General features: G+C 42.8%; 2 protein-coding genes across 6 annotated transcripts; both read left to right on the forward strand.

Moving 5' to 3' along the window:
• The first annotated feature begins 6,679 nt into the window (after nt 1-6,679).
• On the forward strand, nt 6,680-39,424 carry GATA1 (GATA binding protein 1). Of its 4 annotated transcripts, none has more exons than XM_070741221.1 (6): nt 6,680-6,770; nt 25,401-25,618; nt 28,339-28,740; nt 30,357-30,502; nt 34,679-34,804; nt 35,591-39,424. In XM_070741221.1, the coding sequence occupies exons 2-6, from the start codon at nt 25,456-25,458 to the stop codon at nt 35,903-35,905; spliced, it is 1,152 nt and encodes a 383-aa protein (XP_070597322.1). In that variant the 5' UTR covers nt 6,680-6,770; nt 25,401-25,455; the 3' UTR covers nt 35,906-39,424. The 4 variants fall into 4 exon arrangements, with proteins under 4 accessions (XP_070597322.1, XP_070597320.1, XP_070597321.1 ...); XM_070741219.1 differs by having other exon boundaries at nt 6,695-6,854; XM_070741220.1 differs by having other exon boundaries at nt 6,695-6,854; nt 25,434-25,618.
• A 9,930-nt stretch (nt 39,425-49,354) lies between these two features.
• HDAC6 (histone deacetylase 6) lies at nt 49,355-104,988 on the forward strand. 2 transcript variants are annotated; one of them, XM_070741241.1, is made up of 29 exons: nt 49,355-49,442; nt 51,540-51,636; nt 51,789-51,893; nt 54,072-54,160; nt 67,053-67,137; nt 68,007-68,047; nt 68,145-68,241; nt 69,685-69,782; nt 71,944-72,048; nt 74,127-74,195; nt 74,387-74,513; nt 78,604-78,669; nt 80,186-80,245; nt 81,031-81,120; nt 81,208-81,314; nt 81,439-81,506; nt 81,671-81,839; nt 82,903-83,031; nt 84,494-84,662; nt 85,375-85,508; nt 85,707-85,775; nt 87,630-87,822; nt 88,619-88,768; nt 92,320-92,494; nt 94,960-95,315; nt 98,517-98,615; nt 100,124-100,270; nt 101,034-101,162; nt 103,414-104,988. In XM_070741241.1, the coding sequence occupies exons 2-29, from the start codon at nt 51,562-51,564 to the stop codon at nt 103,480-103,482; spliced, it is 3,270 nt and encodes a 1,089-aa protein (XP_070597342.1). In that variant the 5' UTR covers nt 49,355-49,442; nt 51,540-51,561; the 3' UTR covers nt 103,483-104,988. The 2 variants fall into 2 exon arrangements, with proteins under 2 accessions (XP_070597342.1, XP_070597343.1); XM_070741242.1 differs by lacking the exon at nt 49,355-49,442 and adding an exon at nt 49,607-49,686.
• Nucleotides 104,989-109,631: the final 4,643 nt, after the last annotated feature.

The following is a 109,631-nucleotide window of genomic DNA, read 5'->3' on the forward strand; positions in this document are numbered from 1 at the left end:
TATTTATTTAATTTATTCTATTTGTTTCTTTATTTGTTTATTTGTTTGTTTGTTTTTTATGCTGCCCTTCTCCTTAGACTCAGGGCGGCTTACATCACGTTAGCAATAGCACTTTTTAACAGAGCTAGGCTATTGCCCCCACAATCCGGGTCCTCATTTTATCCACCTCGGAAGGATGGAAGGCTGAGTCAACCTTGAGCCGGTGATGAGATTTGAACCGCTGACCACCAATTACTGAATGTACCAATTACCAGATCAATCAAGAAGAAAATGTGCACACAAAATCCACACGCGTCTCCTATTACTTTGTAAACAACCAACTCAAAGACTCGAGATCCATTCCACCCCTAAAAGAGCCAAATGGAGAACTCTGGGAGTTGAAGTCCACAAGTCTTAAAGTTGCCACGTTTGGGGTCCCCTGCCCTAGACTAGTTCTTACCCCACCACTTTCTTTTAAAGCTAAGACTCCATCAATCTCTATCTCAAGATATTCTCATGCAGTGAGTAGGGCTTTGAAGTGAAGATAGGGGAGGAACATTGAAACCACAAAATAAATATTTTGACCCCAAATGGCTTTAGCAAAGATTTCTTTGGCATTTCCAAAAGAGCCTCAAATGTGCAGGACTGAATTTTTGCCAAGCCCTCTTACCTTGACCCCCAAGGACAAGTTATTTCAATAGATCGGTGCTGCCATTATTAGGAAACCATCTGACGTTCTTTCTTAGTTTTATCTGATTGACACTCAACAGGAAAGAGAGATTTTTGTACTCTCTTAGTGAGCTATCTGGACAAGTCCTTATAAGTTTCTTGGCAAGAGTTTAGAAGTGGTTTGCCATTGCCTGCTTCCTAGAGGTGAGAAAGAGTCCTGGCCCAGGTTGCCCCAGCCGGCTTGATGTTTAAGTGGGACTTGAACTCACAATCTCCCAGTTTCTAACCTGATACCTTGGCTCCAATTTTAAGACTGACACTTAAAGAGAAGGGGGTCCATCAATGGATTTCTGAATTTTATATAATGGTATAGTAACTAGAATACTGAAGTAGACCTAACTTTAAGTCCATTCTGGGCTGTCAAAAGAACACTGGATAAAGCTGTCACTTTCATTCCGGCCTATTTCAATGGGTAGCTATTGAGGAAGTAGAGCAAAAAGTGAACACAAAAAGAAAAATATATCCTGGAACGTTTTTGTGGAAATTGTTGAATAAAAAATACAATTTCACCCATTGTGATATTATTGGTGAAATTGCTAATGCGGTGGATATGGGGGTGGGTGGTTTCTCCTTCAGGTGCTTTAAAATTATAATTATAGACCTGTGTACATTCTGTTTCATTGCCAGGATTAGAGGGTACCAGTTGTGCAAATGGGGTAACAGAAGTGGCCTTGCAGAGGCTGTTCTCGTGTGCTTCCAGAGATAAGCCAATATTCACAGAATCGCTTGGATAACTCATCTGAATTTTGCATCAGAAAACTTCTTTGGCTCTATCCGCTGTTCTTTTCAAGAATGAACACAGAAGTGGCACAATATCATTACACAGAAAGAAAAAAATATCCCACAACACATTCTGAAAAAGTTCAAGAGTTTCACATTTTTAGTCTTCACTAGGTTGTCTTTAAGATACTTTTATTAAAACAGTAAAGTACCTGAAAATATTATTATTTTCCCCTCCGTCTATTATCTTGGTATAGGCTCAAACCACATTTTTCAGATTGTCTTTCCTTTGTCTACCCATTGAATGTTTGAGGCATTGTTTTACAGTTTCTTTGTACAGTAGTTTATGCCCCCTTTTAAACAAAAAAAAAATCAGGAATCTTTCAGGAAATCTATTATTACTTGGAAGAGAATCACGGGAATGAGAAATGAGGCTGTAACAGGCAGAAGAGGAGAAACGAATATGGTAGGAAGAAAACTTGGAATTGAAAAGGCTACATTGATCAAGCTTTCTTTGAGGTAGGCAAAGTAGTAAAAATACAATCATAGTAAGTATTGTAGGAATGCTCATTGTTATTGCTGAGTAGAGCAATCGAACTTTGAAACCTGCAAGAGTTTCTCTCTGTCCCATATCAGAACATACAAAAAGGAGATATTCTGAGTTTCTTCCTTATTTATACTTTCCTTTTCTCAAATCTTTTCTCAAATGCCCCCTTAAACGATTCCCTCATCCCTTCCCTGTTCCCAAAGGCGGTTCGACCGCCCTTCCTCTTGATAAATATAGGTGTACAATGCCTGCCTGCCATTATTATTATTATTAATTATTAGATTTGTATGCCGCCCCTCTCCGCAGACTCGAGGCGGCTCACAACAGTGATAAAGAACAATATATATTGACAAATCTAATAATTTAAAAATCTAAAATAGCAATTGTACATTTAAAAAATCTAAAAACAAGGAACCCCAATATAAAAAACATACATACAGTCATATCATGCACTAAAACTACATAGGCAGGGGGAGATGTCTCAGTTCCCCCCACGCTTGACGACAGATTATAACATGATTGTCCTACAATGAGGAAAGTGGGGTATAAATAATGAAAATAACTAAAGCGCTTCACTTTTGATTCATTTAAAATGTGAGGACTAGCAACTTGACTTTGGCTCATGGCTCTGTTGCTGAGATGAGGGTTGATCACTGACTTGCCTTGAGGAAACGTTCGAGTTTTGGGCCCTTTCCCAGTTTTGGCCTTTTCTAGGATGCCTGATAGTAGACTACAGTTTGCAACTGTTGTTTTTCTGTCTTTTGCTCTGAAGGCTTCAGAAAAGCTGCTCCCCAGCAGTCACCCACGCAACCAATGAATGTTTTGCTTCCCAGCTCTGCCCTGTCACTCAGAGCCCAAACCGTCAGTTCAGACTTCTGATAAGGCCTTATCAGAGCTGCCCAGCTCTGCTAACTCAGAGCTACTCTGCTTTGCAGCTTTCGCACCACCCCAAACGCTGGACCGGGGAAAGCGGCAAGCCGCATGATGCACAGGCTGGGGAATTCAAGGGGGTGACGGATAGGATTGGCTCACATGCACCCCTCTGCTCCCTGACTCAGCCAGACCAAATGACACCCGTGAAATGGTGGCAAGATTTGCAGAAACAAGCTTTATTGATTTATTTATTTATTGGATTTGTATGCCGCCCCTCTCCGCAGACTCGGGGTGGCTAACAACAGTAACAAAACAGTATATAACAATAATCCAATACTAAAAACAATTAAAAACCCATAATTATAAAAACCAATCATACATGCAGACATACCATGCATAAAATTGTAAAGGCCTAGGGGGAAAGTGTATCTCAATTCCCCCATGCCTGGCGGCAGAGGTGGATTTTAAGCAGCTTACGAAAGGCAAGGAGGGTGGCGGCAATTCTAATCTCTGGGGGGAGTTGGTACCAGAGGGCCGGGGCCGCCACAGAGAAGGCTCTTCCCCTGGGCCCCGCCAAGCGACATTGTTTGGTTGACGGGACCCGGAGAAGACCCACTCTGTGGGACCTAAATGGTTGTTGGGATTCATGCAGCAGAAGGCGGTCCCTGAGGTAATATGGTCCGGTGCCATGAAGGGCTTTATAGGTCATAACCAACACTTTGAATGGAGCTTGCTGAAAGGAGGAAGAGCAGCCATGTTGGCTTGGCCCCAATCAACCCACTGGCAATTTTAAGAGGGGCAATCCCAGACCTTCTCAGTGTTGCATTGAATGTTGGCGGGAATTATCATTTCCCGCAAACAATCCTATGGTTGCTCCTCTGTCCTCACATCCTTGCAGTTAAAGGGGCCCTTCGGAAACATAGCTTAACTAGGTCCCCAGCCTCTGTTGCCACTTGTGAGGGCTGTAGGGAAGCCAGTCAGACAAGCTATGTCTAAGCCCATTTTCCAAACAAAAATTGCAAGCAAGACCTATACTTTCTGTAGCATTTGCATTCTTACACTATAATGCTGTATTAAAAGTGGACGTATATGTACTGTACATATTCTTCCAAGATTTGTTAAAATACAGGGTGTCCCCAAAATATGTATACACATTTTAAATAATTGTAAACTTGGTATTTATTATAATTTTATTATTTCAAAAATGTAAAAATATTTACAACTATCATTTTATTGTTTTTTCACAGCATTTTAAATAATTTTAAATAATTGTAAATAGCCAATAATTAAACTGTTTGTGTTTATTTTGCAGATTCAATCCCTGAACACAATAATGGCAGCCAGACTAACCTTCAAAAACAAATAAAAACAACATAAAACAATAAAACATTAAAACAATAAAAAACAATAAAATGATACTTGTAAATATTTTTACATTTTTGAAATAATAAAATTATAATAAACACCAAGTTTATAATTATTTAAAACGTGTATACATTTTTTGGGGACACCCTGTAGAATAGAACAGAACAGAATTCTTTATTGTCCAAATGTGATTGGACACACAAAGAATTTGTCTTTGGTGTAAGGCAGTATCTTCCTTCCAAATGCATTTTAATATTTCGCATGGTGGCTTTTGTGACCCAATTACAAATAAATAACAGTATTTTAATGCAGGGAATATAGCCTTCCCTGAGACAAAATCATGACTCCTCAATTCTGCAGTGATAATAGAAACAAAACCACCACCACAACAACAACAATACATTGAATCAAAGAAAAACTGATAATAATATTCAAACTAAACATCTGGGTGACTGCGCAACCAACCAAAATAATACAACAGGTTAGAAATTCTTTACCTTGCTATCATGGTCTGTGCTACACAGCCTTCTAAAATGAGAATGGACGGGTTAATTAAATATGACATTGCTTCCTAATAAATCCAAACACCAGAACTTAACCTGATAGCACCTGCTGTAATTCACTTTCTGAACAGGCAGACTTAACAGTTGTAAGGAGAGGAAGGAGAGATTGCGCACTGCCGTTTTGCATCCATAAATACCTATTTGTAGGCATCTCTCCTTATGTCAAAAGCATTTAATTTCTTAGCTGGAGGGGGGAGGAATGAGGAGGATGAAATTCCATTTGTAAAAGGCATTGGAGAAAACCACCCTAAAATTAGGATCTCTGTCTCTGTCTCTCTCTCTCTGTCTCTCTCTCTGTCTCTGTCTCTCTCTCTCTCTCTCTCTCTCTCTTACTTTGATTTATAGGCCGCCTGTCTCCTGACGGATTTAGGGCGGGCATACAAGAATAAGACAAAAATGCAAAATTTAAAATCCATCTATCATACATTACTATTGGCCGGAACGGTGTGTTGTCGCCCAACAGCCCCAGGCCTGCCGGCAAAGCCATGTTTTTAAAGTCTTTCAGAAGGCCAGGCGGGTGGGGGCAGTGTGAGTCTCTGGGGGGAGTTGATTCCAGAGGACCGAGGCCACCACAGAGAAGGTCCTTCGTCGTGGCCCTGCCAGTCACCATTGCTTGGCTGATGGGATCTGGAGAAGGCCAACTCTGAGGGATCTAATCAGTCGCTGGGACATGTGAGGACAAAGATTGTCCTGTAAGTAATCTGGTCCTAAGCCAGGATAAGAGCACCCATGCCTTAACTGAGATTAATTTAGAGACCCCAAAAAAAAATTACTTCTACCTCTCTGTCCTTCAGCATCACTCTCAGACCTATTTTTCTGATCAGGACTAATTACAAATAAAGCCAGAGCTCTGCTTTGAGGAATAGCTCTGCTGGACCAGTGTAATAGGTGGCAAACAAATTTAATAAATATATAAATCAGCCGAAGAACCAGCCAGTTCAGCCCTCTGTTCCCATAATGGCCAACTAGATGCCTTCAAGATGCCCCAAGCAACATCCTCTTTACGTCTCCTAGAAATTGACGCCCTACTTCCAGTGCAGGTCACTCCTGCTTTTGTAATCTACTGTACAGCTGTTGATAATCTTGTTCTCCACTAAATTATCCTCTTTCACTTTTACCTCCACTGTGGTGCCGTCTATACTTTTCAGTATCCAAACCCAGAAGTTACCACCCTCTATGGTCTATGCCACCTTCTTTATGTGAAAGCTCTGGAGCAGTGTTTCCCAACCTTAGCAACTTGAAGATATTTGGACTTCAACTCCCAGAAGTCCCCAGCCAGCATTTGCTGGCTGGGGAATTCTGGGAGTTGAAGTCCAAATATCTTCAAGTTGCCAAGGTTGGGAAACACTGCTCTGGAGAACAGTAATATGAAGCTGCAGAAAAGAGAGAGGGACGGAAAAACTACTACATCTTTCCCACCATGAAAGACTGTGCAAGCGATATCTTACATTCCTGGATTCAACTAGTCAGAGATAAGACCGCAAAGTAGCAGATATGTTACTTTGATGGTTGACTTCCTTGTTTTGTTTTTAATTTGCAGAAACTTAAATCCCCCCCTGTTATGTTTGGATGAGGTCTGAAGTTCTGGTCGTCCATGCTTATCCTCAGCTTACTAAAATGCAGTAGCCACTTCAGTCTTTAATACAGGTTCCCCAAAGTTAGATTTCTATTCTCCAACTTCAAACTCTGGAGCTTATCCTTGAATTGATTGCAGTAGGAAAGTGTCAATTTCATTGGGTTCATATGGAAGCTGTATGAGTGCTCCCACACATTATAAACATACATGCAGTCTTCCCCCCCACCCCCGTTCTTCATCCTCCTTGTCAAAGCCCTTTGGAGAAGGCGGAGACATCACTTGGGTGTCTGCTGGCTTTTTTTTTTGGTCCCCTCCCTGTTTCTCTTCAGTCTCCTCTGTCACCAACGGGTTAGGATCTTTCAAGAGGGCTCAGTTGAACAGATCAGCAGCAGCCAGAAGTGGGAACACTTTCTCCAAGGTCAGCCCAACTTTTCTTATTCTCCAATTCTGTGGACTGAGAGACGTCCTTCAGAACGTAGAGGTGGTTTGCCCTCAGCATCAGGTCAGTTCGATCCACTCTAACGGCCCAAATGCTGTTGCTTAAAACATGCCCGTTGCTTTTATGGTTGGGATTTTGATGATCAAGAGATGGCCTGGAAGTGCTAAGAAAGGGAACTATTATTAAAACTAGAGGGCAAAGTACAAGCTGGAGAAAGAAATGGCGCCCAAAATTGACTGAAGAGCTGAAAATAATCTCTACCTAGCTGGAGTTGGTCTGCTGAAATGGAAGCATAAAACAGGGCTGGTTGTATTCGCCTGTAAGGGAAACGCGTTTGGCACATGGGTAGAGGTACCCTATCTTAGCTCTTGTTTTGCATACTTGGGTTTGATAAAGAAAGAAGGTTCTCAGGCGGTTTTGGACAACTTCTCATGCTGAAGAAGGTGCCTTCTCGCATTATGGCATAACCCCAGCCATAGGCAATGGACAAGTGAGAAACCTTCTCTGCTTGGAAGTGGTTAGATGGGTAGGACACCTGCCTGCTTTCTTCTTTTTCTAAAAATTGAAGGGATAGTGTTCCAACCAAATGTGTTAGAAATAATAGAACCATTGAAGAAAGCTACTGATTACAGTGGAAGTGAATATTTACTTCTAAGAATATATGAAGTGGTCTTAGAATATGTGATGCATAAAATAAGTGAACAAAAAGAAGAGAGAGTATCTTAGTGAATTGAGATTGTTTTTAAAGTTGTACATTTTGGGGACGATATGGAAAGATTACCAGTGATTCAGAAACATACAAATAAGATAGATTTGATAATTGAAGAACAGGATATAATAGATTCATAAATAAACAGGTAGTTGATGCTTGTTAATTTCTTGCCAGGGTAAGATAAGATTCTGTATGTGGAGAATAAGTCTTAACAGATATGGGAAAGGTTCGTACTTGGTATTGGGAACTGTTGAATGCAGTAAGACTTGCTTTTGCCAAAACATACAAAGGATCAGGTAGAGTGTGCTGGTATTCTGAATTCTTCCACAGTGGGTTGGGATTCTGAGCTTTTTTTCTTATTAATTGAAGTAGCATTCTGCATTCCAGTTGTTGGAAGCAAAGTGTGTGTGTGTGTGGGGGGGGGAATCAGAGAAAACATGGCGATTTATTTTGTCCAGTTACTATGAAAAATTAATATGGAGAATATTAGGTGTGAGAAAAAAATAGCTTGGCAGCTAATGATCAGTCAAGAGACTACAAGTTATTAAGAGAGCAAAATGTAAATTTAAAAAGAAAATGTACTGTATGGCCGTCAGAACAGAATGGCTAAAGGAGAGCATTGCTTAGAAATGGAGAAACAGGTCGCTCAAGAGTTGGGTAGTCATTTTTAGAAAACCTGGATGGAGAGATTGACATACTGTAAAATAACTGCATTGAGTAAAGAATGGAAGGGAGGTGAGTGCCCTTTCTTAAATACACAGAAAATGAAATTGTGAGTTTGTTGAAATAGTGGATGGAGCAGAGGCAGAATGCCAACAAAACGTTATAAAACAGAGAATACCCCCACTCACCCCAAAATGTACATCAATCATGTCCACTAAAAAATATTGGAAGAATATGGTAGATGGTCCAGAGCAGGGGTCGGCAACCGTAAACACTCAGAGAGCTGTTTGGACCTGCTTCTCACAGAAGTGAAAACACAGGGAGCCACAAAACTCTTCCCGAGCCTGACTATTTCCTAAGCAGCCAGAAAACTAATTGAATTAAAGATTCTGTTTTCTTCTGAAACTTTTCTTTTCTTTGATTTGAAAAGCTCAGTAAATTGTGTGCTGGCGGGCGTCGCACGTTGGCAGGTGTGACATATTTTGAGTGACAGGGAACTGCAGCAGAGGGATTAAGAGCCACATGTGGCTCCAGAGCCAGGGGTTGCTGACCACTGGTCCTGACACATCAATCTAACCAGTTCTTCTCTCTTATGTTTATACGAAGCCCTCTCCTGCACTATAATTTCATGGCCATGCTTTTTCAGCCAAGGGGGCTTTTGCGTCCATTTTTGGAAGCAAGTGGTCAGGAAAATGGGGTTATGTCCGAAGGTACTTGAACAGTAGTTCTATATAATTATATCCAAAATCTGTCCAACTTCCTGAAGGAAAATGGACCGAGCACTTAAGGTGAGATTGGAATTTTGCAATCACCCTGAATGAGTCTTAGAGACACAGATCCTGACTTCAAGTCATGATTTAAACCCTGATTCCCTTTCTATAAAATGGTCATAATATCCCAAGTTACACTCATGGATACACAAACAGATATGTTTATTTTGAATTGAACATCTTTCATAGGAGGGAAGAAAATGCCTCAAAAGTCTGCAACTGAAGAATGAAGAAAGGGGAGCATATTGACGCTGGGACCCTATGGCCGTGCTTTCCTTTATGCTAAACAGAGTTGGATATGCTATAATTAATTCAAATTTTAACGGAGCCACAAAACCCCTTGGTGTATTAGCAAGATATAATCACAATTCTCATGGCACTGTGTCCTTGCAGTGATCTCACAATGCAGGCTGCTATTATTTGGCGGGCCCCAGGGGAAGAGCCTTCTCTGTGGTGGCCCCGGCCCTCTGGAACCAACTCCCCCCGGAGATTAGAACTGCCCCCACTCTCCCTGTCTTTCGTAAACTACTCAAGACTCATTTATGCCACCAGGCATGGGGGCGTTAAGATGTTCTTTCCCCCTAGGCCATTACAAGTTATGCATGGTATGTTTGTGTGTATGTTTGGTTTTATTATAAGGGTTTTTAGTTGTTTTATTAACTGGATTTCTACATGCTGTTTTTATCATTGTTGTTAGCTGCCCCGAGTCTGCGGAGAGAGGCGGCATACAAATCCAATAAATAAATAAAATAAAAATAAATATTATTATTCCCATGTTGTGGTGGGTGGGTGGGCTAAGAAAAAATAGAAACCCCCTTCCACCCACTGAGTTACTTCCAGAAGCAAGTTGGAACCAAGAACATTCACACTTATATTCTTTACAACTATGCTACATCTAATATAAACATATTTGCTACTTATGCAAAGTTTCAGGATAGAAGGAATTACATTTCTAATGAAAATTCTTTAGAACCAAAAAGGAAAAGCAGTTTGGTCTAGTGATTAAAGCTCCAGGCTAGAAAACTTCAGGCACCCAAGCTAGATGGGTGACTTTGGACTAGTGACCCTTTCTCAGCCCAGTCCACCTCACAGGGTTATTATGGGGAAAATAGGAGGATGAAGGAGTATTAGTTATCTTTGTCATCTTGAGCTTTATGAAAAAATAATTTTATAGACCTTTTTAAAAAAAAGTTCATCTTTAGTTATTGGCAATAGAATGTTGTGTCAGCCTTGGCCTTATGCCGAGTCTTTCTGACACTGGCTTTGTTTGTTCCTCAGCCAGAACTTCCCACAGTTTTTTTGTAGTATAAAGCAGTGTTTCCCAACCTTGGCAACTTGAAGATATTTGGACTTCAACTCCCAGAATTCCCCAGCCAACATTCGCTGGCTGGGGAATTCTGGGAGTTGAAGTCCAAATATCTTCAAGTTGCCAAGGTTGGGAGACACTGGTATAAAGTACCTGACAACTGCAAAAAGAAAAAGGAGACCAAAGGAGTCAAGAGAAGCCATCATTATAATGACAGTTTGTCCTCTGTCATTACAAAAAGAATTTGCTGCTACTAGGAAGGACTCCTGGGAAAGACTAAAAACATTAAATTGGGGAAGAAAAGAATGAGTCTGGAATAAAGTGAAGGAGTAGGAATAGTAGGAATGGGAGGAGGAGGAGGTGAAGAAGAAGAAAAGAAGAAGGAGAAGGAGGAGAAGAAAAAAATAGCATAAATAGAATAGAATAGAATAGAATTTTATTGGCCAAGTGTGATTGGACACACAAGGAATTTGTCTTTGGTACATATGCTCTCAGTGTACATAAAAGAAAAAAAGATATATTTGTCAAGAATCATGTGGTACAACACTTAAATTGTAGCATTGTAACATGTATATGAAGAAATGTTATAAGAAACTGCATGGATGAATAATAAAGATTAAGGCATAGATTGACAATGAAAATCTGACTTGATAATATACACAAATATATCACAAAATTTGTGAGTCGCCCCGAGTTTTCAGAGAAGGGCGGCATACAAATCGAAATAATAATAATAATAATAATAATAATAATAATAATGAAATGTAGTGAAATGGAGGACATTCTTATTATTGTTTCTGTCTCTCTCCATAAAGCTTCTCTGCCATCTTCCTTCTGCTCCCAGAAATTTTTGAATCCGATTTAGTATCCATCCTGGTAAGAATCCATGCAAAGTTCGGGAAATAGGTTGGATTTTCCCTGCCTGGTTTGTTGTTGTTTTTATTTAAGTGGTTCCCTTCCCATCCTGGTTCAGAATGTTGCCGAAACTGTTTGTGTAAAATGATACCCATCCCCAATATTTCCACACCCTCTTTCCAAGCTGTTGATTTACCTTCGCCCTTGGCTCTCAAATCCCTGGATTCTTTCAAAGGCTTCATGGTCCTGCAAAGTTTCTGATGGAGATGCAGTGAGTTGAGAGAGAGGCTCACTATAGGGAGCATCTGATGTGTTTCAAGGTGGATTAACATTGTCGCTTTAGTTTCCCAGGCACCCCATTAACAAATACCCTAGAGATAATTATCTGAATTATCTGGGGCTGGTGGTGATAAAATGCTGTAACCATCCCTGAGACCCACATCCCTTCTTCTCTTTCCCAGCGTAGATCAGAAACAGCAGACTGACATGGGTAGAACATCAACTGTAATTTGGGCTAAAATGAAATAATAAAAAGGAAATTTCATTCTTGCTGATAACAGCTAGTGCGGATGAAAGATAAGGTGATGTCTCCAATGTTTGTGACAAAGTTGGTTTGATGTATCACAGTTGAGGGGGGTGGGAGGGAATAGAAAATCTGGAAATATTTTTTTACTGTTGGGGCTATGCTGGATGACAGCAAACATGCTTACCATGGGGAGGGGGAGAGAAACATCAACACCATTCTTGTTGTGTCCTAGAATTACTCGGCAAAAATTGCAACCTGCTTCTAAATAATTCTCTTATTAGAAAATGTGAATAGATTGCAGAACAGCCTTCTTCAACCATTATTTATCTATCCATCCATCCATCCATCCATCCATCCATCTACAATATTAAACATCTTAATCCAATTAATTACTTTAAATTTAAAAAAACCCAAAACCATAAAAGCAGTCATTTCATTCAATCCACTTTCTCCCAACACATTCGTTGCTAAAGGAATTTCCTATAAATGAGCAATTCCTAAAGTAAAGAGGCAGATCTTGAGGTTCTGGAGCTGCAAAATGTCCTCAGAAGTCTTAAATGCAATTTCCAAGATCCTCCAAAGGTTGCTACCTATGATATTTTGAAAGGCCAAGAGAGGGGGTGGTGGTAGTGCGAATGGGGAATAATGTCAAGTATGCTTATTTAAAGGTAATTCTATTTAAATTTAAAAAAAAACAATGAAATTTATGTTAATACAACAAAATTATGTTAAATAGGTGCATTTCATAATAATAAAATGGAAATAAAATTGAAGTTTTAAAATCAAAATCATAAAATGGAACTTTTATCAATAAAATTATGTTTAAAAAGTCACTCATGCCCTTATTACCTCATGGCTAGACTATTGCAATGCGCTCTACCTGGGGCTACCCCTGAAAAGCATTTGGAGACTTCAACTGGTCCAGAATGCAGCCATGCGATGTGTTGTGGGTGGACCTAGGTACACCCTCATCACACCAACTCTCCGCAAGCTGCACTGGCTCCCAATCAGTCTCCGGATGCAATTCAAGGTGTTTGCTATCACCTATAAAGCCCTGCATGGCTTAGGGCCAGACTATTTTCGGGACTGCTTTCTTCCGAAAATAGCTCCCAGTAGCCTATAAGGGCCCACAGAGTTGGCCTTCTCCAGGTCCCATCGGCTGGTGGGGTGATAGCGGGAGGACATTCTCTGTGGTGGCTCCAGCTCTCTGGAACCAGCTACTCCCGGAGATCCGTACTGCCACCACCCTGCTAGCCTTCTGTAAAGACCTGGCTTTGCCAGCAGGCCTGGGGCTGTTGATTAAATGAAGTATTATTTAGATCCGGCCATAAGAGATATGTATGGCTTTTTAAAATGGGTTTTAAACTAGCCTTTAAACTGTTTTTAAGATATTGTTCTTATTGTTGTAAGCCAACTCCCTAAGAACTCCCAAAGTTCTTAGGGAGTTGGGCAGCATATCAATCAAAGTAATAAACAAACAGACAAGCAAAATGCTTATTTAATGATAACAAAATCTTTAAAGGTTGTTTAATTATAACAAAATGATTGAAGCTTATTTGATGGTGGCTTGCTGATACTGTTAGGAAAGTCAGTCCCATATTCCAGAACTGTAGCTGTAGTCCTTTCTTTTTTTTTCTTTTCTTTTCTTTTCCTTTCCTTTCCTTTCTTCACCAGTTTGCCAACATGACTCATTTACCATTACAAGTTATGCATGGTATGTTTGTGTGTATGTTTGGTTTTATAATAGGGGTTTTTAGTTGTTTTTTATTATTGGATTGTACATGTTGTGTTTATTATTGTTGTTAGCCGCCCCAAGTCTACGGAGAGGGGCGGCATACAAATCCAATAAATTATTATTATTATTATTATTATGAGATACTTTATTTGGATTCCCTTCCTTCAAATTCTAAACATTTTTTAAAAATAGCATTACATTGATCTCTTTTCTGCAGTGTTGTTATTCATTAAATTCTATATTCCAGCCATCTTCCTACAAGGTTTTTGCTCGCTAATATATTCGACTATATTCAATTATGTCTTTTAATATAACTTGTTGGTTTTAAATCTTATCACGACATTGCATTTCTTTTGCATGGGATTCCATTCCTTTATATTCTTCTCATTTAGATAAATCTTCCCATTCTTTTCTCCATGTTGATATAATTTCCGAACATTTTGGATACTTTTTTCAACCCCCCCTTCCCCCCCCCCCTCCAACATCCTTTTTACTACTCTGCTGACTTTTGAGGAAGCTCTTGATTGAGAATCAGATATGTTGATATGGAATTTTAAACACACAGGGAAATAAAATTCTCCCACTCTTTTCCAGTTAAAGAATAGGAGCAGCTTTCTACATACCCAAAGGAAAAATGAAATAAAACAGCAATAGCAATAGAATTTAGATTTATATATCGCTTCATAATGCCTCTCTAGGTGGTTTACAGAGTCAGCATATTGCCCCAAACAACCTGGGTCCTCATTTTACCCACCTCGGAAGGATGGAAGACTGAGCCGGTGGTGAGATTTGAACTGCTGAACTACAGCTAGCAGTTATAGTAATTGTAGTTATAATTTATTAGATTTATATGCCGCCCTTCTCTGAAGACTCGGGGTGGCTGAAGGGTGGCTGAAGTTAGCCGAAGTAGCCTGCAGTGCTGCACTCTAACCACTGCGCCACCCCAGCTCAAAAAGACCAAACCTTTGGGACAGGTTGGGCTCCTGCAAAAGAATATTCCCTAGGGCAGTGATGGCGAACCTATGGCACGGGTGCCACAGGTGGCACGCGGAGCCATATTTGCTAGCACACAAGTTACTGCCCTAGCTCAGCTCCAATGTGCAAGTGTGTGCTGGTCAGCTGATTTTTGGCTGGCACAGAGGCTCTGGGAGGGCATTTTTGGCTTCCAGAGAGCCTCCAGGGGAATGGGGGAGGGTGTTCTTACTCTCCCCCAGCTCCAGGGAAGCCTTTGGAGCCTGGGGAGGGTGAAACACGAGGCTACTGGGCCCACCAGAAATTGGGAAACAGACCATTTCCGGCCTCCAGAGGGCCTCCAGGGGGTGGGGGAAGCTGTTTTCAACCATCTCCAGCCATAGAATTATGTGTGTAGGCACTTGTGCATGTGCGATAGCGCACACCCGAGCTCTTTTAGCACCTGAGGGAAACAAGGTTCGCCATCACTGCCCTAGGGGCAGGCCAGCCACTGAGACAGCCTCCCTCTGGTACACACCTACCTTGATGAAAGGAACCAAAAACATTCCTTCCTGGTTGTGCAGATGGAAGGAGTTGGAAGGAGATTCATGTCCTTCGCAAATCTAAGCAATCCCCATTTATAATTAAAATGGTAAAACTTTTATCTATGTAGTTGTTCATGAGCTGGTTCATTTCTTTTTTTGAGATCAGAATGGGAATTTATCCAGACTGAGGATAATTATAGATCTCTATTACTATAACTGTTTCCTCACCCCAGTTCATGAACACTCCCCAGATTTCATTCCTGGTCTCAGTCATCTTAGAAACATAGAAGATTGACGGCAGAAAAAGACCTCATGGTCCATCTAGTCTGCCCTTATACCATTTCCTGTATTTTATCTTAGGATGGATATATGTTTATCCCAGGCACGTTTAAATTCAGTTACTGTGGATTTACCAACCACGTCTGCAGGAAGTTTGTTCCAAGCATCTACTACTCTTTCAGTAAAAAAATAATATTTTCTCACGTTGCTTCTGATCTTTCCCCCAACTAACCTCAGATTGTGCCCCCTTGTCCTTATGTTCACTTTCCTATTAAAAACACTTCCCTTATTTAACCCTTTAACATATTTAAATGTTTCGATCATGTCCCCCCTTTCCCTTCTGTCCTCCAGACTATACAGATTGAGTTCATTATGTCTTTCCTGATACGTTTTATGCTTAAGACCTTCCACCATTTTTGTAGCCCGTCTTTGGACCCGTTCAATTTGATCAATATCTTTTTGTAGGTGAGGTCTCCAGAACTGAACACAGTATTCCAAATGGGGTCTCACCAGTGCTCTATACATCTTGGTTTAGGGGGAAGTTAAATAACTTTTGGGGTGACAATTGCATTCACAGTGCTTAAAAACCCAGCTTCTGGGCATACGCAGAAGCAAAAAACAAGATGGTTCTGCCTATGGCACCACGAGAGCTGGTTTAAAGAAAGGCAGCCTGGGTCGCTGCCAGTTCTAGTGACCCAGCCACTAAGTTACTACCGGTTCCATAGAATTGATCCAAACCGGGAGGAACCTACCTCTGATTCAGTCCCACAACAAGTCTGTGAAATAGTGTCAACTTGTCTAGATAGTTTGATGCTAGACCTTCAATGATCTATGTACTTCCCATTTTTAATGTCTGCATTTGGAGTTTCCAGCTAAAAACTCTGTAAATTACATGTGTTGCGATTATCTATGCATATGTGACAGTGGTTTCATTTGTTTCTCCAGCGAGAGTACCAAATAGAGACTTGCAAAGATACTGGTGGCCACAGCTCTCAATCAGGAGCAATAAGGAGTCTAAGAACATACCCAGACTTCAAAGGAAGTGCAATCTCTCTGAGAACAAGCTGTATCTTTAACCTCAGATTGGCTTGCTTTCCCGGCATTTCGTGATTGACAAAAAGCTACTTTGAACTTCAGGGATACAGTTCCATTGCTTTACATTCTCCGTTCCTCTCCTCAATTTCAAGGAGCAAGGAGATGTTGTGATCCATGTAGGCTCCTCATGCTGTGAAAATCCCAATTCTCCAAGATGTTAGAATCCCCATAGGAATACAAAGGCCCTAATTTCAGAAGTCTCCATCAACATGAAGAAAGGTTTGCGGAGAGCAAGATTAACACAAACATTATGATCCTTCTTCTTGAGGCTTAGCTAGTTATTGGACACCTGCTACTGCTGTTTTTATTTATTAGTATCCCATTTTTATTATTTTTCCAAATAACTCAAGGAGACAAACATATCCAACAGGCCTTCCTTCTCCTATTTCCTCCACAACAAGAGAGGTCTCTTTATTCTGGGAATTCTCAAATGAAGACGAAGCTCAAGTTTGTACTTTTTGACATCGGATTAAAAGGCTTCTGTTCTATTATTTGATACTTCTGTGTAGGGAGGCAGCTACTGCTTGTGTTTTGAAAATGGCTTGAGATTAAGCATCATGTTTAAACATTACCTTAAAATTAAGGTGAGATGAAACTTTGATCACGAAGCTTCCCTTATTCAGCAAATTTTGTGCCTTGTCTACCTTCTCCGTAATCTTCCCCACTGTTGTATTCTTATTCTCTTCCCAGAAAACATCAATTTATTTATTTATTTATTTTATTCATTTAATTGGATTTATATGCCGCCCCTCTCTGAGGACTCAGGGCGGCTTTCAGCATGTACAGAAAAACAGGAAACAATAATAACAATCCAATTATACCTTAAAAAACAATCTTAAAATTCTAATTTTAAAAAAAATTAAAAATATTTTGGTTGAACAACATGAACTTGAGAGTAGTTAGATCATCAGTCCATCTGTCTTGATACTGCAGCAACCTGTCAGATTATCAGAAAGGACAGCTGTCCTAGCTGTATGAACGTAGTATTACTTTACTGTCAGAATTTTATTCGTAATTTTTTGTTTGCGGTTGGGGACAATGTCCCCTATTATAAAAGCACAATTAATATAACACAGTCTTTCCTAATAGGTTTCTTCTAAATATTTAGGAATTACAATTCTCAGAATTCCTAGCCAGTATTCAGAGAACACCAGAGTTGGGGGCAGATTGACAAACTGATGTCCTCTAGATATTTTGAATTGCAGGTTCCATAACCTTTGACATTTACCATGATGGTTGGATTGATGGGAATCATAGTCCAGACATCTAGAAGAAATCAGGTGTCTTCTTCTGACTGGAAAAAGTCCTGTTCATCACTGCTAATAGGATATTGGTTAATGAATGTTCATGGCTTTAATATTCCTCTGGCAGGCTTGAACACTTGAAGAATGAAATGGGTGACAAATTTGTGATTCTCTGTAGTTTGGGTTATAACATGATGTCTGAACCAGACCAACATGCTAGGTCTTTGAATTTTTTATTTGTTTTAACATAGCTTGTAAGGACTTGGCATGTTGCAAGAACCAAGCCCTATGTATCATACTCCAGATGGCATCCAAAATGAGATCTGACTGATTGGAAGCAGATTATGAAGTTGGTGAGATATCTAGACATTGTACACTGCTCCAAAAAATAAAGGGAACACTTAAACAATACAATGTAACTCCAAGTAAATCAAACTTCTGTGAAATCAAACTGTCCACTTAGGAAGCAACACTGATTGACAATCAATTTCACATGCTGTTGTGCACATTCAACTTTGAACAGAATAAAGGATTCAATGAGAATATTTCATTCATTCAGATCTAGGATGTGTTGTTTGAGTGTTCCCTTTATTTTTTTTGAGCAGTGTATATAGATCCATAATCTTAGTAAATACAGTACATTTGATTTGTATTTATTTGAAAAGGTATATCTTTTTTAAAAAAAGAAACATTGGATTATTTACATTTTCGGAAATCTTTGGAAATTTTTCCTCAGAAGGCAAATTATCCTAAAACATTATCCGGGGCATTACTTGGATATTAGGGAAAGAGATTAGTGTGCATTAAAGAAGCCCAGGGGAAGATACAGAGGAGGCCTCATCATTTAAAGAAAATATTTTTACCTGGAACTCATCACTTACATTTTGATGGGTGAAACAGTATCTACTTGTCTGACAAAAGAGAGGTTTAAAGTAGGAGTGGAAAAATTTATTTTTTATTTATTTATTTATTTATTTATCTAGTTATCTATTTATCTATTTATCTATCTATCTATCTATCTATCTATCTATCTATTTATCTATTTATCTATCTATCTATCTATCTATCTATCTATCTATCTATCTATCTATCTATCTATCTATCTATCTATCTATTTATTGGTTGGATTTGTATGGCGCCCCTCTCTGTGAACTCGGGGCGGCTAACAACAGTGGTAAAAACAGCATGTGACAATCCAATACTAAAAACAGCTAAAAACTCTTGTTATAAAAACTGATCATACATACAAACATACCATGCATAAATTGTAGAAGCCTAGGGGGAAAGAGTATCTCAGTTCCCCCATGCCTGACAGCAGAGGTGGGTTTTAAGGAGCTTATGAAAGGCAAGGAGGGTGGGGGCTATTCTAATCTCTGGGGGGAGTTGGTTCCAGAGGGCCGGGGCCACCACAGAGAAGCCTCTTCCCCTGGGTCCTGCCAAACGGCATTGTTTAGTTGACGGGACCCGGAGAAGGTTCAGTCTGTGGGACCTAACTGGTCGCTATCTCTCCCCACCATCTGCCAGAAATGGAGAGGCAGACAGGTTTGGAACTAAAGGTGAGCAGAACCACTCTCCTGTTATTTCTATGTCCATAACTTTTTTCTTAATGCTTCAGATCCGCACAGAAAGATCAGGTGACAAAATTATCTGGCTTGTGAGCAAACAGCTATTTCCTCTGCGTCACTCCACGGACCACTGTCGGCTTTTCTTTGGCTTTTCTCTCTCTAAACTCCTCCCAACGGTACTAAATTAGGCCAAAGGCAAGGTGAAGTTAGGCTGAGGGCTGCTTGTGGTCCTTAGCTGCAAAGAAGTGTCTGTCCTGGTTTAAGAGAAGCAGATGGGAACGTCTTAAGTGGATCTTTGTCTAATCCGCTTGGCATTGTGACTGGCCTAGCGCCTCTGGAAGTTCAGAAGCAAAATAGAAACAAACAAACTGGCAATTTTGGTTATAGGCTGCCTACATCCAGTTCTTCTGAAGTTGTCAGGTTTTACAGCTACACAGGAAGCTACCAAAGATAAGGTTGCTTATACATATGCGGGGGCTTATGTTTTATTTAATTCACACCACACGACTCTTAACCAATTCTGGGCAATGTACAGAGATGGACTCCTATGGGTACAGTCAGTTACGTGGAGCCGGTAAAATTTTTTGGTCAGGTACACACAATCAGTAGAACACCCCCCCCCCCCCTTCTGGGCTCTGGGTATGTTTTTCCTATCGCAGTAAATGAGGTTTTATTTTTATTTATTTTATTTTTTTATTTGTCCAATACACAATGAGGATTTTAGTGGGTATACACATAGTAAAATACAGTATATCGAAGAAAGAATAGAAGAGGAGATATAGGAATAGAAGAAAGTTATAGGAGATATAGGAGAGCAATAGGACAGGGGACGGAAGTCACTCTAGTGCACTTGTACTCACCCCTTACTGACCTCTTAGGAATCTGGATAGGTCAACCGTAGATAATCTAAGGGTAAAGTGTTGGGGGTTTGGGGATGACACTATGGAGTCCAGTAATGAGTTCCATGCTTTGACAACTCGGTTACTGAAGTCATATTTTTTACAGTCAAGTTTGGAGCGGTTAATATTAAGTTTAAATCTGTTGTGTGCTCTTGTGTTGTTGTGGTTGAAGCTGAAGTAGTCGCCGACAGGCAGGACGTTGCAGCATATGATCTTGTGGGCAATACTTAGATCATGTTTAAGGCGTCTTAGTTCTAGGCTTTCTAGGATTGAAAGTCTAGTCTTGTAGGGTATTCTATTTCGAGTGGAGGAGTGAAGGGCTCTTCTGGTGAAGTATCTTTGGACATTTTCAAGGGTTTTAATGTCTGAGATGCGATATGGGCTCCAAACAAAATGTGTATAATTTTAGAAGAGCTGTGCGTGCGTGTGTGTGTACATACACATACAGATTATATAGTAATGTATATTTTTGTGTGCCTGTGTGTAATATGTATGTACACATATGGCATATATACATAGAATTAAATAGTATATTTTGGATGTTCAGTAATATTAAATAGGTAGGGAAATTGTATCTGTTTGATACAAGGAGAGGCCAGGCACCCTAACCTTAACCCAATCCCTTGACGTGAGTGACATCAAGTTGGTCACCTTTAAGCCAGTCACATGATCTTTAAGCCACCCCTAGTCACATGATCGTCAAGCCTCTCCCACCTGGTCACATGGCCGGCAAACCACACCCACAAAATAAGCCATGCTCACAGTGTGGTAGTAAATTTTTTTTGCAGGCCTTCACTGGCAATGTATAATAAAAACTCAGCCAAATAAAAGTAGAATAATTATTAAAGAAAGAAAAGAACTGATGGTGGATCTGACTAAGCGTACCGACACCCAATTGGCTGGGGGGGGGGGTTCCAGGTATCCCAGCTGAAGGCCTAGAACAGCACAGTCTTCAAGGTTTTCTGAAATGCCAGCAGGATGGGAGCCACAGGGATTATTATTATTATTATTATTATTATTATTATTATTATTATTATTAATTAGATTTGTATGCCGCCCCTCTCCGTAGACCTGTAGGATATCAGAAGGAACCTCATTTTACTTGCTCCATTTTTGTAACTTAGTTTCAAATAGCATTTTTCAGGTTGGCATTTTTGAGCATAAACTCCTATCTACCCCCCCCCCCCCAGCAGCACAGACAGATGTTACCACATGCAGGTAGTCCTCAACTTACAACCACAACTGAAATGACCCCAAAATTTATATGGCTAAGTGAGAAATTTGTTATGTGAGTTTTTACAGGGATGATAAGGCCTTTCCCCTCTTGCCATTAACTTCTCTGCGGAGAGGGGTGGCATACAAATCCAATAAATGAATGAATGAATGAATGAATGAATGAATGAATGAATAAATAAATAAATTAAATAAATAAATTAAATAAATAAATAAATAAATAAAAAATAAAAATAAATAAAAACCCGTTTCCTGGCCGGTAGCATTTATTTATTTTTTCCAACAAGCTCCTAGGATGCTACCCTACCAAGGGCAGTTTCAGTTCCTCTAGAAGGAAACCAGGCAGCTGCTGTGATTGAGGCCAGAGGCAAGATTGAAAATGCGAATGCGCCCATTCCCTGCCCATAGATTTCTGTTTTGTTTTTGCTGATTCTGGGATGGATAACCATTATTTCTAATCAGTAAAGGAAAGACCCTTAGCATGTTAAGTGAACTCAGCCAGTTGTGATTTAGTTAATAAACATGGCAAAGGATTCATTCATTCATTCATTCATTCATTCATTCATTTACATAGGCTGCCCTTCTCTTCAAGAACTCAGAGTAAAAAAGACAAGGTAAAAATCGAATACAACTAAAACATTAGAATAAACATTAGAAAGAGTAGATCAAACCTAATATAAAAGGGCTACCTTTGAAAAGTGTTCGGACACTTCAGATCGTGCAGAATGCAGCTGCGAGAGCAGTCATGGGCTTACCTAGGTATGCCCATGTTTCACCATTACTCCGCAGTCTGCATTGGCTGCTGATCAATTTCTGGTCACAATTCAAAGTGTTGGTTATGACCTTTAAAGCCCTTCATGGCACTGGACCAGGATATCTCCGAGACCGCCTTCTGCCGCACGAATCCCAGCGACCGATTAGGTCCCACAGAGTGGGCCTTCTCTGGGTCCCGTCAACTAAACAATGTCGGTTGGCGGGCCCCAAGGGAAGAGCCTTCTCTGTAGCGGCCCCGACTCTCTGGAACCAACTCCCCCCAGAGATTAGAACTGCCCCTACTCTCCCTGCCTTCCGTAAACTCCTTAAAACCCACCTTTGTCGTCAGGCATGGGGGAACTGAAACACCTCCCCCGGGCATGTACAATTTATGCATGGTATGTTTATGTGTGTGTTTGTTAGAAAAATGGGGTTCTTTTTTAAATATTTTAAAGTTATTTGGATTTGTTATGAATTGTTGTGTCTTGTTGTGAGCCGCCCCGAATCTGTGGAGAGGGGCGGCATACAAATCTAAATAATAAATAAATAAAAATAAATAAAAACAATCGATATTTCTGGTTTTTAGAAAATAGTTTTTATTGAGTTATATATATTAAAAGAGAGTACATAGTTTATAATTCCTAATCAGAGTCATAATATTAACATTCCATATCGTACGTCTAAAAACAAAACAACAAACAGAAAGAAGAAAAAAGGGGTGAAAAAGAAAAAAAGATAAAAAAGACAACAACGAACAAGAAACACATATAAAAGGGAGATGGGGAAGAGGAAACTCTCTTAAATTCCCCACTCCCATGTTGTCTTTCTTGACAGCTTACCCTTTATCATTTCAGCTTATTTTATGGTGCTAGTAGCAACGGTTTACCTTCAGCTCAATGCAGAGCCTCCTGTCCAACAATCTTTCTATTTACACTCGCTACGTTATACTTTCAATCAATATTTCTGATCTGCATGGTTGCATCACCGTCATTACTGTTTTATTGTTAACCAAATTTTAACCAAAGTGTGGGCAGAGAAGAGAGGTTGACCTTAAGTCATTTATTTATTTATCAATTTTATACAGGTACCCATCTTACTGAAAGCAACTCTGGGTGATGTGCATAAGTTTCACACTGTGAAATTCATGGCCGAACGGCAATTTTTGAACTGGGGTTATGCATTATGTTCAGTGTATTAAGGAAAGTCCCTTAGAAAATTTTCATTACAGCACGCATGGACACACATATACCCACAATGCTAGAGCAGAAAAACACATTTTAAGGGGAAGGAACATAATCAGATGTGTATATTGTTATCTGAGAAGAAAGCACGCTCTAAAATGAGTTGTCAGTTCTGAGAAAGAGATCAGGGAGAAAGATAGGAAGAGGAAAGCAATTCAAATGCCTCCATTTCTTAATTTCAGAGTACAGTGATACCTCGTCTTACAAACGCCTCGTCATCCAAACTTTTCGAGATACAAACCCAGGGTTTAAGATTTTTTTACCTCTTCTTACAAACTATTTTCACCTTACAAACCCACTGCTGCCGCTGGGATGCCCCGCCCTCGGACTTCCGTTTTCAGCAAAGCACCCATTTTTGCACTGCTGGGATCCCCTGAGGCTCCCCTCCATGGGAAACCCCACCTCTGGACTTCTGTGTTTTTGTGATGCTGCAGGGGCATCCCAGCAGGGAAATCCCAGTAGCGCAAAAACGGGCGCTTCGCTGGCAATGGAAGTCCGGAGGTGGGGTTTTCCAGCGAGGGGAGCCTCAGTGAAATCGCAGCATCATAAAAACACAGAGGTCCAAAGATGGGGTTTCAAGGACTTTGGTGTTTTTGCGATGCAGCGCAAAAAGGGGTGCTTCGGCTGGCAAAAGGGGTGAATTTTGGGCTTGCACGCATTAATCGCTTTTCCATTGATTCCTATGGGAAACATTGTTTCATCTTACAAACTTTTCACCTTAAAAACCTCATCCCGGAACCAATTAAATTTGTAAGACAAGGTATCACTGTAGTTTTAGACCAGGAATAATGTTGCTAGGATCAGGGAAAATAAATGAAAACATATAATGCTGTCTTATAGGCACGGGTATGACCAGCTGATGAAACTTAAATAGGAAAAGTGCAGTATATGTCTACCCTGAAGTGCCCATGATATACAATACTTACTATTTATCATCTTTTGAAAGGACTGTCTCCTCTGTTTTGTGCAAGCAGGATATTGTTTTATGGAAAGAGGATTTTTAAAAATCAACTTATTAAGGGCATCATTTCAGTGATAATTGGGATAATCCAAAAGAGAGAAATATTGGATACTTTTTTACTTTTTAAATCAGTGCGTGCAACTTTAATTATTCCAAAAAGGTCTCACCGGTTCAAAGTTTGATTGTCACATCTTATGTCTATGACAATCACTACAGAAAGCAGGGATCATGCAAATTATTGTCTACAATTTCAGCATATAAATAGAAGATATTTATCATGTAAAAGGATGAGAGTAAAGAAAAGATTAATTAGAAAACGTATTATAAATAAAATTGTGGGAGATGAGAGCAATTTCTCAAATTATTTTTTCAAATACAGAAAAGGATTTTGATAAAGCAGAAAGAATGTTTATCAGGAATATAAATGATTTCACCTGGTTGATTAGTTTGTTGAAATATAAGCAGACCCTATAAGAAATAATGGGAAATTTAAAACCCAGTTTAGGAACAATAGTAACAATCTGGAATATGCCTGGAGGAGAGAGAACAGTGACAACAATGCCAAGGGGTTTAGAGTATGAGAGAAGTGTGAGAAAAAGTTGTAGTTGTAGAACTTTCCTATTTCATAGAAGAGAGAGAGACTGGCTAGTTAATAAACGTTATATTAGTAAATTTTCTGCTATGGGATGTTCCATTAATGAACCTGTGGTTAGACTGACAGAACACTTCAAGTGCCTGATGATTCAAACATTATAGCCTGTAAATTGTTCCATCTGGGGAGAGATTTTGAAAACCATTTATTTCAAAAATTCTACATTACCCAAGGAAATGAAGATTTTTTTCAGCAAAAAATTAGGCTTTACCTCATCATATGCTTTACAACTTCTATAGGGCAATTTAAAATTAAAATACAAAAAAAAATTCAATATTTCATAAGTGGAGTAAAAGATCCCAGAGCTCCAGTTCCTATCATCCCTCTAGGCCAAGGGCAGGCAAAGTTGGCTCTTCTATGACATGTGGACTTCAACTCCTAGAATTCCTGAGCTAGCATGATTGGCTCAGGAATTCTGGGAGTTGAAGTCCACAAGTGGATTAAGCAAATGTTTGTCCAGCTTTGGGCAAATTTAAGAAGTGTGGACATCAACTTCCAGAATTCCCCAGCCAGCATGAAAGTTGGCAAGGCTGAGAAACACTGCTCTAAGTACTAAATGATGACATGATACTTGATTGTAACAATAGTATTGTTATACCTAGTATTTTCTGTTTTGTTTGACAGTCTCTTTTAAAAAAAAAATATACCTGTTTGCAGAAGAAAGTTCTGAGACAAGACAATGGATTACTCCAGTCAGGATTCTGCCCCACAATACATGGAGTCCTCTCATTTGCAAGGAAATGACGATTCAGACCTTTTCTTTACGAGTCCTGAGGGAGTTGATTGCAGTGCTGTGCCCACATATTTCTCTCGTATGTCGGAATCCTACAGACACTCTCCAGGTAGGTGTGAATCTAACAACTGCTCCATTGAGGCCGTGGATGCTGTGGTTTTGGGAAGCCAATCTCAGTTTTTAAAGAAAGGTTTGGACATCTCAATTTCGTCTGCAGCTCTTTCCCAATTTAAAGCGATACACAGGTTTACCCTAAAGCCAGCGATGGTGGTCATTGTAGCCTAACACATTAGAGGATATCATCTTAGAAAATACTCTTCTATCCAATCACGGGTGGTTGTGCAAATCTGTTGTATTGGCAAAATTGCTCATTAAATTCTCAAAAGTTTGCTATGTCTTTCTGCAAACTAGATTTGAGACCCAACATTACAAATTAATTCAGAGTCAAGCACTAGTAAGCCTTGGCTTAGATTAAATTCTCTGTGCAACAGGATTCTTTTTTAATCATAATATTTTTGCTCTTCTACATAGTCTTAACACAGTTGAGTACATTCTGGCTGCTTAGCTGATACTATCTAGGTTCACACACTTATGTTCAGTTTAGTGAGTTGTATAAACACAGCCATTGCTGTTTATAAAACCAGAGTTTATGGCTAAGTATGCTGTGTGTATAGAGCGGTGGGCTTCTGTTCTGTCTGGGTCCCCCCAGACGCCAACACCAACCAAAAAGAGTATCCAGACACACCGGTAAAAAGCAAAGGCAGTTTATATACTGGAAAGCAAACACAGGTAACAAAAACTGTTCTTACAGACAGGAACACGATGAAGCTTCACAGAGGTTTCACGAAGGCCAGGCAATAAAACAGGATTCTTGCTGGCAAAAACAACACTGGAGATAATAAAACCCACGCCTCCCCCAAGTCTTTCAGCCTTCTAGGCCACAAGCCAAGATCAGAGACGCCAAGAATCGAAGCAAGGTCACAGGACTCCCAGTTGATAACTCTCCACAAGACTGTAAGGGCGGGCCTGCCTTTTCAACCCTGCTGAGGAGAACTACACCCAAACCCAGCTGTTGCCAATTCAGGGATGGAAATACCTTTTTAATTGGCCCCTTCTTTGAGCTGCACGTCTCTGCCTCATGTCTATTATAGCCTGTGTGTCTTCATCCAATGAATCCAGGCTACTAGCTGGGGAGAGGCCCCCCCCGGGGGTCTCAGGCTGCTCTCCCTCCTCCTCTTCCTGATGTTTCTCTCCCCCATCTGCCTGGTCCTCCCCCTCCTGGTCACTGTCCTCCTCCTCTGGGCATGGATCCGGCAGAGCTCCAGCCGGTCCCTGAGGAGCCTCAGGCTGAATCACAACAGCTACTAGCCAGAACGCTAAATTGGGCTCGATGCTGCGGCTCATAGGTGCTTGCGGGACCATTGCGATTTTGCTTCTGCACCTGTGGAGGTAGCAAAATTGCACATGGAGCCTCTGGTGCGCTCGTGTTTCATTGAGGTTGTTTTTGCTTCCGCGCATGCCAAAACATGGGCGCACCTGTGGCTCCGTGCGCGATTTTGCTACATCCACAGGTGCAGAAACAAAATCACACTGGTTGTGCAAGCACTCACGAGCCGTCGCGACGAGCCGAATTTAGCATTCTGGCTAGTAGCCCACCGCTGTGTGTATAGCCAGAAAATATGATTTATTCAACAATAAATCTATAAATTTTAAATACATTTATTTTAAAAAAGTTTGTGTCTTAGCATCATGGGTAAACCCTAACTGTTGTTGTGTTTTCCTGATGCCAATTTTTCCAAACTTTAGTGTTTTTCTGTTGCTGTGTTTTCCAAACATAACCAACTATTAAAAGCCTCATCATATTGAATCCAAAAAAACTGGAATTCTAATATAAAGAATTTTATACTTAATAAAATACCATAGGAATATGGAAATATAGAATATAGAGTACATACATTTATATCTTTGTGGATATATATTTGTGTGTGGCACTCATGCTTTCCTTTCATTTCCTGTATGGAAATCTGTCAATCTTTTCTTCAAATGCAATCAAAAGCAGATGCATATGTTGATTAGATTAGACCAGTGTTTCTCAAACAGTGGGGCGCCCTCCCTGGGGAGGCATGGAGCAATGCTGGGGGGGGGGGTACATGACCTTGGGGAATGTGCTATTTTTGCCACAGGGAGTAGGGGGGTGTTGCACTAAACAATAGCACACAGCACAGAGCAGGAGATATGAAGTGCAGGTAACAAACCTGAAGTGCAGGTAACAAACAAACAAAAATATTTAACAGGGATGAAAAGAAAGGAGGAGAGAGACGGAGACAAAGAGACAAATGTAAGTCTCCTGAAAGCTAAGATGAGGAAATTTGACGAAGCGTATGTAGCGCTTGGCTTCACTGTGGGAGACAAGGAAAGACCAGTATGTTTACCCTGTCTAAAAATGTTGGCAGCGGATGGCATGAAGCCTAATGAATTAAGGCGTCACATTACTGTACACCCCAATCACGCTGCTAGGCCGCTTGAGTTTTTTCAGCGAAAATGTGCTGAATATTGCAAACAATTGTCCCAGTGGAGAGTTGGGGGCCCACAAAATGTTTACTTCTTCCTGGGGGGGAAATAATTGAGAAACACTGGATTAGATGGTGGAAATCATGCATAACACCTTATCGACTAGATATCTGTCATAGGGCAGTATACTTTTTTCCTTAGTCTACATGCATGTACACACATGCTCACTATAGTGGGGTTATTTCTTGCGTATGATTACATCATCATCATCATCATCCTCATTACATCTACTGCTATTATGTTCCATTTCTGCAACAGTGCGGCAACTATACCCTCTTTTCAATGGTTTGCAATGGGGGGAAAGCCATCCTTACAGCACAGCAGCCTGGGTCTCCAGTCCCTCCGGGAAAACCCACACTGGACTTCCTATCTACACCTCTGCCACACCCTGCACGTCCTCCTACCACACCCTGCATTCACCCCCCTCTCCCAAGGACCTTTCCCCCGATGGCAAGAGCAGCCCCAGATATCTTGAGATGTTGAAGACGGAACGGATCAGCCCCACTCACGCTGAACTGCTGCCCCTCGGGACCTCACCTGGCACAGCCCTAAGTCCTTACACTATGGGACAGGATTATGGATATTTCCCGATGCCTGGAAGCCCCCTGACAGGTGGATATTCCCCCAAACTCCGAGGGACAATGCAGCTCTCTCCCAGTGGTGAGATCTTCTGTTCAATATCTTTGGTGTTGTAATATAATTGCAGGTTTGGAATACTAGAACCCAAAACACAGGCTTACCTTATCCTAAAAATGTGTGTGTCGTATCCTCAGCGTTAGCATGAAAAGAAAAGAAAAGAAACTGGAGTGTATTGTTTTGGCTGCTATGGACATGGATTTTAATGTTTAAAAATTATTCTGCCTTTCCAGTGTTATCACAATTTGGATTTGATTCCAAAAAGATACTTTGGAGTGGGCTGAGAAATGAATCTAGTACAGTGGTACATCTACTTAAGAACTTAATTCGTTTTCTTAAGTAGAAATGTTTGTAAGTAGAAGCCATTTTTCCCATAGGAATCAATGTAAAAGCAAATAATGCGTGCAAACTCATTAGGAAAGAAATAAAACCTCGGAATTTGGGTGGGAGGAGAGGAGGAATAATAATAATAATAATAATAATAATAATAATAATAATAATAATAATAATTTATTAGATTTGTATGCTGCCCCTCTTCGAAGACTTGGGGTGGCTCACAACAATAATAAAAACAATGTTACAGTGGAACAAATCTAATATTAAAAGAAAAACAGTATAAAACAATATAAAACCCTATCATTTGAAACCAAACAACACATACATAGCAAATGTAAAGTATAAAAGCCTGGGGAAGGTGTCGCAGTTCCCCCATGCCTGGCGATATAGGTGGGTCTTGAGTAGCTTACGAAAGACAAGGAGGGTGGGGGCCGTTCTAATCTGCGGGGGGAGTTGATTCCAGAGGGTCGGGACCACCACAGAGAAGGCTCTTCCCCTGGGGCCCGCCAGATGACATTTTTTAGTCGACGGGACCTGGAGAAGGCCAACTCTGTGGGACCTTATCGGTTGCTGGGATTCGTGCGGTAGCAGGCGGTTCTGGAGGTACTGTGGTCCAATGCCATGTAGGGCTTTAAAGGTCATAACCAACACTTTGAATTGTGAACTGAAACTGATCGGCAACCAGTGCAGACCACAGAGTGTTGTAGAAATGTGGAAGAGGAGGTGGAGGACAGTCGCTGCTGAAGGAAGAAGGTGAGGCGAGGGGAATCAAAAAAATCCAAAACTTTAAGGCTTTTAAAAAAAAGAGGGACTCTGAGGCAGCAAGAAGGAGCACGCGCCTCCCATACACCCGGTACGAGGCTGCCTCCCATACACTGCGCCAGAGAAAGAAACCCAGGGGGAATGGCAGGAAAGTGGCTTGGCCTTCGTGCCACTCTCAAATTTCCTGGGAAATTTTTCCGGGCTTGGAAAAATAGAAAATAGTTCTTAAGAAGAGGCAAAAAAATCTTGAACACCAAGTTCTTATCTAGAAAAGTTCTTTAGAAGCGTTCTTAAGTAGAGGTACCACTGTACCTATCTACAACATCTTAAACCTGTGTCTTTTCCATGGACTGTGCACTGGATTCTCTAATAGGAATAGCAGCGTAATAATGGCAGGCCAAAGAGTCCAAATAAAACTGTCCTTCTCCAACACAACATCATTTCAACAAGAAAGACAATCTTTCCTAGAAGTGAAAAATCATATCATGTCTCCCCACCTGTTATCTTCTCCTTGAATGTGTGTTTCCCATCTCTTTCTGCAGAGGCACGTGAGTGTGTGAACTGTGGAGCCACAGCCACCCCACTGTGGAGAAGAGATGGCACTGGCCATTATCTTTGCAATGCCTGCGGTCTCTACCACAAGATGAATGGCCAGAACCGGCCCCTCATTCGGCCCAAGAAACGCCTGGTAAGTCAACACTCACTGTCCGGCAAGTGGAGAATTCTTAAGAATTCCATCTCAACATTGCAACTCTCTGATTATTTAAACAGTGTCATATATTTCTTTTAAAGATGCTCTTTTAAATACAATAGATGGCTGCAGCGAAACCTGACACCTGCAGACCAAGCTAAAAATTGTTGCCCATCCATTCTCAACTCAGAATAAATGTCTGTTTGAAGCAGAAAATTGCCTGGTCTCAGGAATGAAGTACAGTGATACTTTGTCTTACTATCTTAATTGATTCTGGAATGAGGTTTGTAAGGTGAAAAGTTTGTAAGACGAAACAATGTTTCCCATAGGAATCAATGGAAAAGCGATTAATGCGTGCAAGCCCAAAATTCAACCCTTTTGCCAGCCGAAGTGCTCGTTTTTGTGTTGCTGGGATTCCTCTGAAGCTCCCCTCCATGGGAAACCCCACCTCCGGACTTCTGTGTTTTTGCGATGCTGCAGGGGAATCCCAGCAGGGGAATCCCAGCATCGCAAAAATGAGCACTTCGCTGGCAACAGAAGTCCGGAGGTGGGGTTTCCAGCGAGGGGAGCATCAGTGAAATCGCAGCATCGCAAAAACACCAAAATCCTCGAAACCCCACCTCCGGACCTCTGTGTTTTTGCAATGCTGTGATTTCACTGAGGCTCCCCTCGCTGGGAAATCCCACCTCCAGACTTTCGTTGCCAGCGAAGCGCCCATTTTTGCGCTGCTGGGATTCACCTTCTGGGATTCCCCTGCAGCATCACAAAAACACGGAAGTCTGGAGGTGGGGTTTCCCATGGAGGGGAGCCTCAGGGGAATCCCAGCAGCGCAAAAAGGGGTGCTTCGCTGGCAACGGAAATCCGGAGGTGGGGCATCCCAGCAGTGGCGGTGGGTTTGTAAGGTGAAAATAGTTTGTAAGAAGAGGCAAAAAAATCTTAAACCCCCGGTTTGTATCTCAAAAAGTTTGTATGACGAGGCATTTGTAAGACGAGGTATCTTGCTTTTACAGGGCAGTGTACGTCTGTGTTGGGAACCATAGGAAAGGCCTGGTACTTTCTGCCACATGTCCCTTCCGTCTTTCATCATGATGGTACCTTGAGCCAATCCCACTCTTGAGGCTCTTACAAAATGGGCAGGTGGTAGATAAAGTCCTCTGATATCACAGAGGCTTTAGGTAATAACCAGCTGGAAGATCTTTGACAACCAGTACAGAACTGGGTTTTTAAATACTAATTGAGAAATATACATTACCAGATTCTACTGTGAATTTCCTGTACGGATTAAAGAACCATCCTGTGGCCTACTTGGGACTTTGGCTTCAACCAGTAGAAATCTCTGTAGATATTGTATTTAGATTTTTTTTAAATTAAATTTTCTGAATTCTGTGTTGAAAGAATATTCTCACATTTCCATGATCTGCCATGGTTTTCTTCCAATAATTTAACAAAATCTCAATGCCTCCTCTTGGGGATATATTTCATATCAGTCTTGCTGAGACAATCACAAAGTTAGGTTTATGCCTCTCTTTGGAAGGAGAAAGGCATTGTAGGCATTGCTGGCTTTCTTCCCAATAAGATATATGTAAACGAGTGAACCTAATTGTATTTGACTTCTTAGCTAAGCATAAGAGGTCTTCCCACCCACCCAATTCTTACTGCCCTGCTGTATTATTATAAATTAAGACTTTTAGCCCCACAAAGAACATTGTCAACTTTTCTCATCTCGTTAGGAATCTGTGGGTTTAATAACCTGACTTCTAACAGCAAGTCATGGATGGTTTGGGGACAAAAAAATCAGGAAGTGAGACAAGAAATTTTATTATCTCTATTACAAAGGAACAGAACAGGAAGAGGAAACTTCTGACCTCAGCAGATACAATAAAGTTCAGTGTCATCTAGTGGCTAGGCAATAGAGTGGCCAGTCTCTTATTTTTACAGACATGTGCAAACATTTGTGTATTTATTTATTCAATTCTATCACCGCCCATCTCCTTCCAAGACTCTGGGTGACTTACAATTTGAATATACATGCATACATACATAAAGAGGTGGGCTGCTAAGGTGTAACAGTGACGTGTGCTCGCCCCCATGGCTTTGAGTGCTAGCGGAGTCCAGCGCTATTATACTACTACACCTGTGCAGGTAGCAGAATCTCGCACGGAAGCAAAAAACTGCACCGAAACATAGGCACACCTGCATCTCCATGCACGATTCTGCTACCTGCCCCGGTGTAGTAGCAGAAGAGCGCTGAACTCCATTAGCACTCAGAGACACAGGGGTGAGTACATGTCTCTGTTGCACCTTAGCAGCCCACCTCTGCATACATACCAGGGGTGAGTTCCACTTACCTTCGCCACCGGTTTGCCTTGCAATGTTGCGCATTCGTGTCTGACCCCTCGTGCCATTTTGGACATGCTCACAAGGTGAATTCAGCCCAAAACACATCCGAGGAGCTGAACAGGTGTGCTTCAGGCAAAGAAATAAAGGTCAGTATTAATCCGGGTGCAGGCAGAAGCCATCCAACCACAGGAAAGTTTGCCAAAAATTCAGAAAGAAAGATGGCAACGTCTACAGACCGGCACTGACAGAACTGGATCTGTGACCCCAATTTTACATCACTAGGGGGTTGCTAACGTTTGGGCGATCTGTTTGGGTGAACCCATCCATTACATACATACATACCATTCCCAGCCCTACTGGAACGGGCCGGGAGAGGGTCCCTGTTTCCCCCCTCGCGTGAGCGCTCACACGTGAGCGCAATTTCTGGGTTTCTTCCGCTTCTGCACATGCGCAGAAGCGAAAAAACCCATAAATGAGCAAACAAGTAAGTGCCTGCTTGCCGCTGCCCGCCACCGTTTGCACACACCCCACGGCCCGCTTGCTGCTGTTTGCCTCGCTAGCCTCACTCTTGGGGCAAACAACAACAGCGTGGGTGGTGGTGGGAGCCAGCACAAGAGGCGAGTGAGGAGCGAACGGCGAGGGAAAGCTACGCGCTACATGACCGCCACCGGAACTGCGTTCCCCACCATTTAGGCTCGGGCTCACCACTGCATACATACATACTATACATTCATACATACAGTACATACATACACGTGTGTGTGTATCCATTGATTAACAGAATTCAGATTGCACTATTAATTACAGTGACTGAGACTATAAATTAAAATTAGGAAGGGGAGGGATCTGACCCCCCATTACATCTCAGCTGTTCTGATTTATTGGGTACCTATGTAACTGACTAGATTCCCCCTGGCAATAGTTTTAAATAGAAAACATATTCCAAGCTTTTAGATTTTACTATTTTAAACTTTGGAGTGGGGAGAAACAGAAAGAGCCATTGAAAGGGGAGGGAGGAGGAAAACGTATAAACGATTCAATGTTGATAACAATTGTTCTGTTGAAAGGTAAACTATTGAAACATGAAAATTAAACCCATCAGATGTTAACATAAACTTTCTGACCGGGATGGGTGGTTGAGAGGTGTCAAATATAAATTAAATTTTCAAGAAAAACAATAAAGAGAAAAGTGACATTATTTAAATTATTTAAAATTCTTGCAAATCTATATAAATAAAAATGTAAATGTTCATTTGTTCAAAATCTTAAATCTCTGAAAATTCTTCACCGATTGCTTGGAAATTTTGAAACAGTGTTGCATTCGAATACTGTACACACATTTTTATGTACCTGTATTGTATAGATGTCACGCCTGTGACAAGTAAAAACAGGGGTTTTGACATTGAGGCTGGTGAAAAAGATAGGAGGTGCGTTTTGATTGGCTGGTGAAGGAGGCGTGTTTGGATTGGTTGGTGATAATTTGAACCAATGATAATGGTCCGTTTATATGGAGTTAGCTAAGTGTAGTAAAAGATGGGATCTACAAATGGGTCCCTAGCCGAGTGGGAGCAGAAACGTGTGCCTTCTCATTTATTTCTTTTCCATTTAACCAGACTGAGTCACAGCAAGGCATGGCTGAGTATGGCTAGTATCTTTAATATCTAGCAAATCGTTTTGATTTTACAGACTTCTGAGAGAGTCTTGGGGAGTCCCCGGAAGTTCCTCAACCACACTTTAAAAAATGTCGCTCTAAGGAAACATAATGGGCCCTGGGTATCATTTCCAAGATTAATAATGCGAGTATCTATTTCTCTTCCTTGTTCCATGATGCAGATTGTCAGCAAGCGAGCTGGAACCCAGTGTAGTAATTGCCAAACTACTACCACAACTCTTTGGCGCCGCAACATGAATGGAGAACCTGTGTGCAATGCCTGTGGCCTCTATTACAAACTGCACAATGTAAGACAATAGGAAGAGAGTGGAGGAGAGTATCTGTACATGAAAGAGAGTTGCTTGAGTGGGTGAGTGGGAGTTGGTTGCTTCCAGCAATATATTGGAGAAGGTCCCATGGGTTTAGTGGCATTTAATATATATATTAAATTTCCCAAGGAATCAATGTAAAAGCAAATAATGTGTGCGATTGGGGAAACTACAGGAAGGGTGGAGGCCCTGTTTCCTCCTAGGAGATTCCTAGAGAGGCCCCACAGAGGCTCCTCCCCACCTTTTCAGACACTGGCCCTGTTTCCTCTGAGGAGATTCCTAGAGAGGCCCTATGGAGGCTTCTCCCTGCCTTTTCCGGTTACAGTTTTGGGGGCTCAGGTTTGCAAGTGGAAAGTGGTTCTTGAGAAGAGGCAAAAAAATCTTGAACACCAGGTTCTTATCTAGAAAAGTTGGTAAGTTGAGGCATTCTTAGTTAGAGGTACCACTGTATGTGTGTGTATGTGTGTGTGTGTGTGTGTGTGTGTGTGTAAGCCATCCTTGAATATTTCAGAGAAAAGATCTGAGCACTTATTGTCCTTATATGTCATGAAGTTCCACACTGTTTTGCTCATACCATCAACCATTTAACAGACAGGAAGCATGGCCTTCAATTTAGGCTGACAGAACAACGTCTTACCATAATGTAATCATATTGTTTTAAATGTATTACAATAACGTAATAACTCTGAATATTATCCTCAGGTGAATTTTGTCTGAGATCTTAATCTCACCTTCCTTTCTTTTTCTCTCATTGATACCACACAGGTGAATCGCCCCTTGGCAATGCGCAAGGATGGAATTCAAACACGGAACCGCAAGGTCTCTTCCGCCAAATCCAAAAAGCGCAAAGGAAATTCTGGGGAAACCACAATCCCCACAAACACGCCCTTGGAGATGATGCCCTCTTCCTTGATGGGGGAAGAAGCTGCTGCCCTCTATCCTCTCAGCCCCATGATGCTACCAGGGCATTTGCTCCCCTTTGGAGCCAGTCCTCACTTTCTAGCAACTCCAGCAAGTTTTCCTCCACAGGCTCCCCCCATCCCACATGGTTCCCCAGGTGTGGTCTCCGCTCTGGTGTAAACAGCCTTCTTGCAGCCTGTGCATGCACGCGCACACTTTTATGTACAGAGACTTTGGGAACAGCAAGTAGGGAGAAGAGTCTCTCCTCGGCAATGCCTCCATTAACAGTTTGGGCCCTTTGGAAATGGTCTCGGGGTGTGTTTGGTGAGAACTGAGATTCCCCCTGGTTAGCAGAGCAGACAGAAAATAACTGTGGGGTAATTCATACAAATAATGGAAGAACTGGTGATAAAGAGGCAAAACTGTTTTCTGTGAAGGGCCAAGATGGAATGTGGAAAGCTTTCCCCAGGGAAAAAACAACTGTTTACCTACAGGGGGGGAAAAACCACGAGGGGGAAAAATTAGACTCACATTCTGGTTTCCCAGGATCAATACTTTTATGTGTGAAAGTTGGATTATTTGTTAGCTTCTTAAATCCAGAAAGTCCCCAAAGTTTTGCCATTTTATTATACCCCCTCATCAATTGTTCATGCCAATTTGAATGCAGAGTGAAGTAAGGTAATAATTAGTGTTGGCCGAACCCGAGCTTTTTTAAAAGTTCGGGTAAAGTTCATGTTTGGTGTTCACCTGAACACCGCGAAATGCTGCCGCCCGGGAGGAGAGTGGGGAATCCCATCGTGGGATTTCGGCTGGCCAGGAAGGAGTCTCCGTGACGTCAAAGCCCCGCCCCCGGAATTCCATCATGGGATTTCCCACCTATTTTTGCTTGCAGCGCCACTGCGACATCCTTTTCTGTAAAAATAAAAGGAAGCAAAATTGTTTATTTTTACAGAAAAGGACGCCGCAGCAGCTTGCTGCTGTTCAGGTTTGGGTTCAGGTTCTGGTTCGGCAAAGTTCGGGTGAGTTCGCCGAAACCGAACTTTGTTGGGTTCGCCCAACACTAGTAATAATGCTATAATAATCCAATTTGCCAGCCCCCCCCCCCAATCTGTAAATAACCAACTCCATGGCTATTTTCTTTCCTATCCACTCTGCAAGATATGCATTTTAACCCAGATGAGTATTTCTGACCCCAGAAACAATCTGTGCTTTCTTCTCTTTTACAATTAAGTATTTCTTGACACATGGCATTTGTGAAAGTACTGTGGATGTGAGTGGAAGTTTTACCCTGAATGCATGGCTATCCCAAGAATTTCTCCACCATCAGCTCCACTATTGTCACCACTCAACTCGTTGAATTGGTCCATCATCAGCGGGAAGCATCATTTTGAACACCACCACCATTGACTTCATATTTGGAAGGCTGGCAGATACAGAACTTCCAATCTGTTGCTTGTGAAAATTAGGTTCTTACTGACTCCAGTTGCCACCTGATGGAGCACTGATCCTGTCTGTTTCATGTAGACATTCACTTTGGTTCTATTTTAACTTCCCTCTACATAAGAACATAAAAACAGCCATGCTGAATCAGGCCAAAGCCCATCAAGTCCAGCTTTCTGTGTCACACATGGGGATCTTGAGCAGAAAGAGAAGGCAAGACCCTCCCTTTCCCTTGACCCCCAACAAATAGTACTCAAGGGAATCCTGCCTCAACCAACATAGAGGCGGCACATGGACATCCGTTTCAATAACCACCGATAAACTTGGCATCCATGAATCTATCTAATCTTGCCTTGAAATTATCAAGGCTGACAGCTGTCACGACCTCTTCTGAAAGTGAATTCCATAAACCAACGACCCTCTGGATGAAGAAATATTTCCCTTGATTTGTCCTTACTTTCTTACCTATGAGCTTTAGGGAGTGCCCCCTCGTCCTAGTATTGTGTGACAGAGAAAATAATTTTTCTCTATCCACCTTTTCTATCCCATGCATGATTTTATACACTTCGATCAGGTCACCCCTTAAACGCCGTCTTTCAAGGCTGAAGAGACCAAGGCATTGAGACCAAGGCTGAAGAGACCAAGTCTCTATATCTGTGAGGGCGAACCTATGGCATGTGTAAACCTATGGAGCCATATCTGAGGGCACGCAAGACTTTGCCATATGTCACCCCAGCGTGCATGCTCGCACTGGCCCACTGATTTTCAGCCTTGAGAAAGGCCATTTTGTCCTCCGGGTGCTTCAGTGAAGCTTCCCTGAAGCCCCGGAAGCAAAAAAATGCACGATGGACAAACCGGAAGTTCGGGAAAACGTACTTTCAGTTTGCTGTTGTGCTGTGTTTTTGCACTCCGGAAGATTCAGGGAAGCTTCCTGAAGACCCTGAGTGCAAAAAAAAAAAAAAATTATCACAACAAACCAGAAGTGTGTTTTTCCGAACTTCCGGTCTGCCAGTTTGGGCGTTTTTTTCCCCACGTCCCAGGCTTCAGTGTGCATGTGTGGGGGCAGTGCAGGGGGGGGTGCACATTCATAGGGGGTACTCCCCCCCCCCCTTTTGGCATGTGAACCAAAAAAGGTTCACCATCCCTGCTCTATATGACCAAGCCTGTGATACTTTCCATATGTGACCAATCTTGGACATTGTAAAAAGACCGTTTTGAAGGAACGTCCTCCCAAAGGTTAAAGCCTATCTGTTCTCACAATTTTCACTCCAAGGACTCGCTTCTCAAATACACATTTTGTGCATCAGCAGTGTGTTTTGTCCCTCCTTGATTTGAAATAGGGCTCCACTTTAAAACTGCTTATCTCAGCAATAGTTCTGAACCAAGAAATGGACTGCTGATCTTTTAGTGGCCCCTTTTAAACAGGTCCTTCAATGATACGTTTTGAATCTATGAAGAAGGAAATATTTTTTAACTGTTTAAAGTTAACTAACCTGAATAAGAGCTCTTTCTCTTTAGCCCATTTCATACCAATGGGAAAAAAATGCTTTCTTTGTGAATAGAAAATTCACTTAGATAAAGAAGACCAAAATTTACTCAGAATTATTTGCAAGAATCTTAACTCCAAACAATTAGCTTGACAACAAAGCAATTGCCTCAATTTCTCCCATAGATCGATCGATCGATCCTTCCTTCCTTCCTTCCTTCCAATTTTCTTTCTTTCCCTTCCTTTCTTCCTCCTTTCCTTTTTTCCTTCTTTCCTTCTTTCTTCCTTTTTTGTTTGCTTCCTTCTTTCTTTCTTTTCCTTCCTCCCTCCCTCCCTTCCTTCTTCTCTCTCTCTCCTCTGTCATCCTTTTCTTATCATGCCAGCCCATTTACAAACACATCTGTCCAATACCACTATATTCTTCCCTTATTATTTTTACTATGCTGTCACCTCTGAAACACTGCAGTAGAGGAAAAGAGAAGACATATCATGTTCTGGCTGAGCTACTTACAGGATTTGCCTTTTTCTTTACTCCAATCTCTTTGCCAGATTTACATATTTGCTGGGTTTATATATTTCTATGGACTTTCCCTTCTATATTAACGACAGAGGGACAAGGTTGAAAGGCATTTTCTTCAGAGGCAACTTCAACACAACATGAAGAAAGTTCTTCCAAAGAATGACCATTTTCGCTTAAGTGTCTTTGAAAATTATTTGTACCATTAAATGTACCACCGGTATGTTTTAAATAAAATCTAATGGGGAAATGGGAAGTACTTTTTCTTCTTTCTCTGTCTTCTCTGTGATGCAAAAAGAATGCTATTCCTTGATATTCTCACAGCAGAAAATTGCCTAAAGGACAGCCTCCGTGGCCAAATTTAACAGATGGTTGAAATATTAGTTGGTGCACCCTGATTTGTGGTAAGTGATCAAGGCATTAGCAAGATACATTGGTTTGGGTAGAAAACAGGCTAGTTATTGTGGGGAACTCAGCCTATAGCTCTTCAGGTGAATGATCTTTCCTGAGCACTAGGCACAGGGAGAAAATACAGAGAAATATCCATGCTGCGCTTGATGGATATCAACTAGCATAAGGTAGCTCTAAAATAAAGGCAGTAATGGGCAGCCAACATTTTTACTGCCACACTGTGGGTGTGGCTTGATTGTCATGTGACTGGGCAGGAGTAGCTTGCCGGCCATGTGACCAGGTGGGAGTGGCTTGAACAATCATCATCGTTCAAATGAACTGTTAAGTCCTCGATTTACAACCTTACCAGTGCCGCTCTCTGGGGTGACAATTTGCTTCGCGTTTCCCGTACTCTCCTTCCTGGGTCGCCCCCTGCCTCAGGCTGGGAAGCTAGGCGAACAGGTGGCAATCAGCTGTTGAGAAAAGAGGGGGTCTCCCTGATGCTTTCCGAGAAAAGAGGGGGTCTCCCTGATGCTTTCCGAGAAAAGAGGGGGTCTCCCTGATGCTTTCCGAGAAAAGAGGGGGTCTCCCTGATGCTTTCCGAGGAGGAGGATGGGAAGGGGGGATAATAATAATAATAATAATAATAATAATAATAATAATAATAATAATACTTGGTTTCTTATCCTTTATTCAGGGGTGGGCAGCAGGCAGGACGGGGTGGTACGCAGTTCCACCAGTGAAAATTTATTTATTTATTTATTGGATTTATATGCCGCCCCTCTCCGAGGACTCGGGAAGGTTCACAACATAAATGAATCTGTGTGCCCAGCTCCAGCTGACCATTGGAGAGGGGCAGCATACAAATCTAATTAATAATAATAATAATAATAATAATAATAATAATAATAATAGTGGTAGTAGTAGTCTACGGAGAGGGGCGGCATACAAATTTAATAAATAAATAAATAAATATCTTTTATAGATTTCTAAAGCCCTTTACTACCTGTTTGCACATGCGCAAAAGCAGTGATGGGCTCCTACGGGGAACGGTCAGGAACGCAGTACCGGTAGCAAAATTTGGAGCTCCACCCTAGAGCACCCAATTTGCACTGAAAGATGTTGAAACAAAATGCATAAGCCACGCCCACAGTGTGGTAGTAAAAATTTTGGTAGCCCATCACTGCGCAAAAACATCCTGGGCTGGTGGGTGGAGCCTCCTGCTGCAGTGCTACAGATTATAAGAACCGGTCCGAAACAGGAGCAACCCTCACGTACTGCCTCATGTACCCCAGCCACCAGTTAGATCCCACAGAGTCGGCCTTCTCCAGGTCCCACCAGGTAGAGCTAGGCAATGTCACCTGGTGGAGCCTAGGGGAAGAGCCTTCTCTGTGGTGGCCCCGGCCCTCTGGAATCAACTCCCTCCAGTGAAATGTACTGCCCCTACCCTCCTGGCCTTCCGCAAGGCTTACAAAACTCACCTTTGCCGGCAGGCTTGGGGCCGTTGAGTTACGCCTAGCTCCAGCCAACAATTGGAATGTACATGGGATGAGTGTGGATGATTGTTTTAATGTATTGGGGTTTTAGATCCAATTTTTAAATGTAGATTTCTTATACATTGTGCATTTTTGTCCCTATTTTGTTGTGAGTCGCCCTGAGTCTGCGAAGAAGGGTGGTATAGAAATCTAATAATAAACAAAATCAATCAATCAATCAAACAAACAAACAAAAAAACCCCACACAAAAAACAAACAAGCAAACAAACCCACCACTGGCTGAGATGCATCTTTTTCTGAGCACATATGAAAAGTCTTCATCTGAGTCACTGATTAATCACAATCATGTGTGCCAGGTTTTTAAAAAAAATAATGATGGATTTGCTTGTTTAGACTTAGTAAATGGGCTTAAAATTTAAGCACAGCAGGGAGACTAGGAGGCTAAAGAAACATTGTGGAAGAAAACAATGACAGCATCTCCATCTTTCAGTTAAGACGGACACATTTATTTATTTATTTATTTTATTTATTTTTGTCAAACAATTATAGGGTGATAATTTGTACATATAAAACATTAGATAAGTAAAGATAAAAAGTAGACAATAGGACAGGGATGGTAGGCACAATAGTGCGCTTATGCACGCCCCTTAGAGACCTCTTAGAAAGGGGGAGAGGTCAATTGTAGATAGTCCTAAGGTTAAAGGGTTTGGAGTTAGGAGTAGAAACCCCAAAGTCAGGTAGTGCGTTCCAGGCAGTGATCACTCTATTGCTGAAGTCGTATTTTCTGCAGTCAATTTTGGAGCGGTTTACATTGAGTTTGAATCTATTATGTGCTCATATATTGCTGCAGTTGAAGATGAAGTAGTCATTAACAGGAAGGTCATTTTGGTATATGATTTTAAGAACTACATTTAGATCCAATTGGAGGCAACGTAGTTGTGAATTGTCTAATCCCAGTATTTCAAGTCTTAAAACGCCATTTAGTTAACTGTGGAGGTGGAAATACAGCAACTTTACTTGATCGTTGATTCTTATCTTGTTTTGATCGTGAGATGGTTTCTTTAAATTGTGGCTAGAATTTAGGAGAATCCCTCCAACGTCAGCCCTAGATTCTCTTGAAGACCGGGCGGTCAAGAGTCTCTTATCGCCCAACATCTCTGCTTCTCTTTTTCCCATAAGCTTCAATAGAGCCATCAAAGGAGGCTCTGGGATTTTATCTTGCCCATCAGGCCCCTATGAGATCATTGCTTGTTCCCCCCACGCAATCCTCTCCTTTTTGGATGAAGGACTGGCAGAGCAACTGGGAACAAAGTTTCCAGGGCTGCAAAAGACAGAGAAGGATGTAGATTGGCGGGCATCCCTCTCCCTCTCCTCCTGCCTCCCTCCCATACATATGCTTCATTCATCCATCCAGCAAAAGTTCATGGCTGTGTTATACTGCCTTACTAAGGCACATCCGTCTAACCAGAGGAAGATAATTAGCTGGCGGAGCCAAAAGATTTTTTTGATTGATTGATTTTGTCCAATACACAATGAGGGTTTTAGTGGGTATACACATAGTAAAATACATCATGAAGCTTACAGAGGATATACTCATAGTAAATATATATCTAAGAAAGAATAGAAGAGAAGATATAGGAATAAAATATATCAATGAAAGAATAGAGAAAGCATATAGGAATAGAAGAAAGGTATAGAAGAAAGGTATATTTCATTTATTGATTTGATTTATTGATTTTGTCCAATACACAATGAGGGTTTTAGTGGGTATACACATAGTAAAATACATAAGGAAAGTTATAGAGGATATACTCATAGTAAAATATATCTAAGAAAGAATAGAAGAGAAGATATAGGAATAAAACATATCAATGAAAGAATAGAAGAAGAGATATAGGAATAGAAGAAAGGTATAGGAGATATAGGAGAGCAATAGGACAGGGGACGGAAGGCACTCTAGTGCACTTGTACTCACCCCTTACTGACCTCTTAGGGAACTGAATAGGTCAAGCAGGAATAATCTAAGGGTAAAGTGCTGGGGGTTTGGGGATGACACTATGGAGTCCGGTAATGAGTTCCACGCTTCAACAACTTGGTTACTGAAGTCAAGTTTGGAGAGGTTAATATTAAGTTTAAATCCGTTGTGTGCTCTTGTGTTGTTGTGGTTGAAACTGAAGTAATCGCCGACAGGCAGGATGTTGCAGCATATGATCTTATGGGCAATACGTGGATCATGTTTAAGGTGTCTTAGTTCTAAGCTTTCTAGGCCCAGGATTGAAAGTCTAGTCTCGTAGGGTATTCTGCTTCTAGTGGAGGAGTGAAGGGCTCTTCTTGTGAAGTATCTTTGGACATTTTCAAGGGTGTTAATGTCTGAGATGCGATATGGGTTCCAAACAGATGAGTTGTATTCGAGGATGGGTCTGGCAAAAGTTATGTAAGCTCTGGTAAGTAGCGTGAGATTGCCAGAGCAGAAGCTACGTAGGATTAGATTAACAACTCTTGAGGCCTTCTTGGTTTCTAAAGAAATGTCCATCTTGGTTTCCAGTCCAAATGGGGAGAAAGACACCTGGAGCATGAAGAGTGCTTGACGAGATGGTTTGATGGTGGTCCCTTCCAACTCCAGCAGCATCATGCAAATATGGTGGTATGGTTAAAAAAAAAGGTTGAAATAGATGAAAGATCAAAGCCTTGCTTCTTCTGAAGAAATGTACATGCATGCATTATGTGGGAAAGGGCATACAACCCATGTATAGTAAACAGGGGCAGGGCTTTGATTGCAGCTGCCATCTTGACTTTTTCCATTATAATATTGCTGTATAACCTATATCAGTGATGGCGAAACTTTTTTTCCTCAGGTTCTGAAAGAGCGTGGGTGCGAGCTATCGCACATGTGTGAGTGCCCACACCCACAATTCAATGCCCGGGAAGGGCAAAAACAGCTTTCCCCACCCCCTGGAGGTCACTGGAGGCTGGGAATGCCTGTTTCCCAACTTCTGGTGGACCCAGTAGGTTCGTGTTTCACCCTTCCCAGGCTTCCCTGGAACCAGACGAGAGTAAAAATGCCCTCCCCTATCTCCCTAGAGGCTCTCTGGAAGCCAAAAAATGCCCTCCCAGAGCCTCTGTGCAAGCCAAAAATCAACTGGCCAGCACACCCATGCATGTTGGAGCTGAACTAGGGCAACAGCCTTGCATGCCAGCAGATATGGCTCTGCGTGCCACCTGTGGCACCCATACCATAGGTTCATCATCACTGACTTATATTGTACATTGTTTTATTTCAATACCACAGGGTTTATACAATGCTCATCATCTTGGAGTCCCTCCAAAGACAATCTTATCTTCCAATTTTATGATTCTATGATATATATATATACCATGTTTTCCCGAAAATAAGACACTGTCTTATATTAATTTTTGCTCCAAAGGTTGTGCTACGTCTTATTTTCGGGGGGTGCCTTATATTTCTCAAATAAGACAAATTCACAGGCAGAAAAGCTGACACCCCCAAAGAAAGTGTACCGTACGGTATACTGATTACGGTACGGTACCTGACAGTATGGCACCCACACACACAAACGACGGCACTTATATGGTACAACAGTATACTCCTGTTATTGCAGCTTCCGGCCAGCAGAAGAACTACAGTCTACGCACTGTAGTGGAGACTGTAATGGTGGTGAGACAGCAGCAGACTGTGTACAAAGCGATGGAAGGGGCCAGCAGGGGACACCACATTATTACGGTACCGCTATGAACAACTTTGAATGGTACCGTATGTTTTTCCACAGTACCGTATGTAAACTTGACTACGCCTTATTTTCGGGGGGTGCCTTATATTAGCAAATTCTGCAAAACCTCTGACATGCCTTACTTCCGGGGTACGTCTTATTTTTGGGGAAACAGGGTATGTGTGTGCTCTGATCTGATGGAAGATGAGAAGATAATCTGATTGACTTTGACATTCTTTACTGCAATTTGGCCTTCTCACCTGTTCTCTCAGCCTACCGCTCAATTCACAGGTCTGCCTTATTTTTAAAACATGTGAGACCTGCTCACAATCAGCTATCACAACCTAGGTCCATTTTTGTCACCTCCCCTCCTCCCAGAACAGGATATAGCAGTCTGTGTCAGCTGGTCTGTTCATTCACACCAACACTTTCCCAAATGCCAGCATATTACTCCCAGGGAGTAAAGTATTTCACTTCTGTACCCTTTGCAGATACTTTCAAGGTGAGGAAAAGGAATGACACGGGCTCTCCTTTCCTTGAAAAAAGATATAACTTTCTAATGTGAGAAGCAAAGTTCCGTGTTTGAATCTAAGCCAGTTCCTCCAAAGAAGAACACACAGGGCCAGTTACTTGAAGCAGAGGCTGAGTTTATTTTGACAGCATAAAGTGCAGTACAGCTCTATAGGCTGCAGCAGTGATGTTGAACCTTTTTTGGTTCACGTGGCAAAAGGATGTGCATGCACACTCTAGTGCGTGCACACATGCCTATATACACCCATGCCCTCCCCCCGCATGTACACTGGCTCTACTGCCCGCCACGCATGTACTCAGGCCCTACAATGGGTTCCTGAAGCCAGGGGACAGCAAAAAACAGCATAACAGGCAAAACAATAATTTGAAAACACTTCAGTTTGGCCCATTTTTCTGCTGTCCCCAGGTTCAGGAGGCTTCCCTGAAGCTTGGGGAGAATGAAAAAAACTGAAACGAAGGCCAAAAATCAGCTGGCCAAGCTTGCGCATGTGCTGGATCTAGTATAGGGAGTGTGCCATAGGTTTAATGTTGAATATACAATGACCAATATGTAAATAGTTTTGGATTTAAATACGGGATACTGATTGGTTGTTTGCTGAGCAGGATATTTGAATTACTGGCAGTTACTTTGGGCGGGAAGCCAAGAGGGTATAAGAAAAATAGCCCAGAGCCGTTTGCTTTTGTTCGCCAATTATGTTGTAACCTCTGGTGAGACAATGTTACTCCTGTTGCGCAACAATAAACTATGAAGATTCCGAACGCCTAGCCCTGTTTATTTCATTGGCGACGAAGGAGGTCTTACCTACGTTCTCCCTCACCATGGAAAACCAGGCTGTAGCAAGACCACCCGAACTTTTTGATCCCGAGAAGGCTACATGGGACGAATAAAGCCCTGTTTATTTCATTTAATATCACAGGTCTACAGAACCAAATATTTGAGATGTTTGCCTTTATAGGAAAAGCAAGTCACGTTGCTCCTCCTAGGGAATAGAGCAGAGATGAAATCCAGCAGGTTCTGACAGATTCTGGAGAACCAGGAGCAGAAATTTTGAGCAGTTCAGAAAACCAGCAAATACCACCTCTGGCTGGCCCCAGGGTGGAGTGGGAATGGAGATTTTGGAATATCCTTCCCTCAGGAATGGGCAGGTAATGGGGATTTTGCAGTATCCTTCCCCTGCCATGCCCACCAAGCCACGGCTACAGAACTCGTAGAGAAAAATTTGAATGTCATCCTTGGAATAGAGCCTGCCCTCTAGGAATTTTTGAGAACTGCAATTAGCTGGGTGCCCCAAAACAGGTATTTGTTGGTTAGGTTCCCTATTGAGCTTCTACGTTTCCCCCCTTTCATTTACCATTTCAACTGCCTTCCTGATTATTTATTTATTCATTTAATTTCATTTAATTTCATTTAATTTCATTTAATTTCATTTGTATGCTGCCCCTCTCCGCAGACTCGGGGCGGCTAACAACAATAAAAAGACAACATAAACAAATCTAATATTAAAAAATCTAAAAACCCCAATTTAAGAGATCAGTCATACATACAGTCATATCATACATACATTTTATAAGCCTAGGGGAAGGGAATATTTCAATTCCCCCATGTCTGATGACAGAGGTGGGTTTTTAAGAGCTTACGAAAGGCAAGGAGGGTGGGGGCAACTCTGATATCTGGGGGGGAGTTGGTTCCATAGAGTCGGGGCCGCCACAGAGAAGGCTCTTCCCCTGGGTCCCGCCAAACGACATTGTTTAGTTGACGGGACCCGGAGAAGGCCAACTCTGTGGGACCTAACTGGTCGCTGGGATTTGTGCGGCAGAAGGCGGTCCCGGAGATTAATTAACATTGTGGCTGAACGTGGCAGTAAGAAGGAAGGGAGAGAAAAGATTGTCTGTAGGTGTTGTTGTATCCTGGGATTTGCGTGTTAGCTGAGCTGTTTTCAAGCACAGCCGCACTATTGAGCAGAAGTGCTCAACCCTGATTAGTTCTTTAAACTGAGGTCTCCCGGCAGAGGTTAGCTGGAGTTGCTCACTGTAACCAATAAAGAGCTGAAGTCACTGAACCAATCTCCTGCCTCTTCAGTATTGGAACCCAACAATGCCTTGTATTTATCTGAATGAATTTGCAATCTGTAGTCAACTTTATCCTCTTTGTGTGTAAAGGTTGTCCATATCCAGAGGGTAGAAGAGCAGGCAGAGGTGGGGGACAGAGTTAAACATGTCATCAGTTTAGAGTCCTTGGATTGCCACAAGAAATCCAAGTTCTTCCCCCATCCTGTGAATCCCGTTAACCCTTCAGGTAACACCATTTTACTGCTGATTGTTAGTTGACCAGATTCTTGTGTAAAGGCTTCAATAAATCATTATGCTGCAACCTATACGAATCCATTCTTTGGGATATCTAATGGTTTTGTCTGCCAAAGTCTTATCAGTTTGACCCCAGGAGAGGAGTCAAAGAGCCGCAGGCATCTAACGATACAATTTCATAATTTTCAATACTAATGTAAGTTAGTAGTACCCCAATGGTGCAATCTGGCAGGAAAGACTCAGCCAATGTCTAAAAAGCCTTGGGGTGCTGGACAAACCAACCCATTTATACAGCCCACATTTCATTGGTGCTTGTCTAATTCAGCTGAGTTTTGTCCATTAACACTTATACTATAATAAAAGTAATGCAAACAGAAACTGGGCTAAATTGTTTTAATGTTTTGTTTTATTGGGCAACAGAGTTGGCCTTCTCCGGGTCCCATCGACCAAACAATGTCGTTTGGCGGCCCCCGGGGAAGAGCCTTCTCTGTGGCAGCCCCGGCCCTCTGGAATCAACTCCCCCCGGAGATTAGAACTGCCCCCACACTCCTTGTCTTTGGTAAATTACTCAAGACCCATCTATTCTGCCAGGCATGGGGGAGTTGAGGCACCTTTCCCCCAGGCTTTTTTATATTTATGTTTGGGTATGTATATGTTGTTTGCTTTTTTAAATATGATAGGGTTTTATGTGCTTTTTAATATTAGATTTGTTTTCGCTGGAATATTGTTTTTATTATTGTTTTGAACCGCCCCGAGTCTTCGGGGAGGGGCGGCATACAAATCTAATAAATTGAATTGAATTGAATTAAGGGAGGTGGATGGGGGAGTCTAATCGTTGAAACCACAGTCTATCTGTGTAGTAAGTGTGGGCAGTTACAGTACAAAAAAAAGAGTATCTATAGCTTAGGGTTGAATTGTGGAGTCCTTGGTAATCCCTGATCTTGGTTGTTTGGTGCAGATATTTAATTACCTTACTAGGTAAAATCTTCAGGGCCATTCAATATGGTGTTGTTGCCCGTTTATGTATCATAGCTTGCCCTGCAGCAAAGGGATGTTGTGTTACTTTGTCTGTTGTGTAGATGTTTAGATGGTTACAGGTGGGGAATTTGTGGTGGGTGGGGCAGGTTTTTGGGGATTGTTATATGTGTTGGGACTGGTCTTTAGGCGTCATGTGAATTTCATTATATGGGTATACTGTGTATATACTGTACATACAATGACAATAAAGTATTTATTATTTAAGGGATGCTCAATGATTGCATTTCACCTCCCACCCTAACTTTCCCATCTAACAACTTCTCAGGGCAGTTTCTAATGTCACAACTTGAGCACATGTTCAGAGCATCCAAGTGTGTGTATGCCCACTGCCAAAAATCAAGCAGCCAGGGAAAGCTGTCTGGAAAGCCGTTAGAAATGATTTCATAGCTTCTCAATCAAACCCTAATGGAGCCGGAGTGGAGGAAGAGACACACCTTGAGGAAAACAAAGAAAAAGAGACGCTAACGTCGAAGCCTTTACGTCTCCATCTCCTTTAACCCGTTCTCTACTACCCCCGCCCCAAAGATGAGTGGATTTGCCCAATCCAGCTCCTGTGATCCTCGCCGAGAGGCCCCGCCCGAACTTTCGCGCCATTTGGTTCAACCACCCGCCCCGAGCGGAATGGTCTCGCCCAGTTTCTGCCGAAGGCGCCACTCCCCCTAGCGGAGGGGGAGTGGCGCCGAGGTGACAGCATCAGGCAGCGCCCTGGGAGCTAGAGAAAGAGAGTGGGAAAGACAGACCGGGCTCAGGACGTGGAAAGGGCGTGGCCGGTCAGCCTTAACCCCAAGTGAGTTGGAGCGGGGGGTGGATGGGCATGCAAGGTGATCATGAGGAAAGTGGTGATGGCCCCGCCCCTCTCGAGCCCTGCCATCCTTCAACTCTCCTTTTCTTGCGGACGATCCCACAAGGTCCCGGTTGCCTTTGGCTCCAGCTAGCTGAGCAGGTCGCCCCAGCCCGCAGTTTGAGGGACAGCGGGGAACAGGTCCTCCCAAGCCGCTGCCGTCCCTTCATCTGGACTGGACCCTTCAAGGGTGGGGAAATGGTCCTTCAGTTGCAGGTTTGGAGGGTGGGTGGATAGATGGATGGGATGGGTGGATGGTCCTTGTGTCACCTTGGTAACGCGGACGTGTGTGTGTTGTGTGTGTGTGTGTGTTGCAAAGGCGGCATCACCGCACCCGTTTCTCTAAAGGGGCGGCGTTTCTTCTTTGCATTGCCTTCTGCAAACAAGACGTGGGGATGAGAAGGGGTTTGGGACCACAGGGGTTGTTTCTATAAAGAGACTGCTGTGTGTCACCCCCCCCCCTCAGATCTGCTTCTGACGGTGCTTTTAAGTTGACTCCGAAGTACATCCCACTCAGGTCAACCTGAGTTTGACAGCCAGGTAGGTAAATTCTGTGGAGTTGCAGTCTCTCTATACTGATGGCTGGAGAAAGTTCATAGGTAAGAAAGCGAGGACAAATAAAGGGAAATATTTCTTCACCCAGAGGGTCGTTGGTATATGGAATTTCACTTCCAGAAGAGGTTCTGACAGCTGTCAGTCTGGATAGCTTCAAGGCAGGATTAGACAGATTCATGGATGCCAAGTGTATTGGTGGTTATTGAAAGGGATGTCCATGTGCCACCTCTATGTTGGTTGAGGCAGGCAAGATTCCCTTGGGTACCATTTGTTGGGGGCCAGGGGAAAGGGAGGGTCTTGCCTTCTCTTTCTGCTCAAGATCCCCATGGACAATGACCACTGTGACACAGAATGCTGGACTCGACAGGCTTTGGCCTGATTCAGCATGGATCTTCTTATGTTCTTATGAAAGGTTCTGTCAAAATGAAGCTAATGGGCTCCAAGGCAAAAATAGCAAACATTATTAGTGAGGGAAATTATTGCAGAGAATGATGATGATGTTGCCAATTAGAGGAAGACCATTGTTTGGTTTCTGATCTGATCATAGCCGGATGTTTGAGCAGAAATAGGATAATTTCTGTCATTGTTATTTTAAGTCCATTTGAACCCACTTCTGCTGCTTTTCCATTTGTGTGAAAGAGAAAATGTAGCTCTAATTCTGTTTTGACTTAATGTAATTTATTTGACTTCTATGCTGCCCAATCCCTTGGGACTCAGGGAGGCTTACAACAATAAATAATACAACACAATGGTAAAAAAGGTCAAATATTAAATACTAAAAAACAGTAAAACCCCATTATAAAACCCAACCAACGGTCCAATCAAACAAACATACATACCAAATCAATTTACAAAATAGTGTATCTTTTTTCTTGATACATTATTCTTTGAAGTCCTATTTGTTTCCATAGATATTGGGGCACAGTTTGCATTTTAACTGATAAACTTACACTTAGGAATTTGTGTATTGTTGGGTTTACCAGGCATAATTTTATTTATTACAGTGTATTAAATAAACCACAGCTGTTTTGCACTGATAACAATAAGCCATAGACAATGGTTTATAAACCTCAGGGGCTGGTTTCATACAACATGCTACACTTAAAATGAGTGAATTGTGTCAGGGCTTAGCATAAAGAGTGAATGCCCAATTAGTAATTTAATACATTAAATCAAAAAAAACTATTGAAAGTTTCTATAACACATGTAAGTATCTGAAATATCTCCAGTGAATCTGAAGTATAAATATCTAAAATCAAACAAAACATCAAAAATAGACATTCATTCATTCATTCATTCATTCGGCTTGTAGACTACCCAACTCTTTGCAGACTCTGCCAAGGGGCAAAGTACACACTGGCTTCTTAAGCCACATATAAACAGATCTAAGTTGTGAACATTCTACAAGAGTCAGTTTTGTGTTTGACAGCTACGCTCTAGCATCTGTTACGGAATTTTCTGTAAAGTGTGTTTGGTTTTCTTCCATAGGATTGAAGGAAGTAATATCTCAATGGCTTCTGATTTGGGAAATGCCTCAGTATTGGATCCCATATCTGTGCCTGCTTTGGACATTCAGGCTCCATTGGTAAAGTATAAACCTGTTGTTTTGATGGACACTGTGGGAGTATGGTTAGCTGAGCAAGGTAGCTTCCCTTTCTGACCCATGGAAGAGAGGAGAGCTTTGCTACTTTGGTTGCAGGTTGGTGTATCAAAGTAATGTCCTCTTGGTTTCCCTAGAAAAAGGCTAACAAGAAGGGAGGACTTCCAGAGGCCAAACGGAAAGGACGGGCAAAAAAGATGAACAAAGATGCTGAGGATCTACTTTTGGACCTGCAGCGACTGGTAAGTAGATCCCTTCAATTCCCAAATTCTGGGCTGAAAAAGCAGCTATGAATTCTTCATTCAATCTTGGGACAGAACTGGAAGATGCAAGTCTGCTTGCACGAATAAAGTCCTAGCTTCTTTTAAGCTTTAGTCCTGTGATGGTGAACCACAGCAGGAACGTAAGCCGTCACCCAGCTCAGCTCCACCATACACTTGCTTCCTGCTGGCCAGCTGATTTTTGGGATATTGGGGGGTGGCGGGGTGCATGCGGGAGATGAGTATGCATGTGTGTGTGTGGGGGGTCAGGCACACTAATAATGTTTGGGGGAGCATGGGGCAGCACCCCCCGCAGCCTGTTTTTGTTCCCAGGAGGCTGCAAGGAGGCTTACTAGGCCCAAAAGAGGACATGCAGAGATACAGCATGCTTCCCGACCCATTTTTGGTTCCAGTAGACCGCAGGGAAGCTTACTAGTCCCAAAACGGGGGGGGGGGGGGACAAGGGGGGGTCACATGCGCCTGCACGGGGGGTAGGGGGAGCGTGGTGGGGCATGGTGCCGTATTGCACTATGGGTGCCTGCACACTCACACACTTTTGGCACACGACGACGAAAAGGTTAGCCATCACTGCTCTAGCCATTCATCTAAACCAAAGTTAAGTGGTACAGTAATACCTCATGATACGAACTTAATTGGTGCAAGGAGGAGATTTGTAAGACGAAAGGTTCGTAAGACGAAACATTGTTTCCCATAGGAAACAATGTAAAGTCAATTAATCCGTGCAACCAAAAAACCCCCCGCAAAAAAACGGCTTTCGGCGACTGCTGGGAAGCCGCGCGGCTGTTTTAAAAGGTGACAGCCGGCCTGGGGGGCTTCCCAGCACCCCTCAGGGTTCGGGGGGGTGCTGGCAAGCCCCCCAGGCCAGCTGCGACCTTTTAAAACAGCCGCGCCGCTTCCCAGCTGTCTCCCGAAGCCGAACGGGGAAGTTCGGCTTTGGCGTTCGGCTTCAGGAGACAGCTGGGAAGCAGCGCGGCTGTTTTAAAAGGTGACAGCCGGGCTGGGGGGCTTCCCAGCAACCTCCCGAACCGAACCCGGGGTTCAGAAAAATTTTGCCTCTTCTTACAAACTTTGTTCGAGTTACGAACCGGCGTTCGGGAGGCTTCTGGGAAGCCCCGCCGCCCGGCTGTCACCTTTTAAAACAGCCGCGCGGCTTCCCAGCAGTCTCCGAACGCCGGTTCGTAACTCGAAAAAAGTTCGTAAGAAGAGGCAAAATTTTTCTGAACCCCGGGTTCGTATCACGAGTTGTTCGTAAGACGAGGGGTTCGTATCTTGAGGTACCATTGTACTTTCCTCTCTCTCTCTCAGCAACTCAGTTTCAAAAGTTCCTAAACTACAGTATTTAGGAATGCCACTCATGATAACCTCACTTCTACCATCCCTGCTTCATCCTGCAATGATACATTTAACACCATGAAGCAATAACACCTGCCTATCTCATGTGTTTGAGACAGACACAATAGGTCAGTCCTGTCAAATTGGTGACCCACAGGTTGGATGCGTCACATGCAGGCCACACCCACCCCAGCTCCATAAAGACAAAAACGTCACGATATGTCACGCAACGCGATCACATGACAGGATCGAGTTTGACAACCATAGGTGGATAAAAATGCCAAAACCACAATAAACTTCTGGCTGGCTGTATAACCACCCATAATAATTTATCCTCTTCTGCACACATATAGTCGTTTTGCACATCCTGTATTGAATTTAAACTGTTGCGAATGAAGGCAAATATACGTGTACCAGCATAGTGTAGCCGCCCCGAGTCTACGGAAAGGGGCGGCATACAGATCTAATAAATAAATAATGTTGCAAGATCCAATCTGGCTCAGACACTGGGACCAGAGTTTACTCTACCGAGTTTTTGGACTCAGGCTGGAGCCCATCATCCTCTCTACCAGAAAGTGTAAACTATTAAACTATTGCACCCATCTACCGATAGCATTTAGTCCAACGCATTTGGAGAGTGTCAGGTTAGGAAGAGCTAATAGAAGGTAATATATTGTATCTAATTTTGCTCCTGTGAGCAAGAATAAGAGGGAGAAAGTATTAAGGTATGGCCTTGTTTGGGAGGGTTGGGATTAGAATGTTTTTTCCTGCATGCATCACTTTTTTGTCTTGTTCTTTCTTAAATAGGATCTTACTTCAGAATGTGCTGCTCCCTTAGGAACTGGACTGATTTGGGATAATCGAATGACAGAATTTCGCTGCCCGTGGGATGAAAGGTATCTAGGGTGAAAGGCTGGGGTTTTGAGCCTTAAGTGTAATAGCTGAGATGTATTGTTTTAATTTTTAGGTCTCTTAATTTTCAGGATTCCACCCCCACTCCCAAGATTACAATCTCTTAATCTCAGTTTTGCATGTGCTTAATCCTAGAAGTCTTTTATCTGCCTTTCATTTCTGTTCTATTATAATAAATAATTCATTATATAACCTTTATACTTTTTCACCTAGTGAAAGGTTTTTTTTAAGAATAGTGGATATTTCAATTTGTAAGTCCTTGGTATGGGGTAGATGAAAATTTCAACAGTATCTTTCTTTCTTTCTTCCTTCCTTCCTTCCTTCCTTCCTTCCTTCCTTCCTTCCTTCCTTCCTTCCTTCTTTCTTTCTTTCTTTCTTTCTTTCTTTCTTTGAATTGTATGCCGCCCCTCTCAGCAGACTCGGGGCGGCTCACAACAATAATAAAAAACAATGTATCACACATCTAATATTAAAAAGTCTCTAAAAACCGCTTATTTAAAGAGCAAGACACACACACAAACATACTATGCATAAACTGTATAGGCCCGAGGGAAATGTCTCAATTCCCCCATGCCTGATGGCAGAGGTGGGTTTTAAGAAGTTTGCGAAAGGCAAGGAGGGTGCGGGCAATCCTAATCTCTGGGGGGAGCTGGTTCCAGAGGGTCGGGGCCGCCACAGAGAAGGCTCTTCCCCTGAGTCCCGCCAGATGACATTGTTTCGTCGACGGGACCCAGAGAAGGCCAACTCTGTGGGACCTAACCGGTCGCTGGGATTCGTGTGGCAGAAGGCAGTCCCAGAGATATTCTGGTCCGATGCCATGAATTTTTTCCCAGAGATTACAAATAAAACGAATTGCTCACATAACAAATAATATTTCATCAAGGATCTTTTTGAAGTGCAGCCTACTGCTTTTAAAATTAGTAGACAAATTAATGAAGGATTGGTAACTCAACCAGGAACTTCACAGGATGGCCATATTCAGACCAATGGGCTTTAGAATCCAACATGCTGAAAAGTTAATGAAATGAAAAGGATTTCACTTTTCTATCTTGTTTCAGAATTTCCTCCAGGCAGGTAGTGAGCGATTGCTGGGAACAAGCACCTACATTTGTTTGTTTCATCAGCACTCAATTTAACAGAGCTCTCTTAATCAATACAATTAGGATAGAAGTGAACATTATTCTGATTTTCTGGTGATTTTCATAAAATCTTCTAAGGTGCAAATACATACTTTCTTGTAACATAAAACCTCATTTCAGTAATCATAGATTTGGAGCTTTTGTTTTGTTTTTGATCAATTGTACTGGGTACAGTTGCTCAGGATGTATTTAAATAAAAGAAAATGCATTGGTTGTGTGAATAAAACTAATCTTCCTGCTTCTTGCAAGCAAGGTAGGGCCAGGCACCTGATGCCTTCTGTAAGTTTCAGAGTCCCATCTGCCTCAACCACCATAACCACTGGATCTATAATCCAAAATCAGAATATCAAGTTGTCTCTCTTGATGTAAGTTTATCTGAACCTGTTGTATGACATGTAATCATAACCGGTCAAGGACCAAATATTGTCCTAATTTTAATCACTGCCTCCAGCCCTGTTTGTTTCTCTGAATCATACATTTAGTCCTAGTTTTTCTGTTCTATTCTGGGGTTTTTCCAGAAAAGCTAATTTAATTTGTAGTACACTTAGACATGCCTAAAAACTCACTTTACAGAGTCAGCCTCACTTCTACCATTGTCTTTCAAGTCACACCATTTCCCTTCAACTTATGCCAAGTTACTATGGGTAACCCATGCTGTACATGCCAAAATGAAAAAGTGGCCAATATCTTGTGAGATTCTGAAATCTCACTCAAAACCTTGGGGAAAAAATGTCATGCTCATCAAAATTCTTTTTACGATGTTCAGTGGGAAAATCAAAGTGCCATGAAATTTAACCATTTTAAAATATAAATTTTAAGTGAAGTAATGTTAATTGTATTGAAGGAGTGGGACTTTGCCCATGCTCTGTGGTGGTATCTTTCTGATTCTAGATTTACATGATGGCTTAGAAAAAAATAAGTTTTGATATATTGCTAAACATGAAGGAAATGGTAGGGAACTACTGCCTTAGCTATCCTAATATAGCAAGAGGAATATGAAGTAGGGGAATATGAAGATGGCCTTGAAGAGGTATGTGATAGCCTTTATGAAGACATCTTGGCCTGGAAAAACAGGGGGAGTTGAGGAAAAATGCCTGATTGTCTCACCTTGATTGTCTTTAGTATCAGAGGAAAAGGAGAGGAAAACTGTCAGGATTTCAGGATTCTATTATAATAGCCTGTAACAACAAAGTAAAGTTTCAGTAATTTTATGGCAGCTAACTCTTGACCCGTGTGGGTTCCTCCCAGTTTGGGACGGTTCTATAGAACCGGGAGTAACTTGGCGGCCTGGATCTCTAGTACCGGCAGTGACCCAGGTCTGCCACGCTCCTGAGTTAGTTCTCCCGATGGCGCCATAGGCACCACCATCTTATTTTTTAAGTACTGCACATGCGCGAAACGTCATGATGCGAACCGGTGGCGAAAATAAGTGGAATCCACCCCTGTTCAGGAGTGTTACTTAATAATATTTATAATGAAAATGTTTGTAACCTTGTCCTTCTCCCTAAAGGGGAGAGGTTAACTCCATCCCTAGATGGGTGATTGATAGGTTTCCCTGCCCTAATTTTCCCAGTTTCTGTTATTTATTGACTTGATTCGGTGTGTATGGCTGCATTCCAGCTGCAATTTTTAAGTGGAGTTATTAACTGAAGGGAGATAGAGAGGAAAAGAAACGTATCTTGCAGTTTATTTTTAACCAGTTCTCCAAACTTTTTAAGCCAAGGGTAGGCAAAGTTGGCTCTTCCATGACATGTGGACTTCAACTCCCAGAATTCCTGAGCTACCATGATTGGCTCGGGAATTCTGAGAGTTGAAGTCCACAGGTCACAGAAGAGCCAACTTTGCCTACCCCTGTATACAAAAGCATTATATAGTACAGTGTTCCCTTGATTTTCGCGGGGGATGCATTCCAAGACCGCCCGCAAAAGTCGAATTTCCGCGAAGTAGAGATGCGGAAGTAAATACACTATTTTTGGCTATGAACAGTATCCCAAGCCTTCCCTTAACACTTTAAACCCCTAAATTACAATTTCCCATTCCCTTGGCAACCATTTAGATTATTACTCACCATGTTTATTTATTAAAGTTTATTTTTAAAAAATGTTTTTTAAAGGCAGACGAAAGTTTGGTAATGACATATGATGTCATCGGGCGGGAAAAGCCATGGTATAGGGGGGAAAAACCACGAAGTATTTTTTAATTAATATTTTTGAAAAAACGTGGTATAGAAGTTCGAACCCGCGAAAATCGAGGGAACACTGTATTCCAGTATATTCAGAGGTGGGTTCCTCTCAGTTCAGACCGGTTCGCCTGAACCGGTAGCGACCCAATAGTGACATCACAGTGATATCCGGATTGGTCAGCGCCGGTTCGTGGGTGCCACCATTAAAAAAAATAAATTATTTATTTTTTTCTTCTGCACATGCATAGAAGCCAATTTTCCAGTTGCCATTTTCTTTTTGGCTTATTTATTTTGGGGAGTGGGGCCCATGCAGCATAGGAGGAAGTGAGGTAAGTTGAAACCCACCTGAGTATATTATATTCTAGTTTATCCTTATTACTATTTTCCTTCAGTACTTTAAGGATAAATCAACGGGAATTGTTTGAATATGATAACAGGCTGTTATCATATTCAAAGCCAAAATACTTGTATCTAAATCAATTTGATTTAGCACATTCAATTCAAGTAAAAACTGATTTATCCCGCACTTGGTTTATCTCAAATTCTGACACCAACATGGTATTTGTAACTATACTACCTTCCCATGACTCTTGTACTGAATGAAACATTCTTTTATTTGCTTTGAAAAATAAAAACTAGTAATAGTGGTGAAAAGTGGTTGCAGAATTCCACACTCAGGGATCTTTTTGTAAAAGGAGGATTCCCTTCATTTAGAGCATAGAGATACTTCAATCATTGGAACGAGGGGTGAGACTTCCCTTGCCAAAACCAATATCTCATTTATTCTTAAATGTGGCTGAACTCATTTTGTGATTGCCTTGGGCACCTGTTTATATACTGAAAGGTGCCTACAAACTTCCAGAATTAGTGATTTCTGTGCTTACCTGAAATATCCATGAAGGCAGTGGAACTCTCTTCTAAATAGAGAGTTAAATAAACAGAGAGTTAAATAATCAAAAGATATGGATAGGAGATAGGTTTCTCAAGATCAGAGAGTTGGATTAGAATGGTTAATGAATCCTTTGAAATGCTACATATGATTGAAGAATTCCCTCCTCCACTCAATGAAAGACACCATTGTGTATCTAACCAAAATACTGTCCAGGTAGCCCTTGGTTTATTTCGGTTCATTGAGCAATTGTTCAAAGTTACGATGGCATTGAAAAAAAAAGGATGTACAACCAATCTTTGAAACTCCGGATACTGCAGCATCCTCCCAGTCATACATGATTGCAATCTTGGGCGCTCAGGTGTCTCATTTGCAGCTAGGGAGCTGCAGTGATATTATCCCCATTTGCAACCTTCCCTGCTGGCTTTTCACAAAGTAAGTGGGAAAGTCAGCAGGGAAGCTGAGAGGTTACTCAGGTAAGTCACTCTCACCTTTTCTCCCTCCTGCACCAATCTCCTCCAGTCCTGCCCAATCCATGCACAGCCTCTTGCCAGCTGTCCCAGGCCACCACCACCCCAGGTTCCCCCACCTCCTTGCCAAACACGCTTGCTGTTTTCCTGGGACTTCTGTCTCTTCTCAGTTAATGACCTGAATATCTTGGAGGAGTAAAGCACAGTTTTAGCTTTCATACTGTTTTCTTTAGTGAGGGCAATCCTGCTCCCAATTGTTTGTCATTATGCGAGTGCACTTCCAGAAAGCGTATCCTCAGTTTTTATTCATTTATTTATTAGATTTGTATGCCGCCCCTCTCCCTAGACTCGGAGCGGCTCACAACAAGAAACAATACAAATGCAATACTTAAAAAACACTTTAAAACCCTTAATATAAAAGACAATCGTGCATCTCATACATACCATACACAAAGCGGGAACGGCCCAGGGGAATCAATTTCCCCATGCCTGACGACAGAGGTGGGTTTTGAGGAGTTTACAAAAGGCAAGGAGGGTGGGGGCAGTCCTAATCTCTGGGGGAAGTTGATTCCAGAGGGTTGGGGCCACCACAGAGAAGGCTCTTCCCCTGGGTCCCGCCAGATGACAATGTTTCGTCAACGGGACCCGGAGAAGGCCGAGTCTGTGGAGAGGGGCGGCATACAAATCCAATAAATAAATAAGGAAGGAAGGAAGGAAAGAAAGAAAGAGAGTGAGAGAGAGAGAGAGAGAAAGAAAGAGAAAGAAAGAAAGAAAGAAAGAAAGAAAGAAAGAAAGAAAGAAAGAAAGCCAACTCTGTGGGACCTAACCGGTCGCTGGGATTTGTGCAGCAGAAGGCGGTCCCAGAGATATTCTGGTCCGATGCCATGAAGGGCTTTATAGGTCATAACCAACACTTTGAATTGTGACCGGAAACTGATCGGCAACCAATGCAGACTGCGGAGTGTTGGTGTAACATGGGCATTCCTGGGGAAGCCCATGATTGCTCTCGCAGCTGCATTCTGCACGATCTGAAGTTTCCGAACATTCTTCAAAGGTGTCTGGGTTCATTCATTTTATGGTGTTGACCTGTCTTATGATGATGAACATTTTGGATTTGATAAGAAAATAGGACGGAAGAAAGGTTCTTGTCTAAAATCACATGGCAGGAAATGGGAGGATGTAATAGTCTGTGTCCCTGCTGGAATTGCTTTTTCCTTCTGTGATCAGCTGAAAGCAGTATTAAAGTCTGAAGTGAACATGTTTCCTCATTCCAAACCACTGATTTTTTTTCCTGGCAGAGGGAGGAAGAGTAACCTTGGTTTGGATGTGGGTAAATATATAATTCTGTTCTTATTTCCCTTTGTGTTGCCTTGTAACTCTGTGGTGTGTGTGTTTATTCCACCCACTTGGCTTACTTTTCTGTGTACTCTCATTGTAATTCCCTGGATATGATGACCGTAATCCTTTTATTTATTCCTTGATTCTTCATTGGATTCTTCATCTCCAGCCCTAAGCAGCTGCCCTATTACCCTTGATCCTTGTTCATTGTGAAGTTTCCATCTTAAAATAATATTCTTTGTTAAATGCAATCATCCTTAAATTTGGAGAAAGAAATGCCATTGGGTGATGCTGACTGGAGTCCTAATGTCTGCTACGTGAAAGGGAGCCCCAATGAACACAAACAAAATTCACTTCATATTAAGTCTGCATTGGATCTTATCCACTTTCATCTAGAACAAGATTAGATAGACTCAGAATCTAATTTATCAGCACCTAAAAAACAATAACTTATTGGACCCAAATCAGCATGGCTTTACTGAAGGCAAATCATGTCAGACTAATCTCATTGATTTCTTTGACTATGTCACAAAGGTGTTGGATCAAGGTGGTGCCGTGGATATTGCCTACTTGGACTTCAGCAAAGCCTTTGATACGGTTCCATATAAAGAGCTGATAGATAAATTAGTGAAGATTGGACTTAATCCCTGGATAGTTCAATGGATTTGCAGCTGGCTGAAGCGTAGACATCAGAGATTTATTGTTAATGGCGAGTATTCTGAGCAGAGATAGGTTACAAGCGGTGTGCCACAAGGGTCTGTTCTGGGTCCTATTCTTTTTAATATGTTTGTGAGTGACATAGGGGAAGGTTTGGTAGGGAAGGTTTGCCTATTTGCCGATGACTCTAAAGTGTGCAATATTCCTGGGGGCGTCTGTAATATGGTAAATGATTTAGCTTTACTAGATAAATAGTCAAAGCAATGGAAACTGTAGTTTAATGTTTCCAAATGTAAAATAATGCACTTGGGGGAAAGGAATCCTCAATCTGAGTATTGTATTGGCAGTTCTGTGTTAGCAAAAACTTCAGAAGAAAAGGATTTAGGGGTAGTGATTTCTGACAGTCTCAAAATGGGTGAACAGTGCAGTCAGGCGGTAGGGAAAGCAAGTAGGATGCTTGGCTGCAAAGCTAGAGGTATAACAAGCAGGAAGAGGGAGATTATGATCCTGCTATATAGAGCGCTGGTGAGACCCCATTTGGAATACTGTGTTCAGTTCTGGAGACCTCACCTACAAAAAGATATTGACAAAATTGAACGGGTCCAAAGACGGGCTACAAGAATGGTGGAAGGTCTTAAGCATAAAACGCATCAGGAAAGACTTAATGAACTCAATCTGTATAGTCTGGAGGACAGAAGGAAAAGGGGGGACATGATCAAAACATTTAAATACGTTAAAGGGTTAAATAAGGTCCAGGAGGGAAGTGTTTTTAATAGGAAAGTGAACACAAGAACAAGGGGACACAATCTGAAGTTAGTTGGGGGAAAGATCAAAAGCAACATGAGAAAATATTATTTTACTGAAAGAGTAGTAGATCCTTGGAACAAACTTCCAGCAGATGTGGTAGATAAATCCACAGTAACTGAATTTAAACATGCCTGGGATAAACATATATCCATCCTAAGATAAAATACAGAAAATAGACTAGATGGACCATGAGGCCTTTTTCTGCCGTCAGACTTCTATGTTTCTATGCTTCTATGTTTCTATCTATACAGATCCTATCCATTTTACCATTTCTAATTTAATAGTATTATGGGGAAGGTGAAGCAGAAGGGAATCAATCACAGTATGATGATCAATCACAGTATGATGTATATTTGAATGATTGTTTGTGACTTAGAACCAGTCACATTGAAAACTCCATAAATTCAATGTGGATTGATGTAATGGTCTGTGGGAATGAAAGACGGAAGAAGGAAAACTGAAGTCAGGGAAAAGTCAGATAAGCCCATAGAAGAAATGGGGACATGAAGAAGAGATACTCTCTACCTTCTTTGACTGTAAAGGTGAGGGGAGAGAAATGTGCTTCCACACTTATTTTTTTGCAATGTTAGTACTCATGGCATTGGCTTCCTATCTGGGCTGATATTTAAAATGTTAAAACATTTGCTGCTATTTTCCATCACACATCAGTTCCCAAATGCCCACAGAAGAGGCATGGGTTCAACTTGTTTCCTAAATGATGATAGGGTGACAACTAGTTGGAGCTCAAAGGGTAAGCAAAAGTCAGGAGCTACCACTAAAAATGCCCTTTCTAGGTCTCCACCTAGTGGATCTCTCTAGAGTGGGCACCTCTAGCAGCTTTTCCCAGTCATGTTGTGTAAAATGGGTTGATTCTACCTAGAACAAGAGGTTATGAAAGCATTAGAGAAGCATGGGGGGTTAACCTGAGAAAGTTAACCTGTCTATTCCATTCTGATAATATTAGAGGAGTTTTCCAAAATCAACAAAGCAAAGGGATTAATGTTTTTTTAAAACAGTATACTACTTCAGGCTTTATTTTGTACAACTGGCGGGCCACTGTGAGACACAGAATGCTGGACTCGATGGACTTTGGCCTGATTCAGCATGGCTCTTCCTATTTTTTTATGTTCTCATGTTCTTGTCCTTTGCAAGTATGAATAGGCCCAAAATACAAATGGGAAAAAAATTCCCTGCTTCCAGAAAATGGCTATCTTCACTGGAAAGGGAAAGCTGCTAATAACCTTTTAAAAGTCCTTTTCTATATATAGGTGTTCTAAATTTGTGAGAACACTGCATCAGCACTTCTGTATTTGCTATAACCGTTGACTCTTCATTTCCAGTCTTTTCAGCTCTAAATCATTCTCCCTCTCTCCTCATAATATCGGTGAATTTGTGGGGTACATTTATAAGCCCTTTAACAGCCCTTTTCGAAGTGCCCCCAGATGTATTGGTCAACTTCCACCATGCTGCTTTTCTTTCTCTCTTAACACAAATGTTACCATACAAATATTCTCCAATGCCTCATTTTCTTTGTTTGAGGTGATGTGATCAAAGGCTGAGAACTATCTCGTTCTCTTTTGCTGCCACATTTAGCATGCTTCTCGTTTGACCAGTGCTTCGTGATGCATCAGCATATAAGGCTAGTGTTCTTTTGGAAGAGTGACAGATTTTTCTTTAAAGAACAAAATATATTTTACTGGTCCTTTGAAAGACCAGCAAACCTATATTTCAAAACAGTTAATGTATTCTGCATACAAGGTTGATTTTAATCAGAGAAGTGAGTTTGACTACTAGTTGCGTGTCTGATTCTGAGCCTCATTACTTCTGCTGACAATACTTCCTATTGCTTTTATTTCTTTGGATAGGAGGTACAGTGATACCTCGTCTTACAAACACCTCGTCATACAAACCGTTTGAGATACAATCCTGGGGTTTAAGATTTTTTTGCCTCTTCTTACAAACTATTTTCACCTTACAAACCCACCGCCACTGCTGGGATGCCCCACCTCCGGACTTCCGTTGCCAGCGAAGCACCCGTTTTTGCACTGCAGCGCAAAAACGGACACTTTGCTGGCAGCGGAAGTCCAGAGGTGGGGTTTCCCATGGAGGGGAGTCTCAGGGGAATCCCAGCAGCGCAAAAACGGTCGCTTCGGCTGGCAAAAGGGGTGAATTTTGGGCTTGCACGCATTAATCGCTTTTCCATTGATTCCTATGGGAAATATTGTTTCATCTTACAAACTTTTCACCATAAGCACCTCGTCCTGGAACCAATTAAGTTTGTAAGACAAGGTATCACTGTACTAGTTTCCTACTCCATTGACATTATGTGAATTTTTAAGATACTTCTCAGTTTGCAACTATTTCCTGTCGGCATTGTCAGCACTTAGGTGATTTGGGACATTTGTAAAATAGCATGAAATCAATAAGAATTGTGGCAGTTTCTCTTTTTAGGTGCAGGGTGAGGCAGAAGGAAGGATATGCTTGCATATGCTTCTTCCAGCTCCTCTAGTATACCTATGACCTCTCGTCTAATCTATATCTGAACTTAGATCTACTGGCTTTCTAGAACAGTGGTCTCCAACCTTGGCAACTTGTGGACTTCAACTCTCAGTGTTCCTCAGCCAACAAAGCTGGTTGGGAATTGAGGTCCACAAATCTTAAAGTTACCAAGATTAGAGATCCCGTTCTAGTAGACTGATAAAAATATATATTTAAAAAACCACCTGATTAACAAGCTTGGGAGAAGGAGGATGAAGTAGAGAGCTCTCTTAAGGTGTCTTATAAGTTCCCTTCTTTTTTCCACAGAGGCTACCTTTGGGCATATGTTAAGATCCGCAGACCATATTAAGAAACCCCTTGAGTGAAGGGTAACTCTGAGTGCATCAGGGAGTTTGACGAAAAGTGATTTAAACCTCTGTCCCAAACCATTGCCCACAGTCACCCAGGCTCAGTTCCCATTAAGATTTAAGATTTAATTGGATTTGTGTGCCACCTCTCTCCGATGACTCGGGGCGGCTCACAACATGTACAAAAACCCAGAAAAACAGTAATAACAATCCAATTAATAGCACGTTAAAACAATCTTTAAAATTCTAATTAAAAACTATCATTATCATTCATTCAACAATCATACTGAAAACATTCATTGGTCAGGGAGGAAGATCTAAAAACCCCAGGTCTGGTGGCAAAGATGAGTTTTAAAATTCTTTCGGAAGGCGAGGAGGGTGGAGGCAATGCGAATCTCCAGGGGGAACTGATTGCACACGGCCGGGGCCCCCACAGAGAAGGCTCTTCCCCTAGGTCCCGCTAGCTGGTATTGTTTGGTCGATGGGACCAACTCTGTGGGACCTCACCAGTCGCTGGGATTCGTGCGGCAGAAGGCGGTCTTGGAGATAGTCTGGTCCTATGCCATGTAGGGCTTTATAGGTCATAACCATTAAGAAGACTGGTGGTGGGTTTTTTTGCTACCAGCCAGGTGAGTGGGAGGAAACATAGCCAGGGAATCCAGCAATCATTGTCCTTAAAATCTCATCCAATAAAATTTGGAGGGTGGGACTATTCACCAGGTTTATTACTGCTGCAGCTTATCGCTTGGCCACATATTTTTCTGTCCACTCACGGATTTGGAACGATGCACATTAAAGTTGCCATATTGTGCATTGTTGGCTAAACACAAGGTGACTTCCAGTCCTAGCAGAAGTAGCAGGAATTATTTCTATTGTATTGACGGAGGCTAGGTTAGGTTTCAGTTTTGGCTTAATGGTTTCAGTTTTGTCTAGTGATTTAGTCTTTTGATTTCATGTCTAGTTCCAAAATATTATTTCTATGGAGAATTTAAAAAAGCCGAGTCGGTCAGTATTGGTTGGGATTGCTTAGCTTATGCTTATTATTCTATAGTTTTTCTTTTTTTATAACTTTTGTTATTATTTTTTTATATTGTATTTTTATGTCCTTGCAAGCCATCTCGCGTCGCCATGTGTGAGTAGGTGGCAGTATAAATTTTCTAAATAAATACATAATGTCCTTATTTCACAGCAGCTCTAATAGGTACAAGCAACTTCTGTCAATTCAAAGGCCAACAGCAGATTTTGCATCTTGTTTGGACTGTTTACTTTGAAAATATGCTTTGCTGGGTCAGTTTTATGACGGAGTTTTTCCAGAAGTTTTAATAAATCAAATATCTGTGGCTGGGCTTTGACAAGAGCGCAGAAATCCTACAGAGCAGTTTCTCCCAATACATTGTCCTTCAGAATTGCCAGGATTATTCTGCTAGGATTGTTCAACGTGGCCTCCACTGAACTGCCTGGAAACTCTGAGCTGTCTTATTCTCCTGCCTCTGAAGGAAACTGTGTTGGTGTAAGTGCTGTGTGAGCAGCAGGTGAACCTGATTCTACAGGGGGGTTTTGAGGAAGAGAAGGGTGAAAAAAGCAGAGTTAGTGTCTCAGCCAAGTGATGTAGAAAATCTTATCCATAGAAGTCATAGAGAAATAGCTACATATTTGGCTTCAGGGCATTCACAAAACAGTGCATCTTCACCATAAGGTCTGGAGAAAATTCAGCCCTGTTAATATATAATAATAATAATAATAGTAATAGTAATAGTAATAGTAATAATAATAATTTATTAGATTTGTATGCCGCCCCTCTCCGAAGACTCGGGGTGGCTCACAGCAACGATAAAAACAATATTATAATGGCACAAATCTAATATTAAAAAACTAAAAACCCTATCATAATTAAAAAGCAAACAGCACATACATACCAAACATAAATTATAATAAGCCTGGGGGAAAGATGTCTTAAATCCCCCATGTCTGGCGGTATAGGTGGGTCTTAAGTAGTTTATGGAAGACAAGGAGGGTGGGAGCAAGTTCTAATCTCCGGGGGGAGTTGATTCCAGAGGGCCGGGGCCGCCACAGAGAAGGCTCTTCCCCTGGGGCCCGCCAGACGACATTGTTTAGATCCTCTGTAAATTATCATCTTTTGCACCATCTCGGTTATGCAGATTCAGAGGACTTTGCTCTCACAAGCATTCCCACATTATTTCCTGAAAGTGGCTTCTGCTCCCTAGCACTAACTTTTATAGCCCTACTGTCTCCCTTCCACTTTATTTCCTCCTGTTCTCCCCCTTCAATTCTGCTCCCCCTGTTATGATGATACCTGTTACAACCCACTGCAACCCTAGTTCACACTTCCCTCTCCTTCTCCCTTCTTGCTTGTTTTACTACATTCCTGGATAATCCAGATTAAAAATGGGTTCGGAGAAAAGACTGCCAGTCCACCCTTAGTTTCTTTCTTCTCTGAACCATCTTAACTCCATTACTTGCCTCTGAGTGAATGAGTTGTTGGTCTGTCTCTACATCTTGTGCCCTTTGTTGTCTTTTCCCCCCCTAGTTTCCCAGAGTGCCCAGAGCGCCTAGTGACCATTCGGGACAAATTGCTTCAGTATGAACTCTTGGAACGTTGTGTCCCAGTGATGGTAAGAGAGAGAGCAGATGAGAACAAGCAAGAATTTGTGGGCAGGTTCAGGAGACATTGCAGTGATGCAGTAATTAAAGTAGAAGTAGATAAGCTGCGACTCTACCCAACTCTTTTTTTTAATGTGTTCTCTGAGCTCCATTTCTCTCTTTATTGTGGGGTGGGAAGCATAAAAAATAGCCAGGTTCCCCTAACACAGTGGTTCTCAACCTTTCTAATGCTGTGACTCTTTAATACAGCTCCTCGTGTTGTGGTGACCCCCAACCATAAGTCTAGCACCAGTTCTCCCAACGAGAGCTTTAAGCTGATTGGCAAGAAGGTCAGAGGGACACCCCCACTCTAAACGCCTGATTGGTCAGAATGTAAAAATCTGTTCCAAGGCGCCAGAATAGAAGCTTAAGTTCCTAACACCATGGGAAATGTGTCTTTTCCAGTAGTCTTTGCGACCCCTGTGAAACTGTCATTCAACCCCCAAAGGGGTCCTGACCCCCAGGTTGAGAACCACTGCCCTAACAGATAAGACATTTTTAAATAAATAAATTAAATTTAGTATCTAGCAAAACCTTAGCCTGTTTTCCCCCACCACCACCCAAAAAAACCAAACTCATAGGAAAGGCTATGATCTGGCAATGGTTGTCCACATTTGAACCAGCCCACCTATTTTGGTCTCCTCAAACCATTAAGGGCTGCTGCCCCCAGCCCCCAAAAAGGTTCCCACCCCAGCTTAGAAACTCAATCAAGTTTGGGGAGGGATGAGTTAGACATGTATTATGACATATCCTGAGGTCCTTGAAGAAGTCAGGGAATGAACATGTGATAAGCAATAAGTAGAGAATGAAATATTTTTTTCATTATTCTTTCTCCTTGCAGGGGCGAGAAATTTCTGAGGAAGAGATCCTCTTGGCTCACAGGTGTGAAAGCAAATCTTGGAGTTGTGGCAGAGCAGATGGGCGGGGGGAAGCAGTGACTGAACTGCAGCGGAACACGTAAATATCTCTTTCTTAACAGCCAGGAATACTTGACCCTCATGAAATCGACTGAAACAATGAGTGAGACTGAATTAAGGTCTTTGGCAGATACCTTTGATTCTGTTTACCTGCATCCAGTGAGTATCTTCAGAGTTACGTTTAAAAGCAGAAACGTCTACCTAAAATACTTAGTGCAGAGTTGTTCTGGTTTCTGGTAGAAATTTAGCAATTACAAATAACTCTTATTAAATGCATCATTTCATGAATAAAGAAACTCCATTTATTTCTCTGCTCTCCTGGAATTCAAACACATTCCATACAGCACTCGGTTGGTTGTCTCTCTCTTAGCTGCATTTCTCACATTCCTCCTTCTGCTTCACTTAAACAAGATTTATTTTCCTAACATCATAACTTTGAAAAACAGTAGCACTGGCTGATAACAATACAAAATACTTTGGCTTACTTTAGCATGGCAAAAACACGTCCATTTTTCCTTTCGGCAACGTTGAAACTCCACCCTCCTTCTCCACTGACCCCCTGACGTGTCATATACATCACTACAATATTTAACCCATTCCTCTCCTTAATATCTTCTTCCAGACCTCTGCTCTCTACATTTTTGGGCCCTTCTGAATTTAGGGTTAACCCAGCGAGCGTCTGATTCTCCCTCACTAGATCCTGAACTCATAGCCCCATCCTGTGGCTGGCCTCCCACCTGTTCTACTACCTGTAATCCCGGCCCCCCCACTAATTCATAAACACTATCTGAATCCGAGTCCTCAATATCTTCATCATCCTCCAACTGATCAGGAGTATGTACAACACTCTTTGGAAACTTCTAGTGATCTTTTTTCCTGAAGAGTGTAAGCAGCATCGAATGTCACTCATTCTAAGGCTGTGTTACACATATCCTTGCCTAATATCCAAGGGGCAAAGCCAAGGTGATGGGTATAATTTATATTGTATAAATACTTTGCATAGCAACACATCTGATGGAACGATACATTGCAGTCGTGTTCTGGCATCTTCTTATGGAAGATTCTTGGAGAAGTGAGTGCATGGGGTGAAATTCTCCAGAAATAAGACATCACGGTTTTGAAAAAGGGGAATCTGGGAACGGGGGAAAATACAAATGATATTGTAAGATTTTCCATACTTTTTTTTCTCCATTGCTATATATTTTCTGATCCTTGTAAATAAAGTTCTCCATTCTAGATAGTTTTTCCTCGGGGGTGTGTGTATTTTAAACCCATTTCTAGAATCAAAAAATGTAGTATAGTAGCTAGAATAATAAATTATTCAGATCCTATAATTTCCTCCATGGCTAATTATATATTATTAAATGTAACTTGCTATTGTATTTGGGGCTTCTTGGTTGTTTTTTTTCCTTTGCACTTCCATGAACACATCTACCCATGTCCTGTTTTGTTTTGCTTTTTTCTGAGGGAGCTGGGTGTGTGTGTGGACCTACGAATATGCAATGTAATGGGATTATGGAGTTCCATCTGTTGTTCTGCACCAGGAGAAACTCTTGATACTATAGTAAGGATTGCTAACCTGATTTTCAATTCCTGCCAAAGAATTTCTACCGCTGTGCCTGCCTTGCTGCTGGTTCTGTCTTGCAACTCGTGGAGAAAGTGTGGTCTGGAGAACTTCGTAATGGTCTGGCTGTGGTCAGGTAAGGGGCAAATAGATTATTATTTTCGCTTTTGCTTGACTCAAAACGGTAGCGCAGTGCCCCTTGCCATGCCTGTCGGATGGTATATTTACCATTTGATAGTTCCCTTGGCCAGTAAGGGAAGGGGCACATTTCTCACAGCAATTAGTGTACACAACAAGCCCAGAAAAGTAACTTGTATTTGTTATCTTTTTATTTTTTGCCCATTGGCCAGAGGTGGGTGCCTCCCAGTTTGTGCTGGTTCACACGAACCGGTAGTGAACCGCTGGTGGCATCGCAATGATGTCACAGAACCGGTTCGGCAGGTGCCAGTCCGTAGCTGCCATCTTTTTAATTTTTTATTTTTTTAAAAAAATTAAATTTTCTTCTTCTTCTGAAGCATGTGCAGAAGCCGAGTTTTCAGCATTGTACACGTGGTCGCCAGCTTGTTTTTTGCTTCTTAAAATATTATTATTATTATTATTATTATTATTATTATTATTATTATTATTTTATCTATCTATTTATCTATCTATCTTTATTTGTTTGTTTGTTTATTTATTTGTTTGTTTGTTTGTTTGTTTGTTTATTGATTGATTGATTGATTGGATTTGTATGCCGCCCCTCTCCGTGGACTCGGGGCGGCTACGATTATTATTGATTTTTTTGGATTTTTAAAAATTTATTTTTTTCTTCTGAGCATGTCAGAAGCTGAGTTTCTGTGCATGCGGTTCCCCCCCCCCCCCCAATTTTTTGGCACTGTGGATGCAAAGCATGCACGCCCATGAGGCTCACCCACGCAGTGCGGGAGGAAGTGAACTGACATTAAGGTAAGTTGGAACCCCACCCCAGCTACTAGTCAGCACAGAAGAGATTTCCCTTATCTACAAAACAGATTTTTTAATCCGCTGCCTTCCAGATGTGTTGTATTTGACTCTCAGAATCTGGTTGAGCATACTGGCTAGAGATTCTGGGATCCAGTTCACATCCAGAGAGCCTCACGTGGGGAAGGTTGCATTAAATAGCAGCTGGGTAAAAACTACAGAAAAGCAGATGGAAGAGAAAAATTAGGGCAATACAGTATTCTTAGTGGATAACACAGTTTAGGTAGTGTTTGACTTGCAACCGATCATTTAACAACCATTTAACACAGCATCAGAATATAAAGCACTTCTAGACATTGTAAAATATTGTGTTTCTGCCCCTCCGGTCACATAACTCCATTTCAGATATTTGATAACATATTCACATTTATGAGTGATTGTTATGTTCTTTACAATCATGCAATTATCACTTCCAACCTTCTCTGCTTGCTTGTCCAGAAAGTCAGTGGGGAAGCTTGCAAGCGGAATGGATATTGGATTTGAGGTTCATTACCCCCACCAAGCAGAGAGATTTCCCCTTCCATCCAGGAGAGGGGAACCCCCCCCCCCCCCCCATATGCCTGAGGAATGGACCTCAAATCTGGTGAAAATGCTAGTGAGTGCCAGCATTCTAAAAAGCTCACAGCACTGGCCATTTGCTAGCATTTCCCACTTTGGAGGGGAGTCTTAATGACTGCAGCAAAGAGAGCTGGAATTGTGGTCATTGAGCAAAGCAGTTATGTGGAATCTCAATGACCACTTCAGTCAACAGCCGAGATTCAGGATCTAGTTGTGGTTGTAAGTGGAGGAATATATGTAAAGGTGGGATTGTCAATGTCTTAACTTTGTGTATATACATGTGCTTATTTATGGAGGATGGACATGATAGTCCAGCTGATCCAGAAAGAAAATATATGATGGAATTCACCCATTTTAGAACTAACAACCCAAAGCATTGTGTTGCTGTCGTCTTCTCTTAATGAATGTGAGAAAAAATAATGACTGAATCAAAAAGAAGCCATACCATAATCTCTATATTTTTTTTCATATGAGGACATTTTCACTTATATGGTATTGTGAGAATCTTATATGAAAGTAGCTGGAGTAACTCCTCACAATTTTTGAACTATTATGTCCTTGAAGACATAATGGGAATGGTGGCCCATGTATACTTTCTTTAGCAGAAGGTGCTACATGCAATTGATAATTTGCACTGGAGTGACATCAACATTTGGGCACTCTTTTCTCCCCCCCCCCCTCGATGTTTGAGCTATGATTTTCTAATTCTACATTGATCCACTGTATCTTTTGCATTTCAGGCCTCCGGGACATCATGCTCACCGCAGCGAGATGAATGGCTACTGTATGTTCAACAACGTAGGCATTGCAGCACAATATGCCCGACAGAAATTGGGGGTGGAGCGGTGAGTGGCTGTGTAAAAGAGAGATCACACTTAAGGCTGATTGTTGAACAGTTTGTCCCAAGCATGAGCCAATGTTCTTCCATTCCTCTACATCAGTGTTTCCCAACCTTTTTTAAGCCGTGGCACATTATTCACATTTTCAAAATCCTGGGGAACATTGAGCGGGGGTGGGTGGGGGTGGGTTGGACAAAAAAACCTCTCTTCCTCCCTTTCCCTCTATTTCTCTCTCCCTCTTTCTCTCCCTTCCTCTTTCTCTCTCTCTCTCTCTCCATCTCTCTTTCTCCCTTCCTTCCTCTCTCTTTTGCTCTCTTTCTCTCTCCCTCCTTCCCCCTTCTTGCTGTCTCTCTCTCTCTCTCTTTCTTTCTTTTTCTTTCTCTCTCTCTCATTCTGTCTCTCTTGCTATCTCTTTCTTTCTCTCTTCCTTCCTTACTCTCTCTTTTGCTCTTTCTCTCTCCCTCCTTCCCCCCCTCTTGCTGTCTCTTTCTCTCTCTCATTCTTTCTCTCTTCCTTCCTTCCTTCCTTCCTCTCTCTTTGCTCTCTTTCTCCCTTCCTCTCTTGTTGTCTCTCTTTCTTTCTTTCTTTCTCTCTCTTTCCCCCTCTCTCATTCTGTCTCTCTTGCTATCTCTTTCTTTCTTCCTTCCTCCTTCCTCTTTTTGCTCTCTTTCTCTCTCCCTCCTTCCCCCCTCTTGCTCTCTCTCTCTCTTTCTTTCTCTTGCTCTCTCTCTCTCATTCTTTCTCTCTTGCTATCTTTTTCTTTCTCTCTTCCTTCCTTCCTCTCTTTTGCTCTTTCTCTCTCCCTCCTTCCCCCCTCTTGCTGTCTCTTTCTTTCTCTCTCTCTTTCATTCTGTCTCTCTTGCCATCTCTCTCTTCCTTTCTTTCTTTCTCTTGTTCTCTCTCTTTCTTTATTCTCTGCAGAGGCCGGCAAAACTTTTTCTTATTTTAAATGTTCCGGGTGGGCTGGCAAGGGGCTGGGGAGCGCGCGCGCCCCCGACATCCCAAAGAACCTTCACCGACCTCCTCTGTGAGGTTTTCTCTGAGCGCTCGCCGCCGTTGCAGCCACCGCTGCAGGAGGAGCTGGAGAAAGGGGAGGATCAGGCGGGCGGGCATCAGTGGTGAGAAGCCAGGCGTGCGAGGGGGCTGGAGGCACTGGGGGGTGGGGGCGGCTGCGGCGCCGGCCTCCGCACTTTCATCGCTCCCCACCCCAAACTCCAACGCCCGGCTACATTGCCGGCTACTAACTGGTGCCGCCAGGGAATCTCCAGCTGGGCAGGGCGCTACTGGTGCCTCTGACCTGGAGCTCCTGCTCGCAGCCACCGCCCCGGCTACTGTCCGACACCGCTGCTGCCAGCGCTCTCCCGCTGGGCCCCAAAGGCACGAAAAAGGAGTCAGGAAGAATGAAGCTCAGCTTCCGAACTCGGAAGCTGAGCTTCGCGGCACACCTGACCATGTCTTGCGGCACACTGGTTGAAAAACACTGCTCTACATCAGTGTTTCCCAACCTTGGCAACTTGAAGATATTTGGACTTCAACTCCCAGAATACCCCAGCCAGCGAATGCTGGCTGGGGAATTTTGGGAGTTGAAGTCCAAATATCTCCCAAGTTGCCAAGGTTGGGAAACACTGCTCTACATTATGTGGATTGATTGATTGATTGATTGATTGATTGATTGATTGATTGATGATAAACCAAGCTGCTGAATAAATACAAAGTGTTAGATATTTGAACAACTAGTCCTAGTCATTGCACACACCTCAATTTTTGGAAGATGTGTCTCAATCCATTTTGGTCTTCCATTGAACGTTTGCTAAACAATCATTTCTATTCTATTACTGTATCAGTGGTTATTATTATTATTATTATTATTATTATTATTTAGATTTATATGCCACCCTTCTCCGAAGACTCATGTCAATATCACTGCTTTTATAATGAAACCTGGGAACAGCAGTTTAGTGAGAGAAAGTGGAGATGTCTCCCAGCCCACCATAGGACTACAGTTCCCATGATTCTTTGAAGAGATACATTTCACGTAGTACTTCTTTTTTTGTTCATTACATTTGCATTTCCTTCTCTTCCAGGGTGCTTATCGTTGACTGGGATGTGCACCACGGGCAAGGCCTTCAGTATCTCTTTGAGGAGAACCCCAGGTGCCTAATCAAGGGATGAGCTTTATTTAACTGGAGAACTTGGGACACCCATTTTATAATGGATGAGGAGAGCTGGCAGAGCAAATCAGTTTGGGGTTAAATGCAGGCTACACCCAGATTGGGTTCAGAGGGCTGGGGCTTGGCTGGGGGCTTTGCTTCTCCTCTGAACCTGCTGTGACTCCTTTTCCTAGCGTCCTTTATTTCTCCATCCATCGCTACGAAGGAGGGAATTTCTGGCCCCGCCTTCCAGAATCTGACATTGACGCAGTGGGCAGAGGTCGGGGAGAGGGCTACAACATCAACGTGCCCTGGAACCAGGTAGGAAAGAGTAGGGACCAGGGGTGGGTTCTTCCCTGTTCAGACCAGTTTGCCTAAACCATTGTTTCCCAACTGTGGCAACTTGAAGATATCTGGACTTCAACTCCCAGAATTCCCCAGCCAGCAAATGCTGGCTGGGGAATTCTGGGAGTTGAAGTCCAGATATCTTCAAGTTGCCAAGGTTGGGAAACACTGGCCTAAACCATTAGCGACCCGCTGATGATGTCTACAACGTCACCAAACTGGGTCAGTTGGTGCCAATTCATGGGCACTGCCATCTTTTTGGGGGAAAAATTCTGAATTTTTTTTTGGAATTTTTTTGGGAGGAGGATTTTTGGCTTGTTTTTAACTTTTGCACATGCGTAGAAGCTGTGTTTTCGGCACACCGAATGCACAAGCCCCCATGAGAAATACGCACAGCCATGTGGCGCGGGAGGAATCGAAGGTGAGGTAAGTTAGAACCCACCCCTGTCCCATCCTTAAAGCCCGCACCTCTCGCTGTCTCCATGGCTACTTGCTTTTTTTGCACTTAAACATAGCACGGAGAAAAGTCTCCCAGCAAGGTTTGGAAAAAGAGGCAAGAAAAAGGAGAAAGAACCACTTTTCTCCGTGCTAAAATTATTTTATTTTATTTATTTATTCATTTATTTATTTATTGGATTTGTATGCCGCCCCTCTCCGTAGACTTGGGGTGGCTAACAACAGTAATAAAAACAGCATATAACAATCCAATATTAAAACAGTTAAAACCCTTATTATAAAACCAAATAAGTACAAAAGCAGCAAGCACACACGCACGGAGGCAGTACAATGGGGAGACGCGCCCCAGCCGGTGTATTATTTTTGTATCTTTCCAGAGACAGAAAGAACGTGGGCGAATTTCCTTACCGTTATTCTCTGGGCGTGGAAGTTGGGAAGTGGGGCAGAGGGACGGATAGAGTGAGAGAAGAATGAGAGAGAGAGACAGAATGAGAGAGATGGAGAACGAGAGAGCGGGAGGGAAAGAATGAGAGACAGAGAGAGATCTTGCCTCTGAGCACTGAAGGAGGGGGCTCTCTTATGCAGCTGTTCTGGCTCGGTGGCTAGCAGGAGACCAAATCCTCTCCGCCCAGCGCTTTTACGGTATAGTTCTCTCGCTCTCACTTTCCCCAATGGGCGAAGATGGGAAAACGCCAAGCATGGGACCCAGCTTGATGCAAAATTTGGGGGAGGGCAGGAAGAGACAGCTGCAGGAGGAAGACCTTGAAGGGAGGGAGTTCCTGTGCTAAAACCTTTTAGTCCGAGGAGCAACCCTGGGCATGTACAGACTGCTGGAAGAAAGGAGGGTGGAGCATAGGAGAAGCTTGGAAAGAGCCTTGAGAGGAGATGGGTTGTTAGTTGAGCCTTGCTCTGTCCTTTTGTGAGCTGGGCCTCCTTTATAGACAGCTCTTCCCATTCAAGAGGGCAGAGACTTCCTTCCTGGTGTAGAATCAGAACTTATAGGATCTGGTTATTTCACTCCCCCCTCCCCCTGAAATTAAGGCAGCAGGTATTTCCCTCTGGTTAACCAAAGGGTTTTCCAGCTGGTAATCATTTTTCTTATGAAATGGTGTGGAAGTGAAGGTTTAACAAAGTTAGGCTCCTATGATTTTTAATCTGTGACTGGAGATGAAAGAAAAAGGGGGAAGAGAGAGGCAGGGAGAGAGAGAAGGAAGAAAGGAAGAAAAGGAGGGAGGGAGGAAGGAAGGAAGAAAAGGAGGGAGGAAGGGAGGAAGGAAGAAAAGGAGGGAGGGAGGAAGGGAGGGAGGGAGGAAGGAAGGAAGGAAGGAAGAAAAAGGAGGGAGGGAGGGAGGAAGGAAGGAAGGAAGGAACGAACCCTGGCACTAGATGTGACTTTAGAACCTTAAATTGTCTGGGTTATTTTAGTGCCTCTAACAGAGAGGGAAATTGCCAGAAAGGAGAAGAGTTTACTAGGACAAGGTTGCCATGCAGAGGAAGGCAGAGATAGTCATTGACGTATGACCCCAATTGAGCCCAAAATTTTGGTTGCTAAGCAAGACATTGTTAAGTGAGTTTCGTCACATTTTACTCAAACCATGTCATTTCCTGGCTCTAACAGTCATGTGCAAACTAGGGAAGTCCATCTGAAGGCATGTGTAATGTTCTAATGTACAGTTATGGTTAAATGTGTGGCAGAAAGGGAACTCTGGGTATGTTTTTCCAAATGCAGTAAATGAGGTTGAATGTGGATAGTTTTAGAAGAGGTGTGTGTGGGTGTATACATACACATACAGTATATATAGCATAACATGTATATTTTGTGTGCTTGTGCGTAATATGTATGTAGACATATGACATACAGTATGTACATAGGATTAAACAGTATATTTTGGATGTTCAGTAGTAGTAAATGGGGAAATTATATCTCGTTGAGACCTTTGAGGTGACGAGAGGCCAGGCACTCTGACCCTAGCCCTTGACGTGAGTGATGTCAAGTTGGCCACCCCCATCCAGTCACATGACCACCCAGTCATATGATCAACAAGCCACTCCCACCCACTCATATGACTGCAAAGTCACTCCCACCCAGTCACATGACTGCCAAACCACTCCCATCCAGTCACATAACCATCAAACCACTCCCACAAAATTAAGCCACTCCCACAAATGTAAGTCATGCCCACAAAATGGTAGGGAAAAAAATTGGAACCCACTCCGGTAGGGAGTCTTCCCAGGTAGTAGGGATATGAAAAGCTGAGATCGCCGGGAGAGATAATTTGGCAGTTCTCCATTCTGATTAAAGTTGCTTGCAGGTTGCCCTGTTTTTCTTGAGAGCAGTTGTAAGTGGAGCCATTTGGCTAGTTTCCTAATATGTTTTCAGTATCCCAAATGGGTCTTCTTGCTGCTGGGGCAATAAGTGGGAGGAGCTGAACATTTTTTTACAAATAGGCAGATCCCTTAGTTTGCTAATATATATATAGTAGCCAAGTAACAAGTTATATGTGGATTTAAGTTCAATTTTGGGGGTATGAGGACCTGTTAGTATAGGTTCCCAGTGCTACTCCCTTTCTTACAGCTAATAAACCAAGTTCATCTATCATTCCAAACCTTGTTCTTGAAGTTCTTGAATAAGTCTCGGTTGGATCCACTCTGATTAGTAAACTATCAAGTTTTCATACACAAACACAGTGTGCTTTTTCATTGTGGTAAACCAACATCAGAATACTTAGACAAAAATGTTCACAATTAATGTAAAAATGTATACAACTCCATATGTGCTTCTGACAAAAATTGGGATGTAAATCATCCTGGATGGGTGTGTTTTTCTTTTATGTTTGTGTGTTTTTATGTGTTTTGTTTTAAATAAAAAAAATATTTTTTTAAAAAAAAGAACACTGTGGTTTAGCATACTGTGTTGTGGTTTAGTGTAATTCAGGAGTATCAAACTTGGGGCCCATGGGCGGGATGCTTCATGTACTGGCCACACTCACCCCATTTTAGTGAAGGGGGGTAATGTCACAATATGACGTGACCACATGAATTTAGCCCACCCCCACCGGTGTAGTCCACGAATCCATCCACTGTTTTAGAATCTAGAAATAAGCTCAGATTCAGAAACCTGCTACAAACCATGACTACTGATTAGAGCTTTGTTTCTTTTACGAGATGAATTGACGTGTCACACTATGTCAAAACAAGCAATTCAATTCAATTCAATTTATTAGATTTGTATGCCGCCCCTCTCTGAAGACTCGGGACAGCTCACAACAACAATAAAAACAGTATAACAATGGAACAAATCTAATAATAAAATTACATTAAAAAACCCCAACAATTTAAAAACCATACAACACATACATACCAAACATAAAATATAAGAAAGCCTGGGGGAGATGTCTTAATTCCCCCATGCAAGCGGAGGTTTTGGCTCTGATTTCTTTTAGCGTACGTAATATCAGATCCATCCATCCAAATGTATGACCTTTTTTACTGTTCCTATGTTAACATCAACAGTAGCTGCTATTGAATGGCCATGCTGTAGCTGTGCACATGAAGATATTTCTTGGGGATTTCCTTTATGTTCCTTTGATGTGTGTTTCTATCCCTTTAGACAGGAATGAGGGATGCTGACTACCTCTCTGCCTTCTTTCATGTCCTACTACCGGTGGCCTTAAAGGTAAGCAAAGAGGCATATAGCATTTTTTAAATTTGGACAGATTTATTTATTTATTTATTTATTTACTCACTCACTCACTCACTCACTCACTCACTCACTCACTCACTCACTCACTCACTCATTTATGTATTTGTATTTGTATTGTTATAATTGTCCCAAAAAAGTAGTCCAGGTTCATAAACAGCTTGCTGCAATCCAGGCTCATACAATAGGAAATGCTGATGAAAGCATTTCTTAATCCTTTGTTGGATGACAATGCTATTTAACAGTTTTAGTACAATATTCAAAAGCTGGGCTTGACCTTCATGCCTTCCTCTTTCTCTTGGTATAGAAACAAACTATTTAAAACAGTAGGTTGTATTCAAGCCAATGTTGTAAACCACCCAGGGTCACCTAGATGAGGGGTCTGTGTGTGTAGAAATTTAATTTAAAAAATGCTTGGTCTTCTTTTTTTAATCGAAAAACAGGTGAGATTGTGCAGAATTGGGAATTGTTTGCGTAAAATTTGTAGAATTATCGAGTTGGAATGTATCTAGAGGTCATCTAGTCCAGCCTCCTGCTCAATGCAGGATCCATCAGAGAGCCGAGGTGGTTCAGTTAGAGTGCAGTACCTTCAGACTACTTCAACTGACTTCCAGCTGCAGTTTGGAAGTTCAAATCTCACCAGGCTCAAGGTTGACTCAGCCTTCCATCCTTCCGAGGTGGGTAAAATGAGGACCCTGATTGTTGGGGGCAATAGGCTGACTCTCTGTAAACCACTTAGAGAGGGCTGTAAAGCACTGTGAAGCGGCATATAAGTCTAATTGCTATTGGTATTTTTATTTGACAGGTGCCCATGCAACTTCAGTTTAAAATCTAATTTTTTTGTGCCATTCTGTTCTTCTGGCTGACAGCTCATTTACAGCCTATATAAATTTGGAGACGTCATTGTCATCTATTTGAGTCTGCCCAAATCCTTTGCAAAATTTTCTTCTTGCTTCATGGAGCAGAAATTCGGTGAAGTCAGCATTTTTCTCTCCTCTCTTTCTTTCTCCCCGGTCCACTGCAGTCCTCTAAAGCAGTGTTTCCCAACCTTGGCCACTTGAAGATATCTGGACTTCAACTCCCAGAATTCCCCAGCCAGCATTTGCTGGCTGGGGAATTCCCAATTCCCAATTCCAAATTCCCAATTCCCAATTCTAAATTCCCAATTCCCAATTCCCAATTCTAAAAATACCAATAGCAATTAGACTTATATGCCGCATTTGCTGGCTGGGGAATTCTGGGAGTTGAAGTCCAAATATCTTCAAGTGGCCAAGGTTGGGAAACACTGCTCTAAAGCAGCTTCATTTTCTTGCAAAAATAAAGTAGCATCCCAGTGAACATTGTTCTATATAAAAGTATCACCAAAATGAACAATCCTTAGCATAGAGCTACTCCCTAGTCTTGTTCTTGAACTCTGGGAATTTCCTGGTATTTGTTCCCTTGGCTTCCCAATTGGATAATTTATTCTGGCTCTACTGTGCTTTGTTTGCAGTTCCAACCCCAGCTGGTCCTGGTTGCTGCGGGTTTTGATGCTGTAATTGGTGACCCTAAGGTAAGATGGCTCTTTTTGGGGGGGCTCCCTCCAGAGCGTATTTCAGCCATTTTTAGGAGTTATAATTTATTTTCTTCCGGACACCCTAGATTAAAATCACAATTAGGTTCTGGAGTAGGGATAAGCAACCTTTGGAAACCAGGTACCATGGAAATTTAGAGTTAGACTAGGCAAGAATTAAGAAAATACTAATGTTAATTGAAATTCAATTTTTTAAAAAACAGTCATTAATTTGATTATTCTTTGTGTTTTTAATAATCAAATGGATTCTATAGAATTCTTTATTGGCTAAGTGTGATTGGACACATAAGGAATTTGTCTTTGGTGCGTTTTTCCCTCCATTTAATTTAATGTGTTCCCTCCCTGATTCATGCCTTGCTCCCTTTTCCAAGAGTGAGTCAGGAGAGTGAAATTTATTTATTTATTTATTGATTGATTGATTGATTGATTGATTGATTGATTGGATTTGTATGCCACCCCTCTCCGCAGACTCGGGGCGGCTAACAACAGTAACAAAACAGTATAATCCAATACTAAAAAACAGTTAAAACCCATTATATAAAAAACCAATCATACATACAGACATACCATGCATAAAATTTTAAAGGCCTAGGGGGAAAGTGTATCTCAGTTCCCCCATGCCTGGCAGCAGAGGTGGATTTTAAACAGCTTACGAAAGGCAAGGAGGGTGGGGGCAATTCTAATCTCTGGGGGGAGTTGGTTCCAGAGGGCCGGGGCCGCCACAGAGAAGGCTCTTCCCCTGGATCAATCTTTGCCTGTTCTAGGGGGAGATGGCTGCCAGCCCAGAATGCTTTGCTCACCTGACACACCTGTTAAAGTCGCTGGCTGGAGGCAAGCTGGTTTTATCTCTGGAGGTGGGTGACTTTCCGCTTTTGGGCTGGGGATAAGATTGGGCTGTTTCTTAAGGAAGCCACCTACCTCCTCTTCCTTCACTATCACAGGGTGGGTATAATCGCCAGTCTTTGGCCAAGGGAACCTGCATGGTCCTTAAGACTCTTCTAGGAGATCCCTGCCCAATGATGGAATCGCCTCTCCTCCCATGTAGCAGGTAAGGATGATATTGAAGCATGGCTCCCTGCTGCCTGGTACTTTATAGAATTGACGTATTGGATCAAATCCAACCCTCCCCTCAGCAGAAGTGTGATCAAAGCATTTACTTTTCCTCCCGTCAGTGCTCTCAGCTCAGTGTCACAGACCATTGCAATTCATAGCAAGTACTGGAAGAACCTACGGAGGATCAGTGAGTGTGAACGTAGCTCTCTTTTTCCCCATTCCTTAAAAGCAAGTAGTTGGGGAGGGGGGCATCATTACTCTCAATTCCTTTCCACCCTGATTGATTATCAGACAATCGGGACTGCTTAGGACACGCACAGAATCTTTCTCTGCCTCTTTCACACAACTCAGGTGCTGATGTGCCCCAGGAGAATGGCAAGCTCAGCGTAGCTTGGCCACCAGCCAGCCCTCTCTCTGTAGCCGATCCCCTCTCCAGGTCAGCGGCTGAAGTGATACCCTCTTCCTGCACGGGGCTAGTCTATGATGAGAAGATGATGGAGCATTACAATATGTGGGATAGGTAAGAATCTCAGGAGCAATACAAAGACACGTTGAAAGCCTCCTTCAAGTCCTTCGATACCGATACCACCTCCTGGGAAGCCCCGGCACAAGATCGATCAAAATGGCTCGTGCTGATCCACCAAGGCTGCCAGGCATCTGAGGACAGGAGAACATTCATAGCAGCAGAGAAGCGAGCACTCTGCAAAGCCAGAGCTGCAAACGCTGCGACAATGGTGCCCACACATGTCTGCCCAACATGTGGCAGAACATTTCGTGCCCGTATAGGCCTTCCCAGCCACCTGTGGACACATCGTGCACAGCCCACAACCCTTTAGATGTCAAGGTCTTCTTCGAACACGATGGACGAACCTCTTCATATAATGCATACATGTGGTTTTGCGTCAGCTGGTGTAGTAGAATAAAATACAATCCATGAACATAGAAACATAGAAGACTGACGGCAGAAAAAGACCTCACGGTCCATGTAGTCTGCCCTTATACTATTTTCTGTATTTTATCTTAGGATGGATATATGTTTATCCCAGACATGTTTAAATTCAGTTGCTGTGGATTTACCAACCACGTCTGCTGGGAGTTTGTTCCAAGGATCTACTACTCTTTCAGTGAAATAATATTTTCTCATGTTGCTTTTGTTCTTTCCCCAACTAACTTCAGATTGTGCCCCCTTGTTCTTGTGTTCACTTTCGTATTAAAAACACTTCCCTCCTGAACCTTATTTAACCCTTTAACATATTTAAATGTTTCTGGTAAAGAGAATGTTTTAGAACACACATAGAGCACCCACTAAGTCACCATAGTTGATAACTCTGCTTCTGACTTGAGTTTCTTTCAAGGGGACATCTTTAAGGACTACACTTCTCTAAGATATTCACCAAAAGCCAAAAAAACCCCCAAATGATATTATCAAAAATGTTTCAGCCACATGGCCTCCAAGCAGATTTGAAACCTAGTGTGACTCTATCCTTAAAGTCATTTGAAGTGCAGAGGATTCCCCCATATAAAAATGTTCCTTAGGAATCATGACTTTCTGTCATTCTTCGTTTCTTACCTCTCTTTCGTAGCCAACATCCGGAGCTGCCTCAGAGAGTATCCAGGATCTTCCAGCGCCACGGGGAGCTGCATCTGACGGAAAGGTGCTGCCGACTCCCAGCCCGTCTTGCCTCTGAGGAAGAGCTGCAGATGTGCCACAGGTTCTGATGAGTTCCATTCCAACAGCCTTTTTCAACAAGGAGTGAAGTGGGAGGTGTCGCAAAGCAGGGTTAGGAGTGGTACCCATCGGAGATGCCCGAAGCTTCAACATTCTTTTTTTTTAAATATACAGGAGTGGATGCCACATTACAGTGTTCTCCAACCAGAAGCTCTCTAGAGCAGTGTTTTTCAACCAGTGGTCAGGTGTGCCGCGAAGCTCAGAGAGAAAGAAAGCAAGAGAGAAAGAAAGCAAGAGAGAGAGAAAGCAAGAGAGAAAGAAAGCAAGAGAGAAAGAAAGCAAGAGAGAGAGAGAACAAGAGAAAGAAAGAGAGAGAGCAAGAGAGAGAGAGCAAGAGAGAGAAAGAAAGCAAGAGAGAGAGAGAGAAAGAGAGGGAGGGAGGGAAGAAGAGAGAGAGAAAGACAGAGGGAGGTAGGGAGGGAAAGAGAAAGAGCAAAAAAGAGAGGAAGGAAGAGAGAGAGGGATGGAGAGAGAGAGAGAGAAAGAGAGGGAAGGAGGGAAGAAGAGAGAGAGAAAGACAGAGGGAGGGAGGGAGAGAAAGAGGGAGGGAGAAAGAAATAGAGCAAAGGGGAGGAAGGGAGAGAGCATTTTTTTGTCCAAAATTTTTTTAGCTCCTCCCCCCCGCCCCCGCTCAATGTGCCCCAGGGTTTTGTAAATGTAAAAAATGTGCCGCAGCTCAAAAAAGGTTGAAAATCACTGCTCTGGAGCCAGGGATCTCCAACAGAAGTGGGCTGCTAAGGTGGAAAAGTGACGTGTGCTCGCCCCCGTGGCTCTGAGTGGTAGCGGAGTCCAGTGCAATTCCGCTACTGCACCTGTGCAGGTAGCAAAATCACGCACAGAGATACAGGTGCACCTATGTTTCGGTGCGGTTTTTTGCTTCCGCACGCCAAAACACAGGTGTACTTGCATCTCCATGTGCGATTTTACTACCTGCCTAAGTGCAATAGTAGTATCGCACTGGACACTCAGAGCCACGGGTGCGAGCACACGTCACTGTTCCACCTTAGCAGCCCACCTCTAATCTCCAATCTTGGCAGTTTTAAGACTTGTGGACTTCAACTCCCAGAAGAATTCTGAGAGTTGAAGTCCAGAAAACCTTAAAAGTTGCCAAGGTTGGAGACGGGTGGGCTGCTGCCCGGACTGGGGATGGGGGACAACGCAGTGGGGTATTGAAAATGGAGCTCCACCCCAGAGCACCCAATTTGCATTGAAAGATGTTGAAAGAAAATGCAGGTTGTCCTGCATAAGTCACACCCACAGTGTGGTAGTAAAAATTTTGCTAGCCCTTCACTGGTCAGAGACCCCTGGCTCTAGAGTAATTGGGTTTTAGCTCCCCAACTAGATCTGCTAACAGAATTTTAGGGGTTGAAGCCCCATCTTTTTAACCTGCATCCCGTTGAGAAAGGCTGCTTCATTGCCTCTTCTCCTCCTCCTCCTCTCCGCAGCCTGGCTTATGTGGAGACGTTGAAGTCCACAGCCACCATGAAACCCCGTGACCTGCATCGCCAGGGGGACCAGTACAATTCTGTCTACATCTGTGCCAGCTCCTATGAGTGTGCCCGGCTGGCGGCTGGATCCGCATTCAGTGCAGTAGAGGCCGTGCTGTCTGGGAAGGTAAATGCCAGGGCAGAGAGGGAGCAGCAATTAATTCAGCCAATCTGCTTTTTATCCAGTTGCTTTCCTAGGGCCTTTAGACAGGCCTGCCTCTAGCAAGCGGCGTGTTCTCTACATCTCCTTTTAGCTTTGCAAAAATTCTCTGCACAGGTCCCATCGCTCTCCTGAATTTCAATGCAGCGCCGATCCTCTATCCCGCAAACCTGGAAAACAGGGAAATCAGGGAATTATCAGGGAATTTTTATTTATTTATTTGTTTGTTTGTTTTGTCCAATACACAATAATAGGCAATGAGGGTTATAGAGGATATAATCAGGTAGAATATATTAAAGGGAGAATAGAGGAGAAAATAAAGAAGTAACATATAACTATGAGAGAATAGCAGAAAAAAGATATAGGGATAGAAGAGAAGATATATGAGATATGGGAGAGACAATTTGTGAATAAGTGGAATAAAACAAAGAAAATGTTTAAAAGTCAGGGAAAAATCATGTTAAAAAAATGGGTTGTGCTGCCTGGCAGAGTCAAGCAAAAATGAGCATAACTATGGCAACAACTTGCTTCCTCAGTTACCAATATTTCTCCACGGCTTAGCCGTTTGGTATGATGTCATCTACGACCGCTCCTTAACTAGATGGCACGTTACAGGGAAATGTCAGAGAATTTCAAAATGCTTTCCCCCTGCCTATCACTACTTTTTCTGGGCCCTTAGACTCGCAATGCTGTGGCCATTGTCCGCCCACCTGGACACCATGCGGAATCAGATACTGCCTGTGGCTTCTGCTTCTTCAATTCGGTGGCTTTGGCAGCACGCTACGCCCAGCGCTTGGCCCAGAGGCGGTTGAGGTGAATATACTCAATAAGAACAGGACGGGGTTTCTTTGACTAATTAAAGCAGATTTAGTCCTTTAATTTTCTTCCCCAAGAGGTCTCCAGGGAGTGGGGATTGCAATTCTGGGAGCTCCATAACAGTTAACATATATCTCAACTGAACTGAACCAAGGAGTTTGATTTACTGATCTAATTTTGGTTTTTATTTCTCAGGGTTATGATACTAGACTGGGATGTTCACCATGGCAATGGAACACAGCACATGTTTGAAGATGATCCCAGGTGCTGTTATTTCTCCCCCTTTGAAGAAATAGTGATGCTGTATCCTATATACTGTAGAATAGGGCTCTGATGACGAACCTATGGCACATGTGCCAGAGGTGGCACACAGACCCCGCTCTGTGGGCACGCATGTCGTCACCAGCTGCTTTTCTTTGCGGGTGCAAGAGCACCAGAAAATAGCCTGAAAAGAGCCAAAAAAACCAGTTTGGAAATGGCCCAACGAATGACCAAAAAACAGGCCATATCCCTGCCATTTTTGGTCCATAAATTGTATTGTATTGTATTTATTAGATTTGTATGCCGCCCCTCTCCGAAGACTCGGGGCAGCTAACAACAATATAAAAAGACAATATAAACAAATCTAATATTAAAAACAATCTAAAAAACCCCAATTTAAAGAACCACTCATACATACAAGCATACCATGTATAAATTCTATGAGCCTAGGGGGAAGGGAAATTTCAATTCCCCCATGCCTGACGACAGAGGTGGGTTTTAAGGAGCTTGCGAAAGGCAAGGAGGGTGGGGGCAACTCTGATATCTGGGGGGAGCTGGTTCCAGAGGGTCGGGGCCGCCACAGAGAAGGCTCTTCTCCTGGGTCCCGCCAAAAAACATTGCTTAGTCGACGGGACCCGGAGAAGGCCAACTCTGTGGGACCTGAATGGCCTGAAAAGGGCCAAAAAGCCCACCACAAAATAGGCATGCGCGTGCTGGCCAACTTGTCATGGGTTTCTGGAACTCAGGCACATGCACATTCATTCACACGCAAGCACATTTCCCGGTTTGGGCACTCAGTGCCAAAAAGGTTCACCATCACTGGAATAGGGAACCAGGATTCTTTTCCCTCAGCCCAGTTAGAGGTCACTGTTAAGGATTAGTTTTTACCAAAGGGGGACTTTTTAAAATATTCTGTAGTAACACTCATTCCTGCTCACCCCTGTTTCATAATTAAAATGGTTTCTTCCTTTTTTTTTTTTTGAGACATGAAATAATACAAGTATATTTAAATAGGGAAGGGAAATTGGACCCTGAAACCAACCAACACCCCCCCTCAAACTAAAGCAAAGGATGAATTTAATCATGCTTGTGGTGTTTGCATTCATTTCGATCAATCAGTGCTGTGTTAGAACAATTTAGTTTAATTCAAAAACTGTCCCATATTGTCTTTCCCTGCCATATGTACAATACAGAGGTAGTTAAACGTCTTTTTTCATTGCCAGCAGAGAATAGCTGGGCCCTTCTATGACTTATCTTTCTTCTTCCCTCATTCCCTGGTTGCCACTGCAGTATCTAGAGGCCATCCAAAATGGCAGCTTTCTGACTAAGGTTCGGGGATAACCAAAAACAAAAAGACCAGTGTTACTTAAAATAGCATCAGACGTCAGCTTTATTGTGATGAAAGGTAGCAAATACTCAAGACTCTTGAGTCAAGAGATGTTCTTCACCGATGGATGGATGGATGGATGGATAGGTAGGTAGGTAGATAGATAGATAGATAGATAGATAGATAGATAGATAATGGATGGATGGATGGATGGATGGATGGATGGATAGATAGATAGATAGAGAAAGAGAGAGATGTAGGTAGGTAGGTAGATGATAGATAGATATAGATGATAGAGATAGATAGACAGACAAACAAGATAATATGATAAAGTAAGACGAGACAAGGCAGAAGTTGTCCTATGAATGGCTCAAGGTTTTAATGGGAGTGAGAAAGGGAAAGAAGGGAGAATAGAAGCAGCAAGTCTGAGAAGCCAAAATATGTAATTGTGACTTAGGCATCCTGATTAGGAGGAGCAAGGCCTTGGCCTCCGCATCTTCTTTTCTGATCGCCATTTCTTTCCCTTCTAGTGTTTTGTACATCTCCCTCCACCGGTACGACAATGGCACTTTCTTCCCCACTTCTGAGGATGCAGATTATGACCGAGTGGGTGTGGGACCTGGGGAAGGCTTCACCCTTAATGTGCCTTGGAACTGTTCCCGGATGGGGGATTCTGAGTACCTGGCTGCCTTCCATCAGATTATCATGCCTGTTAGCTATGAGGTAGGCACTGAATATTCATGATGTGAAATTTAGGAGTGGCTCGAATGGTGCCGTGATGGCAGTTATTAGATGCCATCTATTAAATAGTTATTAAAAGGGAGAGAAAACAAGGGGGGGTTAGTTATTGAGTGCTATTTATTTATTTAATCAAATATATATGCTCACCCATCTCACACAAGTAACTTTGGGTGGTGCACAATAAAAACAACAATTAAAACAGAGATATCCAAGGCGTTTAGAGCCTGGATGGTCTTTTTGCAGGGAAATTTATTTTATTTATTTACTTATTCGATTTTTATGCCGCCCTTCTCCTTAGACTCAGGGCGGCTTACAACATGTTAGCAATAGCACTTTTTAACAGAGCTAGGCTATTGCCCCCACAATCCGGGTCCTCATTTTACCCACCTCGGAAGGATGGAAGGCTGAGTCAACCTTGAGCCGGTGATGACATTTGAACCGCTGATCTTCAGATCTACAAGTCGGCTTCAGTGGCCCTGCAGTACAGCACTCTACCTGCTGCGCCACCCCGGCTCATGGAAATGCAGACATTGAGATTCCTTGCTACTGATCTAGAGGTTGGAGGCAAGTCCCATTTGGCTAAGATAACTGGATACCACTCGGTAGGTTGGGTTACAGTTCTCAAGAGCCCAACCGATCCTGGCTGATGTTTGAGGATTCTGCGATTTTCTAGTCACAGTATCTGAAGAGAATCAAGATGCTTGAACATGGCCCCCAAGGGGCTGAGTTAGCAGGAAAAGCAGAAAGTTCAAGTCACCATGTGTGTTTTCTTTTGTAGTTCAACCCAGAGCTGGTCCTGGTGTCGGCTGGTTTCGATGCTGCTCGAGGGGACCCATTGGGGGGCTGTGTCGTAACCCCCGAATGCTACGCCCATATGACCCACCTCCTCTTGGGTTTGGCAGGAGGGAAAGTCGCCGTTATCCTAGAGGTAGGTCAGAAGTGTTGCCTTTATTATCTGGCGGCTTCCAAGTATAAGACGCACTCTCCCCCACCCGCCAAGAGGGTGGCAATGTTGATGCGTCTTATACACCGCATGCAGCCATTTTGGGCCTCCAAAAACCTCGCCCTGCGCATCCCGTTTTTCACAAAAAACTGGGCATGCAGAGGGTTAGGGAGGCCTGTAGAGTGATCTTTGGAGGTTCAAGGTGAGGCAAAAATGAATGAAGAGGCGTCCTTCAGGAGTAGGTGGCATACAAATTGAATGAATGAATGAATGAATGAATACGTTTTTTGTGAAAACGGGCCCATTTTTCCAAAAAAAGGGGACATACAAAAGGTTTGGGAGGCCTGTAGAGTGATCTTTGGGGCTGGGGAAGGGAAAAACCTTTTTTTTTTTTGGTTTGCCTTGTGTGTCTTATTCTCCGGTGTGTCTTATAGTCCGAAAAGTAGAGTACTTTTGAGTGTGGGTAGATACAGAGTGAGAAATCATGAGGAAGTTGGACCTGGAATTCAGTGGGGCGAAAATGACTTGAGGAGGGAGATTCAGGGGGGGAAAAGTAAGTACAGGTGGTCCTCGAGTTACATCAACAATTCAGACCAAAATTTATGTTGCTAAGTGAACCATTTGTTAAGTGAGTTTTGTCTTAGTTTACGATCTTTCTTGCCAGTGTTGTTAATTGAATCATTACAGTTGTTCCAGAGAAAATGAGCCACCACGGAGAAGGTCCTTGTTCTGGACTCCACCAGGTGTATCTCCTTGGGGATGGGACCCGTAGCATTCCCTTCCTCCCCACTCTGATGGGTTGGATAGATGTGGCTGGCAAGAGACGGTCTGTCAGATAACCCTCCAACCCTAATACTGTTACCCAGCCCTGACATTCACTTTTTTAAAAATTTGCTATTATTTTAAATGTAGCAGAAGCCAGCAAGCTATAAAGCTACCAGGTTCTGATGTCGGCATTGTTTGCAAGAATGCCTTTGGGCTCCATGTGAGCTCCAGGAGGCTTTTCTGATCAAAGAAAAAGCACAGTGACTATCAGACTGTGCTTTATTTGGGAGGAAAGGACCTGCTGAGACAACAGAGAGGGAAAGAATATCCTGGAAAGCTGCCGAAGCTACCAGGAAATAACATCCCTTTATTTGAAAATATCTTTATGAAATATATGCATTAAAAATGAAACAGAGATAAATATAAATATAATACATGACATATCAATAATATATGTTGTATTATGACAGAAATAAGAGAAAAAGAAGGAAGAAAGGGAGAGGATAGGAAAGATATAGTAGAAAGGGGAAGTTAGGGGAAAGAAAAAAAGGAAAGGGGGATTGAGAAAGAAATGGGAAAATGAAAAGATATGCCAGCTATTTAGCTGGCACCTCCATAATATACAACCTCTGATTTAAATATGTAGTTGGTGTAAATTTCCCTTGATTTTTGTTAGTTATGGTGTTGGTTAAATTTTTGTAGATAGTGTTAGTGTTTATCTAACAGGCATGTTCTTGTCCATGCACTCAATATTTTAGGGTTTTGTTCATAATGTTCGTTGTGTGTCTAAAGGTGGTGTTGATCAATGTCTTTTATAAGTTATGTGAAAAGTTTATTTTCGTTTCATGGTGTGTTGCCAGTACATGAAAACGTTGTTGAACAATCTTCTCTACAAGCATCCATCCCTACAAGCTTGTCCTCTGTTATATTGGAGTGCAGGCCAGCACAGTTGTCAACTCAGGTGAAACTTTTTTTATGAGGAGGCCCACACCATATTCTCAGAGGTGCCAATGTGTCTACAGAGGCCATCCAACTGACAGTAATATGTATAGTACAGGTGGTCCTCATTTAACAGCAGTAATTGGGACGAGGACCCTCCATTGCTAAGTGATGCAGTCAGTGTCAGGTTCCAATTAACATCTGAAAAATAAATCAGAATCCAATCCTTGGATTTCTTCCCAGTTCCAATGTATTAACTGAACCATGTTGCCACACACTGTAGTCATCCCGGTACTGACGATCCCCACCCAGGTTAAGGTTCATCCATCATTCCCACACCCACAAGTTCATCACGTGGACCAGTTCGGCATCTGCACCTCCAGGAACCTCCTCCTACTTCCTGCTGGTGCCGGACAAAAGATGACCTTGGAGTTTCAAGAAAGGAATTTGTTATTACTAGTGTCTTTCTCCCTCATGGAACCACCCCTCCCAATTCTCACATCCCTACTCTATTTGTGGCAGGCCAAAGTCTCTAACTCAAATGGTGGCTTCCTGACAGTCAGAAGGCGTGACATCATGTGACCGCACCAGCTTATGATGGTCATTCTGCTGGCCCCAGTTGCCATTGTTAGGCAAACCCCATGCAGTCACAGCACCCTGCTGTCGCACAATTGCTGTTTGCAACCTTCAGTCAGAAGTTAGCAAAAACTTCAGAAGAGAAGGATTTAGGGGTAGTGATTTCTGACAGTCTCAAAATGGGTGAGCAGTGTGGTCGGGCGGTAGGAAAAGCAAGTAGGATGCTTGGCTGCATAGCTAGAGGTATAACAAGCAGGAAGAGCGAGATTGTGATCCCCTTATATAGAGCGCTGGTGAGACCACATTTGGAGTATTGTGTTCAGTTCTGGAGACCTCACCTACAAAAAGATATTGACAAAATTGAACGGGTCCAAAGACGGGCTACAAGAATGGTGGAAGGTCTTAAGCATAAAACGTATCAGGAAAGACTTAATGAACTCAATCCGTATAGTATGGAGGACAGAAGGAAAAGGGGGGACATGATCGAAACATTTAAATATGTGAAAGGGTTAAATAAGGTCCCGGAGGGAAGTGTTTTTAATAGGAAAGTGAACACAAAAACAAAGGGACACAATCTGAAGTTAGTTGGGGGAAAGATCAAAAGCAACGTGAGAAAATATGATTTTACTGAAAGAGTAGTAGATCCTTGGAACAAACTTCCAGCAGACGTGGTTGGTAAATCCACAGTCACTGAATTTAAACATGTCTGGGATAAACATATATCCATTGTAATATAAAATACAGGAAATAGTATAAGGGCAGACTAGATAGACCAGGAGGTCTTTTTCTGCCGTCAGTCTTCTATGTTTCTATGTTTCTAAGTTGGCAAGGGGAAGGCTACACAAAGACCGTCCCGTGACTGAGGCCCACTGCAACAGCTGCAGTTCTGAGGATCGGTCGTAAGTCCCCTTCACTCAGTGCTCTCGCAACTTCGAACACTTGCTGAAGAAGTGGAGGTTGAGCCAGGGTTTTCTGTGAATTGTGAGCGCTCAAATCCTGTGTTAATTGCCTTTCTTGAGTCTAGGGGCTTAAACTGAAGCCTACAAATGCAATTGGTAGCTTTTGTTCCCTGCAGAGGCTGAGTTGCTTTTGCTGTCTGGAAGCATAGACTTGAGGACTAGAAACTTGCTGTTTCTATTTCAGATTGCGATGAAGGATTTTTTACAGAGGCAGCTCTGTTTTCTGAACACCAGCCTTGCACGTAGGCTGTTACTAATTCCTTTGATGTCAGAGTAATGGCATTTCTTTCCCTTCAGGGTGGATACAACCTAGAATCTATCTCAGAGTCCATGACCATGTGCACGCGCAGCCTTCTGGGGGATCCTCCACCCCCGCTTGGACACCTAAAGCCCCCCCACCTGAGTGCCCTGCAGTCCTTGGCCCGTGTCGCTGCTGTGCACCGCAAATATTGGGCAAGCCTGCGACTGGAAGGTGAATAATTCTCTTTTTAACTACGTCAGTGGTTCTCCATTTTTCTAACGCCGCGACCCTTTAGTACAGTTCCTCATGTTGTGGTGACCCCCAACCATAAGTCTAGCGCCAATTCTCCCAACAGAGCTTGGCTGATGCACTTCACAACAACTGCTACAGCCTAGTGGCTAAACACCAAAACAAAATCTGCAATTTACCTCTGGCTGTGAAGTGGTAGTGTCAGTATTTCCCATAGTTTGCTTCCACTTCTATTCCATAAGACGCCAATACTATTCAATCCTGCATTTGAGGCACTTGTAAAAATGGGAATGTGCAGAAGGAGCAAGGCAACAAGAGCAGTGGAGTTTTGCAAAGGGAGCCTGTGAATTCCAGAGCAGGGGGATTGCCTGGGGTTTGTGTAGTTTTCTGGCTGAGAGGTTGTGAGCTTCCTTGTTTTCCACACACAGTCTAAATAAGCGGCGTGGAAGTTTGCAGCTATGGCAGACTTCCTGATCAGGCAAACAGCTAGTGTAGTGATGCCGAACCCTTTTTTTGTTTGAGGGCCTAAAACGGGTGTGTGCAGGTGCTAGAACGCTTGCACGTGCCCACACCCAATCCTTCCCCCCTCATTCATACACACACTCCACGCTGCCCCTGCGCATGCACAGAATCCCCCCCTGTCCCCATGCATGTGCACTCAAGCCTTGGACAGTGAAAAAACTGAAGTTCGGAAAAACAAACTTCCAGTCTGCTGGTTGGGCTGTTTTCGCACTGGGGCTTCAGGAAGCTTCCCTGAACCTTTTGGAAGGTGAAATTATCTTTTCCAAGGCTGAAAATCAGCTGACATACGCGTGCCCTCTGATATGGCTCCATGCCATAAATTCGCCATCATGGAGCTAGTGGTTGGGGTAGGTTCTTAAGCCAGGAGCTTATTCTCAAATGATGCTCTTTAGACCGGGGACAGAGCAAACCAGAAGAGGCAATTTAGCAGGTGGCAGAGCAGATCAGATTTCGCCAAAAGGAAGAAGGTGCAGTTGTATGACTTGCAAGGCTTATCAGAAGGGCTGGCTTTTTATACCTACGGGCTTTTCTCTTTGCTGGGGAGGAAGGTTAAAAGGACTGGATGCCAGCCTTCCTCCTTTTAAGGCCAATCAAGGTGAAGATCACATAAATAGTGTTCAGAGGAGGCAAAAAGAAGGACAAGAGGCCACCAAAGTCAATCTTCTGAGGGAGGCTGGATGGCCAGATGTTTGCTACAGTGAGGAGAGAGTTGGGCTACATTACTCACATAGTTGCTTTCAGCCCAATCCAGTGGGGTTACTGACCCAAGAGCCTATCTGACCTTGGAGAAGCAAGCAAGGGGTCTAAACTCCCAAGAACTGGCAAAAGTGTGGGGGGTGGATCCATTAAAATAGCAGTCCCCAACCTTTTTAGGCGCCAGGGATCTGTTTCATGGATGTAAAATTTCCCACGGACCAGGGGAAGTAGGGGGAGAGGAGCGCACAACCTAGATCCCTCACAGGTGTAATTTACAATAAGGTTCACGCTTCTATGAGAATCTGTGCCTGATGATCCAAGGTGGAGCTGAGGGTGGGATGCTAATGCTGAGGAGTGGAGCTCGTAGTGCGCTCCCAGAGACCAGTGCCCGCCTGGCTGGTGGGCAGGTGCATGTTGGAGCACGATTCGGCTTCTGCGCATGTACCGGAAGTAAAATCATGCATGAGGATGCTCTCGCGCGTGAGATTTCACAGATTCTGGGCAGTTTTTTGCTTCACGGAAGGATAAAAATGCCCAAAATTGGTGAAATCTCACGTGCACAAGCATCCTCATGCAAGATTTCACTTCCAGCCCACGTGCAGAAGCTGAATCTTGTATGGGCAGGCCCACGCAGCTCCATTTTCCCTACCAGAATATTTTTCCCCACCCACCCCAGTCCTCCTAGGAACCCATTACTGGCTGCAAATACAGTTGAAGTTTGCTTGCTTGCTTGCCCGGCAACCACTCACCTCCAGCTGTGTGGCCCAGTTCCTAACAGGCCACGGACCAGTAGCAGTCCGTACCTCAGGACCAGGGAACCCCTACATTAAAATGCATTTGATCTTCACAGCCATAGCAGCCTCCAGGCCTTCCAACTGGATGTTTGAGGGTGCCTAGCAACTACACAGTGTAGGAAAAGAGTGCTAGAGATTGGTTGGATTCCTGCTGATGTCGCAAAAGGCTCTTTCCTACAAAGCAGTGAGCCAGGGGTGGGCTGCAGCAGAACAGAGCAAAGAAAGCCAGGGAGGGTGCAGGAGAGGCTCGACGCAAGGACTTAGATAAGAGGATTAAGGTGAAGTAATGGAAGACGCAGGGGAATATGTGCGCAGGGAATAAGTGGTATTGAGCGTTTGCCCATTTAGTAACATTGTGGATTCACGTTCCCATCTTTTCCATTCCCATCAATTTAATTAAACATCTGAAAGGCGGCTTTTGTTTTTCTTCCGCAGTGCCTGCCACTCTGTGGGAGAAGCCCAGGACTCGGGCCGGGAAGGAAACTCCCGTTCCAAACGAGGTTTCCGAAGAAGCCCCTCGGGAGTTGCTCCAAAGCCCTGTAGCTCAGCCTGTAGCAGAACCGATAGACGATGCTGTGGTGGGCTTGGGCTCCCTCCGGCTAGAAGACAATCTCATGGAAGAAGCTGAAACGGCGTCGAGTTCTCTCTCTCCCGATTCTAGTCCGGTGGGTGAGGAAGCTCAGCCAAAAGTCGGTGGATCCCCCAAGGAAGTGGACCCGGCAGAGGATGCCCCAAGGGAAGGTGTATTGGCAGAGGGCATCTCTGGTGAACCGATGGCTTCGGACAAAAAAGTGAGCACCACAGCTTTTATTTTCTCCTTTACACATCATGTGGGTTTTCCAAGCTGTTTTTAGAAGTCTGACGGCAGAAAAAGACTTCATGGTCCATCTAGTCTGCCCTTATACTATTTCCTGTATTTTATCTTACAATGGATATATGTTTATCCCAGGCATGTTTAAATTCAGTTACTGCGGATTTACCAACCACGTCTGCTGGAAGTTTGTTCCACGCATCTACTACTCTTTCAGTAAAATAATATTTTCTCATGTTGCTTTTGATCTTTCCCCCAACTAATTTCAGATTGTGCCCCCTTGTTCTTGTGTTCACTTTCCTATTAAAAACACTTCCCTCCTGGACCTTATTTAACCCTTTAACATATTTAAATGTTTCGATCATGTCCCCCCTTTTCCTTCTGTCCTCCATACTATACAGATTGAGTTCATTAAGTCTTTCCTGATACGTTTAATGCTTTTCTCTTTTAGGGAATACTGTTCACGCCAGCTTTCATTTCACACAAAGCTACTGTGGCTCTTGCAAAGCATGATGGCTCAGTGGTTAGAATGCAGTCTTACAGGCTAGTTAGCAACAGCAATAGCACTTATATACCACTTCACAGTGCTTTACAGTCCTCTAAGCATATTACACAGTCAGCATATCGCCCCCAACAATCTAGGTCCTTATTTTACCGACCTCGGAAGGGTGGAAGGCTGAGTCAACCTTGAGTCTGTTGAGATTTGAACTGCTGAACTACAGTCAGCAGAAGCAGCTTGCAGTACTGCACTCTGACCACTGTGCCACCAAGGCTCTGCCGACTTCCAGGAGTTTTAATTCCCACTGGTTCACAGTTGACTCAGCCTTCCCTCCTTCCGAGGTGGGTAAAATGAAGTCTCAGATTGTTGCAGGAACTATGCTGATTCTGCAAACCGCTCAGAGGGGGCTGTAAATCATTGTGAAGTTGTATATAAACCTAAGTGCTATTGCTATTGTGTGAAAGAGTCCAGGTAGGTTCCAGCTCAGGCTTCTTGGCCTCTCCACTGATTCTGCTGAGAATCGGTGTAGGAATGAGCCAATGTTTTATTTATTTATTTATTTATTTTATTTATTTATTTATTTTGTCCAATACACAATACACATTGAAGAGGATAGACATGTAGTAATATATATAGAGAAAAGGATAGAAGAAAGGAGTTAGCATTTGCCCTCCTTGTTGTACGAAAAGCTCAGAATTCACCTAATGAACTCAAAAGAATACACCAAACTATTCTGCACCTGCTATTTCCTCCTTTTCTGCCCCACTCCCTGCATGGGAAGCTCTTGTTTCCATTTCCCCCGATTTGTCTAACTTTGGTGAATCTCTTATTTTAAAAGAAGTAACATCTGAATTTAAGTGGCATTCCCTTGAGAGTCTCTGCCTGTTAGCAAGCTCTTTGCAAATGTTAGACCCAGGATCCCCAACCCCGGGTCTGCAAGCGGCAGGCGAGTATGCAAAGTTCCATTTGGGCATGAGCAAGAGCTAGGTCACCCTTACCTCCATCCCCTCCCCTGGGCATGGAGGATCCAGTGGCCAAGGAGCTAGAAAAGTTGGGGATCACTGTGTGTTAGACTACAATTCCCATTACCACTTAACAGGCAGAATTTTGGGGTGATGCTGTTTGGGAGAATGGAAGTCTATCTTTGGGGCTGCTTCCTGTCACACAGCTCCCAGCGACCGATAAGGGCCCACAGGGTTTGCCTTCTCCAGGTCCCATCGGCTATTCAGTGTTGGTTGGCAGGGTCGTGGGGGAGGGCCTTCTCTGTGGTGGCATCGGCTCTCTAGCATCAGCTGCCCCCTGATGTCCGTATTGCCCCCACCCTACTGGCCTTCCAGAAGGCTGTGAAGACCTGGCTTTGCCGGCAGGCCTGGGGCCGTTGATCAGTTGACACCATCTTCATCTGGACATTAAAGGATATGAATGGTTTTTAATGGGATTTACATTATTTCTATACTGTTTTTATATGTTGTACGCCACCCAGAGTCCAGAAGCAGTTGGGCGGCCTAGAAGTATGATTAATAAATAAGTAAGTACGTCATAATTCACATTTGAAGGAACTAAAAGTCAAAAAGAGGGCGGGTAAAATATTTACTGACCCCTCGCATCCTGGACACAAATTGTTTCAACTCCTACCCTCAAAACGTCGCTACAGAGCACTGCACACCAAGACAACTAGACACAAGAACAGTTTTTTCCCGAACGCCATCACTCTACTAAACAAATAATTCCCTCAACACTGTCAGACTTTCTACTAAATCTGCACTTCTATTCTACTAGTTTTTCTCATCATTCCTATCACCCATTTCCTCCCATGTTGACTGTATGACTGTAACTTGTTGCTTATATCCTAAGATTTTTATTAATATTGCTTCTTCATTGCTGATTTGACCCCTATGACAATCATTAAGTGTTGTACCACATGATTCTTGACAAATGTATATTTTATTTTATGTACGTTGAGAGCATATGCACCAAGATAAATTCCTTGTGTGTCCAATCACACTTGGCCAATAAAAATTCTATTCTATTCTATTCTATTCTAAAGCTGATTTAGATGATAAGTTTTTAAACAAAGGCAGTTCCTTTCAGAATTCAGATTATTCGAAACTGCTCAGCCCAGTTGAAATATTTAAACTATTGAGGTTGGGAAGAGATCAGGGAAGAGATAACTAAGCTCCTTTTCCCTGCTTCCCTGTAAGAGTCCAAGTAATAGGTCCATATCAAAACTCTAATGCAGGTAGATTCCTTTAAAAATAGCTTTATCGGAAATATCATATTGGCACAAATCTGGTGAAAACTTGACTCTAAAGGATCCTGTGATTTTCCACCTAATTAAAAGTAAACGTTTTCCCCTCAACCCCAGTCAGTTACACATCGTCCAATGAAGTTGTTGTCTTGTGGTCTGGTGACATTACTCCTCCTTGGTCCAGCCAAGAGGGAGAACGTCCTTGGTTCCCAAGAGAAAGTATTTTATTTTGACTACGCAGCCCCAGCTATCTCGAATGCCCCCCCCCCCAACATCATTTTTTGCCTTCCACAAAACAAGCCCTGTTTATGAGAACAATGGATACGGAAGCTGCAACTCAGCTATAAAATAACTGCCTTTCAAGGACTTCTGAAAAGTATCACCTGTATTATCTCAATCACTTCACTCCTCTCTCCCCCCCCCCTTACTTTCAGCATCACCGCCCATTGAATGTTGAAGTTATCCTGTTGGATGAAGCAGCAGGGGGTTGTTCTTCCTCTGCTAAGCAGTTTGGGGATGATGCGTCTGGCAATGTGAGTATTGGGAAGGGAAGAGGTTGTTGGGAAGAGAGAGCTGCAATAGCAGGTTGCTGGCCTAAGGAACGGCACATTTGGCTTGTAGACGCACTGGAAAATTATTATTATTAATAATAATAATAATAATAATAATAATAATAATAATAATAATAATAATAATACGAATACGAATACGAATATGACAAAATTGAATGGGTAATATGACAAAACGGGTAATATGACAAAATTGAACGGGTCCAAAGATGGGCTACAAGAATGGTGGAAGGTCTTAAGCATAAAACGTATCAGGAAAGACTTAATGAACTCAATCTGTATAGTCTGGAGGACAGAAAGGAAGGGGGGGGGGGGACATGATTGAAACATTTAAATATGTGAAAGGGTTAAATAAGGTCCAGGAGGGAAGTGTTTTTAATAGGAAAGTGAACACAAGAACAAGGGGACACAATCTGAAGTTAGTTGGGGGAAAGATCAAAAGCAACGTGAGAAAATATTATTTTACTGAAAGAGTAGTAGATCCTTGGAACAAACTTCCAGCAGACGTGGTTGGTAAATCCACAGTAACTTAATTTAAACATGCCTGGGATAAACATATATCCATCCTAAGATAAAATACAGAAAATAGTATAAGGGCAGACTAGATGGACCATGAGGTCTTTTTCTGCCGTCAGACTTCTATGTTTCTATTATTATTATTATTATTATTATTATTATTATTATTATTATTATACTCGGGGCGGCTCACAACAATAATAATAACAATGTGACAATGTAAGAAATCTAATATTTAAAAAACTTCTAAAAACACGTCATTTAAAACCATACAACACTAGTATACCATACATAAAACTATATACCTGTAAGCCTGGGGGAGATCTCTCAATTCCCCCATGCCTGGCGATACAGGTGGGTCTTAAGCAATTTATGAAAGGCAAGGAGGGTGGAGGCGGTTCTGATCTCCAGAGGGTGAGTTGATTCCAGAGTGCTGGGGCCACCACAGAGAAGGCACTTCCCCTGGGGCCCGCCAGATGACATTGTTTAGTCGACGGGACCCGGAGAAGGTCAACTCTGTGGGACCTAACTGGCTGCTGGGATTCGTATGGCAGAAGACGGTTCCGGAGATATTCTGGTCCGATGCCATGTATTGCATTGAATTGCGATCGGAAACTGATCAGCAGCCAATGCAAGCCGTGGAGTGTTGATGTGACATGGGCATATCTGGGAAAGCCCATGATTGCTCTCGCAGCTGCATTCTGCACGACCTGAAGTTTCCGAACACTTTTCAAAGGTAGCCCCATGCATTGAGTACTTACGTGAGACTTTCAACTAAGAGATGGTGGCAGAGGTGGGCTGCTAAAGTGGAACGGTGATGTGTGCATGTCCCCATGGCTCCGAGTGCTAGTGGAGTCCAGCGCAATTCTGCTACCGCAGGAAAAGTCAAGACTTAGAAGGGACAACCTCTAGGCTAGATGTCAGGATAGAAGGATTCTTCTTCTCTCTCTTTCCAGGGGCTCTTTCACGCCGTAACTCCCTTGTCCTGGTGCCCCCACCTCAGCTCAGTGCTGCCTGTGCCTGCAGTGGGCTTGAATGTGTGGGAGCCTTGTGCAGAATGTGGCAGCGAGACGGAGAACTGGGTTTGTCTGGTGTGCTATAAGGTAAGGATACCAGCCCTGAAGTTGCAGCTTTGGGGTTAAGAGGCTAGAAGTGATAGACCAACAATGACCCTCCCTGTTCTGGAAGGAAGGGTACTTAAATAGCTTAGGGTGGGTAATTTTTGGTGGATGGAGGCCCTCCTCCAATAATTGAGGTCTCTACTACACAAAGGATTGCTAGTGATGGAGCAGTAATGCAACAACGTCATCGAAGTTATTCTAAGTCCTCAAAGGAAGCTGCATTTTCAGTTCATTCTCTATTTTGCTGGGAATTTTTAGTTTTCCCTACGTAGTGTGAAGTCTCTGAGGAGGGGTGGGAGCCACAGGCTCACATCGTGAAATTGCTCGCTCCGGTCATTGTTGTTTTCTTATTATTCCTAATAGAAAGAATTCCGGAGTGTATTCTGTTTGTCTTTCTGTAATCTGTTATAACCAATCATGAATCTTTTTCCAGTATTTTTTTTTTTTTTGCTTTGGGGCATAACCACAACCAGATTGACTGGCTTGAATGAAATAACTCAATAACAGAGTTTGTTCTCCACCGTTACAATATGCTCCATTTGCTTTTATGGGGGAGATGTGTGTGTGTATGCCTTTAAGGAAATTGATGAGCTGAGATAATTTGTGTTATTTATCTATTAAATGCATGTGCTGCCCATCTCCCCAATAAAACGTTTCTGGGATGAGATCAAGACATCCATTATTCTGTGTCTTTAGTATTTAATACCTGCCTTTAATACCTCCTGAAATATTCTATTCGTTTCAGGTCTGTTGTGGACGCTACATTAATCAACATATGCTGGATCACAATAAGGATTCTGGACATCCGCTGGTGCTTAGCTTTTCAGATCTCTCTACCTGGTGCTATGAATGCGAAGCCTATGTCCATCACCCAGTGAGTTGTAACTCCCCCTTCTCTATCTCCTCCTCTCCCTCCTCCTTCTTCCCAAATCGAATATTGAACTGCACATCTGCAGATCAGAGGAGAGAAATGCAACATTTCCTTCTTCCATTGGCCATCAAGACTGTCAGGTTATGCAAGAGTTTATTGTATTTTATTGCATGTGGGTGGGAAGCCCAGGAAATGATTCAGCTGGGGTGGCACAGTGGTTAGAGTGCAGCACTGCAGGCTACTTCAGCTAACTGCTAGCTGTAGTTCAGCAGTTCAAATCTCACCATCGGCTCCAGGTTGACTTGGCCTTTCATCCTTCCGAGGTGGGTAAAATGAGGACCCAGAATCAGCAATATGCTGATTCTGTAAACTGTTTGGACAGGGTTGTAAAAGCACTATGAAGCGGTATATAAGTCTAAATGTTATTGCTTTTTAGGGGAACCTTTTCAACTCTGGGGTGCCCCAGAAGAATGTGGATTATTACACCAGGACATCTGACTAGTTATCCAATAGATCTGGAACATCATGTCTAGGAAAGTGTTTTGAGAGACAGTGTTTTAGTCAGTACATCATGGATGTTTGGCAGGCAATCAATTTGTCAGGTAGACTTCACTAAGTTTGCAAAATAGCCCAACCACATATCACATAGATTTTTTAATTTCCTTCCAGTTTTGGGTTGTTGTTGTTGTTTTTTGCTTTTGGGACGTGTTGGACTATAAACCCCATCATCCCTGGCCAGCACATCAGCAGAACACTTGATTAGGGAAACCTTTAGATTGCTTTTTAGATTGATAATCATTTTAAGGACATTGGACTTAGACCACCAGTAGGGAAACTAGTTCCCTCCTAGTCACAAATGTTCACCCATTGTGTGTATGTGTGTGTGTGTGTGTGTGTGTGAGAGAGAGAGAGAGAGAGAGAGAGAGAGAGAGAGAGGGGTGGGGGAGAGATAGGGTAGGAAGGAGCTTTGGGCTAGTCTTTAAGGCCAGCCTATCTCATGGTCATATAAGAGGAAGGAAATCATTATGTGTATCACCTTGAATGAAAGGCTGGATATAGAGTTAATGAATAAACAAATAAACATCCACTAATGTCTATAAGAGACTTTAGTCTTTTAAGAGAGGGGTCTCCAACCTTGGCAACTTTAAGACTTGTGGACTTCAACTCTGGGAGTAGAAGTCCACAGGTCTTAAAGTTACCAAGGTTGGAGACCCCTGTGTTAGGAGACAGGCAGTGCCCCCCTCCATCTCTTTTATACGTGGCAAAGCAGCTTACCCTAACAAGAAAGCATGAAGGAAATGGCTGGTATGGAATGGATTTACTTTTAGTGGCAATGGTGTCATTTGTTACTTGGGGTAAACTACAGATATGATGTTAATGGAAGAATGGGGACAAATGGAACAGCTGAGAAAAACTTCTTCATGCCAACAAATTCAAAATGCCAAGGGCCTCACAATACAGTGCACAGCATAGGATTTTATTTATCGCTGTGCTAGCATCAGAATTTGGGGGGGGGGAATGGCTGCTGTGGAAGAAAAGAATAAACCTCTTCTCTCTGGGTTCCATAATTCAAGGGCAAAGTTGTTTCTGTATATTGTGTTGAGGGAAAAAGGAAAAAAAATGGAAGACAATGTTTCCCAATTGCAGAAACGTTTTTGGGTGTTCCTTCTGGGGAAAGAGAATAAAGGAAGCCAGAAAAGGCGGGGAGAAGCCTCGTGGGGCCTCTCTAGGAATCTCCTGGGAGGAAATGGGGCCAGAAAAGGCAGGGAGAAGCCTCGTCGGGCCTCTCTAGGAATCTCCTGGGAGGAAACAGGGCCTCCACCCTCCCTGTGGTTTCCCCAATCGCACACATTATTTGCTTTTACATTGATTCCTATGGGAAAAATTGCTTCTTCTTACAAACTTTTCTACTTAAGAACCTGGTCACAGAACGAATTAAGTTCGTAAGTAGAGGTGCCACTGTATTCCGGTGTGTCTTATACTCCCAAAAATACGGAGAGAGTGTGTGTATGTATGTGTGTGCGCATGCACACACACACACATATGGAAAAGTATGAATGGATTAGTAAAAAAAGAATTGAAATATAATAGCCCTTCTTGTCTACATTCAGAACTCTCATCAATACACAGCTGTCTCTCAGCTTTACCAACTATAAAGCAGTTGCATTAGTCTCCTTAAAAAGGGAGAAACACAGGGGTGGGTGGCCAATTCCAAGTACTGATGTTTATTCAGTGTGAGTTTCTTTTTCTCCAGGTCCTCCTTGAAGCCAAGTGCCAGGCTCACAGGCTGATGTTTGGAGAGGACATGCACCTGCCTTCCTAAGGTGACTTTGTCCGGAAGGAAGTCCTAAGATTGAATGCAGCACAATCAACCATCGTTCAACCTCACCGGAGTGAATCCGAGGCTTCTTAAAAGGGCTCTTTGTGCCAAAAATAGCCAGCAACCATCAATTGCAATACTACCAGCAGCCATAAATCAGCCGCCACTATCTTCACTTCTTCCACTAGGACAAAAAATAACCCACATTCCTCTTTGGGTCCAATTCGTGAAGAGGAATAATCCAATGTTAGCGCACTAAGGATATCTTTGCTTCCGATCAGAAGTACTTTGCTTTCTTCAATGCTGAAGAGATACTGTGCCAATTCCTTTTTTTTTATTTTACTAAAGTTGCAAGGGACTCACTTTTCCAGTGTGCAAGACTTCATTTCCTCTCCATAATACTGTATATTCCTCTAAATCGTTTCTCTCCTCCGTGCTACGGTGATTTCTTGCTCAGTTGGGAAAAGCCTGTGTTGATTTCAAAATAATCTGCAAAGACATTGGAAGGAAAGAGCAGAAAGTTTTCCTTTGAGATTAGAGTAGGGCGTGAAGAGTGACCAGCCCAGGTGTTGGTCTGCCTTTGTTAAGGACCTGCGTTGTAATTTTAAGACCAGGTTCGACGTATATGCATGTATGGGTAGAAGAAAGAAAGGGAACCATCACTTTCCATACCAAGCAGCTTACCCTGAAACACGATGGCCAAACCATTGGTTATGATGAGTCATGACACTTCCAGAATGGCATTATTTGAAACCACTATGGCAACCCCTTGCATTTATGCGCAGGTTGCTTTCTGCAGATAAAAATAAGAAGAGAGTGTGAGAATTGGGCGTTGACATCTTTAATGGATGTAACTTGGTGTAGTTGGCTTATTAAGCAAGGAGCAGGGTGGCCTTCCTTAGGGGACCTTGACAAATGACCGGGAGGGAAGGTTGGGTTGGATTCCTTGGCTGCTTCCCAGGTGGTAGGGCTGTGAGGGTGGGGGTAGCTTAGTTGTACGAGAGGAAAGTTTGAGCTTCTCTTCTGTCATAAATAGTGATGGGGGGATATTCAGGAACTGGTGAACACACCCAGCCTTGAAATAAGAGCAGCCAGTGTGATGCAGTTCAGGTGTTTGGGTGTATAGCTTCCGTTGTCCTCGATTGATTGTTATTTGTTTCCAACGGCATGTCCGAAGCATCTTGACAGCACCAGTGTGCTTCCTGTTCTGAAACCTGACGGAGGCAAAAGGTATGTGCTGGAAAAAAGAGTTCATGAGGGAGGGTGGCAAGAAAAAAGATGAGGGGGGGTCATTGCATGTTTGAAAGAAGAGCACCAGCTTCCACATGAGGGTGCATCGTTTTTCCAGGGCCGGCCCTGGAGGTTTGTGGGAGGGGAATTAGGGGTATTACGGAGTTGATATTGAAACTTGGTGAACATTTAGTTGTATTGGGGGAAAAAACGTTTGTATGTTGCTCTGCTTGGTTTGTACTCTTTTCTAATTCCAATAAAGAGCATCTCTCTCTGCAAGCGTATATCTGCATCTATTTTGGGATGGGTCTGTGTTTAGAGGGATCTTGGAGGAGTAAGGGGTGCAGCGTTAAACTTTTTGAGGGTGGGACTGATCTGTCCTCATCCCAGGATTCGGTTCAGTTTGCGGACGGGTTTATACTGTCCTTCATGTTCTGCCAGTACCTAGTCCAGTGATGGCGAACCTATGGCATGGGTGCCACAAGTGGCATGCAGAGCCATATCTGCTGGCATGCGAGCAGTTTGTTTGTTTGTGTTTTCATTTATGTATTTATTTTGTCCACTGCATAATAATACACAATGAAGGTTATAGAGCAGTGATTTTCAACCTTTTTTGAGCCACGGCACATTTTTTACATTTACAAAACCCTGGGGCACATTGAGTGGCGGGGGGGGGGTGGGGGGTTGTAAAAAAAAGTTTGGACAATTTTTTTTCTCTCGCTTCCTCCCTTTCACTCTATTTCTCTCTCCCTCCCTCTGTCTCTCCCTTATTTTTTCTCTCTCCGTCCCTCTTTCTCTCTCCCTTCCCTCCCTCTCTTTCTCTCTCTCTTTCTTGCTCTCTCTCTCTTGCTGTCTCTCTTGCTTTCTTTCTCTCTCTTGTTCTCTTTCTCTCTTGCTTTCTCTCTCTCTCTCTCTTGCTTTCTTTCTCTCTCTTTCTCTCTCTTGTTTTCTTTTTCTCTCTCTTTCTTTCTCTCTTTTTCTTATTCTTTCTCTCTCTCTTGCTTTCTTTCTCTCTCTCTTTCTTTCTTTCTCTCTCTCTCTCTCTCTCTTTCTTTCTTTCTCTCTCTGAGCTTTGCGGCACACCAGAACATGTCTCACAGCACACTAGTGTGCCGCGGCACACTGGTTGAAAAACACTGCTATAGAGGTTATACTCGAGTAAAATATATTAGAGAAAGAATAGAAGTGAAAATTTAGGAATAGAATATATCAATTAGAGAATAGGAGGATATTATGAGAAGAATAGAATAGAAGAATAGTAGATATGATACATGAGATATAGGAGAGACAATAGGACGGGACACGAGGCACGCTAGTGCACTTATGCACACCCCTAGTTAATAACTAGTTAGTAACTGAGCTAGTTGCCCTAGCTCAGCTCCAACATGCATGTGTGTGCCGGCCAGCTGATTTTGCGCTGGCACAGAGGCTCTGGGAGGGCATTTCCGGCTTCCAGAAAGCCTCCAGGGGGCTGGGGGAAGGTGTTTTTACCCTTTCCCAGCTCCAGGGAAGCCTTTGGAGCCTGGGGAGAGCGAAACACGAGCCTCCCGCACTCACCAGAAGTTGAGAAACAGGCCGTTCTGACCTCCAGAGGGCCTCCAAGGGGCAGGGGAAGCCCGTTTTCACCCTCCCCTGGTATTGAATCATGGGTGTGGGCACTCGCATGCACGATAGCGCGCATACAGGCTCTTTCGGCACCCAAGGAAAAAAAGATTCACCGTCCTTCCTCACAATTTCTTATAACAGGTCCAGTATGATACTGTAGGCCCCCAATAAGGAGAGACCTGGTTGGTATATTGGCGACAATACTGAATTACAAGGGAGGAAACCCAGGTTCTAATCTTGCCTTAGGCACAGAAGCCCCACCTGGCTGGTTTTGGGCTAGTTATCCCCTCTTGGCTCCGATCCATATCAGACTGCAGCTAGTTGGCTGGGGAACAAAACTCCTTTGTCATATCAGGCATTCATAGCTTTGCTGTTTCAGAAGTAGGAGAGAGGAGTAGGAGAGAGGACACAAATGTTAAGAAAAACAACAGCAGCCACATGATGGACCCATCGAGCATTTGGGAAGCATCAGTCTCTTTCCTTTGTTCTTTTTCTTTGTGGCCTATACTGCTGGGCTATTCATTGGATCTGTTTAATCTATTCGTTTAGGATATGGGGCCCAAAAAATGACATTGATAGTCACCTGTCCGTTATGATTTGTTGGGCAGCATCACATGCCATTTTTTGACATGCAAGAACTGATGAGCATTTCTCGTCATCTGTTTTCCTGCCAGCTGATGTATGGTCTACTCAGGGTCTACTTTCTGCTAATAGGAGCAAACAACCAATAGATTGCTATAATTGGGGCGGGGGACAGAATTAAAGATAATTGGCCAGTGGAAAAAGTAGGTGGGTCCCATGTAATCGAAGGGTGGCATTTTTGTCTGAAGGCCACCAGCTGCTCACTTTTATATCCTGTACGTTACAACCACATCTCTGAACATTTTCTCTCCGTAGATAGCTTTTTCTGTTGCTTGTTTTTAATTTCCTCATCCTACCCCAATCTCTACGCATTTTCTTCCCAGGTGTCTTCAGGCATTTCCATTCCTGAATCTCCCTGTTTGGTCTGATCCCATGCAACTAATGTCAACAAAAGCATTTCCTTTCCTTTTATCTTTCCCAATATTTTCTTGCCTCCTGATCCTGGTGGAGAGGGGCAGCATACAAATCTAATAAATTATTATTATTATTATTATTATTGTTATTATTATTATTATTATTATTAATTTTTGTTGTTGTTGTTGTTGTTATTATTATTATTATTATTATTATTATTATTATTATTATTATTATTATTATTATGTTCCTCTCTTCGCTCTTCTCGGTTGCCATAGCTCATAGAGCTAGTAAGCCCTAGTCCTTATTGGTCTATTTGGAGGGAAAACTTTGCTCCCATAACAGTGATAATTTTTTGTTAATTCAGTAAACCTTGAATTTTCCTTTGAGTGTGCTGTGTTTCTCAGACGCCTTGTTTATGTTCCTGTTCTGTTCCCCCTTAAAACTCACTAGAGCAGTGATGGTGAACCTTTTTTTTCTCGGGTGCCGAAAGAGCATGTGTGTACACTATTGCGCAGGCACGAGTGCTCACACCCATAATTCAATGCCTGAGGAGGATGAAAACAGCTTACCCTGCTCCCCTGGAGGCCAGAAACGGCCTGTTTCCCAACTCCTGGTGGGCCCAGTCGGCTCGTGTTTTGCCCTCCCCAGGCTTCAAATTCTTCCCTGGAGCCAGAGGAGGGTAAAAACACCCTCCCCATCCCTCTGGATGCTCTCTGGAAGCCAAAAACCCCCTCCCAGAGCCTCTTTGCGAGCCAAAAATCAGCTGGCCAGCACACACATGCACGTTGGATCTGAGCTAGGGCAACGGCTCATGTGCCAGCAGATATGGCTCTGTGTGCCCCCTGTGGCACCCATGCCATAGGTTTGCCACCACTGCACTAGAGGGAGTAGATTTCAAATTCATTGTATGGGGAGTTTTAAGCATTCCAAACCTTCCTCACTTATGCATTCAAAAATCCTCCAAAGTATGGAAGAATGATCGTATCATAGAAACATAGAAGTCTGACAGCAGAAAAAGACCTCATGATCCATCTAGTCTGCCCTTATACTATTTTCTGTATTTTATCTTAGGATGGATATATGTTTATCCCAGGCATGTTTAAATTCAGTCACCTCTTTAATCTGCAAGTGAAAGAAACAGAAAGAGGCTGCTTATCTCGTTACCCCTGAATTTCTGGCAGAAGAAAATTGCAAGGTAGATTAGCAGCTGGCCTTTCACGTATAGTTCTCACTGCAGTGGATAAGTCTATATTGTCATATATGCCTATATATATATATATATAAGTGCAAGGTGGCAGAAGGCTTGGCGGAATGGTCTTTCTGAGCAGAGCAGCAGACGGCTGAGCTGCAACCCGTCTCCCTTATTCCCCCTCTATGTGATTTTTGTATCACACAACCGGTGAGTATGAATGGTATAGTCCAGGCAAGGATAATCACTGCTTCAACAAATGGACATATAGCAGTTCTGGATAGCACCAATCACTTTACCTATGTTATTTAAAAGTGCTTGCTGCCTCCTACGGGAAGCTCGAATCCCTTCCCTGGCATTTGCATCCCTGTAACTCCATGCCTGGGCCCAATAGGAGAGAACGGGGAGCCTTGTTTCTACCCCCACCCAAGTCTCCTTCGTTTTTTCCGTCATCTCCTTTTCCAGTTCTGCCAAGCCAGGGCAGGCACAATTTAGCAGTGGAGAACTGGCAAACCTCGGCATCCATCCCCTTGCGTGGAAGAAGAATTGGGAAGCAGATGCTTTTGAATCCAGTCCGACGCCTTCTGCTGCTCAGAAAGACGGAGGGAGAGGAAGGGGCCAGGCCGATGGGCGTAGGGCCAAGCGGCTGCTTCTGTCGCCCGGGGCAGGAGAAGTAAGAAGCGGGAGCACAGGGTGAGGAGCTTGGCAAGAGAAAGAAACCAATTCCCTTTCTCCCCTCTCCCACCCAGAAAACAAAGGAAGCCAATCTTGGAGAAAGAGGCAATTTATTTATTTCTTATTTTATATATTTGTCAAGCGTGTATACGATAGTAGCAGTTTGTATAAACGTAAGTAAAAAGTAACGATAAAGAGGACAATAGGACAGGGACAGTAGGCACAGTGGTGCACTTATGCACGCCCCTTAATAGACCTCTTAGAAACGTGTCTACTCTAAGGTTAAAGCAGTGTTTCCCAACCTTGGCCACTTGAATATATTTGGACTTCAACTCCCAGAATTCCCCAGCCAGCATTCGCTGGCTGGGGAATTCTGGGAGTTGAAGTCCAGATATCTTCAAGTGGCCAAGGTTGGGAAACACTGGGTTAAAGTGTTTGGGGGTTTGGGGAAAAA

Source organism: Erythrolamprus reginae, chromosome 2, assembly GCF_031021105.1.
Source record: "Erythrolamprus reginae isolate rEryReg1 chromosome 2, rEryReg1.hap1, whole genome shotgun sequence".
Lineage (NCBI taxonomy): Eukaryota > Metazoa > Chordata > Lepidosauria > Squamata > Dipsadidae > Erythrolamprus > Erythrolamprus reginae.

What these genes read in the sequence shown, in the direction of transcription:
- GATA1 (XM_070741221.1), top strand. Translation starts at nt 25,456, where the DNA reads ATGGATTACTCCAGTCAGGATTCTGCCCCACAATACATGGAGTCCTCT. An exon ending in ATCCTACAGACACTCTCCAG is followed by an intron (nt 25,619 to 28,338) that starts GTAGGTGTGAAT and finishes TTTCTGCAACAG; the next exon opens with TGCGGCAACTATACCCTCTT. An exon ending in TTCGGCCCAAGAAACGCCTG is followed by an intron (nt 30,503 to 34,678) that starts GTAAGTCAACAC and finishes TCCATGATGCAG; the next exon opens with ATTGTCAGCAAGCGAGCTGG.
- HDAC6 (XM_070741241.1), top strand. Translation starts at nt 51,562, where the DNA reads ATGGCTTCTGATTTGGGAAATGCCTCAGTATTGGATCCCATATCTGTG. An exon ending in GAAGAACCTACGGAGGATCA is followed by an intron (nt 81,507 to 81,670) that starts GTGAGTGTGAAC and finishes CACACAACTCAG; the next exon opens with GTGCTGATGTGCCCCAGGAG. An exon ending in CGATGGCTTCGGACAAAAAA is followed by an intron (nt 95,316 to 98,516) that starts GTGAGCACCACA and finishes CCTTACTTTCAG; the next exon opens with CATCACCGCCCATTGAATGT.